Raw genomic sequence first — 144179 nt, 5'->3', positions numbered from 1 at the left:
CCGTGTAACCCTGGCTGTCCTGGAACTTGCTCTGTAGGCCAGGCTGGCCTAAACTCACAGAAGTCTGCCTGCCTCTGCCTCCTGGGCCCAGGGATTAAAGGCATACTCCACCACCACCCAGGTATGGTCTGATGTTTAGCCTGAAAAATGACTATGAGAGCTTACCTTGAGTCATTTGTTAAACTACACATTGCTGTCATTTGGAATCTTCAATATATTTCACAGTAAATTTGTGTTAAAACAAAACAAAACAAAAAGAGCCAAATGACAGCACAAGGGTGTACTTTTGTCTTCCCAGAGTGGCCAGAGATGGTTTGGCAGGGATTAGCTCATTTGATACTGTAAATCTGGTGTAATGTTGGGAAGCACAGTTAACCTTTAGAGGTCCAATCTGGGATCTGCAATTGACTAACTTGTCCCTTAGAGAAAATCCTCCCCTCTCTCACCTCAGCTTTTATCATCAATGAAGTGGGTATCAATAATGCTGTTGGAGAATGTTATAGACAATTTATTCACAACCTTCCTGAGGTGATTGATTTATTGGCCAACCTCAACCCAAGATATCGGAGATGTTCACAATCTGAACCTTTTCTCTTGGTATGTAAGGTGAGATATGGTTGGGAAGGGTCTGGGGTTCCTAGCTTCCTGTTGTATTATTGTTGTTGTTGTTGTTTGTTTGGGGAACTATGGGACTAATCCAGCCTAGACTAGCTTTAGGCTCATGTATAATAAGGAAAAATGACCACCTGCACTATAACCCGTACAAACCAGGCTTCTTCTCTTGAATCACAGGAAAGGGAGCCTCAAATAATAATTAGGGCTCTTGACCACCAGCCCCCAAATTATGACATGGAGACTTCTTATTAGTGATGACTGCTTGGCGTTAGTTTAGGCTTGCCCTACTAGCTCTTATAACTTGTTTTTTTTTTTTTTTTTTTTAGGTTTCTCGAGACAGGGTTTCTCTGTGTAGCTTTGCGCCTTTCCTGGAACTCACTTGGTAGCCCAGGCTGGCCTCGAACTCACAGAGATCCGCCTGGCTCTGCCTCCCGAGTGCTGGGATTAAAGGCGTGCGCCACCACCGCCCGGCTTCTTATAACTTGTTTTAACCTGTTTCTCTTCATCTACATCTTGCCTTCGAGCTTTTTACCTTTCTTTCATTCTGTATGTACTGTGGAACAATCCTCTTGAACACTGTAAAGATTTGTCACTAGAATTGGTTTAATAAAATACTGATTGGCCAGTAGCCAGGCAAGAAGTATAGATAGGGCTTCCAAACTAAGAACAATGGGAAGGAGAAGGGTGGAGTCAAGAGTCATCAGCCAGACACAGAGGGAGCAGGAGATGAATGAGCCATGCTAATAAAGGTATCAACCATGTGGCAGAGCATAAATAAGGAATATAGGTTAACTTAAAATATAAGGACTAGTTAGTAATAAGCCTGAGCTATTGACCAAGCACTTATAATTCATATTCAGCCTCTGAGTCAGTTATTTGGGACCAGTCAGTTGGGACAGGAAATGTATGATTACATGTATGTCCTACTTTCCTCCTTCTCTGTGTCTGGCTGGCTGGTAGCTGCCTGGCTGGCTGGCCCCTGGTGTCTCCCTCTCTATTCCACAACACTTGGTCATTTTCTCCTTGTGTATTTCTTGTTATGTAGACTGGACTGGGTATTTCTTTTTTTTTTTTTTTTTGACTGGGTATTTCTTGCTGATTTGTACTATGGTTTCACTTGTGAATAAAGTTTCCTCAATACTTTTGCAAATCAATGCAAGCCTTTATTTTAATTCCTTGGGTAAGAGGCCAAGGATCTGGAAACACCTGGCCCAGACCCTGACCGCCAGTAACACTGGGTCAAGACGAGGTGCCTAGCTACAGCTAGCTCTACCTGCAATGACTCAACTCCCTGTTATACCAGCACCAGGGCTGGCAGGCAGCACCAAGTCCCATTGACTCAACACTTTAATACTCTGTAGGCAAAGAGCTTTGGAGATTATAGCCAACAGGGTATTTACATGGACTTAAAGTACCTTTCACAAGATACTTACTAGTTGAAAAAAAAAAAAAAAGCCAAGTGTGGTGGCTCATGCCTGAAATCTCACAACTTGAAAGCCTAAGGTAACAGAGACTATGGGGGTCCAGCCCCTTGATAGTCCTTTCCCAGGGTCCAGGAAGAATCTACAACCAGTTGATAATCTAATCTTTGACGATATGATATGAATCTATGTTCACGGAACTCTTTAGACCATACGCTTTATTCTTTTGAGTCAGTTCTCTCTCTACACAGCTTCTATTCTGCTCTCATGTCTAGCTCCTTTCTTGACTGATTTCTCTCTACATTTATCTGCTATCCCAAGTTCTATCTTAATTCTCTCATCTTACTTCTGTCCCTTCTAGGTTCTCATACATCTAGTTCTTTCCCATATCAGCTCCTCTCCCATCTCCTTCTTTCTCATCTTGTTCTTCCTCGTCTTGTTCTTCCCCATCTGGTTCTTCCTCATCTTCCACCTTGTTCCTCTAGTTCTCTCTTCTGGCCCTTCAATCTAGTTCTTCCCCATGTCAGTTCGCTCCTCTCCAGTTCTTATCCATCTAGTTCTTCCATTCTCTTTTTTCTCTTCCGACCCTCCTCTGAAAATAAAACTGCTTTTTATCCCTTTGGCCCTTATCTCTCTAAGCTATCTCTGCTCCCATTTCTGGCAGGGCAGGGGGTGGGGGTGAGGGGTGGGGGACTGTGCTCAGCCGCTAGGCAACTTGCCTAGGCAACTTCCCTCACAGCTAGATGTACCTGTAAGTTGGAATCCTTTAGTTCTGAGTTAATTGTTAAGGTTGGATCTAAAACTAGAGATAAGACTTTGGAAAGGAGAAAGTTAAGTTTAATTAGCACATCTGCCAGGCCTTCTCAAACAGATAGTCTGGATACTTAAGTCTGTTTTAGAGAGTACAGGGGTATCTCTGATCAGATACGTTCGTCCTTCCGGGGATAGTCCTGGCCGGAGGCTGCTAATGACGATAATGACAGAAAGGCCTGAAATTAGGGATCCTGGCTGCGTTACTGCACAGAAGGTTATCTAAATATTCCATTAGTAGAGGGGAAATTGTGCCCAATGAATGATGGAAAAGCTACTATAGCACACGAGAAATTCATAGCAGGAAATGGCTGATAATCAAAAGCCAATATCACCAAGACTCCTTGAGCCTCAGCTTGACCTCTGGAAGGCCCTTGGCTTCTTCCAGGTCTTAGCTTGTCATAATCAGCTGAAATCCTGCTTCATGTATTTTTGCAACTTGCAGCACGAAGGCAGGGGAATCGAAAGTTACAGGATAGACTGGGCTATGAGGTGAGTTGCAATCCAACCTGAGATACAGAGAAACCCGGTCTCAAAAACCAACAAAACAAAAACCGCAAAGAGGAAAATAGTATCTTTACAGTGGAAAATCTGCCAAATGTCCCTTACACAACTAAACAAAGTTAACAACATCAGTCATGTGACATCAATGTCATATACCTCCTGAGATGACACAGTGAGACAGGCATAGCAGAATGTCTGTGGCATTTTGAAAAAGATGTATTTATATGTAGAGGTATGTCTGTGCATGTGCCGTGTGCCGTGTGTGTGTGTGTGTGTGTGTGTGTGTGTGTGTGTGTGTGTGTGTGTCCAAGGAAGCCAGAAGAGGGTGTAGGATCCCTGGAACTGGAATTACAGGCAATTGTGAGCTGTTAGATGTGGGTTCTGGGAACCAGAATTCACAGGTCCTCTGAAAGAGCAGTTGGCACTTCCAATCACCGAGCCGTCTCTCCCGCCTCCTGTGGCTTTTTTTTGGTAAATGTACAACCCAAATTTAACCACGAGGGAACATCATACAAATCCAGACTGAGAGACATTCTGTAAATTATAGGATGGTGCTCATTAGAAGTATCAAGGTCATAAAGACCAAGGAGGAAAAAAACCCCAAAGAACTCTCCTAAACCATAGAACATTAAGGGGACATAAAACCTAAATGCAGTGCATGATGTTAGATTTGATCTTGAGCCAAAAGAACAGCATCAGTAAGATAATTGGAAGCATTTAAACAAGATCAATAGATTGCTTAACAGCATTGTGTCGACATTAACTTCCTGTTTGGAGTATTCTGAGGCCCTGTCATGTTAACATGTGGGAATGCTATGGAAAGGGCACACAGGAATCGTAGGTGCTCTTTGTGTAGGGTATTGTTAAGCCTGACATTATTTCAGAGTTCAAACTTACAAAGCTTAAAAATAAAATAAAATTCATTGGCACTAAAATGACATAATGCCCAGAGGTGGTGGTGCATGCCTTTAATCCCTGCACTGCTGGGGAATATTTGTTTATACTGTAAAGATGTGTCTCTGCCTAAGGCGCCTTCTGATTGGTTTAATAAAGAGCTAAATGGCCAATAGTTAGGCAGGAAAGACTAGGTGGGACTTCCAGGCAGAGAGAGAGAAACTGGTAGCAGGAACCTAGGCACACAATTTTGTCAGCAGACTCGGAATAATTCAGATGTGCCATACTAAGGAAAGGTAAAAGCCACACAACAAAATGTAGATTAACAGAGGCAGGTTAATTTGAGTTATAAGAGCATAAGCTAAAGGCCAAGCTTTCATAATTAATAATAGGTCTCCATGTCGTTATCTGGGGGCTGGTGGTCCAAAGATAGTCCAATAAGAAAACTTGCTACACTGCACTCAGAAGGCAGAAGCAGGTAGATTTCTGGATTCGAGGCCAGCCTGATCTACACAGTGAGTTCCAGGACAGCCAGGACTACATAGAGAAATCCTGTCTCAAAACTTAAACAAGGGGCTGGAAAGATGGCTCAGAGGTTAAGAGCATTGACTGCTCTTCCAGAGGTCCTGAGTTCAATTCCCAGCAACCACGTGATGGCTCACAACCATCTATAATGAGATCTGATGCCTTTTTCTGGCGTGACATGCAGAACACTGTATACATAATAAATGAATAAATAAAATAAATCTTAAAAAAAACTTAAACAAACAACAACAAAAATTTCTAGAATGATACAATATAGTATTTGAATAAGACAATGAAAAAGTTACATGTACTCTTGTATTGCCTTTTGGGTAAGGTGATACACATTCAAACTATGGGCTTGAATTTACATAGGATACACTTTGAAGACATGCAAGTCATTGCAGTGGTTATGTTGGGAACAGGCAAAAAGCACCTTGCCTTCAGTCTTCAGACACCATTTTACCTGGAGGGTGAAGCAAAGTTCAGGTTCCCAAGCTCTAGGAGAGCTGGGAACCTTCCAATAGCTGATCTACCTCCTCCTTAAACCATAGAAAGAGTTGTTATGCACTTTTAGTTCTCTAGAAACATGGCTGTTCCTAACATCAGAAAAAACAAATGAATCTGATTGGCTGGACTGAAAGGCTTGCATTGTGTGTCGGTTGATAATGATGCAACACTCAAGGAAGCCCCTGATCTCTAAACCTTGATTGGTGAAAATTGTACCTGTAACTTGGCAACAAATGTCGATGATTTTTATGCTTAAATACTTGCTTCAGCTGGCATTCAGGGCCACAGTTCAGCTCCCGAGTCTGTTCTGCAGCCCTGATCGATCAGCCCCTTCCTTTCCCCTTCTTTTGTGCTGTTCTACATTTAAACCTTGCCTTGCGTTAACCTCTTGTGTCTGCTTGGGTTGTTTGGGAGCCATGGACCACAATGATTAGACCAGGAAAATGTACTGACAACTTAGCAGCTCAAATATTTATACTTCTCCGATTTTTTTTTTTTTTCCTGAGACAGGATTTCTCTGTGTAGTTTTGGTGCCTGTCCTGGACTGCGCCTGTAGCCCAGGCTGGCCTCAGACTCACAGAGATCCGCCTGTCTCTGCCTCCCGAGTGCTGGGATTAAAGGCGTGCGCCACCACCGCCCGGCCCAATTTCCTTTTTTGTAGTATTTGAGATGTTTGTTTGTTTTAGGTTATTTTGTTTGTTTTTGTTTTGAGACATGTTTCACCAGGCTGGCCTAGAACTCCTAGATCTGCCTGCCTCTGTCTCCCTAGTGCTGGGATTAAAGGTGTGAGCCACCATGCCTGGTTTGTTTGAGATTCTTTTTTAGTAACATGCATGTATCTCTATGACACTACCTAACAGCTAGGCATCCTGGTACTTGTCAAGAGGCTGAGACAGAAGCAAATGGAATTGAAGGCCAGCCTGGGCCACACAGTGAGACCTTGTCTCAAAAAAAAAAAAACCAAATTGTTGAGTTGAGTGTGGTAGTATATGCCTGTAATCCTGGCACGTGGAGGTTGAGGCAGAAGAATACATCAAATTGGAGGTCAGTCTGGTCTACATAACAAATTCCAGACCAGACAGAGGACTATATAGCAAGAAAAAAACGGAAAAAAAAAAACATAACAACCAATCAAAAAACCCATGTAAACAACCAACCAACCAACACCAATACCCCAATCAACAAGGCACTCGAGTCTGTCTTGTAACTCTGGATCCATTCCACCAGAGCTCCCTAGAACCGAGGGCCCTTCCCGAGCCACCCTCCTCACCCTCAGAACACAAGCCACTGTGGTTAGAGTTCTTCCCAAAGACCTACTTCCACGGCAAACGAAGAACAAGCGACAACGGACGGGGAGGAGAGCTCGGTGGGGAGAGGTGCTTGTCCCCTCAAGTCTGACCACCTGTGAGTTCAAACCCTAGAACCCGTGGCAGGAAGAGGGACTCTTCCTGAGAGTGGACCTCTGACCCACGACATTCATATGCAAATGCACATTAATAATGACAGGAATAAATAAATCTGAACATTTTTAAAAAGAGAGACTATGAGAAGCACAAAGGCCTAAGTATTGACTGATGGTTAATTTGTTTCTTTTTTAGAAAAGGACCCTACTTCTCAAACTGAGTCACCTTGCCCAGCCTTAATACATGGGGAGGTGCTTAGTCTTACTGCAACTTGATGTGCCATGTTTTACTAATAGTCATAGAGGAGCTGCCCTTTCCTGGATGTAGATGAAAGAGGGGGAGATTGGGAGTAGGAGGGGGAATGGGGGAGAGGGACTCCGAGGGGAGGATGGGAGGGAGGTTGTGGCCAGGATATAAAATAAATAGGTGAATTAAAAAAAAATATTTAAAAAAAATTTATGTGTATGGACCATGTGTGTGCAGTGCCCATGGAGGCCAGAGAGCGCATCAGATTCCCCTGGGATTGGAGTTATAGATGGTTCTCTATGTGGGTTCTGGGAACCAAATCTGTTTCCTCTGGAAGAGCAACCAGTGCCCTTAACTGCTGAGCCATCTCTCCAGTCTTGAATTCAATTCTTTAAGTCACTACCTGATATCTACATAAGATCCATAAATACTTTGAAAAGCACAAATGAGAAAGGTATTTGTTTACTGACACAGAGTCTGGCTGTGCATCCCTGACTGGCCTGAAACTTGGTATGTCATGTAGACCAGGTTGGCCTGGGACTCACCGCAATCTACCTACCTCTGTCTCCCAAGTGCAGAGATTACAGTTGTGTACCACCACACCTGGTAGGATTCTTTTTAAGTAAGTCCTCTCTAGTGCTAGGCAGTGTGCTATGTGGGTTAGTTTTCATCTGGGTTCCTACATCTACCCTGTCGATTCTTAGCCTATCACACTCTGCTCTCTCAACAGGATGGCACTCTGTAGCCCAAGCTGGCCTGGAACTTACTATATGCCCCAGGCTGGCCCTAAATTCACAGCAATCCTCTCACTTCAGGCCTTGAGTGCTGGGGGTGTATGACTCCTGCCCCCTGACCTGTAGGCTTGCTCTCTTGATCAATCCCAGAGTTCTTAGAAGCTGTGATCATGCTATTTTTTCTGTATTACTATTTGGATGTGGCATTTCCTCAGCTTTGTCCCCTATCCTTGATGCTGTCTCCTGTTCAGTCCACTGGTGATGCTTTCCACTGTGGTTTTTTTGTTGACTTTCTTCTTCTCTTTTTAAAAGTCTCACTTTCTTGTGGAATTTCTCTTCCATGTTGTGAATAAAAGAATATGTACTAAATGGAGAAAACAGAAAGAATTTCACCTAAAATCAGAGCATGACAAGGGTACCCATTCTCCACTGTATATATACACACACACACACACATATGCACGTACATGTAATGTGTCTGTATATGTTATGTGGATGTATTGCATGCTTTGTGTTTGTTTGTTTGTGTTTTGTTTTTAGACAGGCTCTCTCTGTGTAGCCCTGGCTGTCCTGGAACTCACTCTGTAGACCAGGCTGGCCTTGAACTCACAGAGATCCACCTGCCTCTGCCTCCTATGTGCTGGGATTAAAGGTGTGCCGAATGTTTGCGTGTAAATTCAGGTGTGAGCATGATACAGTATATATGTGGTGTGGAGGTTGGAGGTCAATAGGAGGGGGGAGATGTCAGTCCTCACCTTCCATCTTGTTTGAGGCAGTTTCTCTGTTGTTGGCTGCTGCTGCTGCTGCTGCTGCTGCTCATACACCAGGCTATCTATCCCCAAAGCTTCTGTTACTGCCTGCCATCTCCTGTAAGGGTGCTGGGGTTACAAATAACACCAAAAAGTCCACCCAATCATGGGTGATAACCTCCACAGGCTCTGTACTAGGGTCTCACCTTCAATTAGCCTTGCACCTCCCGCATAGCCTAGAACCTCCCGAGACCAGTACAACTGGGAGACATATTATGAGAGAGTCTTGCTATGTAGCCTAGGCTGGCCTGGAACTAGCAACAATCCTCCTGCTTCAATTTCTTGAATGCTGGGATTACAAGTGTGCAGTACCATGCTTGGGTTATTTTAATGTTTAGCCTGACTTCCTAAGGGACACAATTGTGTCTTCTTAGCTTAATGGTTTGCCATTGATTTGGGCAGGGCTTGTGTTCAAACATGACTGTCACCCACTGCTGGCTGGATAGGGTGGACACAGTTTTTACTTAAAGTTCAGAGAGCTAATGAGTCAGCCGTGGCTTTTACATTCTCCCGAGCCAGCCCCAGGACTCCTGCACAAGTATTTCATTTCCTATTCAGCCAGAAACACATGCAAAGATTATCCAGATGTCTTATTCTAGCCTTGCCGCCGTTTCCCTATTTAGTTTCTAGCTGAGTAGTCCCCTTCTTGCTGGAGCCACAGGCTGGGGCCAGCACAGCTGTGGGTTTTACCTTTATTTCCTACTTCGTTTGCTGCTTTCGCAGTCTGCTAACAAGCCCAGGCTCCCTGCTCTTAATTCCGCCAAGCTGGCTTTCCCATCTTGTCCCGGGGGAGGGTGAACACTGTCAAGCAGAGTTGAGCAGAACAGAAGTCTGCAGATTTGTGCTGTTCTCACCCAAACTATCAGCCCTTCCCTTTGAACAAGCACCACTTACTTTGTGACTTACCTTTGGTTCATTTTCAGAGCCCTCAACTGGTTGTTTTTGATACTCCAAATAACCAGCGCTTAAAAACTGAGTGGAGGAGGCTGAAGAGCTGGCTCAGTGGTTAAGAGGATTTGCTGCTCACTTGTGAGGACCAGAGATGGAATCCTGTTGTTTGCTTTCTTTACTCTTTTGAGGAGGCCCAGCTCCCAAATAAATGACACACGGAAGCTTAGTCTTAATTATGAATGCTCAGCCTTAGCTTGGCTTGTTTCTTGCCAGCTTTTCTTAACTTTAAATTATCCCATCCGTATTTTGCCTCTGGGCTTTTACCGTTCTCTATTTTTGTATACCTTTTTTCTTACTCCATTGCTGATTGTGAAGCTGGGTGGCTGGCCCCTGATGTTCTCCTTCTTCTCTGGCTACTAGATCTCTACTTTCTCCCAGATTTCTCCTTCTATATCTTCTCTCTGCCTGCCAACCCCACCTATCCTTTCTCCTGCCTTGCCATTGGCTATTCAGCTCTTTATTAGACCATCAGATGTTTTAGATAGGCACAGTAACACTGCTTCACAGAGTTAAACAAATGCAACATAAACAAAAGCAACACACCTTAAGATAATATTCCCCAACAGAATCCCAGCACCCTAGGTAGACAGCTCACAAATGCCTTCAGCTCCAAGGAATCCATTTCCTTCATCTGACCTACAAGAGCACCTGTGCATACATGTGTGCATATGCTCACAGAGGTACATAGAAACACACACACACACACACACACACACACACACACACACGAAATAAAATTAATTAAAACTAAGTGAAGAATTCTGGTTTCACATATAATAAGTTTGGAAATCATCCTAACTACACGTAAAAGCCGAGCAAACGAGAACATCAAGGTTTATGATGATAAATACAAGTAATCTCAGCACTTGGGAAGTGGTGGCTGAAGGATCAGGAGTTCAAGGTCATCCTGGGCCACACAGCGAATCTGAGACCAATCAGGCTACATGAGACCCTGCCTTGAAAGAAAGAAAAGAGGGGGGGGAGGGAGGGAGGGAGGGAGGGAGGGAGGAAGGAAGGAAAGAGAAAAAACAACTCATCACAGATCTGTGCAGAGAAAGAAATGAAGCCATAAGAGACAGAGAAGCATAGTTTGGGGAAGTAATGGAGCCTTAAGAACCAGTGCTGAGTCACCACGTCCTCCCCATCTCCCAAATTCTTGTTGTTGTTGAGACAGGGTCTTTCTATATAGCCCTGGCTGTACTGGAACTCACTATATAGACCAGGCTGGCTTTGGACTCACAGAGATCTGCCTGCCTCTGCCTCCGGAGTGCCGAGATTAAACATATGTATCACCACACATGACCTCCCCAAATTCTTAAGTAGGAACCCTAACTCTCAACGTGATGGGTGTTTGGGATGGGTGCATTTGATGGGGATGCTGGAGTTGGCTTTGTGGGTCTGCTACCTGACAAGGACACAGGAGAACTGAGGTCTGCTGCAAAGAGGAAGTGGGTCCTCATCGAATACTGGATCTCTGGATCTCTTGAAGTCTCTCACTTTCAGAACTGAAAAACAAGTATTTGTCAGTTAATCCACAAGTCTGTGATATTTTTTGTTACCACAAAGTCAACAGACTCGAATATCTACAGAGGGTCAGGTCTGAGTATGTGAGAAAAATCCCACAACACAATTCTTTTTCTCCTTCTACTCTCTAAAAAAAAAAAAGACTGACCTATTAATCACACACACACACACACACACACACACACACACACACACACACACACACAAAACATCTGAGGGGCTCAGATGTTCTGCATTCCACAGAAATTCAATTATTTTACCCAAAAAAAATGCTAAATATGACAGAAAAGAATGAAATCTCATATTTAATTTCATGTTCCAATTTGCAATTCATAATATTATTCCATTAGGGGTCATCATTCAAAATGTCTCCGTCTAAGAATGAATTATTATTTAACTACATGCTCAAGCTGTTCTTCAGAAGGACTCATTCATAATGTATCACAATATTCTCAGAAGGAGAATGTGGGTCATCACAGTGTTTCTTGGTTGCTTCTTGCTGTAGCTCTCCCAGCCAGTGTACTAAGAACTGGCACTAAATGTTCCTGGTCAGGGGAGAATCACCGGCCTGCCTACCCCAGGTACATTTACAGTGTTGGAACACAGAGACCTTTCCTCCCAACGCCTTGATTTCCAGATGAAGAGGTGGAGGCATAAGGATGTAAAGGTGCAGTTACCACCAGATGTGGTGGCGCACGCCTTTGATCCCAGCACCTGGAAGGCCAAGGCAGCTTGATCTCTGAGTTTGAAGCCAGCCTGGTCTACAATGTGAGACCTTGCTTCAAAGGAAACAAATCAAAGCTACTGTTAATTTCGTGCTTGGAAAAGGTGATGATTTGAAAGAAAATGGCCTCCCAAAGGGAATAGCACTATTAGAAGTTTGGCCTTGTTGGGGTAGGTGTGGCCTTGTTGGAGGAAGTATGTCACTGTGGGGGTGGGCTTTGAGGTCTATGCTGAAGCTACTCCTGGTGTTATAGTCTCCTCCTGTTGCCTTCTGATGAAGATGTAGCCAGCTCCATGCCTGCCTGCACACTGTCATGCTCCCCAACATGATGATAATGGACTGAACCTCTGAAACTGTAAGCAAGCCACTCCAGTTAAATGTTTTCTTTATAAAAGTTGCCATGGTCATGGTGTCTCTTACAGTAATAGAAACCCTAAGACAGGGGCTAGAGAGATGGCTCAGAGGTTAAGAGAACTGACTGCTTCTCCAGAGGTCCTGAGTTCAATTCCCAGCAACCACATGGTAGCTCACAACCATCTGTAATGAGATCTGGTGCCCTCTTCTGGCCTGCAGACATACATGCAGGCAGAACACTGTATACATAATAAATAAATAAATAAATCCTTTTAAAAAGGGGAGGGGGGTTGGGGATTTAGCTCAGTGGTAGAGCGCTTGCCTAGCAAGCGCAAGGCCCTGGGTTCATTCCTCAGCTCCAGAAAAAAAAAAATCTTAAAAAAAAAAATTAAAAAAAAAAAAAGAAAAGAAAAAAGAAACCCTAAGACAGACATCATCCCTCTTGCCAGCACCATCAGTTGAAGCCCTGAGAGGGGAAAAGGAAGTGGAGATGATGTTATAGTCACTGGACCATCGCCTCAGCACAGAAATTATTTAGTCATATCAGTATCCTCCCACTGAGACAGGAACTGTGTGTCTTCTCTCCACTAAACCATTTGAAAAGTAGAGGAGACTATCTGGCAAAGCCTTCCCATCCCCTCATGTTGAGTGTGGGCCCCTCTTCATCTCTCATCCCAATTCTCTGTCTCTGCCTGTTCCTGGACAATAGATGCTGCGAAGTGAGTTCCTTGTGTGGATTCTGGCTTTACCTGCGTGGCTGTGCCCAGTCATTGCCTCACAACCATGTTGTAGTTAACAACAAGCCCCAACTGCATGTATTCCTGGGCACCGTGACATTGGAAGCCTGCCTGGTGGCTTGCATAGAAAATGCACTGTGTAACCGCAGCCCCTTCAAATGCCTCTACATCGACAGTTTCTCAACACCATCTTGCCCACAGCAGCTGAAACTACAGTGGATCTAATAAATTCCCTTTCTGTCCTTTTTCTGTCTTGGTGAATTCTCTCACTGCTTGCATTACCAGTCTGTCACCATGGCTCCTGATAAGACCTTAGTCTAAACCGACTCAGTGGTCATAGGATCCCATATTCTCTGTTCTGGTCTCTATAATATTTGGGGCATTTATAGCTACAACTCAGCACACAAAAGACTAGCTCAGGGTGTCCATACATGTCAGAAACCATCTGTAGCATCCAGAGTGCTGCTAGCATCAGCCTGAATTACTGCTATGTGTGACATCTCCCTTAAGAAATCTGCCCCAGAACATCCAAAACCTCTGTCCTATCAGAGACAGAACAGCTTTTTGTTTGTGGTTTTTTTGGGGTTTGTGTGTGTGAGTGTGTGTGTGTGTGTGTGTGTGTGTGTGTGTTGTTTTTGTTTGTTTTTGAGAGACAAGGTTTCTCTGTGTATCCCTGACTGTCCTGGAACTCACTCTGTAGACCAGGCTAGCCTTGAACTCAGAGATTCACCTGCCTCTGCCTCCCAAGTGCTGAGATTAAAGGTGTGTGTCACCATTGCATGGCTCAGAACAGCTTCTGTTGCCATCTTGTGTCTCATAGGCATGTCCTAGCAATATGGACAGAAGAGGAGATTCCTGTGCCTTCCGATGCATGATACCAAGTGGGGGAAGCGGTCCCCAGTCAGATAGATATAACTAGTACCATGAAGTAGACACAACCACTGCATGTGAATCTTGTTCAAACCACTTATTTTTCATCCTAAATTTTACCTTTGTCTATCGTATTTGTATTTCTATATTCTTCCAGTCTAATTGCATCTCTTCTTAGTGCTTTGTATGCACTTTGTAAGCACAGTGCTTGACTAGTTACATATCAAGGAATCCCAGAAATGTATTTTGAGCCATTTTACCATTATGTATATATTGTCAAGCTGGGGGTCAGACCAAGAGATGCAGACTTTTTTCCATCATTTAATATTATTGTTTGTTTGTGTGTGTGTGTGTGTGTGTGTGTGTGTGTGTGTAATTGAAAATTTCCTATCTCATCTGCCTGTTCCCAAATACCTGGTGGCCACTTCCCAAATTACCACACAGAGGCTTATAGTAATTATAAATGCTCAGTCAATAGCTCAGGCTTATTACTAACTAGCTCTTACATTATAAGTTAACCCATAATCCTTATTTATCTCCTGGCACACTCATCTCCTGCTTCCTCTGTGTCTGGCTGGTGACTCCTGACTCTGCCTTCCCTCTTCCCATCATTCTCAGTTTGGCTTTCCCACCTAACTTCCTGCCCAGCTACTGGCCTGTCAGCGTTTTATTAACCAATGAGAGTAATACATATTCATAGTGTAGAAAAGGATTGTTCTACAAAGTGTGTGTGTGTGTGTGTGTGTGTGTGTGTGTGTGTGTGTGTACATCTGTGGGCACCCTTGTATGGAAGTCAGAAAACTTCTGAGAGTTGGTTTTCTCCTGTCATGTGGGTCTCAGGGATCAAACTCAGACCATCAGGCTTGGCAGCAAGTTCCTTTACCCAGGGAGTCATCGTGATAGCCTTATTTTTGTTTCATTTGTTTTTATAAGACAATGTCTTCTTCTATAGCCTAGGCTGGCCTTGAGCTTGTGGCAATCCTCCTGCTCCAGTCCCCCAAGTACTGGATTATAGGTGTATGCCACCATGCCCAGCTGTTACCATTCTTTATCTTGAGGTAGCAAAAGTCCATCACCCCTGGCGACTGTAGCTCAGGTATTTCATCACCATATGTGATGGTGAAATAGTCTTGGGTTTGAACACTTGGTCTCCAACTGAGGGTGCTGTTAGGGAGGCTCAGGAGGTGTGGCCTCGCTGGAGGAAATGTGTCACCAGAGGCCAGCTTTGAGAGTGTAAAAATGCATGCCATTTCAGATTCCCTCTCTCTGCTTCCAGCTGCTGCTCCAGCCACCATACCATCTGCTGCCATGCTTCCCCTATGCCATCATGGATGTGGCTTCTTTACCCCTCTGGAACCACAAGCTGCCCTGGTCATGGTGTTTATCACAGCAATAAAGAAGTAACCAATACACCATCCTTGTCTTACACTTCCCAATGTCTTCCAAACTGGGTGAAAAGGTAAATTGTTTTAGAGTCCTTGCTAGGGTCTCCTATCAATCCACAAAGCTTCTTAGGGTGCAACACTGAGGATTTTATCTTCACTGATATCCTTTCTATCTCTCATTTCTTTTTTTTTATTTCTAAACAAAATTTATTTTTATTATTTTTTCTTTTATTTTAAACTTTTGTGTGTCGGGGGGAGGTGTCTGCACGTGTGTGTACATGTGTGTGTATGTGCACACATCTGTGTATGCATGTGTGGAGGCCAGAGGTAAGCATTAAGCATCTTTTTCTGTTGTGCTGTACTGTATCAATTAACTTACATGAGGATGATGCCTGTGGGTGCACATAGAGAGCTGAGAGGACAATCCATGAGACTGGTTCTTGCCATCCACTGTGAAGTGTGCTCGGGTAAGTGAGGTCATCAGGCTTGTGTAGCAAGTCCTTTAGCAACTAAACCATCTTACTGGCCTTTGACCCTATGTTTTGAGACAGGGTCTCTCACCAAACTTGGAGCTCATTAACTTGGATAGACTGGCTAGCCCCCCCACATCCTCCTGTCTTTACCTCGCAGCACTAAGATTACAGCTGCATGCGACCACACCCAGCTTTTTATGTTGTGACGGGGATTCAAACTCAGGTCCTCACACTTACAAAGCAAGCACCTTGCCACTGTGCTGCGTCTCTAGCTCCTGACTTCATTTCTTAACAACCATTTACTCATCTTCATTCTGTAGGCGTGGATCCCTTGACTTGTCATTTTCTTTTCCTCCTTTGCCAAACTCCACCAACACTTGCTTGGCACAGCCATATCTAAATTGAATGACAGAAGTCATAAAGCCAGCACAGCTGCTTGACAAAGATCCAGCAGAGCTGAGCCACGTGATGGCTGCCATGTCACCTTTGGTTTTCATCTCCACCTGTTACATACTTGGGGCACTTTTAATATTTGTACAACTTGAGGATATTGAGTGATGGAAAATTCCTTATGAATCATTTATGCCTTCTCCCGGGAATGCTGCTTCTAAGCTTACCCAGGAAAGTCCTGAACATACTATTCCCCCCCACATGCACACTTTTAGGGAGATATCCTTATCTACTTGAAGGTCTTCCTTATGCCTTGGAGGTTGTGAGACATAAAGAAGCCAGAGGTCTCTTCATGAGGCTATGAGACATTCTTGAAACACGTGTTCCTGTACTTACACTGGAACAAGATATTCAAAACAAAGTAAATTCAAAAAGGTCAACAAGGTCTGGTGGGCTAGAGGAATTGTCCACAGTTCAGATTATAAGCCTCTTTCCACTGTACACTCAGACAATTATGTGGCATATAACTCTGCCCTACACAGAGACATTGATAGATAAAGTATGGAGTGGAAAGATGATAAAAGTATGAGGTGTCAGGACCTCCCTCTCTTAGAACAGTTGGCTCATGCAGCGCCACTATAATGTCATATGACCAAGGAACAACAGAATGCCATGATTAGACATGTAGACAAGTTCTATAAAGATGTAAATGTGAACATTGATTGCATTATGCCAGAATTTGAATAACAACTGCAGCAGTTTTGGTCTGAGGATTTTTTCTGGGCACTCTGACCACTAAGAGTTAATAATACACTGCCTGAGGCATGGTGAAATGCCCAGAGTGGTTGAAGATTTTTGTTTTGGTCTAGTGTCCTCGAAGCAACCAAAGCTACCAGCCTGAGAACAGGCTTTATCATATGCCTCTAGATTCTTAAAAATTAGTTTATAGGGTTAATGAGTAAGAAAGATAATTCTGTTTATTAATGATGTCAGAACTTGAGGGAAAATGATTGGAAATGATAACTCTGTTCTGTCATAGTTTATTAATGATGACTAAAAGATGAGCAAAAGGAAGTAAAACACATGTCCAAAACTAAAAATGATATCTATGTTTTGGAACATCATGAATGTATCCCTGCTTACTAAATTCTGTATAAATAAACACTCTGACTGCTAGTCAGTCAGGTTGCAAGATCCTCCCAACCACCATGGCCTGGCTCACTTCCTTCCCTGACTCCTTACACTCTCTGCAGGACCCATCCGCCGCCACCGGGGATGGCTCCCGGCACTTGCTTTTTCAGTACGACTTTCCCCAGTGGGAATGACTCTGAGGTCAGTGGTTTGTGGCTCTGAGAGCCCAGCCTTGTCTAGCACTTTCCCATCTTCATTCAGTTGGTACAAGGAACAAGGGATGGGAGTTTGTTTCTCGTTTATGTATTGAATGGGCCTTGGGACATTGGGTTCATCGTTTCTAAATTCTACCAACAGCTTTTACCTCTAGTGACCCATCATGGCTGTTCAGGAATCAAAGATTTATCCATCTTGCCCTTTTATCCTTTCTCTACTAAGGCACACTGTGGGGAGTCAGGGGCTTTTCTTTTTACTGGAACAGGAGATTGAATTCAGGCCTTGTATTTGCTAGGCAAGTGCTCTACCACTGAGTCATCCCCAGTGTCAGAGGCATTTTAATGAATCTTGCTTGTCTGTGTACTACCTGGAGATAGCCAAGTTTAGAGAGTAAGAGTCCTCCAGACTGCTAAACCTATCCATCATCTACAAGGAGGTTAGGGGGAAATTATAATTATATAAGGTGAGGGAGTATAGCCACATGATTGCTCTCACTGCCTAAAAGCCAGTTTTGTTTTGTTTTTGCTGAATCAAGGATTGAACTCAGAGTCTCGAATATGCTAAACAAGCAGTCTACCACTGAGCTATATCTCCAGTTCTAGACTGCCTCACTTCTGACCAAATTACAAATATAAAGGGGTTTCCAAAAACACCTGAGGGGTCTATAACTAGCTAAAAGTAATCACAGAGCTCTTTGAAAGCTATTATGTACAGAAAAATTTTATTTCAGTGCAAGTATACAGATCAAAATTAGCCAAAGCAAAAACAATGAGAACCTGCAAGGGTCCAGGTCTAAAGCTTTTATTGTCCTCAGAACAGCATGCCCTCCCAATGCAGATGACAACATTGTGTATGGAGTATCGTCAACCGGAGAACATTACTTGAGCATCAGCCTTCAGGGTTTTTTGGAGTTTCAAGACTTAGTATTTTTTTTTAAGACTTAGTATTTTAATGAAAGGCTGAATCCATGTCATTCTTCAGCCCCAAACCTACCTCATGAAAGTTGGTTGATGCCAACTGGCCTAGAAGCCTACAGTGAATCACCTTCAGTGTAAACTCTAGGGCTAAGGGAATAAAGAATAAAACCATGAAGGCTGGGTGAGGTAGAGCACGCCTTCAATCCCAGCGTTTGAGAAAGGTAGAGGCAGGAAGATTGGGGATTTCAGAAAAGTTTGTGCTCTATAGTGAGTTTTTAAAGCTGGCCTTGGCTATAAGACAGAAGGAGGAGGAAGAGTGAAGAGGAAGAAGAAGGAGAAGGAGGAGAATGAGGAGGAAGGGAGGAGAAGAAGAAAAAGAAGACCCACCACTATCAAAAGAGGAAAGAAAATCCAAGGCTCAGATTGTTTACTTCATACCTTTTATCGGCTTATGCCTTACAAAGACAGATGAAGATAGCAGCTATACTGAGAGTACAGGGAGGGAGTAAACATATACGTGTTCTAATTCTTAAAATAATTGTGCAAAGTTAAATGCTTCTCAGTATAAAGTTTTGTTTTTTCATAAGATGGTGCAAGTAAGGCATGGTGACACATACACCTACAATTTCCTGGGCAGCAGAGACAGAAGGATCAGGACTTCAGGGCCAGTCAGTGCTGCATGAGACCCTGTCTCAAAATAAAGTGATAGAGCTGGGCATGGTGACTCACACCTGTAATCCTAGGGATCCTCGGGAAGCTGTAGGAGGGTTATGCAAGTCTGACACCAGCCTTAGTCACAGAGTAAGATTCTGTCTCCAAAAGATAAAAGAATTGATGGGCAGGGATAGTAGACAAGATATGCCAGGAGTGCAAGGACATATGAGTAGATCTGGGAGTCAAGATGTGTAAGAGTTGGGAGGGAGAATTATGTGTATACCTGAGGACTGTCTCCAGCAGTAATAAGAGCCAATATAGAAAGATAGGAAAGTGCCTGTCATCTTCAAGTGACAAGAAGTCCACTATGAGAAAGGGATGATCTAGGAGTGAATTATCAGACAGCAGAAGATTAACAACAGAACTCGGAGAAGGGGGGAAATGCATGTGGGGCCAACAAAGAATTCACAGCCCACAGAAGCAGACTAGAAAGACAGGGAAATGGAGGACACGGGGAGGAAATGGGAGTCCCTTGCCCCCGTTGGCTGAGAATCTCACAACAGCACCCTGACCTCCTTGTCACCAAGTATACTATGTACAGTAAGAGTTCTTTTGACGCTTTTGTTTTGTTGACACAGTGTAGCTGTAAGTTTTTCTGTGTTCTGTACCCCCCCCCCACGTGGTCCCACAGCTGCTTAAAAAAACAATCACTCAGAGGCTTATATTAATTACCAACTGTATGGCCTATGGCTCAGGCTTCTTGCTTTCTTCTTAAATTAACCCATTTCTATTACTCTGTGTATCACCACATGTTCCGTGGCTTTACCTGCCTCCCATTACATATTGCTCCTTAGACAGTGGTTTGGCATCTCCTTTGCAAAGCAGGAAGCTGAAGGACCATTTTGTCTTGTTTTGGCAAAATTCAGTGGTCCTTTTCCCATGGGTCCTGTATGTCCAGTCTATATAACACATTATAAAGCAGTCCAGGCAAGAGCAGTTTCTTGCCCAAATGGCTACTTTTGACATAAAGAAAGCAAACTCCATATGGAGTTTCTTCGATGCCCATCATCCTCTTTGAAGTAATTGGTGCTGCCAGGAGCAGACATGAACTTAGAACTAAGAACTTAGAAAAGTCTAAGTTCTTAAAATATTTTAAAATTTTAAATTTAAAAACATTTAAATTCTGTAGATCTTTAAAGCGTTTGAAGATTATCTATCTAATTGAAATATATCTATGTATACCTAAAACACTTAACATGATTATAAGTTTGATTATCATAAATGACTATTAATCTGTACTTTTAATTATATTTTACAATTTTAAATGAACTGCATAAACATAATACCTTAAACAAGAGTAGAAATATACATACAGTATAACAAAATTAACTTTAAATTTGTATCAATAAACTAAAATCTATAGCAATGTAAAATATTTCAAACAAGTTGTTGCTTTATAAAAGTAGATTCAATAATCTTTTATCCTATAATATCTATATCCTACATTTCTATATCATGTCCCCCTTTCTTCTTTTAGAAAGAGATTGACTATGACCAATAACAATTTGTAACCAATCTAAACAAAGACAAATATCCATAATCCATTTTGAGGGAATGTGGGTATAATATTCTTGGCTGCTTCCTGCTGATTGAGGGCACTGTTAATCTTATGGGGATCCTGAGAAAATTCAGAATTACAGTTAAATCTTGACTGTAGTAGTCTGTGAGGCTGGAACATCTCAGTCAGTTGCTTTGAAGTTGTTTTGGATGTTGGATCATCTGGGGTATGGCTATCATTAGAGACCTTTCAGGGGGTCTTGGTTAATCAAACCATATTATCCTGGAAGCAATCCATAGATTCTCATCTTCTGTGGAAACAAAAGCAGAACCTCTTTTCCAAAGCAAAGTATCCTTAGACACAAATTTTGAAGTCAAGACACTTTTAAAATACACATATTGGTTTAACTTAGTAGCCCCTACAATCAAATGTCTTTCTGCAGTTAAAAATCCCAAAAACAAATATGGAATATCCAGATTCTTTGTGTAATTTCTATCCTTACATGGCTTAACTTTTATATTATTCTGTCTCTTTAAAGACTTTATTTTTTAAAACTATCTATTTCTTTATATAACTGCCTATACTCCTTTTCCTCTTTTCCAAGCCTATGTATATTTTTAAACACAGTGTGACCCATTTAGAGTTTTTTTCCATCTGAATCTGTTTTATTGTGTATCTATTCATTTTCTGACCATTGCTTTAAACTGCGGTGTGGCTGGGATGAACTCGGCAGCAGCCTGGCTGTTGGCTCTGCCCCATTCAGCTTCCCAACATGGTGGAGGTACATTTACCACCAGCTCTGGGAGCCATGCTCGCTGCCAACTCTGGGAAACAGTGGGCCTATGCCTCCATCAAGCAGCATGGAGCCCAGAAACCTTTTGTCAGTATTAGCAAAAGCTAAATCTGCATACAGTACGCTGCACAGCTTGGAGACGCCTCTGTGTACTGTGGTGGGAATCTGCCACGCTGTAGGTCAAGCCCACACACCAGGAACCCACCATGCTGTTAGCGCAAGCACTCACAACATGGTGTTTCTGTATCACAGCTGACCTGAGAGACACCACTAGGAAGCTGTTTTTAGCTCTGTTTTAGTATCTTTATTTAAAGCTTTCTTAGCTTTTGGGTGGAAATTCTTGCTACCACATCTGGTCGCCAAAATGTAGCTGTCAATTTCTCTGGTTCCACCCAGCCCTGAGGTCCCACAGCCGCTTATAAAATAATCACTCAGAGGCTTAATATTAATTGCAAATTATATGGTCTATGGCTCAAGCTTCTTACTATCTAGCTTGTATAACTTAATTCAACATCTATGTATTGCCACATGTTCCATGGCTTTACCTGTGTCCCATTACATGTTGCTCCTTGTATGCCAGCTTGGCGTCTCCTCTACCTCTGCCTTTCTTCTTCCTGTCTCTCTCTTGGATTTCCTGCCTGGCTATAACATGACTTGCCACAGGCCAGAGCAGCTTCTTTATTAACCAATCATAGCAACACATATTCACAGCATCAGAAAGACATCCCACAGCAACACAGAGCTTCATATAGAACAGGGTAGCTCTAAGTTGATATGCAGCTGAGGATGACCTTGAACTCCTGATTCTCCTGCCTCCACCTGAGATCATAGGCATGTGTGTTGCCATGCCAATCTGCCATATGTTTATCAGCCTGTAAACCTGTATAGTACACTGTGAAGTAATGTTCCCAGAAAAAGCCAAAGCCCACTATGAACCTAACTTCCAAAAGAAAACTTCTTATCAGTAGTTTTCAACCTTCCTAATGTTGAGACCTTTAATACAGTTCCTCATGTTGTGGTGACCCCCCAGCCATAAAATGATTCTTGTTGCTACTTTATAACTGTGATTTTGCTACTGTAAGGAACTGCAATGTAAACATTTTCTTGGAGATAAAGGTTTGCTGGAGGGGTCACGACCCACATGTTGAGAACCACTGGCTTAGATACTAAGTATACCAAAACAGTCCCACCTAATCTTTTAAATTCTTTGAACAATGCAACTTGGGAGGCCAAAGTCGGCCTGTCTGCCTGCCTGCCTCTCTCTCTCTCTCTCTCTCTCTCTCTCTCTCTCACACACACACACACACACACACACACACACACACGCACACACATCATTATTAAAACACTTACGTGTGACTTAAGTCTCTCTCTAGAAGGCTGCACTCAATCCAGGGCGTGTACCTGCTTTCCTTTTCTTCTCTGTTTCTCTTTCCCTCTCAACGTGACACCCACACTAAAACCCTTTTCATGATAAACTTCAGCTCGGGTCATGTTAACTTATCCTGCAGTTCTTTTCTGGGGTATAAGTCAACAACCTGGCTTCCTCTCACCAGGAATGGTGGCCTCAGTGGCTTGGGAGGCTGAGATAGGGGACATGCCAACCCAGGGCCTGCCTGGGCTATAAAGAATTCTCATTTCACCCGAGCAGAGTGAGGCTAAACCGTACTAAACACTCCTTGGCTCATCTAAAGAGGAGACCTCAGGCTGCAGGTAGCCTTGTGTCTCCTGTTCATGAGACAACATATAGAAAGGATAAAGCAGAAATCAACATGAAAAAAATTAAAGTCATGTGACTGAGGAATGAGTACCAGGTAAGAACTGGTGCTTCTCAAAAGAGGGAATGGCCAGTAGAATCGAGAAGCTGTTCTTCATGACCACTAGGCATTAGAGACATGCAAACCAGAGCGACACAGCACTCTGACACTAGAACAAAGGAAAGGCTCTAAATGCAGGCGACACTCACCATCAGAGCGGACCCAAGATGCAGGCAGCTGTGACAATTAGCAGGAACCACTTTTGTTTGGATTGAAACGAAAGTATCCATACCGCACATACCAGCAATTTCTTCCTAAATTTGCACATTCAGCAGGACGCATTTATAGGTTTGCACCCCCACCCCCCAAATCTGCGTAAGAATGTTTAACATTCACAAACTGGGAAAGACTCAAATGGCCAATAAATAGACTGACTTGTGGTCACACAGTTGGTGCTTAAAATAATAAACAATCTGTAGACCTCACAAAATATTGAACAATTGAAAAGACACAGATTCAATTTGTGATTCTACATGTCTAATGATGAAAACAAACTAAACTAACCGATGCTGTGAGAAGAGAGAACCCACTGCAGAAAGAGTGACTGGAAAAGGAGATCTCGGGACGCCATACTGTAGTGTCACACTTGACCCAAATGCTGGTTAAATAGGTGTGTCCCATTTATGAATAGTCATAGAACTTTGTACTGACAGTTGGCACTTATCTGTGTCAGTATTATGCTTCAATAAAACTGTGAAAGTAGCCAAGGTGATGAGTCCAGTGCTTGGATGCACCATCCCACGCTGAGCTGAGTGAGAGACTCTTGGAACAAAACACATTGTTGAGTCAAAAAAAGAAAAAGGTGATGTGTTTTCTCAATTCACAGATGCAGTTTCTACTGACTGTTTTCTCAGACACAGGGTCTTACGATGTTGCCCAGACTAGCCATGGGCTCCGGGGCTCAAGGGATCCTCCTGCCTCAGCCTCTGAGTAGCTGGGGCTGCAGGCCTTCTCCTTTGTACCTAGCTTCATTTCAAGATGCTGAGACTGAACGAGGAGCTTCTAAAGCTCTGGGAAAGAAAGAGTCTACTCTAAAGGAACCGGGCAGACTGCGATCACCCCCTCTGTGCTTAGTCTGATACTAAATTAACTTTACTGTGTCACTTTGTGTCGCAGGGCTAGTTAAACCGTGGTGTGGCTTTGAAACCCAGTGTTTTAAGGGCAGCTGCTCTGAAGCTCTCTAAAAGCCAAGCACTGCGACACCGTTGCAATCTTGGAATGAGAAGGGCATTGAAGAGTCCTTGTAGGTTGTCACTTCTAATAAGATCAACATTGGTAATCAGAACCCACATAAAAAACAAAAGCTCTTTGGGACCCTGAACAATTTCCTTAGGAGAAAAGGGCTATTTGAGAACTCCACTATGGATTAGGGTCACTCTTCCTGTGACCTTGGATGAAGCCACCATTTTATAGTCCCAAGCACTTGTGAGTCTCTGGCTGGGACTAGTTTATTGGCTCTCTTAGTGCTCTTCCTAGTTTTATTCTTTTAAATTTTTCTCTTAATCAATTTTTCCTTTGAAAACTATTTTGTAATTTATGTTTCATCCAGCATTGTATTTTATTCCCACTGTAAAGGTAAATTCACCGGGTGAACTTCGGGTTTTCCCCTGAGGTGGCTTGAAACAAATGCATACTTTTCTCAAATTTAAGCTGACGCTGGGGGGCCTCGACTCTGAGCCCTGCAGGAAGTCCAACAAGCTGCAAGGCCCCTCAGCCATATCTGCTGAAGAGAGATCCACACAGGCAGCCATGCTTCTGAAGATCCTTGACAAAGATAACCCAGCTGAGGTAAAGTCAACACAGTGCCTCCTCACGGCCGGGAACGCGTCGACCAGTTGGAGAACACTCTGTGGTGTAAGGCTGCACAAAGGCTCCAGTAATCCCAACAGAATGGAGTGTTTGAAGTGACAGACACTAGAAAGGCCTTGTTATGAAGCCTGCTAATGGGCGAGCGGTATTTGGATACCTAGTGCCTCATGGCAGTGGGAGAGAAAACAGAGGCCCGAAGCAAATTCCAACAACAGTGTCTAGTGTGCATGCTGCGGCCCCCAGAAGCACATTGTCCTTACAGACAAACCCTCGGATGCTGGCGTGAACATCAAGATTGCAAACTGTGGCTTCAACAGCAAACGTGTCTTCTCCAACAAGCTGGATGCTTTCTGAGACAGCCTGGCATTCTCCTAAAGCAGCTGTGCAGAGCCTGGGACTTGCATGCACTGGTAAGTGGGGTTCCCACCTTCTGACCTCCAGAGGTTGAGGAAATTGCCAAAGAGACATGGCATCCGTCCTATGTAGCTCTGGTGAGAAGAATACATTCAAAGACCAACTCATTCATTCTCAGTCCCATTGAGGAGAACACTGCCATGGACCCATTGATAAATGTGGGTCACCACGGTGAGGAACTGAAGCAGTGTGTCGGGGGCACATCCTGTCTTCAAGGCTACACACAGGACTTCGTAATGGGCTGGAAATTCGATGAGGTAATGGCTTCCTATGTCTTCTCCTGAGCTCTTCTAAACTCTGAGCTGGACAGCTACCCTAGCACCTGAAGACGCAGCCCAGGTGATGGGACCAACGGCGCACCTCCCCCAGCCCGTCAGGTACAACTCGGGCTGCCTGCTAACCTCATGGAGTATGGTTTTAGCAGCCTGCCACCCATCTCTTATTGCTCCTCTTAGAATCCTCAGAGGAACAACACAGATCCCGATGACGAGGAGATGGAGTGGAGGACAGCGGCATGACTCTGCCCGCCAGCTCCAAGCCAGTCTGACAGAAATAAGACATCCCTCCCCTCCCATCCATCATCTCCCACCATCTCCTCTAGGAACGGTGGCCCTTCCACCAACACACGTTACAACAGGAATCCCCCACTTGTGGGACAGCCAGCCTTGATGAAACATCCATTCAGGTTAGCAGGGCCTAGGATGCTCCACGGTGAACAGCTGTGAGGTCTCCCTGCCCGGCACAGCTACAGCCCTCCCTGTGGTCTCTCCCTCCACCCAGCACAAGTGTTAGAGCTCCAGACAAACCAGCTTCCATGAGGTATGTCCAAAAGGAAATCCATCCCCATTGGGCAGCACAGACCTGTGCTGGCTAGTGATTTTGCCCAAAGGACCTGGCTACAGCCTTATCGTCTAAAAACTGGCCAAGACCACCAGGGGCCCAATCTTAGCTTCTTTAGGAAGTTCAGGTTCAACTGCACAGGAAGAAATCGCTGCTTCAAGGTTTCCAAAAGCAATCTGCACGACTTTAAAGACAAACACGAAGTGATGATTCACACTCCTGGAGAAGTCAGGCGCTCACTGTATTTTGGGTAGAGAGGACATGGAGCTCCAGGGTCCAGGTGGGCTCTTTGCTGGCAACTGCAGCTGGCTAGTTCTGGCAGCGCCCTGCATGGCAAGCTCTACGTGGCCTAATTTAGGGGTCTCTGGAATCTTTCCGTCCGTGTCTGTCGGAATCTCCACGGCCTGGAGGAGCGAACATCTCCTGGCCACGCCCCCTGCTGTGCTGGAGCCTTCCCTCGCCTGCTGGGCTGTTTTCAATTGGCCTCTGTGGGGAAGAAAGGAGATGCTGTAAACTAAGATGCCAGCAGGAGAGAGCAAGACAGGAGCAAGATGGGGGCTTGGGTCTTGCCAGGAGCCCTAGCACCATTTGCCTGCCAGGGATTGAGGTGGGCAGGGAGCAGGAAGATCTGCTGGAGAACTCTTCTGGGTGCTCTGAGCAGCTGAAAGCCAATGCCATCTTTCTTCCCAGGTGCTTTTTTTGCGAGTGGAGACAGCCTGTCTCTCTCTTGGGCCAGGGTTGCTCACTTTCTGCATTCTAGGAGAGCCAGCGTCTGAGGCACTGGCTACCTGTCCCTTTTCCATGCTGGTTATCATTAGCGAAGCCCCAGCAAGTCCACAGAATGTCTTGTCCCCACACCCCCGCCTCCATCTCTGTATCCCTTCTCTTCCTGACACTCTCAAGCCTCCAGGGCCTGGGGGACCAGTGGGCAAAGCCATCCCAGTCTGCTAATCTCAAAGCTGGCGTGGGAATTGGTCAACGTATTTCTTTGCTCTGGATGTTACCTTGAAACCTTAGAGGTCAGGCCAAGGGCTCCTCCAGCCAGTGATCTCTCAGAGGAGTCTGGGAGGAAAAGGCTGAGTTTCTGAAGCTGCTAAGGATGGCCCAGCATCCATCCAGCAGGCAGATTATTTTAGGGATCAAATGCATAATATTTGGGAGGCCAGCAAACACATGGATTTCTCCCTTTGAAATTGAGGCCAGTGAATTCCTATGATTATAAAATTATCAAATAGATTTACTTCTGTAGCTCCTATTTACACTATCAGAGAGACATTCCAAGTAAAAGAATGACCTTCCTGAGAGAATTACCTTAAATAACATTTATTTGGATTTTTTGGCTAAATATTATTGTCAACTAATGTTTTGTTGTTGCTGTTTTTTGAGACAGGGTCTTGTACAGTCTTGGCTGTCCTGGAACTCACTGTGAAGACTAGACTAGCTTTGAATTCATGGAAATCTACTTGCCTCTGCCTCTGAGTGCTGGGACTAATGGTGTGACCCAGCCAAATCATTCATTTCTTGAGACAGGGTCTTGTATAATCTAGTCTGGCCCGAAACTCACTGTGTAGCTGAAGCCAGCCTTGAACTCCTGACCTTCCTCCCTCTACTTTTCAAGTATGCACGTGGCTATAATTTTTGTGAGTCAATGTTTGCAACAGAGAGAGGTGAGTAGGTAGGTGTGGGAGGGGTGTGAAGAGGAGAAGAGCATTCAAATCATAACAACATATTCAGGTAACCTTTTTGACCTAGCGATAACCAGAGCATTGGCGTTGAGTGAACATGAACATTTCCAGGTAGTCAAACACACAAACCACCTTCAGGTGTCTATGAGCTTGACAAGAGTTTCTGTCGCTGGCACCTAAGCGAGCCTAGGATAAACAATAATTTGGTTCTACATATCAGCCACGGATTCCCTTGTTCTCCCCCCTCCCGCCCCAGCCCACCCATCATCCCCACTTCCTCCAGGGCAAAGCCTCCCCCGAGGATTGAGATCAACCTGGTAGACTCAGTTCAGGCAGGTCCAGTCCCCTCCTCCCAGGCTGAGCCAAGTGTCCCTGTATAAGCCCCAGGTTTCAAACAGCCAACTCATGCACTAAGCACAGGACCCAGTCCCACTGCCTGGATGCCTCCCAAACAGATCAAGCTAATCAACTGTCTCACCTATTCAGAGGGTCTGATCCAGTTGGGGGCCCCTCAGCCATTGAAAAAAAGAAGTAGATGATTGAATTTATCCCACGTCTTAAGTAATTCAACTGGTGGGGAAATGAGGAACTTTCCAGAGGGGAGAAAAACAAATTTAGAATATTTTTAGATATGAATAATGGAAGCTATAGTTCAACATTGTCCAAGAGACAAGTACTCCATTTTCTCTTTATAAGACTAATATTTTTTCCCTCTTTAGTCACAAAGATCTGGGAGCACCAACCTCTTTCTAGGCCAAAAAGCTCTGATCTGGACTAGGAGAATACTTTTTGGATTATTTGGAAGATAAAGTATGGACATTTAGGTGTGATTTGTTCAAACATCAATAAAACAAGACTCCTAAAAAAAACCAAACAAAAACAATAATTTGGGCTTTATAGAGTTTTTATTTGTTGCATTAAGGTACTGAGGAGCAAACCAATATTTGAATATAACTACACCTAGCAGGACACTATGGCACACACCTCTAATGCCAGCTAGTCCCAGCTACTCCAGATGATCACTTGAGCCTAGTAGTCCAAGACCTACCTGACCATAGCATCTCACAACACTGACTGAAAAAAATAAATTTAAGAGACAGGCATCGAACTGTAGATGTAACCAACCGTCTTATTAAATAAGAAACACAGAACCGCCGGGCGGTGGTGGCGCACGCCTTTAATCCCAGCACTCGGGAGGCAGAGCCAGGCGGATCTCTGTGAGTTCGAGGCCAGCCTGGACTACCAAGTGAGTCCCAGGAAAGGCGCAAAGCTACACAGAGAAACCCTGTCTCGAAAAACCAAAAAAAAAAAAAAAAGAAAAGAAACACAGAACCAATGCAAAGAAGAAAGCCAAGAGATCAGAGCTAAGAGCCTTACCCTGTAGCTAGCCTCTTAAGCCAAGAGACCTCTCCGAAAGAGACCTACTTCCTGTGTGTTTGTCTTTATATAGTCTTTCTGTTCTGCCTTCTCATTGGTTGTAAACCCAAACACATGACTGCCTCGTCACTGCCTGTCTGTAGAGACTTCCAGGTCTTCTATGGTTGGGATTGAGATTAAAGGCGTGTGTCTCCAATGCTGGCTGTATCCTTGAACACACAGAGATCTACCTAGCTCTGTCTACCAAGTGCTGGGATTAAAGGCGTGTGCCACCACCGCCATGCTCTTGCTATGGCTCTAATAGCTCTGACCCCCGGGCAACTTTATTTATTAACATACAATTAAAATCACATTTCAGTACAAATAAAATACCACCATATGGAGCCTAAGACAAAGAGCCTGTGTGGCCTGGGCAGGTGTCTCCATGAGAGGTAAGGTGACCTGCTGACATCCCACACAACTGAAGTCAGAAGCTCATTTTTTTAGTCAAAGGGGGGACCTATAGGGCTCTGACCCCCGTTTTGGGTAACTGTTGCCTTGCTTACTGACCTTGACCTTGATATCCTCCCTATGCTAATTCCCTGCCGGGTTCCACCCTCCTGAATGCTTAAGGGAAGTTCCTTGTTTGTGTGTCCTGCATATTGGGCGTTAACAGCTTAGATGCAAGATTGTAAAACATCAGTAGCTAACTTCTGCCCTCCAGGGTTCTCCCATTGTGCTGTAAGCCTGTATTTAAGACCTCCTCCCTCCTTCAATAAATGGCATTAGGAATTCAAAAAAAATTTTTTTTTTCAGAAAAAAAAAAAAAAGAGAGACAGGCGTGGTACTCCACATACTCTGGAGGCAGAGGTAGGCAGAGCTCTGAGTTTAAGGTCTACAGGGTGAGTTTCAGGACAGCCAGGGCTACACAGAGAAACCCTGTCTCAAACAAAACAAAACAAAACAATTTAATTGAAAAAATTTAATTGAAAAAAAAAGGGGGAGACTAAAGCTATCACGTAAAGAGGCAGGAGAATCATGACATTAAGGGCCGTCTTTATGGCTCCCTACTGAGGAGTCACAGGCCAGCCTGGGCTACATACCAAGACCTTGTCTCAGAAGCAAAGGCTGGGCACGAGGAGAACTGGAGATGGCTGTCAGCAAAGGGCTTGTTTCAGCAGCGTGAGGACCTGAGTTTGGGTCCCTGACACCCATGAACAAAGCCAGGTGTGTCTGTAATTCCAGAACTGGGGAGGCTGAGGCAGGAGGAGCCCAGCCTAGCCAGATTGCTAACTCCAGTGAGATAGCCCAGTCTTCAAAGTTAAGGTGGAAGGGAGTTACAGAAGATACCACATACGAGCTTCAGACCTTCACATATATGCACATGCCCACGTAAACCACATACAGCAGGATATTGGGGTGGGACTTTTGTTGACTGTACATGTCGGGGCTAGAAATAGAAACTATATGAGGATGATATGTGGAACGAGAGTAGAAAAGGCCGTCTGTAGATTTATCTTCATAAGCCTTCATTTGTGAGTACTCCAATAAGTTACACATTTCCTGCTTTCTTCTTAGCTTTTAAGGTTTGGTTTTCCATAATGTGTGTAAAATACAAATATATTTAACAGAAACATGAGAGAGAGAGAGAGAGAGAGAGAGAGAGAGAGAGAGAGAGAAAGGTCCTACTTGATTTGACATAGATTTAATGCTATTGTGTGAAAGATCAGACTTGACTTCACCTATTTATAAAATGTAAGAGAGAGGTTGAATTTGTGATACATGGGGCTGGAGAGATAGCTCAGAGGTTAAGAGTGAAGGGTTCACAACACGCCCCCACAGTCGGGCGTGTTTGCATATGCCCGGTGGACACTTCTGCCTAGCCAGGTCCAGGTCAGGATAGCCATTTCCCGGTCAGGGCATCTCGCGTGACCAGGATCCGTGACGTTGCATGGCAACGTAGGCATGCAACGTGGCCATGTGATCTACGCACTTGCGTGGAGTAGTGACATAGATCTGTGCATACCCAGCCTTTAAAATCCGGCGCCATGTTCCCAGTTCTTCTTCTCCACACACGTGTTTCCTACAGGCCTGAGCACTCTCTGTCTCTTTATCTTTAATAAAACTCTTACTAGCTGATTCTGTTGTGTTTCGTGACATTTCCTTGCAGGGTAAGGGCACAGTGCCGCCAATTAACTAACAAAGAGCACTGGCTGTTCTTCCAGAGGTCCTGAGTTCAATTCCTAGCAACCACATGGTGGCTCACAACCATCAATAATGAGATCTGGTGCCCTTTGCTGGCCCGCAGGCAGAATATTGTATACATAATAAACAAACAAACAAACAAACAAATAAATATTTTAAAAAAAGAATTTGTGATACACATAGTAGCGGCATACAATTACGGACCACCTGAGCGTGTGAGCCCAGTGCTGGGGCCCTCTTCCCTTCAGTCACAAGCAACAGAACTGAACTGAGTGTTGGCCTAAGGGCGTCAGGACAGCAGACCAAACAGTGAATTAGATGTGCGTAAGAGGTTTGAGGATGTCTCCCCATCAGTCCTCAAAGAATGAATGTGGGCATTTACTTCAACTGCCCAACTGAAACCTCCCTCCCTGACATAACAGTACAGAGACGGACTCTAAAGGTCAGACTCTGCATAAGTAGGCCCTGCAAGGAGAAATAGCAGCGCAATTTTGGAAGCAAGAGCCTGACGTGTTAGCTTTCCAGCAAACATGAGAAAACCCAAATGAGTGAGCAGCCTTGGCGCCTCATCCTGTAATCCTACCATGGGGAGGCTGAGGCAGGAGGATCAACCTGAGTTCAAGATCGATCTGGACTACATAGCAAGACCCTGCCGAGAAGGGCAGTGGCATGACTCAGGCTTAGGAAAGCGTGTTGCTTTTCTAGACCACAGTCTGATTCCTAGCAGCCACGTTGAGAAGCCCATAACTGCCTGTAACTACAGCGCCAGGGAATCTTACCATCCCCTTCTAGCCTCCAAGGGCACTGAAGCACATACACTCACAAACACACTCCCACACACATTCATACACAGACACTCACTCATACACACACATTCACTCATACACATACTTATATATACATTATACACACTCACTCATAGACACACAATTGTTTATGAACTTGAGAGAGAGAAAGAGGAGAGAAAGAGGAGAGAAAGAGGAGAGAAAGAGAGAGAGAGAGAGAGAGAGAGAGAGAGAGAGAGAGAGACTCTAAGTCAGCAAGATGTAAGAGCATCTTGTTCCTCTGCTGAGTTCTTAAAAGCTCTGAACAGCAGGATGGGGAGAGAGTTCAGTCAGCAAATTGAGGACTCAAGTGACCCCCAGAATGCACGTAAAAAGTCAGGCTTGGTGGCACACACTTGTAACCCCAGTGCTGGGAGGTAGAGGCAGGACAGTTCCCAGGGTTTGGTGGCCTGCCTGCCTATCTTTATTGGTGAGTTCCAGGTCCTTATGGAAGACTGTCTCAAGAACTAGACAGCTCCCGAGAAACCACACCCGAGGATGACTCCTGGCCTCCACACACATGTGCACAGACAGGCACACGCATGGACACACAAATCTTGGAGTGAACGATTCAGGGGAAGGACTTACTGCAAGTGTGATTCACAATGCACTGGCAGACCATTGGAGATTTACTCTCCGTGGCGACTCAGCAAAGCTCTGGACTTCAGTCACCCCTGCAGGCCGGGAGTCCGGCCTGAAAAGAAGGGAATCCATGCGTTCTAGGTGGGAGGAGCCAGGCCCCTCAGACTCTTGTCAGCTTGGCATCCTGGATGGTAGCAGGTAATCTGAGTATGGCTTTCAGGCTACCTTTACCTTTTTGTGATTTCTGGTAGGAGTTCAAACTGCAATTCCTTTCTGCGTGGCGGTTTGGTAACGAATCAGAATCCTTAACCGTGGTGGTTGTTGGGGCGCGAGGACCCCGAGGATGCCGGCTTCGTGGCTGTCCCCGGCTTCTCGGACCTCAGCTCCAGCTCCGGGGGAGTATGGGAGGACCCAGAGTTGACCAGAGCTGCAGGAGGTGTTGGATCAGCGAAAATGTTTGTACAAAGAAAAAGTCTACTGAAAATAGGAAAAAGATATTAGATGCTAGGGCCGAAGTGCAAGCGGTGTTGGCAAGTACGAAGTTTAGCGGAACAGCAAAGACGGTTTTGTGAGGTTCATGACTAAACTGTGAAGAAGAGCTAAAGAGTTGGAGGGCACGGTTTCTGACTGGACACGTGACCCTTTGTGGCTAGTTCCCGACTGCTGTTCTTTGGATCCAGCACCTCTTGCAAACCAGCCTCAGAGGCCGAAGATATCCATCAGCCTCCCAGAGGACGGAAGACTTCAGGGATAGGGCTTGAAGGGAGCAAGCTCCCAGCTTCCAGCGGCAGAGTCAGTTGGTGTGAGGAAAACGATCAGGGGCAAAGAGGAGCATGTCACGAAACAATTGTAGTCTATTAACCAAAAAGACCTAATAGTCATTAATATGATCAAGCTGCACAGCAGGGAGTCAAAATATCTGAGAGGACAGAAAATCCATTTAACCCAAACATGGAAAGGATGAGTCCATTAGAGCTGGATAGATATTCTAGTGCCGCCTAACAGTGATTGACTGATCAAACAGAAAACGCACAAGGCCAAGCGCAACCCCGCCGGCATCATTACTCATCCGGATCTGCTGACGTTTGCAGAGCACCCGTCAAGTGCGGGGGACACACACACACACACACACACACACACACACACACACTATTCTCAAACTCAGAACCTTCACTAAAGTCACATTTTAGACCGAAACACACCCTTTAGCAAGTTTAAAAACAAAAGTCCTACAAAATAGGCCTCAGCGCCTGGCGTGGTGGTATATACCTCTCATCCCAAAACTCAGGAGGCAGAGACGCGGGAACTGTGAGCTGGAAGCCAGCTTGGGCTATTAGCAAGACCCTGTCTGAAAGCAAACAGACATATCCTCTCAGACTATAGTGAAATTAAACCAGGAACAACAGAAACAGAGCCGGGAAACCTCCAAATAGTTGACAATCACATACCCCACTTCTAAGCTGGTGGTACACGTCTTTGGACGCAGCTACTTGCAAGCTTAGAGACAGGAAGATTTGTTTGAGTCCACAAAGTCCAAGATTATCTTAGGCTTATCACTGCAAAAACACAAAAACCAAAGAACAACAAAAATCCCAATATACTTCTAAATAGCACATGGGTCAAAGAAGTCTCAAGAGAAAACTGAATGATGTGGCATTGAATTCTAATTGTTTTTTTAAGAGCCCTGGCAAAGTTTTATTAAAGGAAAACTTCTTGGTTTACTTTTTACCAGTTTGTTCTGGCATGCTTCTGATATCATCAGAATCACCTGGGTCAATGCTAGCCAGTGTGCATACTCTTAGTATTTTCCACATGCTGTGCCCAACTCAATATTATTGCCACTGTAGTGACGGACATCAGTTCTGGCCAACACAGCGTAGTGTTCTATTTCAGATTTCCTCAAAGCTGGGCAATTGTTGGTGAGGATAGTCAGCTTCGCTTTGCCCTGTCTGATCATCTTCAAAGTCTGTTTCTATCCCAGCGCATACTTTCCATTTTTCATAACAAGTTGGAGCCTAGAGTTGATCGTCTCCTGGGACTTTTTCCGTTGTCTTTGCGGCCACCATCTTCCTGCCTTAGGTGCGGGACAGCCCCCAACCAAGACCAGCCACCAAGATGGCCAGGGATGGAGAAAGAATCTAATTGGTCTTGATAATAAAAACCCGGAGTCAGATATCAGGGTGAAAGCTGAGAGATCAGCAAAGCAGAGCAGCCAGCCACTAGAGTTCTTGTCTCTACTGAGAATCCTCAGCCTGAAAGAGCCGAGCTCCTGTCTCCACCCTGCCTTATCATTTCCTCTCTCTGCCCCACCATATCACTTCCTGTTTCCTCCTCCCAAGTGCTGGGATTAAAGGTGTGTGTCACCACTGCCTGGCCTCTCGTGGCTAGTTCTGTACTCTGATCTTAAAGCAAGATTTATTTGTTAAAGCACAAACAAAGTACCACAGAATATTTTAAACTGAATGAAAATACAGTTTATTGCAATTTGTTTGGTACACCAAAAACAGAGGTAGGGAGGGATCTGCACCACTGAACAGCACATGCAAGAAAACAGAAGCCTGGCCATACAGGGGCCTGCAGTCCCAGCATGCACTTGGGGATGGGGGAGGAGAGGGGAAGGAATACAGGAGAGAAGGCTAAGTAAGGATGTAAGCCTTGCTTAGTATGCCCAGAGCCACCAGGGGTTTGAGCCCCACTGTGACCCTAACTGGACACGGTGGCACAGGCCTGTTATGTCAGCACTCATCTACATAGCATGTTTGAGACCCGCCAGGGCTCCATAAAATCCTGTCTACAAACGAACAAAAACAACCAAACCAACCGATCGGAATGTAAGCCCAAAGCCAGCAAAAGAAAAAAAAAAAAAAGTGAAAATCGATGACACAGGAAACGGAAAAGTGACAGAGAAATTCGGGCTCTCTGAAAAGATAGAGCAGCCCTCTCTCCTGGTTAACCAAGAAAAAAAGATGCAAGTCATTAATACCAGAAAGGGAAGAGAGTTCATCAGTCCTGACCACAGCAGAACGACACAGGATGTTTTCCTTAGTGGGGTGTGTGTGTGTGTGTGTGTGTGTGTGGTACATGTGTACCATGGCCTGCATATGTAGAAACCAATTCTTTCCTTCTACCATATGGGGCCTGGGGATCAAACTCAGGTCACCGGGTGCTGAGATATATATGAGGAATGTCACAAACAGTTCTACACTTTCAGCCTCAGGTAGAGGAAATGGGCCTTGGCTGGCTCTGCCTCCCGAGTGCTGGGCTTAAAGGCGTGCGCCACCACCGCCCGGCTCATAATCGTAACTTCTAATTTGTGTGTTGGTGTATTTATATGGAAGTGTGAGTAGAACTTAGAACGGGGCCCAGGAAAGGAGAACAAAGGCTTTAAAGGGGGGAGTGAGAAGGGTAATAGAATACATGTGGTGTGAAAGTAAAGGTGGGAATACACGGGATGGAAGAAGAAAAGGAGGAAAACGCCAGTACTGGAGGCGGGCTTAGCTCCGTGGAAGGATGTTTACCACACCAGTCCTTGTGTTCAACGTCAAGCACCAAATGAGTAATGGAGGGAGCACGCCAATGCAGTGAAGGAGAGCGGAGAACTGTGGAGCTGTCCTTCACAATGGAGGGGATGGAGAACTGTGGAGCTCTCCTTCACAATGGAGGGGGTGGAGAACTGTGGAGCTCTCCTTCACAATGGAGGGGATGGAGAACTTCAGAGCTCTCCTTCACAATGGAGGGGATGGAGAAATTTAGAGCTGTCCTTCACAATGGAGGGGTTTGGAAAACTTCAGAGAATTTCTCCTTATGGATCAGTTTTGCTGTAAACCTAAAGCTGTCTTCTCCAAATGCAATTTATTAGTTTTTTAAAAAAATGGGGTTAGGCCTGGAGAGACGGCTCAACTGTTAGGAGCACTTACTGCTCTTGCAGAGGACCTGGGTTTGGTTTCCAGCATCTACATGGTGTCCACAACCATCTATAATTCCAGTCCCAGGGATCTGCCACCACAACATGCATGTGGTACACATACATGCATGCAGGCAAACGCTTGCACACATAAATCTTTAAAAATTTTAAATAGGGTTGACTCATTAACATAAAATGAAAAACCTCTAGAAAGTCTCTAGGCAAAAAAGCCACATGGTGAGTCAGGCATGGTGTCATAGCGGGTGAGAGGCAGATGCAGGAGGATCAATAGTTAAGGCTAGCCTCAGCCGCAGGGTGGATTCCAGGTAGCTTCAGCTACATGAGACCGTGGTGGTGTGGGGAGCCTCACGGTCAGGTGGAGGTTTTCGATAAAGTTGTCTAGTGGCTGCATGGCGCAGGCAGAGTCAGAGAAGTGTACAAAGCCTGGCATCAGAGAGTAATGCAGGGCCCAAGCAGAAGATGCTGGCAGCCTGAAGGAGAGGAGGAGGAGGGGGAGGAGAGGAAGGGGGAGGAGGGGAAGGAGGAAAGGTTGAAAGACCCTCAGGGTACCAGTAGGTAAGATGGGAAATTGTGTCCTGATGACCCTCAGTTTTCCAGCGTTAGTGTCTGGGAGGACACTGTGTGCTGGGATGACATGTATCACTGCACCCAGTGGAGGCTGCTCTTGAGGTGGATGCCTCCCCATCCTCAGCTGTCTGTGCATTTGGTCACAGCAACGGTCAGTGGAACTTGACCTAGTTCCTACCTGGAAGAAATCACAGGCTGTGATAAGGTAGAATAAGGGAATGGCTTAGGGTTACTTATTTTTCTTTGAATAGTTCTGCTTAAAAGAAATTCACTCCGGAGCTGGAGAGATGGCTCAGCGGTTAAGAGCACTGACTGCTCTTCCAGAGGTCCTGAGTTCAATTCCCAGCAACCACATGGTGGCTCACAACCATCTGTAATGAGATCTGGTGCCCTCTTCTGGCATGCAGGCAGAATACTGTATACATAATAAATAAACAAATCTTTAAAAAAAAAAAAAAAAAAGAAAAAGAAAAGAAATTCACTCTATAATCAATGGGATTCATCAAACTATGTTTCTGCCCTGGGACCCACATGGTAGGAGAACCAATTCCCACAAGCTGCCCTCCGAACTCCACTCACGAATGTTTCCTCCCCAAATACAGTTTAAAAAATAGCCAAAAAAAAAAAAAAAAAAAAATCCAGATGTGGAGGTGCACACCTTTAATCCCAGCACCTGGGAGGCAAAAGGCAGGCAGATTTCTGTGTGTTCAAGGCCAGCCTGGTCTACATACAGAGTCCCAGGCCAGCCAGGGCTTCACAATGAGACCCTATCTCAAAATAATTAAGATATTCTTGCAACACAATTTTCTATTTTAAAGCTCATCCACCAGTTGTGGCATTAATATTTGACAATACACTTAATTGGAAATCAAGGTCCAAAGGTCAGGAACTCAATTCCCCCCCCCCCCCCAAAGAGAATAAAAGGAGCCACCCGAGGTTGGCAGCAGCAGTTTAGGTGAACACACAGGAGAGAGAGGAAGATTGAGCAGAGGTGTCAAAGTGAAGCAGAGTTACCGGACATTTGCTGCGCTGGTAGAGGTCGACACGGTGTAGTGGGCGTCATGAAAACCTGCGCATGTGCCCTGAGACACCAGAGTCCTCAGCCACAGACACAGGAGCAGAGAGGCAGGTGAGAAGGCCATCTGTCAACCCAGGTTAGAAGTTCCATGTGGTTCATGGTTGGGCAATACTGGGTGGCTGTGTGTGTGTATAATTATGTGTGTGGTGTATATGATGTGTGTGTGTTCCACCCTCTGGGCCACACCTCCCCAGTCCTGGTCACCTCCTGTTGGCTTACCAGAAACTTAAAGGTCTGGTTTCCATCAGGGGTTGAAATATGTAGTTTCTTTCCATCTGTTAGCTTGCGGGGTGGGGGAGATGTACTACCATGCAGGACTGGCTGCTTCTGGAAGGCACGCCTCTCTCTTAGGGAGGTAGCCACCTGTGCTGACGCATGCGCAGCCCAGACCCTCGATGGCTCTGCCTCCTGTTTCCTGGGACCTCCTGTTTCCTGTGGTCCCAGGTAGGCGCTATGCAACACATTCCTCACTCTGCATGCACGCCGCCCTGCACGGAGGCAACCCAACGTGTTAACATCAGTGATGGATTGCGTAGGAATAATTTTATCCACAAACAGAAGGCTGCCCAGCAGTGGCTCTCATACCTCAAAACCAAGTTCACACCTCCATAATCCCCACAGACATAGTCACTGCTCAGAGTGGTCATCAAGAAGGGACCCCTGAGCCTCTCTGCCTTCCTTAGTGGTCTTTGTCCTTACACTTGTCATCTCAGGGACAGCGAGAGCTGCTGCACCTCGGGAGGATGGGGCAGAGGACAGGAGGGAGGGGTACGGGAGCAAAAGTTCTTGAGCAGAGGCTTTGGAGTGCCTGTCACCTACATCTCTTTGGCCATCTCCACTTACCTACAAGGGGACAAAGGGACAGAAAGATCAAGTTACCAAAGAGCCTGGAAAGGGAGTGGGGATGGGCACCTTAAGAAAGCATGGAGGTTAAAACGTGAGCACGTGCTTAGCCTACATGAGCAAGACCGTGGGTTCAGGAGTAAGGGGGGGGGGGAGCCACACATAGGGTCCCATTTGTTTTTTATTCATTTTACATACAGGGTCCCATTTTAAAGCGTGTTTTTCTGGTCTGTTTTTTGACAGCCTAACAAGGAAAATGATACCTGTGGACAAAATGAATTAAGATACAGCTGTAGCCACGAGTTACTTTTAAGCCAGTTCCTGGCATGATGATAAGAATTTCTAATGGAGGGCAAGCAACAGGGTCAAGAATAATTTCACCTACCGTTTCCTTTTTTGGATAGGGTCTTGCTGTGTAGTCCCGGCTAGACTAAAACTTGCAATCCTTCTGCCTCAACCTCCTAAATTCTGGGATTACAGGCGTGCATGCTACATTTTTGTCCTGATTGGTCTATTACGTAAGTTGGGAGTTGGCATTGAAATCGGGGTTTGTGTGGAGCACTTTTCACTGAAGTGTTTTGTCTCCATCTGGTGGACAGTGCTGGCTTTGCATGTCAGCAGCGCTCTTGCCCAGAGCAGTTCAACCAGAAGGGCAACAACAGGATCCAAGATCAACATCTAAGAAACAACAAAAAAGGCAGACACGGTGGCACATGCCTTCAATCCCAGCACTTGGGAGGAGGCAGAGACAGGCAAATCTCTGTGAGTTCGAGGCCAGCCTAGTGTAAACAGTGAGACCTTGTCTAAAAAAAAAAAAAAAAAAAAGAGAAAAAGAAAAAAGAAAACCGGCAAGATGGCCCATCCAGTAACGTGCTTGCTGTCAAGCCCAAGGACCTGGGTTCATTCCCCGGGACCCACATGGTGGGTTATCTCTGACCTCCACATTGGTGGTGTGGCCCCTCATACACACAATTTTAAAAAAAATTTTTTTTTTTTTAAGCTATGGGGGCTTGCTGGCCAGACAGCATGACCTAACCTGGGAACCCCAGGACAATAAAAGATGTTTTTAAAAACGAGGTGGAAAGCACCTGAGGAATGACACCGGAAGACCTCTGACAGACACACGTGCACTCATGTGAACACACCCCATTATTTTAAAATATTAAAAATAGTTAACATTTCTTCATAATTGATGGCAGAGTCCCAAGAGATGAACAAGAAAGGAAGACAGATGAACTCCCTATTGGTAAAGAAGCCAAAGTTGCCCCCCAGGCCTCCGTGAAGCAGTGTGTCCATGTCCATATGCGCCACAAAACTGCAGGGTAGATTCCTGGAGGTTTTGTTTGCTTTCTTAAAACATAGCCATCGATACCCTTGGCTCTCATGACTCATATCCCCGTTGCCGGGATGACAAGCATGCGCAGCCAGACCCAGTTGGGGACAAAATCCAGGATTTGTGTTTCTCACTTCAAATGTGTACCAACGTCTCAAGACACATCCATGTGAACTTTAGAAAAACTGATGATGGTCGTCTTTGTGTATGCCAACCATTAAAGAACCCTAAATAAACGAACCCTCAACTCCTCTTTTAGAATATACTTCTTAGCCACATGGTAGCACAGGCCTGTAATCTGAGCACTCGGAAGGTGGAGGTAGGAGGTCAAGGGATTGAGGCCAGCCTGAATTCCAGGTCAGCCCTCATAGAAAAGTATCTCAGTTTGGCCACACCTCCATCCTCTTAGAAACAGGATCTCAACGTGTAGTCCTGGCTATTTTGGAATTCACTACATAGACCAGGCTGGCCTCAAATTCAGAGATCTGCCTGCCTCTACCTCTGCTGGGCACAAGCCACCACACCAATTCCAATTTGCCTTTATTATTTTTGAGACAGGGTCTTGCTGTGAGGTCTAAGAATAAAATCTCCACGCTCCCCTTGAAGGCTTCTCATAACGTCCATGCTCTCCCTGCCTGAGAGTCATGACCTGGTTGTGAACTTGCTGCATCTGGTTACAATTTTAGTACGAAAGTTTCCACGTTCTTAGAACTTTACCCTTAGAGTCTTCAGACTTTGAGTTACTGAAACATGGAAATCCCGTTGTCCGTATACGCACAGTTGGTTTGTTAATGTTGCCCTGTCTTTACCATCTTTTCTTCTTATCCCGTTATCTTGTTAATAGAATTCCCAAGATTCCTAATGATTTTCTGTGTTTGTGACCGTGTTGCCCATGAACAGTTTGACATTTTTCCCAGTGTTGATGCCTTGCTGCACTGCCCAGGCCCTCAGACACAAGTCTGACTGGAGATGTGCAGTCGGAAAATTTCCTGTGTCTCGGCCTACTGGCCGTCGGGACAAATCTCTCCCATTCGCATCCCCCAAGTAAACACACAGAGGCTTATATTAATTATAACTGCACGGCCATGACTCAAGCCTTTAGCTAGCTAGCTCTTATATCTTAAATTAGCCCACAACTATTAATCTATGTATTGCCACATGTTCTGTGGCTTTACCTACGTCCCATTACATGTTGTTCCTTCAGCGGCTTGCTGGCATTTCCCCCTGCCTTCTTCCTATCTCTCTCTTTGAATTTCCTGCCTGCCTCTAAGCTGCCTTGCCATAGGCCAAATGGCTTTATTATCAATCAATCAATCAATCAATCAGAGCAACCTATTTTCACAGCATCCAGAAAGACATTCCCTCATTAGAGGTGTTCTCATGAGGGCCTTAGGAGAAGTGTCTGAACTCCTTCATTAAATGCTGGCTGTATCTATTTCATATTGTCCCCTAGTGGGGCGAAGGTGGGCTCTTCGTTTGCTGACACTTTCGTCATAAGCTCCCTAAAATGCTCTTATTAATCTACTGGAATGATCACAAGCTGTTTGACTCTCCATTTTGTTACTATGATAAATAATACTAATTGAACAGAGAAGGGTTCCCTTCTGTATCTCCTAGAATATTCATGTAAATCTGGTACAGTTTCCTGCTCTAATTGAGTGTGTCCACTGGGAAGAAGAGTTTTAACTATGAACTCACCCTTTGATACAGATAATCAAACCTTCAATTTCTTTTCATCTGTCCGGGTAACTTGGTTTTGTGTCAACCACACTGCTCAACAAGAGTTTGGTCTCCAACACCGAGCTCCTCTCTTAGAGAAGTTATCCATTTGTAAGAGTTTGAAACTGAGCTGCTTTAGCCAACAAGATACCTACATATGCACATATATGTGTATGGACACAAACATGCACGAATCCACTGCTTTCTGCAACAGAATAGCAGAAGCAAGAGATCCTGTCAGATCTGAACACTGAGGGGAGGCTGAGGGTGGGCACCATCCCACACAAACTATAAAATCATCCAGCACACAGAGGTTGGGTTCAGGAGATTTATTGTAAACAGGACAACCCTAGGACCCCACCATCCTGGCAGTGTCACATGCTCTTACACATCAACTGATCAAAAAGACTCTTCTAAGTCTCTGGTAACATGACTTTTTCACAAATCTCACTTGCTAAGCGTGAGTACATGGCAGTCTCTGGGCAGTCTGTTCTAGTTCATGGACCACAACCTGGACCCGCTGCGATGAACCTGTCAGGATGCCAAGTGACACACAGGAGCTCTGAAGCACACTCAACACCACGTGCAGGTTCATGGAGGATGACATGGGATCGTTTTCCAATCGCTTCAAGGGCCTTTTCTCATACCAAAGACATGCTTTTAACTGTACCCATCTTTTGAAAAAGAGCTAAGTTACTCGACGGCATGTAATCATTTACAGAAAAGGTAGCAGACTGTTATTTGCTTTTACAATGATGGATTCAAACACTCAGGACTAGTGTTGGATTTGTCTTGTATATATTTTGCAGTTCGATGAAAAGCTGCATAGTCAAGTTGGGCAGGGTGGCGCACGCCTAATCCCGGCCCTTGAGAGGTGGAGGCAGGAGGATCAGGAGTTCAAAGTCAGCCTTGGCTACTTGGCCAATTGCTCAGACGAGAAGGAAATGGTGACTCAGACCTTCTGATGGGACGGACAAGGACAGGATTTTCACCGAGAGGCTCTTAAAATGCATGGATAAAAGACGTCGCAGCACCACGGGGAGAGCGGCCTCCACGGCCGCCCAAGTTCACAAGTTATTTGGAAAATGGCAAATATGAAAACTTAAGCTGTGAAAAGCCAAGACTCTAGAGCAGAAAATCCTGGCAAACCAAGTCCTATGGGGCAGTAAAACGTCACTTGGAAACGCCATTCTGTACCTTGCTTGAGTCAGCGGACAAACAGGAGCACTTTCTATCACTATTGCCGGTGTGTGGAAACAGCCACGCTTGCTCTTGAAGCAAGTCTTAATAATAGCAAATATTTTAAAACAGCTGTTAAATCTACAGTAACATTTTCACCTAAAATAGTATCTTGTGAAAAAAATATTTTTTAAAAGTCCACTCCAGTCATCATCTGTATGTTTATATTCATATATTCAAAAAAATAACACTTAAGGCAAGATGAGACCGGAAGCAGCGAGGGCGTTTAGAGTCTGAAGGAGACTGGCTATTTAAGAACGTAACCGTTTCCTATCTCCAAAGAGGTGCCTTTGTATTTGCTGCCTTTTGAGACCCTAAGGGGCAAATGGTTTAGTTCACACACTGATCACAATTTCACCCTAGCAATTACAGGGAGTTACAAGAGCTGATGTTAGCCCAGCATGTCTCACACGCTATACAGCAGCAAGCATCTGCTGACGGAACACCGCAAACCAACTACAGAAAAACAGAAATGTCAACAGAATTCAATGAGAGAGAACCCACAGGAATCCTGAGAAATTCCCAACTTGATGTAAGGTTAATCTGGGTTTCTAGCACTGTAAATCGGGTGTTCTAGGGCTTTCCAGCATTTGGCTAAGAAGATTAAAAAACATACCCAAATTTTATAAAAACATTAAAACCATGCCTTAGATAATCAGCACGTTCACTAATAAAAGAAAATGACATTGCTTTGTGTGTTATCTGCCAAATGTAATGTTTTCGGTTGATTTATAGGAAACTATCAAATAGAAAGCAGAGTTGAGGATCGGTTCTTTAAAAGGTAACCCTTTCTAAATGTTTTTGAAATCTTTTAGAAAAAAACTCTTATTATCTTCGGACAAGTGACTATTTCACAGGATAAGGAAGAAGGATTCTATTGGGGTAGCTTTCTTCAGATTAAACAGTTAATATAAGGGAATTTCTCTGAGGACTAAAAAGGAAAAAAAAATTAGGATATTTAAGAGGCATGTGTTTTAAAAATATTCTACATCTATAAGATTTTATAATTTTATTACTTTGGGTTTTTAACATTTCTACATAATAACGTCTGATAACTCTTTTCTGTTTGTCTGTCTAATAGCAAGCCAGAAACTACTCAAGTGGTTAAGATTGCTTTCCCAGGCCTTGGGAGACACAGGAACGAATCCATTCTCTTCAGAGTTTTGCAGCCATGAAGTTAATATGCGGTTTCACAAGGGGAAACAGAGGCAGGCCACGCTTGAACTCTGTCATGTTATGAACCACTTCGGGCTGAAAAGGAAAAAAAAGTTTTCTTTAGTGTGTTTACTTTAAAAATTAGACTGAATAGCATATCAGCTGTTGGGGGAGGAGGCTAAGGTGGCGGGTAGGGGGCGGTGTTTATAACAATGAAATACCCATATACCGCAATCGGGCCAGAGGGTCATGGATGAGTGGGCTAGAAGATTCCTGGCTTTCACCGGGCATACGTGTGCTGACTCGACCACCCAGCAAAGGCCTGATGACATCGCCCATTTTCTCACCCCTTAAGTAAATGCTAGTATGGAAAGGGGCCCGCACACACTGTCACTCCAGAAGTCAACTCTGGAAAAGGTATGACCAGAGGTGACTTGGTGCAGAGTGACGCAGGCCAGGCCAGAGGCCCAGACAGGAGGAGCAAGAGCACAGTGCTGTGGGATGGTCTGTTTGTCAAGTGTGTTGCTGATTGGTCAGTAAATAAATCACTGATTGGCCATTGGCTAGGCAGGAAGTGTAGGCGGGACAAGGAGGAGAATAAGGCTGGGAAGTGGAAGGCTGAGTCAGAGAGACACTGCCAGCCGCCACGATGACAAACAGCATGTGAAGATGCCGGTAAGCCATGAGCCATGGTATAGATTAATGGAAATGGATTAATTTAAGCTGTAAGAACAGTTAGCAAGAAGCCTGCCATGGCCATACAGTTTGTAACCAATATAAGTCTCTGTGTTTACTTGGTCGGGTTTGAGTGGCTGTGGGACTGGCAGGTAAGAGAGATTTGTCCTGACTGTGGGCCAGGCAGGAAAACTCTAGCTACAGCACAGAGCACACCTGCATTCCTAGTACTTTGGGACTGGGGCGGGAGGTTAGGAGTTCAAGGCAGCTTCGGCTACACAGTGAGTTCCAGGCCGGCCTGAGCTACATGACCCCAAAACAAAACAGAGGCCAAGGCAGACCAGGGCTGAGGCCGAGAAATGGGACCTTCGAGAAGACCTGAAGCAGCTTCGACACTAGTGACTGAACCTCCAGGTTTTCAAGCGTTCTGGTGAACAAGCTCCTTCAAGTCCTCAGACAATGCCTAAAGTTTCTTACTTGTGGCAAGGCTGGTGCTTCTGACAAGTTTATATCATTCTGAGAGGGGAATTCTCCAACAACAGGACCTGTAAGGAAACCAAAGCGTTACCATCTACTCAACACTTGCAAGAAGAGCAATTTAAAAAAAAAAAAAATCTAAGCTAGACTGTGTTCATTTCAAAAATAAACCATACCAGGCCTTTAATACTTTCAGATCCTCCCAAGCTGCTTGCTGCAAGGCCTGAGTGCCTGTCCCAGCACCCGCTCCATGATGATGTCACTGAGGCCGTACAGCCTTGGCCCGAGTGCCTGTCCCAGCACCCGCTCCAAGATGATGTCACTGAGGCCATATAGCTTGGGCCTCAGCAGCTCTAGTGCTCAGGTCTGACGCAGACTCTGAGGCTCTGACCTCCTGAGAAATCAAGAGGAGGAGTGTGCAGATGCCCCCACCTGCAGGCCTTCCCTACAGCCGCTTTGGAATGGTGCCCAGATTGCACCATCACCTGGTACAGGCTTTCTCCTCCACCACTCTATCCCCACTCCCCCTGAACGTCTGCTTCAATACAATACACCTCGTCTTAGGACATTTTGTTTATATCTTCACTTTCTGGTGCTCTGTAAGACGAGTGACTATGGTGAGGGACAGCCATCACACGGCTCAATATCAGATTAAAAATGGAATTTTTAAAGGTCAGTATCCAATACTTACAAGAATCCATTTCCCTGGCAAGAACATGGACGGACACTTTATGTCTTTTCGGTGCATCCACAGCCAACATTTCCTAAGCACAAAGAAAACCAAGGTCACCCTCTTACCCTATTAAGAAACTTAGAACAAAGTTCTCTCTGTGGCTCTGAGAATCAGCCACCATGTTCGATACAAAAAGAGGCCTTTCTCTTTCTTTTCTTTCACAAGATTTTCCTGTAAAAAATTCAAGAAGGCAAGCAAGCCCTAATTTTTCTCTTTTTGTGGTGCTTGGAATCGAACCCAGAACCTCATACATTCCAGGCAGATGTTCTACCACTGGGCTATACCCACCCCTAGCACTGCCAAGAGTTATTCCCATTTTTACAGACGAGGAAACCAAGCCCAAGGGAATTAAGTGATTTGCTCAAACTCATTATTAATAGATGCCCGGGCTTACACAGCTACTTCAGTATTTACTAGTCGTCTTTTGTTCAGACAGAGTCTCACTGTGTAGTCCTGACTGGCCTCAAACTCACTATGTGGACCAGCGTGGCCTGGAGAACTCACAGGAATTTGCCTACTTTTGCTTCCCGAATGCTGGAATTAAAGGCATATGCCGCCATGCCTGGCTGACCTCCTTCCTTACATTTATTATTTGTGGGGGACGGGCACACTTGGGGAACTAAAAGGACAACTATACAAAATCCATCTTCTCCGTCTACCGCATGGTGCCAGGCTGAGCCCCCTAGTGATCACAATTCTTTTTCTTTACCCCTTTCTTTCTTTTTTTTGAAGACAGAGTATTGCTATGCAGCCCAGGGAGGCCTTGAACGTGCAGTCCTCCTGCCTCAGCCTACCCAGTACTAAGATCATACGCCTGTGCCATGATGCTGGCTCCTCTAGTGATTCAGGGGTCTGTGGTAAGCTGTGGCTTCTCCTTGATCACAGGGATAGGAAACTAATACTTGGTGAGTCTTGCCGTGCACATGGCAGTCTCCTGCACACGCTCCCATCATCCTCTGTAAGCTGTCATGACGCTGCTCATTTTAGTGACATGGACTCATGGACAGAATGCTGTGCTTAGGCCAACAGCTTGTAAGCAAGTGCTCTTAGTGTTCCAGGTTCTTTTGAGGGATTCCCTTTGCTTACAGCCCCCAATGCCAGTAGAGCTAGGGAAAAGTACCTCCTGCCCTTTCCCTAACGCTGGACCTTTATTGCTACTGACAAAGGGATAATCACTGTGACGAAGCTTCCTTCCGCTGATGCCTTAGCTGATGGAACGTGCCATCTTCTCAGAGGGCACAGATTACAAGACAAACCAAATCCACTCAACAGTTGTGAGTGGACAATTATCATGGAGCTGGCTCTGGGTATCTAACAGGAAGCCTTGCTGCTGAAGAGTAGCAAGTCCGACCCCAGCTCCCCAGTTCCTGACAGAGCCTGGAGTAGACTCCCAAGGCTGCTCTAACCTTTCTTTTTAGAAGCTTACAGGCCTGCATCCAGTACCATGGAATACCTCCTCTGAGAACTTCTGACTCTAGTAAAAAGTTTGCTTCCAAAGATCATTTAAAAAAACAAACAAACAAAACAACAGCAACCACAACCATAGGGTCTCAACCCTGTGTAGTGGCCCACACCTTAAATCCCAGCACTCGGGAGACAGAGGCAGGGGGATCTCTGTGAGTTAGAGGCCAGCCTGGTCTACAGAGGAGTTCCAGAACTACACAGTGAGACCTTCTTTCTAAGTGCCTCCTTCATCCCCAACCAAAAAAAAAAAAAAAAAAAAAAAAAAAAAAGATAGGGCCTCACTGTGTAGCCTTGGCTGGCCCAGAACTTGCTATGTAGACAAGGCTAGCCTTGAACTCAGAGATTCATCCATATGCTCCTTTTACTAAAGGCGTCTGCCACCACACCGAACATCAAAAATCTATTCTTGATGGGTCCCTCTTCACTGTGGATTGTCCCCTAAAACAGCAGACAGAACGAACACTCCTTAGTTTCACAGTTCTCCATTTCCTTACTAAGCCCCACCCCCCACTTTTTAAAGAAACAAACTGCTCCAACTTTTTGTAAACCAGAACTCCAGAGACACACTTTACAAATTCCTTGCAAAAAAGGCTCCATAGTGAGAAGTGTTTAGGAACCCTTTATTAATTGTGATAAAGCAAACACTGGCTACTTTAAAGGCTAACGCACAGGAAGCCTTTTCTCCCAGATGTGGCTTGTTAGTACCTTGCAGAATGCCAGCTGGGGGGCAGTTAGAGGAAGACTCTTCTGCGTTTAGTCAAGCTGGTATACTCTCTTAAATCCAAGAGTGAGTCGGTGCTATAATCACTATTTTCAAACTCAATAAGCATGCACTGTAATTTTAAATAAACAACAGCATACTGTAGAGAAAAGCAATACTCCGTTCCTCCTGGCGGCATTATAGGTTATACTGAGATGCGGAATGTGAACAAATGTGATTAGTAATACTTCAGGATGATGATCTCAGAACCCAGACAGAACTGAACGTGACTGTCCACATCTGTAAGCGACTGAGAACAAATACTTGTCCTCAAAAAGTGAAACAGCTGGAATTTACTCCATAACATTGAGAAGGAAAACACACTCTGATTTAAAGTATCAAAAAAAAAAGCCCAAGACGATTTAATAAATGTCGCCAAGTGGCAATCACACACCTCATCCAAATGAAACTCTATATTGTAGATCAGGAAACTGAGGCTTCAAAGCTTAGGTGACTTGGTCCGAACCGAGTCACAGATCCACCAGTTTGGGGTGGGGGTGGGCATCTGAGTCCTAGTCTGCAAAGACCCTAGAAGCTCCTGCTGCTGCCCTGTGGATAATGAACTAAGGACTGAGTGCGCAGCCTCAGTGAACACACATCTCTACACTCACCACACAAAGGCCACTTGGGGTTATTGTCAGGCCAGAATTCTGCTTTTATACATGAAATATTCAAGGCTGTTATTGAAAAGGAACAACAGGGGGTTGGGGATTTAGCTCAGTGGTAGAGTGCTTGCCTAGCATGCGCAAGGCCCTGGATTCGATCCTCAGCTCCACCAAAAAAAAAAAAAAAAAAAAAAAAAAAAAAAAAAAAAAAAAAAAAAAAAAGAAAAAAGAAAAAAGAAAAGAAAAGGAACAACAGTAGTTTAGGGGCAATGAGAGGCTTTCCTCCACACAAGGCAACAGAAGTGACTACCCATCCATTTCTACCCCCCAAATGGCTCAAATATCATCACTCAAAAACACGGATTCAAAACAGGTATGGGCCAGGCGGTGGTGCTTTTAAATTAGAGGTTCCAACAACTTACAAAGAATATGTAACACTTCAAATAAGTACAACTCTATTGTGGCATAAACTTTGAAATTTTTAGTTGACATGTTGTGCTGGCTTGTTTTATGTCAACTTGACACAAGCTATAGCCATCTTGAGAGGAGGAAAACTCGACAGAAAATGCCTCCACAAGATCAAACAGTAGGCAAGCCTGCAGAGCATCTTCTCAATCAATGACTGATGGGTGAAGGCCAAGCCCATTGTGGGTGGGGCCATCCCTGGGCTGGTGGTCCTGGGTTCCATAAGAAAGCAGGCTGAGCACACCATGGGGAGCAAGCCAGTAAGCAGCACCCCTCCATGGTCTCTGCATCAGCTCCTACCTCCAGGTTCCTGCCCTGCTTGAGTTCCTGTCCTGACTTCTTTCAATGATGAACTGTGATGTGAAAGTGTAAGCCGAATAAACCCTGTCCTCCTCAAGTTGCTCTGCTCACGGTGTTTCATCACAGCAATGATAACCCTAACTAGGACATGTACTTGTTTTATATACTACTCTATGTCATTATGGAGGGAGAGACTTAGATGCAGCAAGGATTCTCTTAAAGCTGTGCTGGAAGACCCTAATGGCGTGTGCCTCTCCTTCCTCTGGAGCTCTTGTAGGAAGCACAGACACTGGAAACCCTGAAGCACTGGTCACAGTCAGTCTGGGAAACAAGCTGTCCAGTGTGTTGTTTCCTTTGCTCTCTCCTGCCCACTGAAAAGCTCGGCAATGTTATTTAAACAGCATGGCAGAAGCAGAAAACAGAAAAGGAGCCTGGAAATGGGGCCTGGACACCAGAAGAGCCACAGCGGCCTCCGAGGTGCAGGGGGACTGTATCTAACAGTAACAGGTCAAAGTGTTAAATCCTTAATTCTACAAAAGCGCCTTCAGCCTGAACGAGTTCGAATACACAGTACAGCAAGTAGTTCACTACGAACCAAAACTCAGGAGCCAATGAGACGGCCCGACTGGAAAAAGGCACTTGCTGCCCAGCCTGACAACCTGGGACCCACACGGTAGAAGAGAACCTACTTCTGCACGCTGCTTGACCTCGCTCGACATGCATGCACCCACACACATTAAACACAAAAATACTAATTAGAAAATCAAATCAAATCTAGATAACAAGTCCACTGACCTTGTAGAATTTGATGATATCATCCTTGGTAAGTGTCTTTAAATATGCAACTTCTATGTTATCTGAAAAGGTAACCAAGCAGTGATTTATTAATATCTTACATTAAACAGTCTAAAACATTGCACGGAAAGACAATGCATTTCACTCTAAGCCTGCTGAGTACCCACAATCTGAAAGACTTCCCTTTCATTTGTGTCTGTGGCTGGGCCTCTCCTTCCACCTGCGGCTTCCAGGGATCAAGCTCAGGCTAAGACACCTGTCACTCTTCCCTCCAGCCCAGGTATCCACATTCGAAAGCCACCATCTAAGTAGGCAGGGGATAGATTCCAAGTAAAGTATTTGCAAAAAAGTTAAGACTTGGCTTGGGAACCAGGTTCGATTCACCCCCAGTGGGATGCTGGATCTGAGACCAGTCACTTTGAGTTTTCTACACCTGTTTCCTTATCTGGAGATTGAAGGAAACAACCACTTAGTAAAGTTATAATGACACCCAAGAGGATGCCATATGACAAATGATGTCAGGCATATGGTAAACGTTCAAACACGATAGCCATCACTATCATCAGGAGTAGACCGAACTGCTAGAAAAACCACAGGTAAAGGTCAGGCAAGGTAGTGCATGCCCTTTAATCCCAGGACTTGAAATGCCAAGGCAGGCAGAATTCAGATCTCTGTGAGTCTGAGGCCAGCCCCATCTTCATAGCCAGCTCCAGACCAGCCAAGGCTATGCAGCGAGACCTTGTCTCCGTAAGACAAAACAAAAACAAAAACCTCAGGTAAGGAAAGTGAGGCAGCAGCCATGACTGGTAGAGACCGGCAGCTTGGTGGTGCCAGGAATAAAAGCTGCCTCCGAACGTCCTGTGTGCTTTGGCGTCATTGCTCGACCTCTTCTGTATGAAATGGGGACGGAATGGGACACAGGACACTAACCCATCGCTCTTTTACATCTGAGAGCAGTGGAGGTCTTTGGAGATTCCTCAACTGTGCACCGGTAGCATGCCTTATGAATGTTTAATCTGCGTTTTTACCCCCAGTCACGGACAGGAAAGAGATGCTCATGTATCAGTGCTCAGAGTCTCAGGCTACACTCAGAGTAGTCTCAGAAACAGTGAAATGAATGTGAAACGTAGAGACCAGCTTTGGTGTTGGAGAAGATAGTCTCTAGCAGGAAATGGTTGTTACATTATATAAACTGCCAAATGAATACTGAAACACTTACAAATGAACACTGCACAAGGTGGCTGTGATGCTCTCAACTGCACACTCCCACGCCACAATGAGCTCTTTAACATTACCTCTGTCATAATTGTACTGCTGCGAGATGATCTCCCCCCAGTATTTAGCACACTCTGCAGAGAGCTTCTTTGGTTTGTCGAGTCGACGGATTGCTAACGCTTGAATGTGTTTCTGGAAGGCCTCCTCTGTCATGTCCTCTATGGCCTTTTCCATGGTGAGTAAGAAGGCTTCTACTCTGCTCTCCAGGTAATGAGGTGGTTTTTCTGACTGGATGATGAAGCGTAAGCCCTGGATGCCATTGGCTCGGCGAGGTCCACTGAAGACAATATAGCCTGAAGGACACACACACAGCCAGTCAGGGCCTTGGCACTGGACCACTCTTAGTCTTTCAGAGCAAATAAAATCTATTTTAGCTCACTCACATCTGAGGAAACACGGCCATTTACGACACTGTCCTCTTCCTCAGGACAGAGCTGAACCTCTGACTAAAGAATAGAAACTGGAGGCTGACCATGTTCATCCTTCAAATTCACATTCTGTGACGTTCCCGGAGTCTGCCGTCTAAGCTCGTTATCCCCCTTCCTACAAACTGCTGAGCCCATTTTCATGCCCTAGCCAAGTCCTAACTCCTTTGCTTTACCAAGTGCCTCACATGACCCTGGCTCTACAACGCATTTACTTGATAATCTATTCCTGGACCAGCGCTGGGTAACCCGACTCTCTAGGACAGGGCTAACTGAAGGTCACAGCTTTATCAACATCTTGTGTGCTTATACACGCCCCTCCCCCAACACAGTTTCTACCTCTCATCTCCCATCTTTTGCACTCACATTATTTTATTTTGTTTTTCTAGTTCAAAGCCACTCTAGCTATGTCTTCCTACTCAAATTCAATAGTGAAGCCTACAACATCAAAATCACCATGGGAACGTTTTAGATGTAGACAAGGCTCTGATAGCCAGAAGAAGGAAAGTCCATGTGGATGGGTGCTGCCTTAAGGGGAACCACACTGGGGTCCCGAACACCTGTATATGGCAGGGTCTGGAGGAGCTGCCCACCTGAAGCAAGCCGTGTTATCACTCACTCTTGGAGCAAGGCGGGGGTGGCGATCTGGGCACAGACCTTCAGTTACAGGGGCTGCTGTCCCAGGCACCTGTGACTCTGTGGTAGTCAACAGCACCGTATTTGTTATGGAACACAAAGACGGGGCTACCGATCAGGTTTGTGGAGAAGAGGACTCCATCTCTAAGAGGGACAGTCAACTGCCCATTCACCTCGGCAGTCACAGACTTCCCACTGGATGCTTGCCGTGTGGACCACCAATCATCACATGCTGTCAAAGCAGCATCAGGCCTCCTCGGTGCACAGCAAACTGCATACCCCTGGCGGCTTTTAGCATCCAACACTTGCCACTGTGCATGCAGACGGCGCACTGAAAGTGTCTTAGTCAGTCTCAGTCTCTTCATTATGATTAGTCAACAGTTCCATGTTCTGGCACAGGGACATGCCCCTCTAGCTGGGTACAGCTGTTTCCGGACACAGATCTTGTCCCTGCCCACCCTGGAGGTCTTTCCTGTTTCATGTACATCTCTGGGTCTCGATGACACCAGATAGCAGCAGCCTTTGCAGTCACAGGAAGCCGCCTTGTCAGAATGGAATCCAGTGTCTAACCGATGGCAGGCTCAGCATGTGCCACGAGGCACCCACTGTGGCCCGGGAGCAACAATCACAGTCTGTGGCTGTGACACCAGGAGAAAGTGATTCAGTGCTTCAGAGCGTGCCCAGGTCTCAGGCATTCTCATCTGTCAACCATGTGGGCACAGCGCTCTGAGGAAGCAGCAGTCCTCCCAGGGTGCCAGTCACCTTACCCTCACAGTTAACATCCCCAACCCTTTTCTCCATTTAGCTTCTGGCTTTTTCCTTCAGCAGCTCTGCACGGATCTACCACTAAGGACAGCCCTGGATCCTGGGGCCTCTGGGGAAGCTGCTATCTTGAGGAGCTCTGCTGTATGGACGCTGTTACAGGAACAATTACCACACCGAAACATACATAATTACCTTTATAGGTCAGCCATTGTGAGCCCCTTAAAGGGAAGGACTATCCATAACACGTCCATTTCCATGCTCAGCACCTAGCATGGGTTACTCTAAAATGACAGAGTATGTGGAGAGACACATCCATATCCTGTCAAAACATTTATTCCAAGCTGTTATGGGGTTCCTCTGAACTTCTTTTTGTTCTTGTTGTGTGGTTTTCTGAGATGGGTCTCATGTTGCCCAGAATGGCCTAGAATGGTCTAAGCAATGGAGGATGACGCTTCACCTTCTAGGTGTGAACGTTCCTCATCCATCAAACCTGCCAGCATCTCCAAGACTTTTAACCAAGTCTAAAACTGCAAGCACTTAGCTCCTCCTGTGCCTGGGACACAGGATGAGTAAGAGATAACATTTCCCCTCAGATAACTCCAAGTTTGGCAAAGCTAAGGTCCTCTGTACAACTTGCTTCCCGCCTCCCTACCTGTAAGTCCACTCTTTGCATTCTTTCTTCCCTCCCTAAAACGTAAGGTGTCCTCTGCACGGCATCCAGTGGAAACCCAGCATCACCTCATCAAAATCGCTTCAACACTAGGGCTAAGGATATAGTTCAGCGGCAGAGGACTCGCCTAGCCCCTACAAAGAGGAGACTGGGTTCAATCTCCTCACCACAAAAAGAAAGGAGGAGGAAGGAGAGGAGGAGGAAAAAGAACAGCCAAGATATTAGCTGTGCATCTTTTAGAAGCAGTCCCTGTAAACAAGGTTTCCACAAGTCCCTCTAAATATAGCAGGCTTGACACACAATGTCACATGACTCTACATGTGGGAAATGCTTGCTGAGAATAAAAGCTGTTCATTCCAGTCTCCAGGACTCCACAATCCCCATGGCCTTCTCACCCAGCTGCTCCTTGGTGCGTAGGGTGTTGAAGCAAGGCTCAGAGATAATCTGACAGAAAAGCTCCAGGAACATGTTCTCCGAGGTGCTCTGCATGTCTGTCTGATAGTAGATCTCGATGCCACAGTTATTGTGAACTTCATTCCTCTGCTGATAAACAAACCATCCTCCTAAGAAGATTCAAGAAGAAAAAAAATTATCTGTGATTTAATAAAGTCAATGGTTTATCTGCTTACTTTATTCATCTATCTATCTCTCTATTTCTCTATCTCTCTATTTCTCTATCTATCTATCTATCTATCTATCTATCTATCTATCTATCTATCTATCCATCCATCCACCCACCCACCCACCTACCTACCTACCTACCTACCTACCTACCTATCTACCTACCTACCTATTTATGTCTTAGTGTTTTTGAGACAAAGGATCACCATGTAGCTGATTCTGGCCTTGAACTTTCTATTGCCATGCTGGCTAGTTTTCATCAATTTAATGCAAATCTAAACATATCTGGAAGAGGGGATCTCAACTAAGGAAAGGCCTCCGTCAGACTGACCTGTGGATGTGTCTGTGGGGCCTTTTCTTAATAGGTCACTTATACAGGAGAGTACAGCCTATCCCGGCCCACTGTAGCCCACTGTGGGTAGTGCCATGCCTGGGTAGGGAAGCCTCGGCTGTATAAGAAAAGTAGCCAAGCTGGGTGTGGTGGTGCATACCTTTAATCTCAGTACTTGGGAGGCAGAGACAGTCAGATCTTTATGAATCTGAGGCCAGTTTGGTTTACCTAGTGAGACCAGCCAAGGCTCATTGTGAGACCTTGCCTTAAAAAACAAAACAAAACAAAACAAAAAAAACAGCCAGGCAGTGGTGGCACTCACTTTTAATTCCAGCACTCGGGAGGCAGAGGCAGGCCAGCTTGGTCTACAGAGCGAGATCCAGGACAGGCACCAAATCTACACAGAGAAACCCTGTCTCAAAAAGCCAAACCAAACCAAACCAAACAAAAAAACCCAAAAACAAAAACAAAACAAAAAAACCAAAAAACTCCCAGAAAGTAGCCGAGTAAGCCACAAGAAGTAAGCCAGGAAGCAGTGTCCTTCCCCCACGGTTTCTGATTCAAGTACCTGCACTGATCCTGCCTTGGCTTCCCTGGATGATGGACTGTAGCCTGTAAGCAGAAATACACCCTTTCTCCCCAGGTTGGTTTTGGTCAGTGTTTATTACAGAGACAGAAAGCAAACTAATACAGCCAGGCTGGCCTTGGAATCCTTCTGCTCAGAGTGCTGAGACTCTGTGTGTGCTCCACCACACCCTCTTTACGTTTGTCCACTTGACAATTTTTCTTTCCTTTAAATAATATTGTTTTTTTATTTTTTGAGACAGGGTCTCACGCAGCCCAGCCTGGTCTTGAAGCTGCTGTGGCCTCCTGCTTCTCCTGTCTCTACCCACTGGGTGCTAGGAGTCCAGGCATATGCCTGGTGCCTGCTTTATAAACCCTTTCCTGATGTACACTGCCAATGCTGTTTCTCCTCAGAAGAGGGACATGTTCATGGGCTCTGAGACTCATTTATCCCTCTTTCAGTTTCTCACACATATCTCAAAATATTTCCTTCCTCACAGTGCATAAGATTCTGCTTTCCGCCGGGCGGTGGTGGCGCACGCCTTTAATCCCAGCACTCGGGAGGCAGAGCCAGTTGGATCTCTGTGAGTTCGAGGCCAGCCTGGGCTACCAAGTGAGTTCCAGGAAAGGCGCAAAGCTACACAGAGAAACCCTGTCTCAAAAAACCAAAAAAAAAAAAAAAAAAAAAAAGATTCTGCTTTCCAGCTGCTGACGCCTCCCAATGCAGCATCAGGTTACTTAAGGTCTTCACATCTGATCAGTCAGCTAAATTGGAGTAGTTTTCTAACACCTTCATTTTGAGAACGGGATGTAAACTGTGCTATTTCTGAGCTTGAGGGAATTTGATGGAGCAATCAGGGGGCAAAAAACAGGGTCCTAAGAGAGGAAAGTAAGGAAAAGGCATGAAAAAACTCCACTTTGAAATTCTGTTTCTAAACTGATCACTCTGAGTGAAGGTAAATGCTATATATAGTTTCTTCTTCCTTCTTGTTTGAGCCTGGAACCATCCCACTATTAAATATGTGCTCAACCTCAGAGCGTCATGCTCAGCCCAATGGGACGGCTCCTGTTCAGCAGATGCTAATTCTTCCTCTCTGCCATCCATGCCCTGACTGAGGAACACAGAAGCAGCAGGTGATGACTGGCCACGCACAACAGAAGAACTAGCTGAGTTCAACAGAAGTGGCATGAAGGAATAACATATTTGAGTTGCTTTAGTAGCTACTCAAAGCAGAAACCCTGGCTTTAAAGGAATGTATAATCTCATAAAATGATGTTGTCCTTTAATTAACATGAAAGAGTAAAAATGCTGAGACCTTCAAAGTATTCAGAAAAACTCACAGGTAGTTATTCCAGCTGAGTAAGTCAGAGAAAGTTTAGTGGATGTTAGAGTTTGGCCCAAGTCTTGGGGATTAAAGCAGGGCCGTGCACATGCTGGACAAATGCTCTACCACCAAGTTGCATCCTTAGCCCACAGAGTGTGGTCCCCAGCCTTAGACACTATTGGAAGGTGGTAAAAGCTTTTTTATTTGGGGGGATGTGATGATAGATTGTGTACCCTAATAAAATTTGCCTGAAAATCAGAGAACAGAACAAGCTACTAGATTAAACATAGAGGCCAGGCAGTAGTGGCACACACCTTTAATCAAAGCACTAGGGAGGCAGAGAGCTACATTTTATACTGATGCAAACCAAAAAGGAAAAGCAGGTTACAAACCAGAAAATTTAAGTAAAGTGGCTCAAAATCTTTATAATTCTGTCCGAAAATAAGAATTATATGCCATTCTGATGGTATTACTAGATTTTTTGGAAACTCTCAACATAGTTACTGACTCTCAGTACACAGAAAGAGTGGTCTTACACATTGAAACTGCTGAATTTATCCCTGATGAGTCAGAATTAACTTTGTTATTTATTCAGTTACAAGACATAATCAGGAATAGGGAGCATCCTATATACATAACTCACATTCGATCCTATACTGGTCTGCCAGGCCTTCTAGCACAAAGTAATGATGAGATCGATAAACTATTGATAGGAAATGTGCTGGAAGCCTCAGAATTTCATAAAAAACGTATGTTAATAGTAAAGGTTTCAAAAAGGAATTTTCCATAACCTGGCAACAAGCCAAGGAAATAGTAAAGAAATGTCCTACTTGTTCTTTTTACAATCAGACTCCACTACCAGCAGGATGTAACCCAAAGGGTACTCAGAGGAATGAAATCTGGCAGATGGATGTGCTTCATTTTATAGAATTTGGAAAATTGAAATATGTACACCATACCATTGATACTTATTCAGTATTTCAATGGGCAACTGCTTTGAGTTCTGAAAAGGCTGATTCTGTAATCATACATTTGCTAGAAGTTATGGCCATCATGGGTATACCTGTACAAATTAAAACTGACAATGCTCCAGCATATGTCTCTGGTAAAATGAAACAGTTTTTTGCTTATTACAATATAAAGCATATTACAGGTATACCACATAATCCTACAGGCCAAGCAGTCATAGAAAGATCAAATTGAACTCTAAAGGATATGCTAAATAAACAGAAAAGGGTAACAAAAACCCCCAGAAACAGATTATATAATGCTCTATTAACTTTGAATTTTCTCAGTGATAATGAGAAAGGAACAAAAGCTGTAAAGAGACATTGGGTAATAGAAAAAACTACAGAATTAAATCAGCCTGTATAATTTACAGATGTGCTGACCTCAGAATGGAAGCCAGGATATGTATGTATAACATTGGGGATGAGGTTTTGCTTTTGTTTCCACAGGAGAAGAAAAGCTATGGATACCATCAAAATTGATAAAGGTTCGATTTAAACAAGAGAGACCTCTTAATTAGAAGAGATTCAACAACCAGCAAGACCATTCAATTTAAACTAACTTATACCACTAACAAATGCTTCTCATTTAATCAGATAAAACTTGCTAAAAGGGAACCTCCCCAAAGTTAGGGTTGGGGAAGGGTTTTATTTTTGTCTTTCAGGAGAATGAAAGCATCCAGCTAAGAAATCTGAACAACACTGGACTGCTGTGGGATGTTCTGTATGGCAAATGTGTTGCTCTGATTGGTTGGTAAATAAAACACTGATTGGCCAGTAGTCAGGCAGGAAGAAGTATAGGCGCGACAAGGAGGAGAATAAAGCTGGGAAGTGGAAGGCTGAGTCAGAGACACTGCCAGCCGCCACGGTGAGAAACAGCATGTGAAGATGCCAGTAAGCCACGAGCCACGTGGCAAGGTATAGATTTATAGAAATGGATTAATTTAAGCTGTAAGAACAGTTAGCAAGAAGCCTGGTACGGCCATACAGTTTGTAAGCAATATAAGTCTCTATGTTTACTTGGTTGGGTCTGAGTGGCTGTGGGACTGGCAGGTGAGAGAGATTTGTCCTGACTGTGGGCCAGGCAGGAAAACTCAAGCTACACTGGACAAATGAGACATCTGAAGAAAAAGGACAAATCATCCAGAAAAATGTCCCAAGAAAAAGAGTAAATTGGCCTATTGGTATATCACATATAAAATTTCGTAAGTCTTCCTAAATGTTTGTTTCTGCTCTTCTCTATAGACACTTGCTGTGGGATGTATGGCAAATGTGTTGCTGATTAATCAATAAAACACTGATTGGCCGTTGGCTAGGCAGGAAGTATAGGCGGGGCAAGGAGGAGAATAAAGCTGGGAAGTGGAAGGCTGAGTCAGAGAGACACTGCCAGCCGCCACCATGACAAGCTGCATGTGAAGATCCTGGTAAGCCACGAGCCATGTGGCAAGGGATAGGTTTATGGAAATGAATTAATTTAAATTGTAAGAACAGTTAGCAAGAAGCCTGCCACGGCCATACAGTTTGTAACCAATATAAGTCTCTGTGTTTACTTGGTCAGGTCTGAGTGGCTGTGGGACTGGCAGGTGAGAGAGATTTGCCCTGACTGTGGGCCAGGCAGGAAAACTCTAGCTACAGACACTTATCACAAATTGTCTTTTTGTAGTCCCAATTCAATTAAAAATTAAAGCTAGCTTTGGAGTTGGAGCATGGCTCTCTCCTTCTCTAAACCCAAGCATGCTTGTTAAAGAAAAATCCAAAATCTCTGTATCATGTCAGAAGAGCCACCGGATATGGAACAGAAGAAAAACCAAAATTAAGGCACTATTCTTTTGCTATTAATCTCATGATCCTTTGGTTTTATTTTGACTCTTTAAAACTTTTCTTAAGGGGGCTGGAGAGATGGCTCAGAGGTTAAGAGCACTGCTTGTTCTTCCAAAGGTCCTGAGTTCAATTCCCAGCAACCACATAGTGGCTCACAACCATCTGTAATGAGATCTGGTGCCCTCTTCTGGCCTGCAGGCATACATGCAGACAGAACACTGTATACATAATAAATAAATAAATCTTTTTTTAAAAAAACTTTTCTTAAGGTATGAATTTTATATCAAAATTTATAAGATTAATATATATATTTTAAACTTTTTGTCATGATATTAATGGTCATATAGAGTACTAATTCTAGAAAAAAAAGGCTTAATCTAGCTTCCTGTACATGATTTTGGGTTTGAGGTTCTATTAGTTTTCTGCAGTGAACCATGTGAACCATGACCACGCCTAACAGTGACTTTGAAGTCTCCAAAAGATGATGGGACCCCACAATGATGATTCCATCAGGACTATAATAACACCACCAAGCTGACAAACATCACCCAAAGATCAGCTTTGGGGCTCAGGACAATATCAAGATGGCTAGCTAAGATGATCCAGCCTCACAGACTACTCAAACAAGGACTTGACACAAGCCCTATTATTTCACATTATGCAGAGACTGTACAACAAATGATACAGCTATCTCTCCCAGGACTTGACAATAACCCAAAAATTTTCTTTTCAGAATCCCCTAAAGATGCCTTCACCCCCAGACAGCAGGAAGTAATTTGAAGAACATGATGCCCACATTCCCAAGAGGTGGGGGTGGGTGGCTTTTGGCCTTTCGATGGGTTATGGATAATTGTCATTGTTTAGGATGGTTGGGTACAAGTTGTTAATTGATAATGGCCAGGAAAAAAAACTAAACAAAGGAAATTAGATTCAGGGTTCTTGTTTGAAAAAAAAAAAGGATATAGATATGATAAATTAAAAGGGAAAATTATTGAATTTATTCTGAAAAGAAAAAAGGGAGGATATGGAAATGATAAGATAAAAGGTAGATTATTGAATCTACATTTAAAAAGCAACTACTAGTTTTAAATATTTTACGTTGGATTGAATTTTTGTATATTATATACAAATTATGTATATTGATACAGATTTGAGATTGATTTTGTTAGAAAATACTGTACATATATTTCTCATCCTGTTCAAGGTATTGTACCTACACAGTTCATTTAACAATGTAATGCAAATTTCTAGTCCTTGAAAGTTATTACCAACTAATATAAATAGAATATAAAGAAATGCAAGCTAATAGTCACCTATTACATTTGAACTTGTCATATTAGGTATGTTTTTAAGGTCAAACAGAAATATATTTTAGATAGACAGGTCATCTTCAAACATTTCAGAGATCTACAGAATATGGCATTAAAGATGTTTTAATAATATAGATTCTATTTTTATGACAATGAGACATGTCTGCTCCTGGCACCAGGAGCTTATTTTCTTTGTGGCAAAAGTTAGCCACTGGGTAAGAAAGTACCCTTGCCTCGACTGCTGGCAGTATGCTGTCCAAAATAGACAAGCAGGACACAAAAGGACTGCCGAACTTTGCCAAAACAAAGGAGGACAGCCCTTCAGGAAATCCTGCTTCACAGATGAGTGTGTCAGGTATGCTAGGCCTGTAAGCCGAAGATGGATGCACCAATGTTGCAGAGGAACCTTGGGTGACTATACAGGCAGCCAGCTGTTTCTGTCATTTCCCACATTTTTTGGAAGTCATTTGTTTGCACTTCCTGCTTACTCAGTTAATATTATTTCCTTCTTGGGTCTCTGAGGCAGTTGAAGATTAGATAACTATAGTTATAGTTTTCCTTGTTAAGAAATTCAGAAAAGAAACTCACTAAAGAGGTGTAAAATGTGTAAGTTTGAAAGACGTCAAAAGATAGTTTTGGGTTGGTAATACAAGTTAGGATAGAAAGTGAATCAGGTACAACATTTTGGACTCACCAAAATAAGAAAATGGAATATATTCTCTGAATTTGTCAAATGTTTATGGCCTGGACATTGTTAATGTAATTCTTAACTGTATACATTGTATATACTTATTGTATATAGTTTTTCTTATATTAGTTATAACCTTTTATTATTTTAGACAAAAAAGGGGAAATGTGGTGATATATTGTGTACCCTAATAAAATTTGCCACTAGATTAAACATAGAGGCCAGGCAGTAGTGGCACACACCTTTAATCCTAGCACTCTCGAGGCAGAGATCCATCTAGATCTCTGTGAGTTCAAAACCATCCTGGACTACATGAGATTGACTAAGTCTAGGAGAGAAAACAGAGCCAGGCAGTGGTGGCACACACACCTTTAAGCCCAGGAAGTGATGGCTGGGCGGAGAAAGGTCTATAAGGAGGTCTATAAGAAAGGTCTATAAAGGTGTGAGGAGACAGGAACTAAAGGCTTTTTGGCACAAATGTCTCTTTCAGCTAGAGGCTTTTTCAGGCTGAGGAGTTGGTGAGGTAAGAGGCGGTGGCTGTGGCTTGTTCTTTTTTTTCTCTGATCTTTCAGCATTTACCCCAATATTCTGGGTTTTTATTAAAAGACCTATTAGAAATTCGAGCAACAGGGGGACCTAGTGGAAGGAAGTTACATCTTTGAAAACATGTGCTTGAAAGTGAAACTGGGACCCTGGCCTTCCCCTTCTCTTCCTCTTCTGACAGCCATGAGGTAAGGACTCCTTCACCATGTGCTCCTACCATGATATTCTGCTTTGTTATAAGTACACAAGCAAATGGCCAACTACCCATTACCTGGAACTTTTGAAACTGTGAGTCAAAATGAACTGTTCTCCATATTTTATATTGGGTATTTTGTCAGTTACGCAAAACTGACTAAAACAGAGCAGTATGATAGGCCTTGGGAGAGGAGCAGAATACAGACAAAGGTCCCTGAGAACTGGGGAAAGGGAACACCGTTTCAGGAGGTAGAAGAGCTGTGAGCAGGGCACACAGATAATGTATGCCCAGGGAACACCAACACTGAAGCATGGCCAAAACGTCGTATCAGTGCCCCCATTCTTGGTCTAGTATGCTCCCTATTATAGTTTTCCACACTGAAATGATGTTCATCAGGTTTTTGTATCAAAAGAAGCCACTGTTAATGTAACTATAATCAGATACTGTAAAGCCCAGCATATAAATAAAAGTATTTCCCAAATAAACATGTAAGGAATATGTTGTCACCTGCACTTGTGACTATTCTAAAACTATTCCTGCCAACGATTCCAATGCTTGCAATGAGTGCCATGATCTCAGCTGCTGCTTAGCGGAGTCTCATTTATCCCGGGCTGGTTTCTAACTTACAGTCTTGTCTTCTCATTATCCTGCTTCCACTTCCCAAGTGCTGAGATTATAGACGCACTACCACACCCACTTTTAGTCTATGCTAGGATCAAATCAAAGGCTTTGTGTGTACTGGGCAAGCACTCTAAACCACATCCAGCCCAGCTTTCTTTTTTTCTTTTAGACAAGATTCTCAATACGTAGCCCTGGCTAGCCTGAAAGTCACCAAGTAGCTCACCCTGGTCTTGAACTCACAGACCCAATTGCCTCTGTTTCCCAAGTCACCACCAGACCCGGCAAGATGTGTGTGTGTGTGTGTGTGTGTGTGTGTGTGTGTGTGTGTACCTGTGGAGGCCAGAGGGCATCAGATCCCCTGGAATTGGAGTTACAGGTAGTTTTAAGCCCTCAACTTGAGGTGCTGGGAACCAAAGTCAGGTCCTTTGCAGGAGCAGCACATGACCTTACCTGATGAGCCACTTCTCCAGCCCTCACAATTCATATCTCATTAGCTGTATGATAGGTTTTTGTTTTTGTTTTTGTTTTTCATTTTTTTAGTTTTTTGTTTTTGTTTTTTTTTTTTTGAGACAGGGTTTCTCCATGTAACAGTCCTAGCTGTCTTGGAATTCTCTCTGAGTGCTGGGATTAAAGGTGTGTGCCACCACTGCCCAGCAGATAGTTTTATTCTCTAACTCTTCTATATTCAAGTACTAGTGAATTACAATATCAATCTCCTCAAAATTACTGCCTATCTTCAATTTCATGAACATGGCTCACCAACCAGAGAATCCTTGGGAAAAATTACCTACTTGAAATCATATTTCTATAAATAACAGAGGCTTCCTGTAGATCTTTGACATGAAACCATATATTATTTTCCACGTGTCTTCAACTCATTGTAACAAACCACATTACTCTGTAAGAGCAGTCCATTTTCAAAGTTATAACATCTCACTTACTGTCAGGGAGCTGGACTTCTCTGTACCGAACTAGCTGACTTGGAAGGAGAGGCTTGGTGTGAGCATGCTCAATAAGGGTGTCCTCAACCATCTGCATAATTCCTAATGCAGCCTGAAAGAGACAAAATATCACAGCATATTATAAAAAAAATACGAGTTTATCTTGTCTGTGAAAATCAAAACAGCATAATGGATAGCCCATTACAATGATGAAAACATACTTAAGTAGCTTAATGATCATAAAAATAGATTTTTAAGTATTAATTTAATTCTATGCAATGGGTAAAAATTGAGTTTGTCAATCAATATGGTAGTAGTGAAAAGAAATAGAAATCCAAGCAATCACCTACATAGTACTGATACAGGGAATAAAGGCATTTCTGAAGATGGAGGGACTGGTAAGGCAAAGTTAGTTCCAGTCAGTAATCTCCAGCATAGAAGTCAAACAGCAGAGATAAACCTAGGAGTGTACTGTGAGTTAAACAAGGCTGAACAAGCGATCTGATCTGGCTTGCTGTTTTGGAGCACACCTCGGGCATACTGTTTTAAAGGCCATATAGAGTGTTAGGCCGGAAGGGCTCTTGAGACAGACTGCCACGGGGATTTTGTAGTGTTTCCCTTGTGCTGTTTAATCCTGTAACCCATGGTGCAGGTGTTGCTACCCCTCTGGCTTGCAGAGCAGAGGGGAGACATTTTCCTAAGACTACAGATCTAGCGCGTGGCAGTGTCGGGGCTTGAATGCAGGCTGCCTGCTTCTGCATTATGCGAGTCTGCACAGAGTAGGGATAATTAGTCCCATTCCTTCATGACTGCACGGGCCCGGCAACAGCAGCAGACACTTATGAGCCTCAGCTAACTATCACAATTCGATTTCTTGCATGTCCTTCCTACCTTCTTCCAGAGAAAACTGGTTAATCCTAATGTGCTCAGCATTGTGCTGCTTAAGTCTTGAGACAGAATAGAGGAAGTAACCTCTTACAGTGACCCACAAAAGACTGCTAAAGCTTCACCTGCTTTGTTATGTTGCCATGGAGAAGGGCTTCGATGTGCAGCCGAGACAGTAGCTGAGGTATGAAGGCCTTAAGTCGGGGTAGGGTAACATCTGCAAATGAGTAAGAAATAGTAAGATCTGCATATAAAGTTCAAAACAAACAAAACTTTTGTATTTGAAATAATTCCAGATTTATATAAGACTTGCAAACATACTAGAATTCCTTGAGACCCTTCATCCAGTTTTGTCTAATGCTATCATCTTTCATTAACCATAACATGATTATCAAAACCTAAGCAATCAATACTGATATGTACTATGTTTTTTTTCAAGGTCCTATAGATCAAACCTAAGGCTTTGTATGCTAGGCAAGCGCTCTGGCACCCAGCTAATACAATACTGTTAACCCAAGTACAGGCTTTATTTGGATTTCAGTCTTACTGTGTAGCGCTGGCTGATCTAGAACTTGCTATGTAGACCAGGGTGGCCTTGAACTCATCAGGATCTACTTGTCTCTGCACCAGAGTGCTGGGATTAAGGTATGTCCCAACAATCCTGGTCTTGGATTTCAGTTTTCACACTTACGTCCTTTTTCTCTCCAGGATCTAATCTATAATCTTACATTACAATTAGCTGCCACGCATCCTCACTGTCCTCTCACTGGGGACAGTTCCCCAGAACTCCTTTATTCATCCCATGTCTTCTCAAGATCAAACCTCATCTATGCACCAGCAGGAAGAAGCACTACAGAGGCAACGTGCATAAAGTGCATGAGGTGGGTGTGCCACAGTACCGGATATGATATCACAAATTACCGATTAAGGTGGTGTCTGCCAGGCGTTTTCACTGTAAATGTACTATTTTACTCCTTAGGTAATAAAATGTACTATTTCACTCCTTAGGGAGTGACTCGTGTATGTTCAACAAGCAATTTGGAAGAGCCTACTACCAAAGCCTAATAAAGCCAAATTTTCCCATTAGAATTAATGTTTGGGGGAATGTTTGAGACTGTATAAATATAGCTTCCCTCAAATTTTTAAATTAAATTTTTTTTACTTTACCTATCTGTTTACTTATTTATCTATCTATCTATCTATCTATCTATCTATCATCTATCTATCTATCTATCTATCTATCTATCTATCTATCTATCTATCTATCTAGGGTGGAGAGTAGCAACTCATGAATGTGGTGGTGTTGAACGTAGGGGTCAGTTCTCTCCTCCCACCACATGGGTACTGGGGATCCAAGTCAGGTCATCAGGCACGGTGGCGAGCACCTTTACCATTGAGCAATCTCACTAGCTGAATTTCCCTCAAATTTTTACTAATTTTAGCATCTGTAAGTGGACACTGCCTGTGGCAATTGTTATATAGTATCCCAGTAGAAATTTTCCTACTTCTCACATTCCTTTATACGTGCTGGTCCTTCTTTAGGAACTAATTTACATTAATTAATTAAATACCTATGATGGGTCAGACATTTTACAGATGTTATCTTAAATACAAAAGTATGAGCTACTATCTTAATTTTAAAGGTTTTTACACACACACACACACACACACACACACACACACACACACACACACGCCCGCATGCACACACGCACGCACGTGGGGAAACTGTTTCTTTTCTAAAGTCACTGAGCTATAAGTCGCTGCAGAACTGGAACATGGTCCACCTCCCACTGTGCTGCCTAGGGAACCCCTTCTCTAGCTTCCTAGCATAACACTCACCCTTCCCATCTTTATTAAAATGATCTTTCTATTTCCGCTTCCCAACTCTAGTCCCTCATCCAGAAACCCTTCTAGTCGATCCCTGTTTAACCTACAGGCAGGGCTGGGTATGGAGGCGGTTGGTAAATGTCACTTGACCGTACTGAGTTCTGAGGTTCTTGCTACCCAGCCCGTAAAAAGCAGAATGACTAGAATCAGGGCAGAAAACTAAGCAGAAGGAGTCTCACCGTCCAGGGCTTCTTTTAACTCATCTTTAGTCCAGGCCACTTCGGTCATCAGCAAGCGGAGGTAGTACATGGCATGCTGGTGGGGCTGCTCAGCCCGGAAATTGTTAAGCGATCGCATATACTAGGCAAGGGAAGCATGGGTTCATTAATTTTCAAAATCAGCCACAACCCAGTTTCTTTTACATGAATTGTGTGTAACTGGAATGAAAGGATGTTTACTTCTTCCACTTCTATATCATTAGGCACAGTAGCTATCCTTCTTAGACTCTTAAACTGACGGGCATGCATTTTCATCGTCCAGGCCGCAGCTTTACCTCTGGCATCTGATGTGTATCTAAATGCCTTCCCTATGGGACATCTTGCAGGCCTCAGAAAGTAAATCCCAGGGATCCCTGGATACCACACAGCTCCAGGGTCTCCATCAGCAAGTAACCTGGTAGTAGCTAGCCATTGGATGCTCAACTGAAAACTGACAGTTTATTATAGCATATAAATGAAGGTCTTCGTTGAAAGTAGCTATCCATTCTGCACTTCCATTATTGGGCCAAACACGACATGGATTTCAGTGGAAGACACGTCAACCGGAAAGGGTGCACTATACAGTAAGAAAGCTCTCTGGCAGGCAGCCCTCCATCTACCCAAGCATGCATTTGCCTGAAATGAAGCCACTGGAGCTCCCCCAGGGTTAGTCCAACGACTCTCGTAGGACTGAGGCTGACAGTCGGGGCACACGAGTGGGCTCAGCTTTCTAAGCAGAATACGGCAAAGGCAATGACTCAGGCTACAAACGCTTTTCCCACAATCCTCTCTCCATTATTAGCCATTTTTATAATATGACAAAACAACTGTATTAATAAAAGTTATGGAAACATAAGACTTACCGCCTCTTTGATAATTTCAAATCTTTTTTTATCAATCTCAAAAGTAGCCATTTTTTCGGTAATCTTCTTTAGCAAAATTGGCTGTTTGTCATTATAACCTTTCACTGAGAGCTACGGAGACAGTTGAAGGCATTAATATGATAAGCTTAATGTAACACTAGTCATCTTCACATTAAACAATGCCCTTTCCCCAAATGTCAACAGAAGGTAAACTCACCTGATGCCAAACTACAGCGGCACCTACCACACCATAACATTCATGTTCTCACTGCATCAAGTTTAATTACAGAATGTGTTTTAAATTTTATCTTCTTTTTGGTGTTGGAGACTGAACTCCAGGTCCATGCTAAGTTTACACTCCACCATGGAGCGACACCCAAAGCTCCTAAATTTTATCTAAGAAAGACTCTCTGATGAACAGTAGAATTAATACTTAAAAAAAAAAAAAGATTTATTTGTTTTGTATACAGTGTTCTGCCTGCATGTATGCCTGCAAACCAGATCTCATTATACAGATGGTTGTGAGCCACCATGTGGTTGCTAGGAACTCAGGATCTCTGGAAGAGTAGCCAGTGCTCTTAACCTCTGAGCTATTTCTCCAGCCCCAGAATTAATACTTTTGTGACTGTAGTAAGAAGGCAAAAATCACAGGGGACTGTTACCTAGGTCTTGGACACATTCCAAAACTGTTTAGAAATAGTTAAATAATCAGGTCTGGCTGGGTGTAACTAGGAGGCCAGGGAGTCCCAGGCCCCAGTTTGGTTTACTCAGCCAGTTCCAGGCCTGTCAGAAACACGCAGCAAGAACTTGACTCAACTACCTGCCTCTTCTAAGGAAAAAAAATCATCTTTGGAAAAGTCAAGCAATCCTAAGTTTCTATTTCATAGCCTGACACTGCCCATTCAGTGTTACTCAATAAGGCACTACAATCTTAACTAGCTGCTTATTTTATAAGTTCTGCTGATGTTCTAAATGCCAATGGCAAACTAACTGTAGGGAAAATAAAGTGGACATACTATGAGGATTTCACCTTAGAATCATTTACTTTCCCAGCCTCTGAAAGCCTCAGATTCAGAAAGCACGGCACAGGGAGGCTGTGATTACATTTCTGTGTGCAGGACCTGGAGGGACACAGGGTACCCTGCAGGAGGAATGTTGGGCAAGAGCCGTGGCTGGAGCTACAGAAAGCACGTTGTGCACTCTATGAACTACAACTATCAGGAAGTCTGCTTTATCACAAATAAATGCTAATACGCTGCTGAAAGCCACTAGTGAGAAGCAAAGTAGACTATTACTTTAATACTTGTGGTTAATTTTAACCTTTGAGTCTCAATCTGTAGAACTGAAAATGGTTAGACGATATGTATTCTTATACATTAAACAACAGCTACCAGAAAAATAATGTTGGTAAAAAGAAAAAGAACACTACTGCAAAATAAATGAAAATTTAAAACCTTTTGTGTAAGATTTGGGACATGTGATCATCTCAGTTTTTACTAAAGATATACTTTCAAGATCAGTGAGAATGAATGTGCGCCATTAAATGGATGTTAGCTCAAAACTGAGATATCATCAAGGGGAGGATGCAGGAATAACACATGTAAAACAGTTAATAAGACGTGCCAGACAATAAACTGCCAGGTGGATCTCAACACAGGAACTTTCTATTGCTGTCTATAGAAATAAAAGACGCTTATGTAATTCAAGCACCACAACAATAACAAATAGCTTTTACTTATAAATAGAAAAGGACTCAAATACACTGGGAGGAAAACATGCTTTTAGGATTAATATGTTAAACATCTCAAACAGAACATGCACAGACATGTAGCACACATACATGTTCACAAGATGCACTGAGTTTTCCCAGTCATTTATTAGTAGGCTAATACTAATTCGAATCTTTCAGTTATTTGAAAAGTGCATGAAGAAAACCATCAACCTTCCTGTTTAAAGGTGCAGACGTTAATAGTTTTCCCAAGCTCAACAGAAAGCTTTCCCAGTGTGGCTGGCGCCTTTTCTTCAGTTTGCATTTTACTTACAAGTATTGCATTCATCCCTGATGCAATGGCATAGCTCAAACCTGACAGGCGTGCTGCATATGTATACTCTTTTAAATCATCCTTCAATAACCTGATAAACAGGTATGTCATGTTGCAATGGAGAGGATCAGCATAAATGTAGCGACTAACAAAAAGAAAAACAAAAGAGATGCTTTGATACCTCAAATGGTGGCATGGTAATGAAGAAACATGACCGAAGAGTATGGATATGCAGCCTCATGGTCTGGCTCCTAAGGAAACAGGATAGGCCAACCTCATATTTTACAGAGAGATGATTTCATTCTGCTGTTCTGAAGCTCAAGATTTCAGATACAGAATGGGTGAGAGCTAAACCTGGATTGGGCACAATTTTGTTTGAGGAGGAAAAATGATATTCTGATGAAAGATGTTAAAAAAAAATCAAGGAGACTCTGCATACTATGAATGGTACACAGTGGAATGTTAGAATAAAAGCTAACTTAAAAATTAAATAAAGAGGAAATATGGTAAGCCATAAAGATTTTTTTAAAAGAAATTAAACTCATACCCACAATTCAAAATGCTTCCATCAAATCAATATAAAAAACGTTGATGAGTGGAAGGCTCTGAGACATGGGTACTTACATACATCCCATAGATGGTATTTTGGAGGTCATAGCTCAGGCCCGCTAGCTCTGCTGCATATGCATACTCGTTGAGAGAGTCTTTGAGGAGCTCAAGGTACAAATAGGCCATGTTACAGTGCAAGGGGTCCACATAAGCAAACGGGCTGGAAGAAAATGTTGACAGTGAAAGAGCTGGTTTATTACTTCCCAACGTGCTGTGGCCTTTTGAGACAGGTGAAGAAATTAAGTACTGGTTTATATACTTTCCTGAGGACATGGTTGAATTCTTGAATTCATCTGTTTCTTTTTGTCATGAGGAAGAAAAGGTCTGAGAAAGAAGATGTCAGCAATATGCTATATGTGTGCACTGCCGGCAGTGAAGAGAAGATCGTGTAACAGGGCAGCGGTCCTCAACCTTCCTACATGGTGGCCCTTTAATACAGTCCCCTCAGGCTGTGGTGACCCCAACCATACAATTATACTTGTTGCTACTTCATAACTGTGCTTTTGCTACTGTTATGAATCGTGATGCAAATATCTGATACGCAGGCTATCTGATATGTGACCCATGTGAAAGGGTCACGACCCACACGTTGAGAACCGCTGGCACAGGAGAACTATCCAACTAGAAAGGAAAGGCAGGTGAGAAAATGAAAAGGTCAAAGGGCACGGCTGTCCTTCAGCTGCTGGGGGAGGCATGACCGGGTGAGCTGATCCAGCGCCAGTGTGTCTTCTCTCCACAAGGTACACTCTTAAAGTACAGAAATGCGAGCCTGGGAAACCTGTGTGCTCTAACTGTATGGCCTTCAAGAGAAAGACTGAAAAGCACTGTGAAGATGTGAGCTTACCCCCAATCAACAGAACGAGAGTACTATCAGAACATTAATAAAGTCTGTCATGTAACTAACTGCAGCTAGGATTAGAAAAACATTAGAGAATAAAAATATTTATGTGGGGGTGTGAAAGGAGAAGAAACAATGGTTAAATAGACCAGACGTCGACTTTCACCTCTCAGACAGGAAGCTATTTTCCCCAGGGCACCTGGGTTGCCGACACCAGAGTTTGGGATTCAACCAAAGTTAGACAACCTGCTTAGTAGACTATACAACACCGCTTACCTTTATCAGCACCAAGGAAAGAGCCATGCATTCAACAGTATGTGTCACCACACACTTAACTACCGTGCTCTCTAGGCACTGAGAGCAGATAAGGAGCAATCGGGCAAAATTCCGAGTGCTCAGAGCTTATAGCTTAATGGAAGAGACAAGCGATATGCTCAAGCCTGATATACCAGGCGGTGTTAGGGTTAAGGGAAACAGGGAAGGGAAACTACTCCATTAGGTAAGACAGTTAAAATTAGGCCAGGGTGACAAGGGGCCCACTGGGCCTGCACCCAAAGCAAGCAGGGGAGCAAGCCTTGGGGAGATCTGGCAGGTGGACAGGAGAACTTTCCTGACTACTGCTCCAGACCCAAGGAATGTGCTTTCTGCCTCAGCTGGGAGCAAAGGAAAAGTTCTCTTCTATTTGTAGCACAGTAACTGCACTGCACTGCGCTGCCCTGCCCTGCCCTGCACTGCACTGCACTGCACTTGGATGCACTGAGCAATGCCAACTATTTTATCCAAGTTAATAATAAGGCAAAAACAACAAAAATGCTTAGGCACTTGGAAAATTAAAATCAAAGAGAAAAATCTAAATGGGTGTTGCCATTTAATTCTCTCTTTTAAAAAACATATTCATCTATCTGTGTGCATATCTATTATCTATTATATGGCACATATAAAATTCGGAAGTCAACTCGTGGTAGCTGGTTCTCTCCTGCCATATGAGTTCCAGGACTGAATTGAGTTGTCAGGCTTGGTGGGAACACCTTTACCTGCCGAGTTAATTTTCTTACAGTATTGCATATAATGATAAATGTTCTTTAGACAGTGAGCAGCTTTGAACTTAAGGCAACATGCACGCACGCACGCACGCACGCACGCACCATAGGAGGTTGTTGGGGTGAATGAGAGTGCTAGCCGATCAAAACCCAAGTAACGCCATGACAAAGTCCCAGCAATGTCTTTGGCAACTAGAGTACCATCAGGTGGGGCTGAAAGTCAGTAGTGCCAAGATTGGTGGTTCAATGCCATCTGACTCAAGCTTAGAAAAGAATTACAATGTCCTAAAAAACCGAGTCACACAACTATGTGTGCAGGGCACTGGAGTAGACAACAGGATCCCACTGGAATATGTGAATTCTGGCTCAGATACGGCAATCAGATACTACACATGTACATAAGGGTCACTAAACATACATAATTTCATCTTAGTTCTAAAAAGGTGAAAGAACACACACAACATACACATACAATTTCTTTCTTTTCTTTTCTTTTTTTTAGTTATTCAAGACAAGGTTTCTCTTGTCTTGCCCTGGCTGCCCTGGAACTTGCTCTGTATGTAGACCAGGGTGGCCTCAAACTCACAGAGATCCACCTGCGTCTGCCTCCCAAGTGCTGGGGTTAAAGGTGTCTGCCGCTACCACCACCAGCCAGTGATAAATTCCTTTTTAAGAGAACAATTATTTTAGAAATATAAAATTGTAGTATGTGTCAGGTGTGGTAGTATTCATCTGTAATCCCAACACTAAGGCTAAGACAGGTGAATAGCTAGTCTGTGTGTTAGTTTACATTCTTCTGAAGCATTCTAGGATTCATCAGTTTAAAGCCAGTAACATTTAACTATGAAATGCACATGTCTGAGGATCAGGAAGGTGAAGACTGCAGTTTGCTGACCCTGGTTCAATGTCTGTAATGAGTTAGGTGTTCTCTGGGCTTTGCCCCTCTGAAGGGTAAGCTAGAGCCTGAAGAGCAACTCTGTATTTGTTAGAAGGCTTCATGCACAGACCTCTCTTAAAGGCAAACATCGTTACATGAAGTGTGTTTTGAGTATTATTTAAAAAAACCAAAACCCCACCTCCCTCCTCTTTGTGTGTGTGTATATAAACACATTCATGTGTACATTTACACACACAAACATGTGTATTTGTTTACTCACACCTGTACACACCCCTCGGTGAACACATACACACACAATGCACACACAATGCACACACACACACACACACACACACACACATATATCCCCAGGCAAGTTTCAGAAATTGAAAAAAAAAAATGAACCAAGAAAAACGTTCTAATTATTAATTCTTTCCTTAATGAACCTTCGGATAAATTTATAGCTTCTCCAGATCCCCAAATCCTGAAGGCTAAGAAGCCCCTCCTAATAAGAGCTACCATAAATCAATTCAGCTAAAGGGAATACTCATTAATGCAAGGAAGAAATAACTTTGGTTCTCAGCTCTTTTTTTTTTTTTTTGGTTTTTCGAGACAGGGTTTCTCTGTGCAGCTTTGCGCCTTTCCTGGATCTCGCTCTGTAGACCAGGCTGGCCTCAAACTCACAAAGATCCACCTGCCTCTGCCTCCCGCGTGCTGGGATTAAAGGCATGCGCCACCAGCGCCCGGCCGGTTTTCAGCACTTCTTAGCAGCCTTTTCTTGTCTAGGAAAAATCTAATCCTTATTATTTCAAGACTGGAAGCTCAAGAAGAGAAAACTCAACAAAAACGTAATTGTTGATTTCCTAAGTCAGATTCAACTACATACCTGAAAAACTCAAAGTTGAGACAAGCTTTCGGCAAGAAAAATTTATCATCTTGCTTGAACCACAGCTTACTCATGGCTGTATCCTGTGACAGAGAAACAGCTTGGTTAGGGAAACAGAGGCACATTCCATAAAAGTATCTGCTCAAAGCACTCTTCAAGTTGAGGGGCAATGGACACTATTCTGAGGCACCCAAGTTAGCAAGCAGAACAGAGAGATTGCCAGCCCCTGTGGCAGAGAGAAGCCACTCCTCTACGTCCCTTGGATAGGGAGATGTGAACATGGTGGAGGAGACAGATGGCAGACATTGGTACCAACTGTTCTGGCACCAACTTTCTAGACACTGGGAGCCCAAGAGACACAGGACGCCTGTAGGATAGGAGTGTCAGCCAGCCTCTAGGGTGATCCATAACCCCACTGGCTAGGATTCACACCCTTGTATAGTCCTGCTCTAATCAGAATTCATCTGCCTAAATGACAGAAAATGCCAGACTCATGGTATTCCACCCCCAAGACTCAACTGTGAGACTGGCAGCCACCTTGCTCACTGACATATCCCTTTCAGTCAGTCATCTGGGGAAAGCCAGGTATCATGTCAAACAACTCTACAGAGCTGGCAAGTTCACATGCTGAAGACCTAAGGCCTGTTAACAACCACAAAACTGAACCCGGGAGAGAATTCTCCAGCCCTGGCTTAGTCTTTCAAGGAGTAAAACCGCAGACAAGACTTCAACCATAACCTCATTACAGAACTTGAAACAGAACTACTGACTCATGTCATTTCCAGATCCCTGGCCCTCAGAAAGTGGATCTTGTGGTTTTATCTGGCTTTTAAAAAGATGCTTGTGGTTTTAAAGCTGATAAGTTTTAGAATAATTTATTGCAGTAAAATGCTGCAGTAAAAAAAACACACACACAAAGATGAACACTCTAATAATAACTTATTTCACTTATTCCATACCAAGCATGCTCTCAAATGTTCATTTTAAACCTTGAAATCCTCTTAAGGAAATAAACAATTTCGTGTGCTCACCACTTTACCCTGAGAAAACATTTAAAGCAGTCAGCCAGGCATGGGGGCATGACTGCAATGCCGGAATTCGGAAGGCTGGAGAGGACTGATGAGGCTAGTTAGCTACGTCAGGTGCAAGGGGAGCCTGAGCTACTGACAGAGGCCCTGTCCGAAAACACAAGGCCTAAGGACATAGCTTAGTGGTCGAGTTTTTATCTTGCATGTGCAATGCCCTGGGTTCAAGCCCCAGAACTGTACAAACAAATAAATCGATAAAGAGTGAGAGGAACATAGTGCAACAGTAAATGTGTGCTTAGAACAGCGAGTGAGAGCATAGTGCAACAGTAAATGTGTGCTCAGCACAGCGAGTGAGAGCATAGTGCAACAGTAAATGTGTGCTCAGCACAGCGAGTGAGAGCATAGTGCAACAGTAAATGTGTGCTCAGCACAGCGAGTGAGAGCATAGTGCAACAGTAAATGTGTGCTCAGCACAGCACAGCCCTGTGTTCTCTAACACCTCCACCCAAAAGTGAAAATTAATAAAAACAGTTCTCCTTTGCTTAACCATAATTCATTAAAGTCATCTTCAAAGAAAAACAGATGTCTCATTAATAACCTATTAAGATAAATTAAATTTCATGTTCCTAAACAATGATTCTTGTCTTATAAACTTCATCTGGCTAGTAGGTCATTTAAAGATAAAAAAAAGAAGGTAGTGTCTACAGTCACGAGTTTGTTAAGTTTAGAAACAAGAATACGCTGCAACTTTTTACACACTTTATCCAAGGTGTGAAATAATGACATGAAAAGAACATTCTGGAAAAGGAGGGGAGGCCTGTCAGTCACCCTTCCCCGACTTGTAACTCCAGGAGCTCCATGCAGCAACTATCCTACTCAGAACCTTTGTATTTGGGGCAGCAAACCTAACAGCTTCCCTCAGGCAGACTCCTCCAGGCTTCTGACCTAACCTTGCAGTGAAGGGGCTCACACCTACTTCTTTATCAGATCTTCAGTGGGCATGAGGAAGAGGGACCTTTCAACAGACTTACACTCGATTAGAGCTGCTGCATTTTTAACTTCACAGATTTCTTGTGTTCTTTTATAGCATTTCTGTTACCGCATAGGATGTGATAAATCCTAAACCGACAAAGTACCCGATGTAAGAGACTGCCTCTTTCTATTTCTCCATGTAGTAGGTCTGACCTTTAAACTTAAAACCACTGATTCTGTGGTATGGTAGCATATGCCTACAGCACAAGAAACTCAGGGGCTAAGGCAAGAGGATCACTAATCCCCCCAGGAGTTGGGTAACATAAGAAGAAACCCCCATCACAAACAAACAAACAAACTACCGAGTCAACGTATTACCTTAATAAGAGCAGGGTATGGTGTTGCATCTTTTTCTAATGATAAAATCTCAAAATTTGTAGGAATAAATTCATTCTTTGTTGGAAGTTTAAATTTCCCGTTCAGTTCAGCATTTTGCCATTTCTAGATGAATAATAAAACACACACACACACACAAAAGCGATTATGAATATAACTCGAGTTAAAAACCCTGTCTTTGGGCTGAGGCTAGGCCCTGGTTGGACTTTCAGCACCACACTGCAGAGCTCTAAGTGCCATCTGAGCACACGGTTCACTCACTCTGCCATCCTAGTACTCGGGAAGCAGAGGCGGACACCAGCCTGGCTGACTCCTCAGCCAGCCGGGCTAGATAATGAGACCCCAACTACAAATAACGAAAAAAGGTGTCTTCGCTCAACGTAAGCAAACAGGAAGGAGCCCTGTCATACATGAAGGGGCTACAAGCAGAATCAGTAGATGCTGATGGATTTTCATGCAACTTGAGTATATCTTTCTGGTACTAAGAGAGATTTTACATTCATCCATACATTTTTTTTTCCTTTCTGCAGCTTCTAATCACCTGGTTAAAGAAAAATCTGAGTCTGTGGAATACTGAGAAGCTGATGGGATCATATTTGCTCTAACTCTTTAAAAAATTATCATCTACACAGGGATATTTAAATCCACACTTTCAATTTGTTGTTGCCTCCATTTATGGCCTGAAGGCCAGGCTAACTGGAGGCTTCTTCAACTTTGGTACTTTTTATTTTTTCCACTGATTTATTTTGTATGCAACCGCAGGCACACCACAGTGCCATTGTGGAGGTCAGAGGATAACCTGTAGTAATCAGTTATCTCCTCCTTCCATGCACCAGGTGGATTCTGGGGACTGAAGTTGGTAGCAAGTGCCTTTACCCACTGAGCACTCCCACAACTCATCACTTCAGTCTTAAGGCCTGGTGGGTATTTCTTCCAGAAGACATGCAAACTATTAGGTAAGCCAATAATTCGAGACAAGGTTAAAACAAAGACAAGATTTAAGTTGAGATTGACACATGACCTGCTTCCAACAGCTAAGCAGGACAGACCACAGGTCAAAGACTGTCGAACCCTAATTTACACACTGTATTGGCTGGAGAGATGGCTCAGCTGTTAAAGGCTCAGGCCCACAATAAAAGGCTTTTTATTATTGAAAACCTAAAGGGGTAAACAAGATGCAGTCACTTGTCACCTAGCTGAAATGCCACAGCTTTGTAAGTGCTACAGTTCGAATTTGGGGTCAACACACATGATATTTGGCACGGGCAGAGTAGAGATGTTGACCAGTTTTTAAGCTGCAATCTGTCTCCAGAAAGGCTGAGCTGAGGCTAGTAAAGACACATCAAGCCATCTCACTGCTGAACTTCCAGATGAACTTCAAAAAAATTCTCCAGGGCCAGGCTGTTCACACACCTTTAATCCCAGCATTTGGGATCTCATGCCTTTGATCCCAGTACTTGGGAGGTGCACTCGGGAGGAGGAAACAGGAAGTATTTTCTGGGTGGAGACAGGAGCTCATCCCCTTTTTGGCTGAGGAACTGGTGAGATTAAGAGGTGGCTGTGGCTTGCTCCTTTGTCTCTCTGATCTTTCAGCATTTACCCAGATATTTGGCTCCAGGTTTTTATTATTAAGACCAATTAGAATTTATGCTACACAGCATTGACTGAAAAAAGCTGAGTTTTCTTCAGTTTAGGAACATGGACTTAGTTGCATGCCAGAGCTCCATAAAGCATCAGTGATATTTTTTTTCTTACATTCTTGCTTTTTTTTAGACCAGAGAGACGGCTCATCAGGTACAGGTGCTGGCCACACTAGCCAGGACACCTGAGCTCCATCCCTGGAACCCATGTGGAGCTAGAAGGAGAGAACTGACCATACTAAGGTGTCCTGACCTCCACACACATATCATGCACCCACAATAAATAAAAATTTAAATATATTTCTTTTCCTGGATTGTCGCTGAAAAAAAAAAAGTTCATTACTTGGAAGGTTTTCTGGTCCTTTTGAGTAATAGACCCAAATTCAACGGTCCACAGCTAACAAGGCAAGAAAGAAAAAGATTCTACATAGCTAAGTAAAGCCTTGGAAAACTGATAAATGTGGAAGAACTCAGTCTAAGCACACTGTTTGGAAATAAATCACACTTCTCTTATACTGACAAAAACGAGTAATCAGACAATGAGGGTAAAACATAACACTACCAAAAAGTCAAGACAGTGTGAGTCCCAGGCAGGACCACAGCACCACCTCTCCACAGCTGACGCCTGTCTTCCATGTCTCCTACTCCCTCACCTCTTGCCTTCCCAGTACTGTGCAACTGTGGTCGCCACACTTCAATGCTTAGAAGTGTTTCATAGCCCTGCCGTTTGATAAACACATGGGAAGGTGCCGGAGCACATTACTTCATGTAAAACCCCACCCTCCAGCTCTCGGTTCCCCTTTCACTCTTCCCAGGACAGTAAGGACAGCGCTGGGCCACCATTCTCCATACTCTGTTGAAGGTTCGAGGGAATCGTGTTCTCCTGGTTCCCCACACCTCAGGCTCATTCACAGGTGACTTAGCCTACCTGAATGACTTCCTCTGGGATAGCTTCCTGCTTGTACTGGGTTCCATACCATTGCTCTGTGCGGTCAGTTTTCCCTTCAAATGATTTGGAAACTATTGCCACCCTTGAGACAGAGGGAAAAGACAAACAAAAGCATGTAAACTTATGATACATATATAGACAGACTCTGACTCATAAAAATGTAAATGATGTCCAAGGACGTGTTGGGCCTTATCCTGCTGCTGTGGTAAATACCAGGCCCCAAAGCATGCTGGGAAGAAAGGGTTGATGTCATCTTGCAGGTCACAGTTCTCCACTGTGTCAGGGCAGGAACTTGGCAGGCAGGAATGGAAACAGAACCACTGCTTCTCATGGCTATCTCAGCTTGCTTTTGAAACAGAACTCAGAACCACTGCCCAGTGGGCTGGACACTCCCCCACCCACATCAACACTAGTCAGGAAAATGGCCGATCGTCTTGACTATAAGCCAATCTGATAGAGGCATTTTCTCAACTGAGGTTCTTTTCTCACACGACCCTAGCTTGTGTCAACTTAACAAAAAATAATCACCTCTTAAAAACCCAATAAATAGGCAACACATGCACAGGCTTCTGATACAGTCCACTATCCTGTGGTTACAGCCCATTGATTTTAGTGTGGAAGAGTGCTACAGGAGAGATTTTTCTAGGCATGCTATTGACTAATTTAAAACAGAACAAAGAACGGGGGTGTGGCACCTCTTTGTAATCCCAGCTGGGCTGGGAGCATCATGAGTTGGAGGTCAGCCTGCTCTGCATAGTTAGACTCTGTCTCAAGAGGGTCCATCTAATGATCGATCACACAGGCTTCAAATGTGGGCTGGAGGTGCAGCTCAGTGTGGAACACGTGGACCAGGTGTGAGGCCGTGGACTCAATCCTTAGCACAGAATTAAAACACCAAGACCCTCCCTTTCCCCACGAACCCAAAGAAACCTTTACTAACTTGTTATTTTCTGCTCTGTGTTCTTTTCCTAGCAGAAACTAACACCAAATTTCTCTACTCTATGCACACTGGTCTGCCTACCACTAGAGGAGAGAACAAGAAGAAACACCCACCACCTGGACTTTTAAAATATCTTTGCTGGGCAGTGGTGGCGCACGCCTTTGACCCCAGCACTTGGGAGGCAGAGCCAGGCCTGTGAGTTTGAGGGTAGCCTGGTCTACAAAGTGAGATCCAGGACAGGCCCAAAACTATACAGAGAAACCCTGTCTCAAAAAAAAACCAAAAACAAACAAATCTATCTTTGATGAGACACCAGAAACTAGCTAAAAGAGAACTCAAATGGGAATTGTCAAGAAATGTAATGTTTTGAATGAGAAATGTCCTCCATAGTTTGAGCATTTGGATGCTTGGTCCCTAGTTGGTAGCCCTGTAGGACGTGTGGCCTTCCTGGAGGAAGCATTTCACTGGGGATGGGTTTTGGACTACTCAAAGACTCCTGCCATTTCCGGTTCGCCCTCTCTGCTCCACAGTTGCACTTCAAGAGGCAAATCTCAGCTTCCCGCCCCTGGTGCCGTGCCTGCTGGATGTCACCACAGTCCCTGCCATGCTGGTCTCTTACGCTTCTGACCAAAAGCCAAATCAAGTCTTCTTCTGTAAGCTGCCTTGGCCATGGCGTTTTAGCACAGCCACAGAAAAGTAACTAACACACGGAGGGAAGGTAGAGGTGAAATGTCCACAGGCAAAGACTATTCTAAGAACCACCGGGCTGCAGATGTACGTCAACAGCAGAGCACTAGCATATCATAGCATAGCATAGCATATCACATCATACTATGAGATATGCTGTAAGTTGACCTCAAGCACCACGAGGAACAGGGACAGGAGAATGGAAGCTTTTTATCAGCAAAATCCATAAGCTTTTCCTGGGGAGCAACATCAGAGACGCTTCTGTCTTACCCATCTACACTGAAATCCACCAGCACAACTCATCTGGGACAAAGCCTGTTTTGAACCTTTTGGATCGAGGAACTCTAGTCAATTAGCTTGTCTGTGGTGGCATGCAGTCAGTTGGTTCTGCTTCTCCCTTATGGTCCAACTCAAATAACTAGGTCTATGCCAGCGCTTATTTGCTTCCATCTGTCCTGAGGCCTTTGGATGGAGCCTCTGCATGCTGCCCTCACAGCTGAAAGCCTATCAAAACACCCTCTGCCCAATACCATTCACTTTCGGAATCTCCCTTTCTTTTTCCATGTCATGTATCATGTATGTGCTGTGCGTATGGGGTGTGTGCATGCATGTGACAGTCTGAGGTGGATTTGTAAATCATCCTCAATGTTCTTCCACTTTATTCACAAGGGCAGGGTCTCGTAATGAAACCCAGAGCTCAGCAATACTGTTAGTCTCCCTAGCTACAGTGCCTCGGGATTCCCTGTCTCTGCCTTCCAAGGCTGGCACTGTAAGTGGTCTACCATGGCCACCTGTCACGTACATGGGTTCTAGTAAGTACTTTAACCACTGGGCCATTTTTCCAGATGCAGAATCATGAGCTCCATTCCAAACTCCTTGTTACACTTCCCAAACAGCAACAGCTAGTTGTCTGAATTACCTTCTATCTCTTATTCATTTTACAGAATAACTGTACTAGGTCTTATCAATCTGCTTTGAGGCAGACACACTAATTAGTTCAACTCACCTATCTGCCAATCTGGACTGGTCTACCTGTCACTGACCATGACCAGTTCTGGAAAATAAGCTACATAAAGAGAAACATATTCCACAAAACACAAGAAAAGAATCAGTTTAAGAGATCAAAGGGTTCTGTTACGATGTCCTCGAGGAAATGCTGTATGCTGACAAGTCAAGACCCTCCCTAGGGGACTGCAAGAGAGCTCAACAGATAGAAGCCTGTGCTGTACTAGCATGGCAGAGTCCGGTCCCTGGAACCCATGTAAGGGCAGGAGGAGAGAACAAACTTCACAAAGGTGTTCTCTGACGTCCATAAGCACTCCACGATAGGCACATGCCCACTCCTAGTGGTGGGTGTGAGAATGGGAAGATCAGGTGGAAAGGTGGAGGGGAGACAGAATCGGGGAAGAGAACGAATTCAACAGCATTTGAAGGGCAGTATGGAAACCTCCTATAATATATGAAGGTGATCCTAATGAAGTCTACAAATAATGAGGGAGACGGAACCATCTTTTGTCACTAAACAAAGCTTTCAGTCCTGAGCCTGGGTTTCATCCAATTGAGTTGTCTGAAAGAGTCCCATGGGAATCCCCAAACAATCCAGGCTATTGTCAAAATAGGTTGCTCTCCACAAACTGACAGCAAGGCCCTACTGCTGAAGGAGATAACACCCACACAACCCACTGAACACTGAGAGACAGCTGGGACCTACATAGAACTGTTATTTCCATGTTCCAGTGTCTGTGACACTAGACGGTACTCTGCAGGCCACCAAAAGAGACACATAAACACCAACTCAACCACAGAGCCTTTGATCTACACTCTGTCCTGCCTGCCAACTACACTCGGGCAATGGTGGCACACACCTCGTGGGAGTGACCACCTGATGTCGGATTTGACTTGCGGCCCACTCCATGAGATGGAACCCATACCTGACACTGGATGGGTGACCAACAACCATAGACTAAATAGTCCAGAGACCTAGAGTAAAACCAAATACAATTGGTGACAAAATAATAATGATGAGGATGATGATGATATTCTGCTATACCCATAGATCCATGCCTTATTCAGCCATCATCAGAGAGGCCTCCTCCTGCAGCAGATGGGAACAAATACAGAGAACAAATACAGAGTGGGTCTCTGATTCTAGTGCCTTCTCTAGGGGCTCTTTTATTTTTTTGTTGACTTGTCTTATCCAACGTCAATACAACGGTTTTCATTTTATCTTATTACACTTCATTTTGTCATGCTTGGCTGTGATCTCTTAGAAGCCTGTTCTTCTCTAAGGAGAGACAGAAAGGGAGTGGATCCGGATGGGAGAGGAGGTGGGGAGGAACTGGGAGGAGTAGACGGAGGGCAAACTGTATTTAAATTATATTGTATGAGAAAGAATCTATGCTTAATAAAAGGGGGGAAGAAAAGAAAAAGCGGCTAAAATGCAGGCTGACTTCAAGTTGGCACAAACATGTTCGGAATGCAGGTACTGGATAGGATCCATCTGCAAACAGGTTTCCTGAGTACAGATATTAAAAGACAGTATGGTTTCCAGGGAATGACTTCTCCTGAGACTTTTGCAAACAATGTCTGAAAGAAAAAGAAGACAACAGCTGGAGAATGGGAAGAGGTCTCCCAGGATTCAGTTACTGGAAGAGCACAGGCTGACAAGTAGAAACCTGGATGAGGTAGATACTCTGACTCATGTTCTTTGAGATCTTGCCAAAATCTCAGTGAAGATCTAAATTAGCCAGTCTCTTGGCCTTTCCAGGCATCAGTTTCATCTGTTTTTTCCCAAAGGAGATTCAAACTAGATTAGCTTTATTCTTTCACTAGTAGAATCCTACAATTTCAGAACAAATTAGATTTTTGTTTGTTTCTGATGCTGGGATTAAACTACCACTAAGTTACACCCTCAACCCCTCAAATTAGATTTGTAAAAGATATACACACAAAGAAAGTGCAAAACAAACAAACCAAAGTTCAATTGATAAAACAAAATCAAAGAATAACAGCAAAAGACAAGTGCTGAGGAAATTCAGACTTATGAAAAACGCTGAATCGTGTGTGTGTGTGTGTGTGTGTGTGTGTGTGTGTGTGTGTGCGTGCGCGCGCGCTCGTGTGTGTCTTCTTAAGCACTGAGTCCCCACTCCAGCCCTTATATGTGCTTCTGAAACTAAGGAAGAATTACTTTTAAACTAAGTAAGGAAGAGGAAAAATGAGGCTAGAAGCGTGAGGAATATTCAGTCAACTCTTCTTGACCCCCACACCAGTTTGGATTCTGAAAAGAAACACAGTTCTTACCTAGAGGAAACTCATACTCAAGAGAACACATGGCTTAAAGCATTCATATCCGTAAAACACAAACAAATTTTTTTAAAAAAGGAAATTGTGTCAAGCTAATCTCATGTTAAAAGAGATGATGCTTGTCTTACTACATTATCTTTGGAAAAACACCATGGATCTTTAAACTGTGTCAGTGAACCAAAAAAAAAAAAAAAAAAAAAGGCGGCCGCTCAGGATAGGTGACCCACGTGAGTCAGATAAAATCACAGCTCCAAGCCCAGATGCTCACCACGTTCTGTGACATATAAGGAAGTAATGAACTCTAGCAGAAACCACTGCTCATCTTCCTTTGGAAAGGCTGGAGGATACGAAAAGAGCCAGAACAGTAGAGGGGGGCAAGCTCTTGTGTTTTTAGAAAGAGAAAGGAGTAGAACCCGAGCTCCATAAGCCAGGGGATTAAGCACAGACTACTGACAGAATTCTACAGCCAATGGTTAAGTCTGAAACAGACCAGAAGACAGGCCCGGAGTGGATTCACCTGAATAACAACTCCCAAATGAATAGAATCACTCTGACTTAAGTGAGGCCCATAGAAGATAGTCTTGCTGCACCGAGGTAGAATATGATAAACACACCAAAGACATACAGAGGAGAGTTTTGATGATGAAGTAGAAACAGGTAATACCCATGGACCAGTAAACAGTACCAACACTGAAGAGAAATTTCTCTACCTCCGTACTTAACGAGTTTCCATCATTAGAGGAATTCAGACTGAGGACGGTCATTACTTAAGTGATACAGCATAAGCAGAGCAGACTGGTGGGCTACTTCCAATAACCTCTCACATTCTTTTCATGCTGAGGACTTCCTTTAAAAAGTAATTGTACTTTAGAGCAATACAGTTCTCGCCTGGCAGCTGGTGAGATTATCCCAGGCTGTTCTGCACTTCCTTAGTGACCAACCTGTCGCAGTTACGATGACAGCAATCAGAGAGTCTAATCTAAGCCTCTACAAAAAAACACTTTTCTTCAAAGCGACTGTGAGAGGAAAAGGAGATTCTTAATGTCTAATTGCACAAGATATCAAATTTAGAAACATGCAATTTAATCAAAAGTAAAGCACAGGCTCCAGCAGGTTCACTTCTAAAACCGTTGGTACTGACAAGCAAATAGTACTTTTTAAATCACAATTTTTCAAGTGTGTGTGCGTGTTTGCGGGCACGTGTGAGGGCATGTCGTGTATGTGGGTACACATGCTACATTGTGCATGCGTGGTCAGAGAACAACTTTGTGGAGTCAGTTTTTTCCTTCACCTTGGGATCAAATTCAGGTCATCGGGCTTGCATGATAAGCTTGTTTACTTGATAATACATTTTGTGGTCCTGTATATCCCTTTTTTTCTTTTTTTCTTTTTTTTGTGTCAGGGTCTTGCTATATAGCCTAGGCTGGCCTCAAACTCACTATATAGCCCAGGCTGACCTCAAACTTGCCACACCCGCAGATGTTTTGTAGTTTCTGTGTGAAGGTCTTGTTTACTTCTGGTTGAACTCCCAAGTATTTTACGGGTTTGTTTGTTTGGGATTTTTTGTTTTGTTTTGTTTTCCAGAGTTTCTCTGTGCAGTCCTGTCTGTCCTGGAACTTGCTCTGTAGATCTGCCTGCCTTTGGGATTAACGTGTTGGGATTAAGGCGTGCACCACCTCTGCCCAGCTGGCTTTATTGTTTTTATAAATATTTTAACTTCTTCATTTTCTGTCTAAACATAGGAATGAGTTCAGGAGACAGGCTTACAGCCTGCACTTGTGCTGGGTCACTTTCTAGCATATGAATCATGCAGACTCTACCACATCCCCACCTAGGAATGAGCAACCCCGTTTACATTAGAATCGACTGTCAACTTTCTCTACTATTATTTGCTGACAAGAAGGACCGGTCCGGACTTTTCCATTCTTTAGTATTTAAGTAAATTATCTTCCGCTGAAGGCACTGCTGTAGGAGGGGAGTGACAGCCGGCAGAGCTTAGCTTCTGTTAGCATCTTGTTTTTGAGTAAGATTGTCCACATTATAATCAGATATTGAGTAATTAAGAAATAGACAACTACAGCAATAAGACTGACTGGGTGCTAGGCGTGGTAGGGCACACCTGTAATCTCATACCGGGGAGTTAAAGGCAGGAGGCTTAGGAGTTCAGGCTTATCCACAGCTACACAGTGAGCTGAAGGCCAGCCTGGACCATGAGAGACTGTCTTTAAACACAAAGACTGGTGTGGCTGTGCATGCCTGGAATTCCAGCTCCTAGAAGGTAGAGGTGGGAGAATTGATGCAGCTTTGAAGCCAGCCAGGGCTAAAAAGTGAGGCCTCCTCTTTAAAAAAAAAAAAAAAAAACTGGTCTGGAAAGATGGTCCAGTGGTCTTCCAGGACCTAAATTCAGTTCCTGACACACACACTGGGTGACTCACAACCGCCTATAACTCCAGCTCCAGGGGATCCAATGCCCTCTGACTTCTAAGGGCACCCTCACACATGTTGTACACACCACACAAAAGACATGTAGAAATTAAATCAAAATAAATCTTAAAAACAAACAAAAACCTGTACACAAGACATACTGTAATTTGTTATGATTGGATACATGAAAACAGAGATTTAATCTCTCAATGATCACATAACTTATTTTCGATGGGAAAGATTTCTAAACTTTGACTCTTAATGTATTTTTTTTAAACTAAAAACTAAGGCATTGTATTAGCCTTTAACAAAGTTTGATAATAATCTGTACTAATCCAAACACTTTCTCCATTTCATCACTAAACAAGATACTCAACTAAATCCAAGCTCCAGATGGGCAGCGTCAGAGCTGTGCTGCTGTGAGAGGACACCTGCATGTGTCCACTACTGTTGCACTCCTTGCCTGCTGGGAAGGGGAGACCCTTCCATCCACCTGGTATGAGAAGTTAGAGTACAGGAAAGACTGAGTTTGAATTTGTTTTCCTTTTACGTCAGTTCTATCGCTGGACTTGGAGGACGAACGAAGAGAGACGGGCTGGCATTGGCTCATTAGACTGTCATCTACTTTTGCAGTCAATTTTAGGTTGTATGTTGAGACAAGGTTTCATGTAACACAAATTGGTCTCAAACTCACTATATAACTAGGGCTGGCCTTGAATGCTTCCTTCCCAAGTGCTGGAATTATGGGTGAGCACCATCATAACAGGCTGGTAATCAGACCTGACTAAAAAAGTTCAAAGGCTCAGTGGGGCACACCACCATTAGACACAGCACTCTGAAAACAGGCAGGCATATTTCTGTGAGTGTGAGGCCAGCCTGGTCTTCATAGTGAGCTCCAGGTCACTCAAGGCTACATAATGAGAGTTTGTCTCAAAAGTAAATAAATAAAAATAACAGCGTTTTGTTCACATCATGAATTTTTAGATTCTAATCATGAGAAAAGTTTAGTATGTAAGAGTAAAATCTGCAGATAACTCACCGGACATTCTCTGGTCTCAGCTTATCAAGAACCATGTCTATCAAGTCGGGTCTAAATTCTTCCAGTAAATATTCAGCCGTGAGTACTCCATTTAGGGGATAATACTTTGAAAAAGGAAAATATAAATAGTTAATATTTGAAGGCTACCCCAGTTTATTAATGTAAGCAGATTTCTAATAAATTAAGTTTGTTAATATGTCCCTTTCCTTCAATTCATTTTATTCTATTAGCAAACACTCTGTGACCCAGCATGTTACTTGGCTCTCTCTACCACATCTTTATCTTCTACAGTGCCAGAGACTAAACCAGGGCCTTGTGCAAACACAGCAGATCCTTCCTCAGCGATTCCTGGTCCAACCTGCCACATCCTCAAGTCTCATAATAATGTTATCATTCTGCCAGTACACTGTCAATCTTCCTATAGACTTGAATTACTCAGACTAAAAATCTTTTTGGGGGTGGGGAGAGGGAGAGTAGGATCTTATTCTGTAGCCCAGGCTAGCCTGGAACTCAACATCCTACCTCAGCCTCCTACAAGCATGAGCCACCACACCTGGCTCTCATGTTTCTTTTGAGGAAAAGTACAGTATTTCTGGTTAAGAATTGGTGTTTGCTAATGAAAAAAAATTGAGAATGAAATACTGGAATCTACAGGATTGTTAATATACAGTATACATGTATTTTTAGAAATAATTTTCTCTCAAATTTCTATGAATGAAATCAAACAAACAGTTACAAAATGGATTATATTTTGGCTCGTGTATAAAACCATTATAGAAGTCCGGCATTTTAGTAAAATTAATTTCTAGAATACAGAGACAGACTGATTCACCATGAAAATTTTGTTGAACACCTTTTCTGTGCTAGCCATCACTTCAAATACTGAGGGCATAAGGGTAGAAAGACACACGAAGTCCCTGCTCTCCAGGGAACATGGATTCTAATTGGCACAATGAACAAACAGTGTAATAGTAATGATAGGTACTGTGAAGAAAATCAGAGGCACAGAGGCAGGGGCACGGCTTCAGTTTGGGAGGTCAAGGAAGGTCTTCCTAAAAGCCATCTATGATAAACAGATGCAAATACCAGACAGAAGCGCTCCATGTCCAGAGGACAGCGAGTGTAAAGGCCCTAAAAAGACAGCCAGGCCTGACGCCACAGGCCTGTGACGACAGCCACAGCTGAGGCAGGACCGCAGTTCAAGGCCTGCCAGAGCTACAAAGCAAGCTCAAGTCCGGCTAGAGCAACTTAGTGACAGTGTTTCAAACGACAAAAACACCAGCGCAAAGAAGGAGGCTGGGGACGCAGCTCGGTGGTTCAGAGCCCAGCTCGCCTGGGAGAGGCCATGGACGCAAAAGGAAAGGGGTACGACCAGTGTGAAAATCAGCCAGAAACCAGTACAACCGGAGCAGACAGGAATGGAAAGGGAGGCTGGAGAGTGGCTAGGAATGTGGCCAGGGAGCATGGCACCTCCCAGACCACCTCGTAGGCCAAGGATGGTCTGGATTTTATGACCATTCTAAGGGAAAACTGTTGGAGAATTTTAAACAGAGGGATAAAACAATCTGAATTTAGTTTTCAAAACCCACTGCGAGGCTGGAGGCAGAGTTCAGTTTTACAGTGCTTGCCCAGCATGCATATGGCCTCGAGTTTGACCCCAACACCACAAAATAAATAATTTTAAAGATGTATGCCTTAAAAAAAAAAATCACTGAAGCTAGAAAAGTAAGTTATCGTGGAGAACAGAATGGAGAACCTAGGTAAGAGAGCATGCGGTGAGAAACGACAGCAGCTCAGACTGAAGTGGTGACGGAATGGGGAAAGCTGACGATATGAAATGTTCAGAGGGAGTGCTCAACAGACGCTGTAGAACTGAAAAATGCCGCCAATAAGCAAAACGCCCGTGTAATGAAAATACCAGAGAGGGTAATTTTTAGGATAAGGAGCTGTAATATTCCAAACATTCTTGTCATCAGAGGTTGCCCAGTGCTAAAAGGTCTGGTGGTATGAGTCCCAACTGTATCATTTGTATAGCACTGTAGTAACACACAGAGATCTAAAAGATCCACACAGCACTGCAGACAGGCAAACCAACTCACATGCAATTTCCCTGCAAGCTTGGATGTGTAGCCTCGTGGTCTTTCTTTATCTTTAAACCTAAAGGCAACAGCATTCAAGTCCTAAAACAGAAATTAGACGTAAGCCAATTATTATTCAGAAATACATTTTCAGTGTTTTGTTTGAACTCTTTGTATTCTAATTTTATCACCATTACACTTATGAAAAACTGGCAGTACTTGAATTAGGAATGTATAAGACATGGAAAAAAATAACTTAAAACTTATCAACATAGGCTTAAAATAAAAATAAGTAAACAATTCTAAATGAAGGTAAACTAAGAGGAGCCACACCCAGGCATGACAGCACAGATTTGGAATCCTAACATGTTTAGGAGGCTGAGACAGGAGGATCAGAAGTTAAAAAAAAAAAAAAAAAAAAGTTCCACTGCCTAAATCACTGCAAGGACTAGTCCAGGCATCAGAGAACTGTGGACAAGGTGCAGAATCCAAATAGTCCACAGATGATGATTTGGAGACTTGTCCAAAGAAATGCTGCACATTAGAAATTGTCGTCATGATTTCCACAAGCAATAATTACAAGTTTAACAGGATGTTCTTCAGTCTGGGGACATAGCTCAGTGGTAGAGTGCTTGACTAACACGCACAAGGTACAGCGTTTGATCCCCAGCACCAGTGGGAAAAGTTACCCAATCCAAAATATGTGTCAGAATTTTAATAGGTCTTTATATATAAGTATGTTTTTAATCTCCTTTAAAAGAAGTCTTTGAAAATCTGAAAAACAGCTGGGCGGTAGCAGCGCACACCTTTAGTCCCTGCACTCAGTAGGCAGAGGCAGGTGGATCTCTGAGTTTGAGGCTAGCCTGGTCCACTGAGCGAGTTCCAGGACAGCCAGGGCTATGCAAAGAAACGCAGTCTCAAATAAATAAATAAATAAATAAATAAATAAATAAATAAATAAATAAATAAATAAATAAATAAATAATAAGAATAGATAAGTAAAATTTGAAAGACAAGCACTTTCTCTTTTATATATTTAAAAAAAAAAAAAGCCAGATATGGTGGTGTACTCCCAACACTCAGGAGGAAGAGCCATGGGTAGAGAGCTCTGTGGGTTCAAGGCCAGCCTGGTTTAGAGAGTGAGACACTGTCTCAGAAAGAGGGGTGGAAGGAAAATGGAGCCTTTTCTAACCCATATAATAGAATCGCTTTGAAGAACACAATTATTATACATGAAACAATTTATTGTTTCTTTTAGAGTTCATTGAAGAGTTTTATCACCAGTATGCAGCTTCGAGTAAGAAATAACACAAATCCTGAAAAATGCTAGCTCTCCTCCTAAAGAGGCTACGTGATACTTCAACCCCTAAATAGTGCCCCACCTAACAAATCAGACTGCTACACCTACGCCTTAACTAACACAATTACGTACTGCAACATTTTAGACTTTAATTAGGGAAAAAACAAAAGTTTAACTGGGCCTTAAAGTTAAATTAGTTCACATATATTTGTTTTTGAAAAATAGATTCCTTAAGAAAAATTTTGGTGAAACAAAAGTACCTTGCACTCTTGGAAAACCCATTCTTGAGGTCCTTCTGCACGTAGCTTCTGAATGTATTGAAACATGTGCAAAATTATATCTTCAACATGTACTGGAAAAAAGGGGCACACTTAAAAACCATTCAGTCCTTGAATCCTTCAAGCATGGATCACTCCTAAGGGAAGTCAGGCAAGTGGAGGTGGTCCCTTTCAGAAAATGGAGTCCTCAGCTCCGAGTCTGGGTTTAGATGTCCCACACACAGTCCTCTGGACTCACGGGTATGTGACAGCATAGACAAGTACACACTTTACCAACATAACATAAAGTCAATTGCCAGGGGGTAAGGATTATCACAAGGCGAAGTAATACAACGGAGAAAGCATATGAACTAAAGTGTTTACAGCTATTCAACATGAAACAGACCTACGGCCTGAGAAATGAAAACATAAATCAATCAATACTTACATAGCCCTTCCTCAGTTAAGTCCACATTAATGATGAAAAACATAAAACCCCGGGCTCCTTCCTTCTGTCCACCAACCAGGGTATTTACCCAGCCTGCAACATTCAAAGAAAAAGACAACAAAGTTAATTGTGTGGCTTTTCTTTTTTAAAAATCCTATTTATTATTATGTGTGCAAGGAGTATGTGTGTGTGCGGTACACACGTGCCAGAATGTAACGTGGAGGTCAGGACACAACCTTGTAGAGACAGTTCTCTGCTTCCACCTCCACATGGGATGCAGGGTCAAACTCAGCTCAACTGGCTTGTGCAGCAAGTGCCTCCTCCCGTGACGGGACACTATGCCAATCCTGGCTTCTTCCAGGACAGGGATTTCTAAAATGTTCGGACTAGAGCTAGGGGTATAGCTCAGTGGCAGAGTGCTTACTTCACCTATATGGGACCTGGGTTTCAATCCTGCACATCATACATGCACACACAGACTTCCTATTTTATTTAACACTTTAAAAACATTCTTTATTTACATGTGTGCATGTGCACACGTGTGAAGTGAGCTGGTGCTCTGATGAAGCCATAAGCACTCTTAACCTCTAAGGTTCTCAACCTTCCTAATGCAGCAGGCGACCCTTTAACACAGTCCCTCATGGTGTGGTGACCCCAACCATGAAACTATCTTTGTTGCTATGTCACAACTGTAATTTTGCTACTGTTATGAATTGTAATATAAATATCTGTGTTTTCTGATGGTCTTAGGCTGCCCCTGAGAAAGGGTTATTCAACTCCCAGAGGGTCGTGACCCACGGGTGGAGAATCACTGCTCTAAGCCATCTGTTCAGCCCCAACATTAAAAGAATTTAATTTTATTTGTGTATGTGTGGGCACACACATGTGCCACAGTGTACAAGCAGAGGTCAGAGGACAACTTTTGTAAGCTGATTCTCTCATCCCACTACATGGTTCCGAGGTGTGGCTTTACAGGTCATCAGGCTTGGTAGCAAACACCTTTATTGGCTGAACCATCTCACTGGGCCTGGGGACGGATAGACAGGCGTGTTGGTTTTCCCATCGTTAATTTTTCTTTTCTTTTTCTATTTTCATGTGTGCATGTACATGTAGGGGCCAAGGTTGAAGTGCAATCGCCCTAGATCACTCTTCCACCGTATTTATTGAGGTAGCATGCTGCAATCAAACCTAGAGCTCACGGGTAGAACTAGTCTCCCTAGCCAGTTGTTCTGGGGGGTCCCCTGACTCTGTCTTCTGAAGCTGGAATTACAAACTGACATGTAGGTTCTCGGGAATCTGAACCCCAGTCCTCATGCTTGCATGGCAAGAGCTTTAACCACTGAGCCACACTTCCCCGACCCCAGTTTTTTAACTGCATATTATTTTTCTCTCTCTGTATGCATGTATGTGTGTGTGATGCCACTTGATCTCAGTGTGCTTGTGAAGATCAAAAGGGGGCCTGAGAGAATCGGTTTTCTCCTTCTACCTTGTGGGTCTTGGGGACTGAACTTACATGGTCAGGCTTGGCAGCAAGCCATCTCACCAGCCCCGTTTTTTGATATTTCTGAGACAGAGTCTAGGTATGTAGTTTTAGGCTATCCTGGAACTCTCTGTGTAGCTTAGAATGGCCTTGGACTTGCTGGAATTCAGGTGTACACCACTACTACATCCAAGGAATAGCCATACTATATAGTTGAAGAAATAAAAAGAACCCTGCAGGGAAAAAAATTAGCTCAGAAAGCAAATCAACCCCCAATAGCAATTAGACACGTGCTTAAATGTATACAGTAGTAAGGACTTTGGAAACCATCTCCTTTCTAGGTCCTACATCTTTCTGATCTGATGGATCGAAGCAGGTATATCAGCAATATGTACAGATACTGTTGGGGGGAAAAATCCATCACAGGCTTTTCTATTGTTTTGAGAAAGACTGGTCATGAACTATGTGGCCCAAGCTGGCCTTGAACCGGTGATCTTCCTGCCTCGTCCTCCTGACAGGTGGGATTACAGGGATGTGCCACTACACTCAGCTGGGCTTTTACTTTCTCAACCTCTCCATCATTTAAAGCACAGCTGCGTACACGGCTCAGGGGTAGACCACTTGCCTAGCAGGTACAACGGTCCAGGTTCAACTCCAACATGCATGATGGCACCTTTTCAAATAGCTCACCTTCACTGGTCAATACACACTCAAGGGTAAAACAGCCTTGTGAAAAGGAGCTCCAAACAAAAAGCAAGAGCACACTAACAATGACCACTTTACTGAAAACCACAAACAGTGTCATCTAAACCCCTGCCTAGGTGACAATGAGGGACCCAGTAAAGATGGGGGTGCCACATTCAGAGCGCTGCCCACAGACACTTACCCTTTGACTTGAGTTCTGACAGCAGGCTTCCAGGACCTTCATGCCCAATTAGATGACCAAGATAATGACCAGGATTAGATTTGTAGTACTGCTGAAGGTCTGGTATGGGAAATGTCACATACAGATTCCTAATATCCTTAATGGGTACTATTTTATAAAGTTGCTGGACAGGAAAAAAAAAAAGGACAAATCACAAAATATTTGGTACATACAACTTCTACAGAGTGAAATATTAATAACAAAGAATACTGATTTTGGTTAATTAGCTGCCAGACTGCAAAGAGGTGACCACAAAGAAATAAATGAATAGGGTGGTTCTCTTGCAGTGCAATTTTATTATATGGGCTAAGTGATCCGGGCTTGGTGCCCTAGATCCTGAGACAGCTCTGGATACTTGCCTTCTGGCACTGACAACATTTTCAATAGCCTGCCAAGGTCACAGCTACACAAAATACTCTTAGCGTGCAAAGATCAAAACATATTGGTGCGTTTTCTATTGATACATGTTCCTAACACACATAAAATTGATTTGATTGCCATGACAATTACATTCACAAAGGAACAATAACAGAATTGTGAGCACATACTTTAAGATGTTCTTCTTGGAAAGGGTGCTCAGGAAATTCAGGCAAAGGGACATTTTTATTCTCGACTTCAGAAAATAGCTTCACCACCAGATTAGTTAGGTCATCTAAAGATTCTACAAGAAACAGAGAAAATGGAATTTAACCAATCAGAACTTGACGCACAGACAGGATTTCAGGCCTTAGCATCTCTGAAATGTCTCCTAGTTTTAAAGAAAATCCTAGAAAAATAAAATAGAAAGCCCTGTATCTCGTAAAGATGAAGCAGCCAGAGCCTACCCCTTCCACTGCATCGAAAGCTTCTGTGCACCACGGAGAGCTGTGACTCACTCCCAGTCACTTCTGCTGTATAGACTGCAAATATCCAGACAGTCTTCGTAATAATTATCTTGCACATATATTATTCATATATATTACCTTGCAACAAATTCAAAACAAATATCAAAGACAACAGAACACTTAGTTGTGTTCCTGGCTGGCTTGGAATTTACTATGTAGTCCAGGCTGGCCTGGAATTCACAGAGATCTACCTGCCTATGCCTCCCAAGTATTTGCCAAATGTTTGGACAGTTGGTGTTGCTACAACTAGAACAATGTTTTTGTCCTCTTGTCACAGAGACCCTTCCACACAGCTAGTCTTCCTCTTGTCCCCAAAGAAAAAGTGAATCATCTAATAATCCAGTAAAAGATGGTATGTCTTCCTCATGTCTCCCTCAGAACCCTCAACTCTACAGAGCTCAGGCTGGAAGTGACGTGTACCGACCAGGAAGATGAAACATCTGATTTTTTTTTTTTTTTTTTTTTTTAGATCCTTACTCTATCACTTCCGTTAAATCAAAAACACTGAGGGCAGAGTTCAAGTTTAATCAGCCAGTGCCATTAGCTGTTGGGGGATATTCAATCACACTATGAACCCAGCCAGAGTTTGCATTTACATTAATAAAATAAAATTAATCTTGGGTCAAGAGGCTGAGTTAGCAACTAGTTGACAAAAAATAATCATAGAGCCTCATAGGGCATCCAGGAGAGAGAGAGACACAGTACAAAGTAGTAGGGTGGGGTTTGGAGTAGCGCAGCTTTTTCTGGTTTAGTTAAGTGGAAGCGTGGGCCTTTCGGAGATGCCAGTGAGGAGAGAAGGTTAGCTAATGTGTCCCAGCCTCTCTGCGCTAGCAGGTTTTCACCCCAGCCTTTGAATCTTGAGTCTTATTCATAAATAGAATGATAGAGATTTAGTTAAAGCTCCCTTTAGAGGCAGCGGCAGAGCCAGTACCTGCGGGAATAAGATTCCTATCAGGCCTGGCCGCTGCTAGAGAAGCAAGCAGGTAACTGCAGAATCGAAATTGCTGGCTGAGATAACAGTAGATTAAGGGGCAGCCACTGTGCTGCTGAAGTTAAAACAATGATTAGTATTTATCCAACAAATACTGACAGAAATCATTCATTTTTACCTGCGATACAACATAGCTTTTACGTACTCATTTTCCAGGCCTGGGTTCTACATATCCAGTAATACTGAATATTCTAGGCCTATATATCTTTAGTAAGCAGTATGATAAAGTTTTTTTTTTTAAAGTTACATTTATTTACCTGTGTGCACATACACAGAGGTCAGAAGACAACCTCTCAGGCCCCATTTCACAAATGTGAAGTCAGATGTTTAGAAAAGTTTTCACAGCCACAGAGCTAAGTAGGCAGTGGTATATTTGGCCTTCAAAGTCAGGCTATTGAACTCTACAGACTATGCATTCTAACTGCTACACCACTTTTAGTATTCTGTTTTTCCATTTTTGTCTGGTATCCAACGCAGATATAACTCTTTCAATTCTGGGCCAGGATTATAATCCCAATGCTTGGGAGGCAGGAATAGGAGGACTACCACAAATTCAAAGCCAGCCTGGTCTACACAGTGAGACCCTGCCTCAAATAACCATAAAAATAAATTGCCCTTCAGAAAGACGAGGGCAGCTGAAAGTCCCATTTACCACCAGCAATCCAGAACAGCAGCCACATCCAAATCCAGCACTACTTAAAGCAAAGCAAAAACAGAACACAACAGTCTGACAGAGAAACAACATATTATCACTAATTTCCACCTTAAAAATAAAGAGATACTTCCTCCCATCTACTGTCCTCTACATTTTCCTTTCATTTGCAGATTTTTTAACTACTGTAAGATCAAATCTGTCGCTCTTCCACCATGTATCCCTTCCTTATTATAGTTAGAGAACCTACCAGTAATCCACGTTCTTCAGGTCTTCATTCTCTTCGGAAGACAGCGGGCTTAAGTAAACTTCTCCTACACTTCACACCCTTCTAATACTTTGTAAAGTCAAAATGGACAAAAAAAACCCAAAAACCACCCCACTAATTGTCTGAATTTTGTAAAGAGTTCTTACCTCGACCTAAAACACAAATAGCCATCAGATTGGATGAATAATACGTAGAATGGAATTTCAGGAGTTCTTGCCTTACATCGATGCCTTCTTGGTTGGGTCGAGTCTCTAGAGTGTATTTGTTTCCTAAAAATAGATGAAAGGTATTTCTTAGAAAGGGCAAAATTTGGGCACTTTATAGTTTCATTATTACTGACACTTGAGAAACTATAAGATGAATGTAAGAAACTAACACACACTATGTTTGAACATATAGTGAATAAACAGGGCAGAGCAATACAATAAAAATAGAGCATTAATTTTATTTGCTTGTTTGTTTGAGGCAGGGTCTCTTGTATCCCAGGCTCATTTGATACATAGACCAAGCTGGCTTTGCACTCAGAGGTCTGCCTACCTTTGCCTGAGTGCTGGGGTCAAAACCACATCTGGCTAACTAGTCATATTTTCAACTGGAGTTTTCCATAAGGAACTGAAAATGCTGTATGAAAGCTGTGCTTCTTTGGTAGGCATGGTGGCACATGCTTATAATCCTAACAGAAGGCTCAGGCAGGACTGCAGCCCCAAGTCAGCCTGAGTAAACAGTTTGTCTCAAACGACAGCAAACAAATGAAAAACTTGTTCAAATCTTCAGGAGACAGACATTTTTAGACAAAACGAGACCCACTGGCTTCCACTCTCACTTGCTTTAGTTTTCAATTCCCCATGCATCCTACAATTAATTGGACAGACTCACTGGGGGATCTTTTCGGAACTTACCAAGTTACTTGTGGAAAGGAAAGAACAAGTTTACTATTTTGAGAAGAAGCATTAAATTTGTGGTGTGAATTCTCATGGGTTTCATCTAAATTGGGAAAAATAGGATGCGGTGTTATTTTTATAGCTCTCAAGTGATGTACATGGTATGCTGGTGTAAGCTCTCTTATGAGAACTAGGGTGAAACTGCATGTCAAAATCAGTGGTGTTCTATAATAAAGACCTTGTATATTAGGGACCTGTGTATAGGGAAGTGTGGGAAGGAATCCTGGCTTATGCATATATCACACAAAAAGATGCATGTATTCCAAATGGGAAAACATAAACACTACAGCTAGAAAAGTAGAGAAGAAAGCTCAATAAATGTCCTGATGACCGTTTCCCACTCAAAACCCCACAGGTAGAGAACAACGTGAATACAGCTGAGATAACAATCAACAGTTCACTCTGCAGACACACACTGTCCTAAATTAGTGCTAATTCAGCTGGGTCATTTGTACCAGATTAAAATGCTGCTACTCGGATCATGAATCCGACCTGGCTCTGTCAATATTAAAGCAAGCCCTAGCTCTGAACCAAGGACATTAGGATGCTGACTGTGACCCTTTCACCCTAGGTCTGCTGGGTGAAATCCTGCCTTGTCTAGCATTTGGGACATTCAGGAATTCTTGTCCTGATGCCATCAGGTGAAAATTAAGTAACTTTGAAAAGGCCTCCAAACATCTCAAAGGCATCAAAGATTTTATCTGTAAACTGGGTGACATGGAAACAAGCCTGGTGGTCAAGGGCAGGACCGATCCTGGACCCCTTCACTCCCCACTGTGAGACAGGCAGCTTAAGCAACAGGATAAGGAGGCTGGGGAGGTAGCTCAGCAGTGGAAAATGCTTGTCTAGCATGTGCACAGCATATCCTCAACACCACAAGGAAAAGAATGTGATATGTATGTGAAGAGGGTTTTGAAAATTATAAAGTCCATTAAATGCACTTGTATTTTCATTATAACAACCATTTTAAGTTGTACTTAATGCAAAAAGTGTACGAACTTGGTGCTAACGTACTGTATATTTTCATTGTAACAACTATTTGTATTTAAGACAAAAAAAAAGCTTATAAACAGTATTAGTAATCCAAATTCTAATTTTTCAAGAAACTAAAATAGACTTCCCCGTATATTTTGAGGTCAGGGATGCATTTCTTCTACTGTGAGAAGAAGTCAGCACGATGTTTTAGATATCTCTTAGAAGCTATAGGTATCTTGGGCCTGGAGAGATGGCTTAGTGGTTAAGAGACTGACTGCTCTTCCAGAGGACTTGGGCTCAATCCCCAGCACCGACATGGCAGCTCACAAGTGTCTGTAACTCCAGTCCTAGAAAATGTGACACCCTCTTCTGGCCTCTGTGGGCACCAAGCACACATGTGGTGCACAGATATACATGCAAGTGAAATACCTATACACATAAAGATAAGTAAATAAAAATCAGTAATATTAAAAAAAAAAAGACTATAGGTATCTCCACCTATGTGTGTAATAGTAAAGGTGCTGTTACATGACCGGCAGCACAGCCATGTCCTCCATGCTCTGAAGACCCAGGGTTTAGAACATTATGCTCATGCTAACATCAGCTGCAGTTAGTTGGAACAGTATAGACTTTTTTTAAAAGCCCTTTCTTGGGGGCTGGAGAGATGGTTCAGAGGACCTGGGTTCAACTCCCAGACCCAAACTCCAGTTTCATGGGACTCACACCCTTTTCTGATCTCTGCATCTGGCACACATGTGGTGTACGTACACACATGCAGATAAAACACTTATACACATTAAATAATAATAAAGTAAAAAAATTTATAAATCTTTTCTTCTTGGTATTCTAAAAATCCTGGAAGATACTACAGTTGTTTTTATGCATATGAATTTTCCTAGAAAATATAACCAAGTATAAGACATGTGTTCTAAAAAGCAGACTTCAGGAGACCCTCCTAAGCGCTATCACAAAATACCTTACACTTGATTGATTTGTCTCTTGTTTTAGTAAACTTTCTAGCTTTCCATAACTATACAGCCCCAAAAGAAACATGGGAGTAAAGAGTGTAACTCAATGGTGGATGATTCGTTGAGCAGGCATGGGCTGAGTTCTATACCAGCATTGTAAAAACAAAGGAATAATAAATAAATAAGAATGCTTTTTTAAAGCAGGGCTGTGGTGGCACACACCTTTAATCCCAGCACTCAGGAGGCAAAGGCAAGGGATCTCTGAGTTCAAGGCCAGCCTAGTCTATACAGCAAGTTCCAGGACAGCCAGGACTACATAGAGAAACCCTTTCTTGAAGAGCCCCCCCACCCCACCCCCATCCCCGCAAAGGATGGAAGGAAGAATGTTTTTTTTTTTACAGAAATAAATGCCCTTGAGTAGTTTAGGTCTGATGGCCCCACTGTTCCCTCCCAGTGTAGCAAACCGTAATTTTACTTTGCTTCTGAATAAAATGTTCAACTACTTTGGGGGAAAAAAAGGAAGGAGGCAAAGGGGCCCAAGAACACAAGGCCCATGGAAAAGCTCAGAGAGTAAAAACAATTAAGTCAGTTAAAATATATTCAATATTTCTACATCCACAAATGGACCGTGATACTCAAAAATAAATGAGTCATCTCCGAAGGATGGCAGGGAACCGACACACTGTTTTGAAAACTGGTAAATGAACAGAATGAACGGAGCAGTTACCCTGCTTTTTGTGCAATCACTGTGCCACTGGCCCACCAAACTGTAGAAAGGGGTTTTTCTACTCACTGTCTCTACACGCTAATGAACAGAGAATGAGTAATAGAATTAAGGGAATCAGAATCAGGGAGGGAAGGCATTGACGATCAATACTTACTATTTCACAGAGAGACAAACACCGCATGCCCAACAGACAAACATCACACCTATTACAAAGGTGTCATGTCAGAAAGTCAAGGGCAAGAAGCCACCACTAGCCCAGAGTGAGCTCTGTTTGCCTCTGATTGGCCCAGGTGGCAGAAGCTGATGCTGCGTCTGCTTTAGGCTGCAGATCACCGCTGGTACAGCACTGAATATGTCCACTGAACTTTGTGAAGAACTCAGATAAAGCACTGAGTGACCACTGAAGCAAAGATCTAATCCTATGGATTACACATATTCCATCCACCACATCAGCAGTACCCTACCTTTGTTTGTTTGTGATAGGGTACCATGTGACTGGTACTTAGACTCACTATTTATCTGAGGATAACCTTGAACTCCTGATCATCTAGCCTCCATCTCCCGAATACAGCAATTACAGGGTACACCTTCACACACCACCATGTTTTCATAAATGGTTCTCAGAATACTGTTTCCTTGTTACCAGCCTGCATTGATAGGATACTTTATTCTAAGCGGCTTTTGGAAGGTGGCTTTGACCCAGATATCTGTGACAGCAGGGACTGGACAGACCTTCAGCTCACAGCAGCCCGAGGGAATGTGGGTATGGGCCAGCCAGTGTAGAAATCTGGTACTGGTGTATCTGCTGGCCACAGCTCCTCACTCTGTGGACACTGGTGGACTCAAAACTGGTATCTGCAGTCATGAAGGTGTTGCCCCTTTAGTTGTGCCAAAACGCAGAATAAAAATGTCATTTAACTGCTGGGCTATCCACATGGACAGAAGGTACAGGACCTATCAGGAAGCCTCTCATTGGAGGCCCTGTAGCCTGCTCAGGATCAAAGTGCATGGAAAGCCTTTCTCCTCCATCCCAACCTACAGTGAGTGAAGAAGGATCATCAGAGGGCCTGGGCTCCTGGGGAGTCTTGCTCTGTCTGTCATTGTTATGCTGCTTCTAGGCATGACCTACTATGCGAATAAAATACAGCCTGAACTGGTACATTAAAGGAACACAGGGGAAATGAGACAAATACTTGTTCCTGGCTACTCATAATTTTTCTCAGCATGGGGTGGTAAGGGCTGTACATTTTCTTTTTGCATGTTTACTAGCTTTGACCCTTTCAGAAGAACATTCTGTTCATTTCAACTTTCTGCTACAGTCAAGTATATACATTTGAGTGTCACCTCTGACTGGACTGGACTTCTACAGAAAATCTACACTCAGCTTTAGCCAGCCAAGCAGGGTAAGGAGGCTGGATGTGGTAGCACACACCCTTAATCCCAGCACTCAGGAGCAGAGGCAGGACGATCTCTTAATTTCAGGCCAGCCTGGTCTATGGAGCAACAGAGTGAGATCAGGTTTCAGAAGTAAACTAAAGTAGGAAAGACTAGAACAGAAGTTAAGGCAAAGGCTTAGGAAGGCCTTGTATATACCTCACCCTGACATAGGACCAGGAATTAACATCTGCGCAATACACACTGGCGTCATAACCTTTATGAATGGTCGCATTATAGAAATAGAAATCTGATCCTCAGACCATATTGCAGCTTTCAGCAGTGTGACTGAAGGCCTCCTCTGTTAATGATTCTGCAATGTATAAACCACGTTCTTGGATTATTACAAAAGACCATGATGATTAAGCTGTTCATTGACTGAAACCCAAATATCCTAGTGGTAGAGCGACTGGTTTTGATTTGTAGCACAAAGGCATTTAAGTCACTGCTAACTGGATTGCTGCTGGAACTAGGAATCACAGAGTAGAACTAGCGTGCCCATGATTAGGAATCAGAGGAGAAGCGGCATCTGTGACTGATAGTCTCCACTTTGTATATATCTGCCATTGAAGCTTTTTTCTCTCACTGGTTTTATCCTATATAAAGAGTTGTTATAAAAATCCTACCTATTGGCCAGGCTATGGTAGCACACGCCTTTAATCCCAGCACTTGGGAGGCAGAGGCAGGTGGATCTCTGTAAGTTCAAGGCCAGCCTGGTTTACAGAGTGAGTTCCAGGACAGCTAGGGCTGTTAAAGAAAATCCATGTCTCAAAAACAAACAAAAAGATCCAACCTATTTGTGTAGTTAATTAAAAACAAAATTGACTATGCTTGGTCCAAGTACAGCAAAGTGACAGCTCATTTTATTTATGTATTTTATTGAGTATACATTGTGTGGGTGTGCATGTGGTCAGAGGACAACCTGCAGGAGCTACCTCTCTTCTTCTACCGTGTGGTCCCAGGGATCAAACTCAGGTCAGGCTTGGCAGGAAGTGCCTTGACAGGCTAAACCATCTTGCTGGTCCAACAGTTGGTTTGAGAATGGAATACACTAGAACTCCAGTTCAAACTATATTCAGAATGAAAACTCTGGAACTAGTTTTACATTTCTTTGTAAATCTAATTAGATTTGGGGGCTTGAAGAAATGGCTCAGCAGTTAAGAATGTATACAGCTCTTGCAGAGAACCCAAGTTCTGTTTCTAACACCCATACCAGGTGACTCACAACCGCCTAATAATTCTAGGTCCACAGACCTGACACACTCTTCTGGCTTCCACAAACACTCATACAAACATAGCATACATAGAACACACAGATATACACAAAAATGATGATCAAAATGATCCATTTACATAAATATGTTATATTTAAAATCAATTATTCCACCGGGCATTGTGGCACACACCTTTAATCCCAACTTTTGGGAGGCAGAGGCAAGTGGGTCTCTGTGAGTTCTAGGCCAGCCTGGTCTACATTATGAGTTCTAGGACAGCTAGGACTATATAGAGAAACTCTGTGTCAAAAAACAAATAGCCTGATCCAATTGTGGGCAAAGGAGGCCAGATGTAGTGGTGCGTACCTGTAACCAGAGCTCAGCCTGGACTGCATGAATGGGATCGCAACAGTGAGTCTGAGGCCAGTGTGGGCCACATGAATAACACGCACAACTGTCACCACAGCCCTCAGGGGACTGAGGAAGAAAATGGTGACTTTAAGGCATGGACTACACAGGAGACCTTGTCTCAAAACACCAAACAAAAAATAAGCCAATCGCTAAGTAAAATGCTCTACTTAAAGAAAAATGCTTGTTAACACAGCATTCAATAAAAACCAGCAAGGTGGAAAGAGATGATGATCTTGGGAAATCATGCCTGATCTGACTCCTGGGAAATCTTGGGTTTGCCTTGCCTCCATCCCCACCTGTTGACCCTGCTAGTGTAGACAATACCCTTTACATTCTGAGAAATAAAAAAATAACTTGACAAGTGACCGACAAAGTAAACATGGCCCCATTTATAACCTTGGAACTTGTTACACAAAATTACCTAACAATTTAGCATACAAAGTGTCACCCACAGCAGAAACATGGCCCCACCCAAGAGTCCTCCCACTTGCTTTCTGGTCCACCAATGTGTCAAGCAGGGCCACCCACTCTTTCCCTTCCTCTTTTATTTCCTTCCCAAGTGACTACACCCAGTTGCTCTTGGTGTCTCTGGGGTTACAACAGGACAAACAGGTCACGGAGAACAAGCACAACTGCATTTTCTCCTTTCCCATTCCAAGACTGCTTGTGAAAATCCTCAACTGCTCCCACTTCAATCAAATCCCAAAACCAAACATGGAAAAACAGAGGCTTCTAATTTATTAAAACCTATAGAACTAAAATCAAAGGTATGTGTAGAAAAAAGAAAGAGGAAAAGCCACGTAGACACCAAGCAGGGATTCAGATTTAAAAAGAAATAATGTGGTGGTCAGGTCTATAATCCTAGCACTGGAAAATCAAGAGTTCAAGATCACCCATCCTCCTCCACAGAGTGTGATAAAGTCAGCCTGAGATACAAAAGACTCTGTCTAAAGGAAGGAGAGAGAAAAAGAGAAGGAAAGAACAGAAGGAAAGAGGGAGGGAGAGACGGAGGGAGGGACAGAGGGAGGGGAGGGGAGGGGAGAGGAGGGAGGGAGGGAGGGAGGGAGGGAGGGAGGGAGGGAGGGAGGGAGATGTCTATAAGAGTACAATTAGGAAACCACTGTTGCCTACCTTTCTAACTAACTTCTACAAACACCTAATTCTATAGTTATGTCAATTTCTCTATTATATGCTATTATGTGTCTAGGAAATAGTATCTAAACTTAAAGAAATTAATCTAGAAAATAAACATAAATGTATAAGTATACTAAATAATATATTATCATCGTTTCATAGTTTAAGCAAAGCATTTTTAAAAGCAGTCACCTTGCTGGGTAATTGCTTGTAATTCTGGCAGCAGGAGAGCTAAAGCAGGATTTTAAGTTTGAGGCTAGCTTGGGCTACAAAGCAAGACTCAGTTTCAAAGACACAATAGAGGTGTAGCTTCATTTGGAATGTTTGCCTAGCATGCTCGAAGCCCTGGCTGGTAACCACACACAGCTCTTAACTGTTCCACTCCTGAAATACGTGGACTCCTACTTGAATGGGACTCAAAATGAAATGAGAAGCTATGCAAACACTGTGCAGGGACCCAGGAGATTCACAGAGACCCAGGCGCACAGCAGCTGACGCAGGACGCTGACAAACCTGTTCCAAATTTGCTGAAGGGGTGCTTGGGATTCCCGGTAGCTTTTTCGAGCTGGAAGAGTCTCCAGGCGTCGTTCATCACGTTCTTCTCGTGCTCCGAATCAACTGCATTCACCTCTCTGTCTTTACAGCTTGCATCGAACAGTGGGCACAGGAAAAACTGGGCAAACCTAAGAACATCAGGCAGAATTCCCAACTTGAGAGCTATGATTTTAAAAGAATAGCTTTTAAAATATTTTTGAAACTGTTAGTTAATATGAATTACATAAGACCAGAAGAAATTGGGGTTGGGGACACAGCTCAGTGACAGAATGCTTGCTTAGAATGCACAAGACCCAGGAAAAAACTATAGGGCCAAGCTTGGTGGTGCACACCTTTAACCCCAGCACTCGGGAGGCAGAGGCAGGCGGATCTCTGAGTCCCAGGCCAGCCTGGTCTACATAGTGAGTTCCAGGACAGCCAGGGACATAGTGAGACCTTGTCTCATTTTTTAAAAGAGAGAGAGAGAAAGAAAGAAAAGAAAAAAAAGTACCATTGCTCTAAGAAAAAGGAATATAAAGAAGTTCTAAGTAATAGAATAAAAATACAATATTGGACATATGTAAATTCAGAGGTGTTGATCTTTCCAGAGACGCTACACTTAGTGAAAATGTAAGAATATTAACGTTAAAAGGTCAAAACTGACGTAAGGGACAGCTGTGGTCTACTTAAGACTTGCAGTTTGACATGTCTGGGAGACTTAAAGTTTCCTCAAAAGGGGGAAAAGCAGTTGATAACTGTCAAATCTTAATGATTTATTAAGACGCCAATGAACCGTCTCAGCAAATAACGGTGCTTGCTATGCAAGCCTGAGGACCTGTTTGATCTCAGGAATCCACAGGAGAAAGAGAATCAAATCCCCTCTGATCTCTGCATATGTATCAAGGCATGTGCACACATACACTCTACCCCAACACACACACCACACACACTCACACACACACAGACACATTACACAAGTCACAAACACATACCACACACTTTATTACACACTTGTACATACATGCACACTCATACACACATTAAACACAGTCACAAACATATATCACATGCACACACAACACACAAATTATCACAATACATGTACATACATGCATATGCATACATACACACATACTCATACATTACAGTCACAAACACATCACATGCACATACATATATACACACTTACATACACACATCACATATCTCACATACACACAACTCACATACACACATACTAATAATTTTTTTAATGTTTTAAAAACCTTAAATGTACAGCCCACAGTGTGCAATCTCATTAAAACTCAGACACCTCAGGACAAACAAATTAAGTGACTGAATTTTAAAAGGTGTGATTTGAATTTTAGAAAAACTTTAATTAGCAGGAAAAAACAGTGCAATGAAAAACCTCAAGTATGTCACAACAGTCTAAGTCATGATTACGAGCTTTTATAAAATAGTAAATAGCCTATGAATTTTTAATAAGCATCAATTCAACAAATAACATGGTATGTAACTCCAACATAAGCAACCAATATAACCTTTCTTGGGTCCACAGAACTACTCTTCTAGAAGTCCCAAGTTCAATGCCCAGCACCCACATGGTGGCTCACAACTATCTGTAACTGTAGTCTCTTGGGATCTAATGCCCTCTGCTGGTGTACACACAGAAAAAAAAAAGAAAAGAAAAAACAACACCCATTAAATAAATCAATCTAAAAAAGAATGTAGCCGGGCGGTGGTGGTGGTGGTGGTGTGCGCCGTTAATCCCAGCACTCAAGAGGCAGAGGCAGGCGGATCTCTGTGAATTCAAGGCCAGGCTGGGCTACAGAGTGAGTTCCAGGAAAGGTGCAACGTTACACAGAGTAAACTCTGTCTCAAAAAAACAAACAAAATAAAAAATAAAAAAGAATGTATTAAATTAGAGGCCAGCAAGATGGAGATGGCTGGACAAGCAAAGGTGTCTCCACAAAGCCTGACAACCTGAGTTCAGTCCCCGGGATCCACACAGTGGAAGGAGACAGGGGACTCTCACAAGCTGTCCGCCTCTGACCTCTACATGCATCCCGTGACACGTGACATTACCCCCACATACACATCAAGTAAATAAAAGTAATTCTATTTGATTTATTTGTTTGTTTGCTTATTTGTTTTTAAAGACAAAGTTTATCTGTTTAACAGCCCTGTCTATCCTGGAACTCACTATGTAGACCAGGCTGGCCTCGAACTCACAGAGATTCACCTGCCTCTGCCTCCTGAGTGCTGGGATTAAAAGTGTGCACCACCACACCTGGCTAATTTACAATTTTTTAAATAAAAGAAATACACTGTCCTAACAGAGCCTGCTCCATAAAACACTTTCAAGACATCCTCAAAGTTGGAATAGTCTGTGTCTGAGCTGTGGAGATGGCTCAGTGAGGAAGGCCCTTTTCAGTGCAAGGCTGAAGACTTGAATTAGGACCCAGCCGCAGTACCTCAAACCTGTTTCCCAGCACTCCTCAGGGGAGCTGGTAGGCAGAGAGTTAGCCTGGTGTTGTCTGTGGTAGCAAATGACAGACACGCAAGGCAAGGACACGCAAGGCTGTTGTCTAACCTCCACATGCACTCTGCGGCATCTGCACGCCTGCTCACGAACACATAGCACCAACCATGGCATGCACACTCATGCACGGGATTTTGCTTTGTTTTTAATTCTATATCCACCAAGTAAGCATACGTGACAAGTGTGAAACTAGAGAAAGATTATCTAAGACATAACGTTCCGGAACACTAACTGGGTTTAAAAGAGATCTGTGACACTCTCACAAATTATTCTTTTACTCAAGATTTTTTTAAAACGTTTTTGAGTGTTTTGCCTGCATGTATGTATGTGTACCATTTGTGTGTCTGGACCAGAGGAGGGGAGAAGAGGGCGTCAGATCCCCTGGAACTGGAGTTATAGATGGCGATGAGCCACCCACCATGTGGGTGCTGGCAGAGCACCAAGTGTTCTTACCGCTGAGCCATCCTCCAGGCCCTGTCATAGTTACAATGAGAAGGGCTAGTAACAATTTTATAAGTCCATATAATATTTTATAGTCCTAAAGGCCAGTTCACAGCTGCGACATTATTACCCTTCTACCACGAAGTAAAAATGTGACATCTCTCATTAATTTCTCTGCTTTATAAACACAGTTTTTTGTTTTGTTTTGTCTGTTTTCTAAAGACGGGGTCTCACTATATAGCCCTGGCTGGCCTGGAACTCACTTTGTAGACCAGGATGGCCTGGAACGCAGAGCTCCACCTATCTCTGCCTCCAGAGTACGGTTAGAGGCATTTGCCTCCATACCTGGCTACAAAGTATCTTCTTTAAAAAAAATACTGTATTTCATTATCTTGGGCAGGGAGGAGGAGAGAAACGCACAGGGAGGTCAAGGATGACTTGGGTCTCCTGCCATCGTGTGGCTCCTAGAGCAAACTCAGGTCAGCAAGCGTGGTGCCAAGGGCCACCCACTGACCGCCTGACCAGCCCTACAATACCTTTGTTAAACTATAAAATGGTGATGTCATCCTGGTAAAAATAGTAATTACTAATTTTTATTAATGTGAGTAACTGTACAAAATTCTATATTTTGCAAGGCATTCAGTGTTACCTGTCCAGGGCTCCTTCTAAGTGTTCATGGGAAACATCAAAATAGTAATTGGTATGCTCTCCACTAGTAAAGGCATTTGAACTTCCAGCATGCTCACTGAGAAACTGGCTGTATTCATTTTCTTTAGGATATTTCTTTGTTCCCAAAAACAGCATATGTTCACAAAAATGACTTAAGCCAGCAATATTTGGAGGGTCTGACAATGAACCTGGAAGAGAAAGCACATAGGTAATTAACGAAAGCACATGTGTAATTGTCCACTTTTAATGGTAGTGGCTAATAGATGGAAATGAGCTACAAGTGGTCTGAACTTCTCAACATCACACACACCGAGAGAGTGCATGAGGCTGCTCTGAACTGGAATTGCTTAGAAAGTAAACAAGAAGACCAGACTGCAGTCCCTGCCTGGACATCACTCAGGGGACAGCACTGGCCGACTGTGTGACGTCCCTGGTCAGCAGTTTGAGGAGCAGCAGCTCCACTAGTACAAAACTTTCTTATTTCTAATGTTCTGTTTGCTGCTGTTTTGAAATGAAGTCTCTCTATGTACCCCACGTTGGTCTCAAACTTGGAGTAATCCTCCTGCCTCCAGCTCCCAATTGCTAGTGTTAAAGTGTGAGCCACCACACTCAACACAGCTGTGAAATTTTCACAGAATACTTTCCTTCTCTTGCCTCAGTTGTGTCTTTTAGATATTCCTATCTTAGTCCTTTGACTACAGACTAGGTATCAGCAGCCTGTTCTCCATAGTGAGTTCCAGGACAACCAGGTCTACATAATAGAGACCCAGTCTAGAAAAAAAAAAAAAAAAAAGAAAGAAAGAAACAAAATTAGATATTTGCAAAACACTGTATTAAGGTAAGCAGTTATTTGTTCAATATTACCTTACTCCCCCAATTCTAAAATGTCACTGAATTAAAGCTTTTATTAAAGAAGAAACCACTATTCATTAAGCATATACATGTGTAGGAGATAACAGAACTAAAGTGACACTACATACAGAAGAAATGTACACACAAGAATCTATAAAATAGCTGGGCAGTGGTGGTGCACGCCTTTAATCCCAGCCCTCGGGAGGCAGAGCCAGGCAGATCTCTGAGTTCAAGGCTAGCCTGGTCTACAGAGTGAGATCCAGGACAGACACCAAAACTACACAAAGAAACCCTGTCTCGAAAAACTGAAAAAAAAAAAAAAAATCTATAAAATAAGGAGTTCAATACACCAGAGGAAAAAAATGGCTTAAAGGATGCAATGCATTTCTTTGCAGCTACATCACCTAAGCTGGAAACATAACGGGACTCTATTAGATGTGTCCAGGCCAGCCTGAGCTAATAGTGAGACCTGTCTCAACACTACAAACAGGCATGGTGGCTTATGTCTATAACTCCAGCACTTGAGAGGCAGGAGGATCATAACAAATTAGAGGCCAACGGGGGCAACACAGTGAATTTTAGGTTGCCTAGGCTACAGAGTGAGATCTTATCTCAAAAACAAAACCAAAACAAACAGCAAAAATAATACAAAGAATAAGAAAAAACATAAATGTGATAACTACTGGGTCCTTATGCACATGGCATCTTCTATCAAATGCTGCTGCCACTGGATCACCACCCAGGAGACTAACTGTACCTATGTGCACGTCGAGTGCCGCCGATGACTTGTCCGTGGTGGGGTCACTGATGAGAAGCACTTTGATGCCATTGGCCAGCTCCAGCCCACGATACTCTCGCTTGTCTTCAGGAGACTTGACGATTTGGTCTTCTATTCTCTGGATAGCCGGATTGCTCATCTTGCTGTAAGTCTTTCTTTGGAAACTGGAAAGAAAAGGATAGTTGTTGTACAGTGACTGCTCTTGAAAGGAAGAACATCAGGCAAATTCCCATAACACCATCCAAAACAACAGAAAACAACCAAAACACCTGGTGCAGCATCTGCTGGTGCAGCGTCTGCTGCTGAGGGCCGAACTGACTCACACACAGCTAAGCTTGCTTTCCCACTGAGCCCTGAAGGAAATGGTTTACAGGCTACTTACAGGATGCAGCCTCCTCCTCTCCACCTCACCCCTCACTCTCCAGACAAGCACTAACAGTGTTGTTCTGTGCTGCCACTTTTTTATCTAGATAAGCACTTCAATGGGGACTTGACAGGATGGCTGGACCATGAGCTGGTCAGTGATGGGTTTTCCGTCTCCAATAACTACATCCACATATACACACTGCAAAGGTATCTGCTAGAGAGTAAGGTGAGAGATTGTATAAAAATCCATACTGAATCAGCCATATTGCTCAGCCTGATGGATTCCAAGATAAGGCTGAACAGGATCATCTGAGTCTAACATACGCGTGCTCAGAGCATGCGGAATAGTCTCCATTTCATGCTGTGAAATATTTGAAAACAAGACAAACAAGCTGCCTTATGAAAGTAACAAAAGCCAGGATGTGAAACAAATGGAAAGTCAGGAAGACCCCAAGAGATTTTTGTAATCTGCTGAAGCGCTGACTACCACGGCATGAACAGTCTAGACACCTTATCTTCCAAAGGGTTTCCTCGGGCTGGGGCTATAGCTCAATGGCAGAACGCTTGCCTAGCATGTGTGAAGCCGTAGGTTCAATCCCCAGCACTGTCCAAACAAGCAAAGGGCTTCCTCTGGCAGGTCTTCCCTTTCCTCTCCAGGAAGGCCAGAGACAGTGATAGAAAAAGAACCACCAGCAAAAGGCATCCCATAGAGTGTTTGTTGGGGTTGGTACAATGAAGGGCTTCCAGAGTCTGGGGTATGCACAGCTTTGTTTTGTTATGTTTTGTTTTAGAGCAGGATAGACAGTACTTTTGTCTAACTAGGAACTGCTTAACAGACAAAATATTAAACCTCAAATATTGGCCAGTTCATATAGGAATCAGGTAAAGCTGAAAACACATCTGAAACTATGGAGAAGAATGAACCTACGCTGGTACCCTGGCTTCTTAGAAGACAAAGTTAGGTCTTTGAAGACTGATGATAGCCAGAGCTGCTGATGTAGCTCAGAGGTAGAACACTGGCCTAGTATGCCTAAGGCGCTGTGCTAGACCATCCGTATTATGACAATAAAAAACAAATAAATGACCAATAGCCAGACCTACAGGCAAACCACAGGGAACATAAACATTGTGATAAAATATTGTAATAAAAACCTCAAGACATGGTTTTGGGAGATGACTCGATGGCTACGCACTTGCTACATAACTCATTCATGAGGACATGAGTTCAGAGCCTCAGAACCCACGTAAATGTCAGGAGGGTGAGGTGGCTCACCTGTAATTCCAGCCTCTGAAGGTGGAGACCGGAGATCCCCAGATCAAACTGGTTAGCAAGACTAGTCACATGGGAAATCTGGGTCTGATGGAGAGACCTCCTCACTCCAATTAAAATGGAAGAATAATCAAGGAAGATTCCTGACATCAAACTTGGGCTCCCATACAACACACATGTGCCCACCCATATGCAAAGCATGCATACACACATGCACACTAAAATGGGAAGGGAGCCTCAAAGCATTAGGAGAAAAGTCTAGCCTGATTTTTAACAGAATGCCTTCCTCTCTAAAATTATATATAATTATGTATGTAATCAGAGTTAAAAGTTGGTAAACCAAAGAGATTTGCTATTAACACAGTCTCATATATTTTTTTTTTCAGAAATAATATTTAGATTTTGTTTGGCTGGGTTTTCTCTTTACACAGCCCAAGCTATTCTCAAATTCACTATTCTCTTGCCTCAGTCTCCCAAAAACTAAGATTACAGGTGTGCACCACCATGCTCGACTGATATTTGGAATTTTAAAGATCAATAATTTATTATAATACTGGTTTTAAAAATCACATAATGCAGGCCTAGAGAGATGGCTCAGTGGTTAAGAGAACTTGAGGTCTTGCAGAGAACCCAGGTTTGGTTCCTAGGACCCATGTGGTGGCTCACAACCATCTGTAAGTCTAGTTTCAGTAGATAAGCCCTCTTCTAGCCTCCAGAGGCACCAGGCACACATATATGCGACAAAGCACACATATAAAACAAATAAAAAATTTTAAGCCATATCATGCTTTATACAGGCAGTGCTAATGGTTTTGCCCTGTTTAGAGTACAAATACTTTCTTTAAAAAACAAAGTAGGGGCTGGAGAGATGGCTCGAAGGTTCAGAGCACTGGTTGTTCTTCCAGAAGACCTAGGGGTTCAATTCCCAGCACCCATATGGCATCTCACAACAGGCTATTAGAACTCTAGTCCATCCAATGGCCTCTTCCAGACTCTGTAGGAACCAGGTATGTATGTGGTGCATGGATGTGCATATAGACAACAGAGAGAGACAGACAGACAGATAGACTGAAATAATTAAAACAACAACATACAAAGCTGGGACTAGGGCGATGTCTTAAGTCTATAAAATGCCTACTGCATGAGCATGAGGAACTGAGTTCGTATCCCGGCACCAATGCAAAGGCAGATGCTGCCGCTCACTCTAATCCAGCACTGCAGGTGCAGGGACAGGTGGACACCCAGAACTCCGTGACCAGCAACCATCATTCGGGATAAAACACTGTGCCAATACCTCAAGACAAGGTTTTGGGAGGTGGCTGTGATCAAACACCTGCCGCATTAGTATGAGGACCAGATCCTCAACCCACGTAAACGCGGGTGGGTGAGGTAATGCTCCTATAATCCCGGGCTCTACAGTAGAGCCAGAGGATCTCCAGAGCAAGCTGGCTAACAAGACTAGTCATAGTAGGAACTCTGGGTTTGACCAGGAGACCTTGCCTCAGTGAGCAAGCTTGGGTGGGAGCTGGACAGACAGTTCAGCAGATAAGGGTGCTTGCCACCAAACCAACCTAAGTTCAATCCCTGGAACCCAGGGAGCATACCAACCTCTACAAGTTGTCCCGACTCTACGTGTGTGCCATAGCACACACTTACCCCGGCACATCCACACAAATGGATGAAATAAGGTGGAAGTGACTAAAGAATACACTCGACATCAGCCTCTAGCTTACACACACACACACACATGCGCGCGCGCGTGCGCGCGCGCGCTGACATTTTGGGGGAAATCAAGGGCAGTAATTTGAAAGTGAGGTGCCTGCTTTGGGAATGGGTTATATGTGTGTTTTTAACAGGGTTTCCTGTAGCCCAGACTGGCCTCAAACTAGAAAATGTAGCTGATGATGACAGTGAATTCCTGATCAGTTGGTCTTTACTCTCAAGTGATGAGATTTCAAGCAGGCACCAGCATGTTGCACCACGTCCCAGTGAAATGCCATTACTAACAACTATTTCCTGTCAGTAGCCACAAGGCAATTTAATTGTTAAAGATGAAAATCTGAATAGAAAAATCTAAAAACCATTGTTTGTGACAAAAATATACACCTCAGGGTAACAGAAAACTCTAAGATTTCAAATAAGGGCACAAAGAAGCTTAGGTAACAGTGGGGAATTCTTAAATGACAAATTTGTTTAGAAGTAGCAAATGCCTTCAGGACATTGCTTCAAAAACTTTGAGTTCAATATGGAATCACCATTTCAAACTGTTACTTTGCAGGAAGGCATGGTGGCATGCGCCTATGAAGACATCACACTGAGGCTGGAGATTCAGAAGATCAGCAGAGGTTAGATACCAAGACACCCCCCCCCCACACACACACACACACACTATGCCCCTCAACTCCCTCCTGCTCACCACCCAATCTCAGAAACGCCTAAACAAGCAAAAAGCATTCAAGGGTTAGGAGTGTGGCCAGGTGGTCGGTGCCTTCGCTGTCATGCAATGCCCAGCACTAGGGGTTGGGGGTGAGGGGAAACTGAGTTCCAACCTAGTGGCAGCATAATGTTAAATCAGTCACAAGGCAGGTGGTCTTGCTCTCTCAGTACTTGAGAGGGTGAGGCAGGAGGATACTGAGTTTGAGGCTATCCTTGATTACATAGCAAGTCCCAGGTCAGCCTGGGCTACACAGCAAGACTGTGTATCAGAAAAAGAGAGAAAGACATGTAATAGTGGAGACAGTACTCTAACTAGACATCATATGCTACCAAACCACCACCCAAAGAAAAAGGAAGGGAGAGAGGGAAGGACATGGGAGACATGCACGCTCATGCATCCCTTTCACCCTAGCACTTGGGAAACACAGGCATGCAGATCTCTGTGACTTTGAAGCTAGCCTGGTCTACATATAGAGCTCCAGGCCAGCCAGGGCTACACAGTAAGACACTGTCACCAAAGAAAACAAACAAATAAATGTGGTAATAAGCAGCTCGGCGTGCAGCCCCCAATGTGCCTCAGCCTGCCCAGCAAGGCTCCACTTCAGGGAGAGCCCACTTCTGATGAAGCTTTTCACTAAGTGGGAGCGAACCTTACAGGACTTTTACTTACACTACCATCATTTACACGCGGCTCTGCTACTAAGCCTGGCCCAGACGGTTCACTTTAGGAGCCCCAAGGATTACAAACGATTTGAAATGTGATGATGACGACGACTCGCAGACTTCCCTCAGTGCACAGCAGCTGTAGAAGGCGAGATTCAGCCCCCTTTGATAACACCAACTGCAGTCCTCGGGAGGGTCAACTGTTAGAAGCCGGGGAGGAAGCGTTTAAGCCTGTAAACCCAGCTTCCCGGAGGCGGCCACAGGAGGATCAGGAGTCAGAGGTCATTCTCAGACACATAAGAAGCTGTTTGGAATCTGAGGCCAACCTGCTTGGTATATCTTGTCTCAAAATAAATAAATAAATAAATAAAAATAAAAACAAAACCCACCTCATTATATAAAAATGGCCACTTCAGCTATGAGTAAAATATACTACACTTCTTGCAGATTTTCAACTTCTCCTGTCCAGATTTAATAGAAAAAAAAATGTTTAAGCCATGCCAGGCACTTGTAATCCTAATAAGCAGGAGGCCAAAGGGTTATGTAGCAAGATCATATTTCACCCTGCACACACAGTAAAACAGAAGGTAGAAGCAGGGACGACCAGGGACTGGTAGCAGCAGACAGTAAACACTAGTTCTCAACGACTCGAGTCCATCACAGACATGACTGTAAGCATCTGGACACTGAAGCTGGGCCTCATTCATACCTCTTGTGTAGCTGAGAAGAGAGAGACAAACTCATCCTCTAAGTTACACACAAAAACCAGTGCAACTACTTTTAGACATTTTACAGAGAATCGAGAAGAGTGAAAGTTCCCAACTAACAGTGCTGCATGTCAAGTACCACGGCTTTCCGGGGAAGTAAAAAAGGAAACAGGAAACATAAGCACGTTTCAGAAGGACCCATTTACAGAGAGCGTATTACCAGCCCTCTCTCCAGAGTTGATGCTTACCTTCTGGAGAACTGGGGAACGACCGGGAACGCCTCCTCCGATGATGGAGTCATCAACAGCCTGCCTGTCTGTCTGTGCACTTATATTTATACACAGGAGATCACATGACTCTCTATCTTGGCTTCCTCATTAGCATAAGCCTCGTCTTCAGCCAGCATCCCCGTGTTTTAGATGAGGAGCAAATGCTAACTCACATGCTTTCCCAGACATTTATTTGGTATTTTTAACTTGTCAAAGTCAAAATTGTAGGAGCAATAAAATTGCTGTCAACTTTAGGGATATTACCATATGCTGGAAACTTCCTAAGGTACTGACTGTCATCAGCCAGCATTCTGTAAACTGAGGCATGTTTAGAAATGTTGGTGATTTTCTTCAGAATTTTAAACTACCCACAAAGCCAACCATACTCTTTAGTCTTTTGTAACTGCAGAGCTGGCAGTGCTGGCTCCTCCTGGGAGCTTGAATAGACGGAAAATGTCAGAGTCCACCACAGAACTACTCTGCATTTTCACAAGATCCCCAGAAGTGGAGGCTCGGGGAGAGTAAGTCAATACCCAAAATCATTTCACGAAAATTTACCATCACAACTCACACCCTGCTGGGGTGGGCCTCAGCCTACCCCCATATCCAACAAACATCTCAGGAGGCCCATGAAGGCCCAGGCCCGGGCACCACATGGATGTACATCCATCCACCACAAAGATAAATAAGGACACCAGAGCCCTTGCTCTGCAGGACGCAGTTGGGCACCAGGCAGACAGGAAAGTAATTTCTCTTTGAAGTTGGTGATGGCTTGTCTGGCGGCACAATGAAGTAAGGAAAGGCAGTACCTACCCCAGTTTAGGAGAAGAGAGATGGGGACAATCAGTGTGGAAGGGAAGAAGGAAGCCAGGCCTCTTGACGGAAAAAAGCAGAAACCCCTGAAGCGTGGTGTCCTTCAAACTGCAATGCAACTAGACCCTCCATCTGAAAGTCACTGGCTGGCAATGAGCTAGGTGGCTAACCAGGAGCTCAGCATGTGTCAGGCTCTGCCTCTATCCCTAGTGCTGCAAACCAAAACCAACCACAAGCAAGACTATGGCTAGGTGGTGGTGGCAGTGCACACCTTTAATCCCAGCACTCGGGAGGCAGAGGCAGGCGGATCTCTGTGAGTTCGAGGCCAGCCTGGTCTACAGAGTGAGTTCCGGGAAAGGCACAAAGCTACACAGAGAAACCCTGTCTTGAAAAACCAAAAAAAAAAAAAAAAGTTATGAAGTGAAACATGTGAACATGTCTGGATTTCATGTTTTCCAAAGCAAATCTGCGTAATAGAAAGTCATTTCCAAATCCCTGTACCAAGTTTTTAAGAATTTAAATTTTTTTAAGAATTTTAATTTTATATAACATTTTTATTGATTTTTGTGTGTGGAAGTCAAAGGACAGTTTGAGGGAGTCGGCTCAGGTCCTTGGGATAGGTGGTAAGTCCCTTTACCTGCTGGGTCCATCTTGCTGGACCCCAGGAGTATGCGGTTTGGGGAGTGGATCGGTGTGTTCCACAGAAGGAAGGCTGTGATTTATAACACTAGAAACAGACAGATTTATGCTTTATGGGAAGTTTCTAATATCTCTTAAACTGAATGTGATTTTACTGCTTCTAAAATCTTACTATGTAAATAGCCTTTTATTCAGATGACCTTTTACAGTCTTTCTCATGTATCGTTAAGTTTAATAGACTGGGAAAGTTTACTTTGCTTCTGGCTTTCTTCCCACCCCACTGCACTCCACAAGATTTGAGTTAAAACCGGTTTAGAAATAATGAGCTGTAAACCTGAACAGGTAAGTGATCATGCTAATAGTTACGTTTATAAATCTAAAACTCCCTCTGTGGAATCCACCCATCCACTCCCAAAAACGTAAATGGAATTCGGATCTTACAACACTCCTGCACACAGAGTAAGGGCACAGAGGTGAGTACTCAGAGACACAGCACAAAACACCCCTGCTCCCCGCTGGAAGCAGAGCAGAGTGTTCCCGGTAGTGTGGGGAAATCTACGATGCCTCCCTCAACATACAAACTTATGTTAGGACCACAGTTATCAAGTAAGTACTACTTGATCTAAAAAACAGCAGCGTGTCTCAGGGCACCATCAGGGCCCTTCTGTCTTAGGGGCAGGTTCTCCGGTTCACAAAGAAGCGAGCTCAAGAAAGCAGGATAGATTAAGACCCTGTGGGGTGCGTCACATCACCACAGTTGGAAACTGTGCCCTTGTTCCAGGCAGAAGCCTAACTGTTCTCACTCTGTGCCCTGGTCCTCTGGAAAAAGAGTTCATGATCAACAACTGAACCCTTAAATGAATTAGGGTGGCTGCAATTTAAAGGGACCCTATGGCAACAGCCCTTTAAAGATCAGTTCTTTACCAGTTCAGGTGCCTGCTTATCAAGAGCTGTTAATTCCCAATGTGAGATGGTTAACAGGGAACACCTTGCAGGGACTTTATAAAGCTTAAGCGAATGACCCAAACTGCCTCTTTATGCCTCTTGCAGTTACAGCTCTTAGGATACAGGGGTTTTGTTGTTGTTGTTGTTGTTTGTTTGTTTGTTTGTTTTTGTTTTATTTTTTGGGTTTCTCTGTGTAGTTTTGGTGACTGTCCTGGATCTCGCTCTATAGACCAGGCTGGCCTTGAACTCACAGAGATCCTCCTGGCTCTGCCTCCCGAGTGCTGGGATTAAAGGCATGTGCCACCACTGCCCGGCTTAGTACAGGATTTTTTGTTTCTGTTGTTGCTTTTGTTTTCCAGAGCTGAGGACCGAACTCAGGGCCTTGCACTTGCTAGGCGAGCGCTCTACCACTAAGCTAAATCCCAAAAAAATATGGAACGCTTCACGAATTTGCATGTCATCCTTGTGCAGGGGCCATGCTAATCTTCTCTTTATCGTTCCAATTTTAGTATCTGTGCTGCCGAAGCGAGCACTTAGCACAGGGTTTTTAAGAGGTGTAGTTACAGGAGGGGGCAAGCGTCTTCATCACAAGTACCCTGTGCACAGTCTTCTTCACCAGTACCCTGTGCACAGTCTTCTTCACCAGTACCCTCTGCACAGTCTTCTTCACCAGTACCCTCTGCACAGTCTTCTTCACCAGTACCCTGTGCACAGTCTTCATCACCAGTACCCTCTGCACAGTCTTCATCACAAGTACCCTCTGCACAGTCTTCTTCACCAGTACCCTCTGCACGGTCTTCTACACCAGTACCCTGTGCACAGTCTTCTTCACCAGTACCCTGTGCACAGTCTTCAGATTATTACAAAATGTGAGACACCACTGTACAAACCTAGTCCTAACAATCACTCCCATTTTTGTTAATGTCGTTACTTTGTAAATTGCTCATTTAATCTTCTCATGTTCCTCACGCAGTGGTTCACAGCTGCTGGGACGGTCGCCTTCCTCAACCCCAAGAAGAAACAAAACCGGTGATTAAGTAACTTGCCCCACTGCAGTAGGTCAGGTAGCTGACTTGTGGCAAAGCAGGAACTACAGAGAAAGAGGAAGCGTGGGAAGGGGAGGGATGGCAGGTGGTTCCTAGAGCCATCATGCGAGGCTTGCCTTGTCCCAGCTACCACCTCACAGTCCTTCCTTGACCCCCACGTTCCTTTCTAATGATGCCAAATAATGAAACAACGTGAGTCAAAACAAGCGCTCCAAGGAAAGCTTTAGGATTCTTCTCCTTCTCTCTACGAAGCAAAGGCAGGCAGTGGAAGGATCCTAGAAGAACGCTCTGAGTCTGCCCACGGAGTCCCTGAGATGAAAACCTTCTCACAATACATTGCCCATGAAAAAGGAAAATACGGGCTGAGGATGTAGCTCAGTTGGTAGAATGCTTGCCTATCAGGCAGGAAGCCCTGGGTTCCGTCCCCAGCACCAATAAACAGGTGTGCTGCCGGCATTCAGGAGGATCAGAAGTTCAAAGTCATTGTCTGACACACGGTGGGTGCCAAGCAAACCTGGGGTACACGAGACTGTCTCATAAAAGATAAAAGCAAGGAACACACGAGTCAGAGAACACAAAGCTATTTTTTCCTGTTCCCACTCCAACGTAGTTTTCTTTTATTTCCACGGTGGATCTGTGAATTCAGCTTGGGTAACTGAAGGAGTGAGAATCATTTTCACATTCCAAAAGAATCCAACATGTGGTGTTGCATTCAGGCAGTGATTTCGAAAGCTGGGCTCTCTTTCTAATTCCACTGAGCATTAGTGCAACAGGAATTAGGGATGACTAGTCACTAAATTATTACACTGACCCATATAGGAAAAGAATTATTAATTTTAAATTCACTTTTGGGAGGTTTTTTTTTTTTTTTTAACCTGAAAATTTTCCTTTTTCTTTGTTTAAAACTACTTAAGCTGGGCGGCAGTAGCACACGCCTTTAATGCCAGGACTTGGGAGGCAGAGCCAGGTGGATCTCTGTGAGTTTGAGGCCAGCCTGGTCTACAGAGCAAGATCCAGGACAGGCACCAAAACTACATGGAGAAACCTTGTCTCGAAAAACAAAACAAAACAAATCAAAACAAAAACCTACTTAAAATCATTCTATTATAGTTATTTAATATGTAAATTGTATTGCTATACATAAAGTATGGTTTTTTTAAAGGAAATATACAACAGAGAAATTGCAAAGAACATCTTGTATGAAAACAATTATATAATTGGTTTGTGTGTGACATGTTTTCAAAAGTATGCATGAAACCACACAAACAGGAAAAAAAGAAGAATCACAATCACCTTGGTAAATAAGAATAAGTACTTAACTATATGAAACCAATAATCACCTTTTTTTTTTTTTTTTTTTGGCTTTTCAAGACAGTTTCTCTGTGTAGCCCTGGCTATTCTGGAACTTGTTCTGTAGACCAGGCTAGCCTCCAACTCACAGAGATCTGCCTGCCTCTGCTTCCCAAGTACTGGGATTAAAAGCATGCGCCACCACCATGGCCAGGCCCAATAATGACTTTTAAAGGGAAGTCAGCAGGGGCCGGAGAGCTGGCTCAGCAGGCAAGAGGACATACTGCTCTTACAGAGGACACGTGTTCGGGTCCCAGGATTGATGTCGGGTGGCTCCTAACCACCTGTAACTCCAGCTCCAAGGGATCGCACACCTTCTTCTGGCCTCCATACTGTACTCAGGTGTATAAATTACAAATCCACACTCAGATACACACATATACATAATACAAGTTTTTTTTTTAAATATTCCTTCATCTAAAAAAGAACATTTACCAAAAACAAGAGCAATGATCTCACGTAATGTTGAAATAATGCAGTACCCTCAGCCCCAGAACAAGGTGTCGTTTCTGTTCAACCCTATCCTGGTAGTGCTAAACAATCCAAGAAAGCAAGAAAAAGAAACAAAACACATAGTAGGAGAGAAAAATGACCAGCTAACAGGACTGTGCTCATGGAAAACCACCAGGAATCTAATGAAAACTCCACCCCTGCGGAGGACATAATGGGCCATGGCAAACTGGCACAGCTTCAACCAGGAAAAGACACAATAAATCACAAAGTCACACTTGTACATATGGCGAAGGGTTGTGGGAGAGACCAAAACTGGAACTGCAGAAGCCCGAGCACCCTGGGCTGAGCTGACCATCTCCAGGCATCCTCTCCAGGAGTGCTTGCTGATTCTGAGTGCAGATTATGCCTGCCCAAGAGTGCGCTGCTGCATACAGGGTGACATTAAGGCTCCGGTGACAGCAGGGGTTGATATGGCAGCTACAAGGAGCTCCAAACTTTTAGCTAGTTTTCCCCACAGACTCTCTAAAATTCCGCTGCATAGCTACCAGAATGGACAGAAGAAAATGACAGCAAATATCAAGTGTCAGAGAAGCCACACAGGCACCCGAACTCATACACTGATACGGGAACACAAATCCATACAGTCATCTTCAAAACCATTACAAGTGAGTTAATATATAACAATAAGAAAACAAAACACAACACTTAGGATGGGCCTCACTAATAGAAGGTCGAGTGAAAAAGGCTGGATGCTGCAGGGCAGTGGTGGCGGTGGCGGTGGCGGCGGCGGCGGCGGCGGCGGCGGCGGCGGCGGCGGCGGCGGCGGCGGCGCACGCCTTTAATCCTAGCACTCAGGAGGCAGAGCTAGTCGGATCTCTGTGAGTTCAAGGTCAGCCTGGGCCACAGAGTGAGTTCCAGGAAAGACGCAAAGCTACACAGAGAAACCCTGTCTCAAAACCTCCACCACCCCCCACCACCCCCACCACCACCCCACTCCCCATCCCCCCCACTCCCAACCCCACCCCCCCACTCCCCCCCACCCCCCACTCCCCCACCCCCGCAAAAAACAAAGAAAAGAAAAAGGCTGGATACAAGAATAAATGCTATATACTTGCATGTATATCAAGCATGAAAACAAATCAAGCTATATGTTCATCTGGAAGGCCATTACCTTGGGTAGGCACAGTAATTAAAGGATCACAAGGAAGTCCTCCTGGTCATGTGCTGGTTATACAGGTATGTTCAGTTTGTAAAACCACATCATGCTAAATATGTATTATATTACAATCAAAAGTCCTTTTGTAAAATAAAATTAATTACTAACATTATAAATAGCAATCATCAAAGTCATCCTGAAAATTTTAACAATATTCTAATTCAAGAAGGCTAAGAAATAATAGTCTAATTACTGTGACAATTATCATTCTAACCTTTTCTGCTTGTGTCCTGTGACAACTACTTCTGGTGATGCTATCTTGAACACAAGAAACAGGAAACCCAACTGAGCTTGGCGCCTGGAACCCCAGCACTTGGAAGGCTGATGATACAGGAGGACCATGAGTTTAAGGCCAGCCCAGGATACAAAACAAGATCTTGAGCGGGAGGTGGGGAAGGGGGGTACACGACACAGGACCAGGCATAGTGGTGCATTACTTTTAATCCCAGCACTCACTCAGGAGGCAGAGGCAGGTGGATCTCTTTGCGTTCGAGGCCAGCCTGGTCTACACAGAAAGTTCCAGGACAGCCAGGTACACACAGCGAGACTCTGTTTCAAACAATAAGTAACAACGACAATCTTAAAAAGACAAGGAGGCCTATATAAGGACAGCAGGGCCACCACAGGACAGCATGGGCACCACAGGACAACAGGGCCACCACAGGACAGCAGGGCCACCACAGGAAAGTAAAGAATACTAAATATTTTTACTCGTTGTTACTCCTGGTTCAAAAACTAGCTTTTAGTAATTACTTACTTTAAACTCTAAGTAAAGATTTAAAAATAAGGGTAAGATATAGCTCAGGCTGAGGAGGATTTGTCTAGTATGTGCAAAGCTCTAGTTTAATTACTAGTACCACAAAAAGCAAACAAACAAAGCAAAAGCAAAAGCCTTGATAGTCTCCAAAAACAACTGAGTGACAAGCACTAAGTGTAATAAAAATTAAAAGCCAAACTACTACTACTATTACTACTACTACTACTACTACTATTAATACTACTACTACTATTACTATTATTATTACTACTATTACTTAATGCTGTGGTCTTTCACTGAACCTGGTGGTCATCGATGCAGCTAGGATGGCTGGCCAGTGAGCCCCGGTGATCCGCCTGTCTCCACAGTCCTGTCAGTGCTGGGTTCCCAGTTACGTGGTCGCCAGGGATCGGCACTCAGGTCCTCAGGCCAACAGAGCAGGCACTTCACTCACTGAACCCTCTCTCCAGCCTCCCAAAGGATAAAATGTTGACTAAACTCCCACCTCAAATTTCTCAACCTGCAGAGGCCAGAGAGATGGTCCAACAGTTAAGAGCGCTTGCTGCTCTTCCAGGGGACTGGGGTTCAGTTGCCAGAACCCACATGGTAGCTTACAACTGTCTGTAATTCCAGTTCCAAGGTATCTGACACCCTCTCCTGGCCTCTGTAGGCGTCAGGCATGCATGCAGTGCACATACATACACTCCAGCAAAATATACATACACATAAAATAAATATTTTCCAACCTTTAATATCAGACCATCAGAATTTTAATGATACAGATTCAGCTGGGCAGTGGTGACACATACCATTAATCCCAGCACTAGGGAGGCAGAGGCAGGTAGATCTCTGAGTTCGAGGACAGCCTGCCCTACAGAGCAAGTTCCAAGACAGGTCTACACAGAGAAACCCTATCTCAAAAAACAAACAAACAAAAAAAAACAACAACAAAAAAAATTACACAGCTTCTTTATTTTTAAGAGAATATCATATAAAGTTATATTTCTTTAAATTCACACTTAACATGCACACATGGATTATCTTTCTTTACAGATGTTCCATGAACCCAAAACAACAAGGCAGCTTAAAGACTGATGTCTCAGTTTCTAAAGATTAATCCAAATCAGTTATTGGCCTATAACAAATTCTCTCAAAACAGACCACCACAGAGAGCAAATCATAAATCTTCACATTCTGTGCAGAGGATTTATCTCTTGAGGCTCATTTGAACACTACGTACACCCTGGTTGTCACCCAAGACAATCTGCCCACCTCAGATAATGCTGGTTAAGAAAAACCCACTGACCACTCTTAGCATAGTTTAGTAGTCATATTTCATCATTAACAAATGATCTCTTTGTTCCTAAGATCTGGGATACTACTAGACTCTTTTGTAATTGGACTTTCTCATCTCAAGAGTCAAATAAAATGTTCACTTGGGTTATTAAATTGACAGGCACATGCTGCATCAGATTTGGGCAGATTTCACAGGTTTCTCCAGTAAACACATTGAACTAAACTTCACTGGGGCGCTGCCAGCACATACAAGGCATCAACAATGGCAGCCTTATTATTCGAATCATGTTTGTTATTATGGTCCTGTAAGGGTGAGATGCAAACAGGCTGCCTCAGTAACCACTGAGGTGTTATTACTGGCACCTTACCACAGGCTCGTGCAAATTCCAATTGTATACTATCATCTCCAGAGGTCAAAACATCACCAGGCAGACTATCAAGAAGGCAGGTAACTCATTATTCCTGTATAATTGCTGTGAGGGAGGCAATATTTATAGTCGGTAGTTTTCAGCAGTTGACAATTTCACCCCCCCTCCCAGAGGACATCTGACAGTGTTTGGAGACATTTTCGACTGTCACAAATGAAGAGTACTGAGGCCAGGGGTGCTGCTGGCACATGACAGCTCAACAGCACAGGATTATCTCGCCCACAATGTCAGCAATGCTGAGGATGAAAGGCTCTCCTTTACAGTTCCGCTTACTGCCCCAAAGTAATGAATGAGAATCATTACAACCAATTCTATACACTTAAGACCAGGAGACAGTCTCATCAAAATGCATAGGCTATAATAAACTCCAATCTACCTACCAACCTACATCTAAACCAGAAAAGGCTTAAAAGAAAAGGAAGAAAACTGAGCGTGAAGGAAAGAAAAAAAGATGTATAGGAACTTGTCCTGGAATGAGCAATCTAGGGCACAAATGCAGGGTGACCCTTAAAAAGGCACAGTGACCCCTTAGAAGCATGTACTGGACTGGCCCTTCCTGATACTGTTAAGCAGGATCTTGCATAGCACATACGCCTTTTTAAGGACATACATTCATTGAACCAGTTAGATAGATCCTGGGAAATGAGACCTCAGGGAAGTTCCTTGGCTAAATCTATAGGCTTTAGACAGGAGGACTGGGAATCAACCCCAAATCTTTAGACATCAAGCACCATGTCTTAACCACGTCGCTAATCTAACTTACCTATAGACTATACAGTTCTGGAAGGATGGGTACCCATGGGTAATGGGACAGCAGGTCCTCTTTCTTTGTACTGCTCTTTACAGGACATAATCTTTGAAAAGCCAAGCTTATTGGACTGGAAGGCACTGTTCCCTGCTCACTGAATTTATATGCCCCAAACTGAACTTGTTTTTGCTAACTAGGACTGTCCATATCACGACAAGGCTAATTCACAGAGAAAAAAGCAAGATACTAATGTTTCAAGGATACCCACCCCCATCTTCAGTCTGCACCCTGAATCATGTAGACAGCATGCAAAGGTAGGACTTGTCCTAAGCTCTATTTTCAACTTCTCTTTTCCCTTTTTTTTGGTTTTTCAAGACAAGGTTTCTCTGTGTAGCCCAGGCTATCCTGGAACTCACTCTGTAGACCAGGCTGGCCTCGAACTCACAAAGATCTACCTGCCTCTGCCTACCGAGTGCTAGGATTAAAGGTGTGCACCATCACTGCCTGGCAAGGGTATTTAAAACAAGGAACTTGAGCCTTGTAATAGCTGCATCCCTCAGTGGAACAAGAGCAGCACCCTTTCCTTCGCAGCCCAACAGGCGAGACAAAGCTTGAGTCAGGTACAGAGTTGTACCCAAGGAGAACCTTCAAGAACAACTGCAAATGTCGGCCAGAGCTCAAAGGTTAGGAATAAATAGGGCAATCAACCATTCATCTGTGCTGTGGAGTGCCAAGAGCTGGAGGAGCAACTTCACAAGCAGGATGTGCCAGCAGTGATGAGACCGGCGTTGGTCACAGAGGTGGGGTACAGTAAATGAGGGAGATGCAGGACAGTGAGAACCAGGGTCCTCACCAGGAAAAAGTTACAAAGAATAAAAGCCAAAATTAATCTTGTAATTCACGGGAGCTGTCTGCGTGGTCTTGTGGTTTTCAATATACAGGTAGATACAGAACTAAATACAGATGTAAACATGTCTGTATGTATATGTGTTTCTATTTACACACTTGAATACATATGCATGTACATGAATAAACATATACAGCTACATTTATTCATCCACATACGGGATACCTATTTATTTGTATACATAAACTTCCTACCTTTATCCTGTCCACTGAGAGGACCCAGGACCCTGGTTCTTCCCTCCCTAAGGAGCAAAGAGTGCATATAGCACCACAAACTTGCTTTCTAACTTTGGCTTCTCTACTAAAAACAGTCATGGCTCCTTGGAGAGATGGTTGATTCCATGACTAGAATAGGAAAGTATCAAATAAACCTAAAACATCTTGGGGACCAAAAAATAATAAAGTGCTAACAGAATGATTAGATATTCAATGGATAGAAGCTAGCATTCAGACTCTCAATGTCCATATTTAAAACAGTAAGTATTACATTAAATAATAACAATAATGATTAAAGCTAGCCAAGCATGGTGACACATGCTATAATCGCAGCACTCAGGAGACAGGGACAAGAGGGTCAGGAGCTCAAGGTCACCCTCTAACACATAGCAAGTCTGGCACTAGCTAGGGCTACATAAGCCCCTGTTTCAGAAAATGCCTAGACAGAAACTCCATGTGGATCTGGAGAAACGTCTCATTTGATAAAGTGTTTGCTATGCAAGCTTGAGGGGCTGAGTTCAGATCCCAAGCATCCACAGGAAAAACGGGGCGTGGTGGCATGCGCCTGTAATCCTAGTACTGCAGAGGCAGCGGGGGTCCCTGGAGCTTGCTGCCCAGCTAGTCTGGGAAGCGTGTGCTCCTCCGATTCAGTGAGACATCCCATCTCAAAAAGTAAGGTGAAGAGCGATGGAGGAAGACTCCACACTATACATGCACACAAAGGCACACACGTGAATATGTACGCGCACACACACACACACACACACACACACACACACACACACACACAAGAAAACCACTGTGTAAAACAGCGCATCATGCCGGGCGGTGGTGGCGCACGCCTTTAATCCCAGCACTCGGGAGGCAGAGGCAGGCGGATTTCTGTGAGTTCGAGGCCAGCCTGGGCTACCAAGTGAGTCCCAGGAAAGGCGCAAAGCTACACAGAGAAACCCTGTCTCGAAAAACCAAAAAAAAAACAAAAAAAAAAAAAAAACAGCGCATCATAAATGTATACTGAAGATAAATAAAAGGAACAAAGTAGAGCAGGGTGGCACACTGCTACAGCAGTAGCTCTCAGGAGGCTGAGACAGGAGGATGATAAATCAAGACCAGGGGCTGAGGAGACGGTTCAGTAGGTAAAGTGCCTGCAGTGTGAGCACAAAGACTTGAGTCTGAACCTCAATACCCACATAAAGGCCAGGCATGGTGGCACTCATGTATAACCCTATGCTGGGGTGAAGGGATGAGGGGCAAGGACAGATGGATTCCCAGAGCTCACTGGCCAGCCAGTCTAGCCGAATCAGTAAGCTCCACATCAAGAGAGACCCTGTCTCAAAAAAAAAAAAAAAAAAAAAAAAAAGGGGGTGGAAAACAATTCAGGACAATATTCAACATCAATCTTTGGCCTCCACACAGGCACTCAGCAGATGGACACACACACAGCCAGCATGGACCACATATTGAGACTGCCTCAAAAACAAGCAAACAAATAAATAAATAAAAATTAATAGTTTAATTTTTTAATGTATTTAAATAGTTTTAAAGTATTTCCCCCAAAAGATAACAAAGGGAAAAAATAAGTTTATAACAAACTGTTAAATTGATAAAAGTAAGCCAGGCAGTAGTGGCACACACCTTTAATCCCAGCACTAGGGAGAGAGAGGCAAGCAGATCTGAGTTTGAGGCCAGCCTGGTCTACAGAGCGAGTTCCAGGGCAGCCAGGGTTACACAGAGAAATCCTGTCTCGAAAAACAAAATGAAACAAAACAAAAACTAATAAAAGTATCAGTAAAGAGACCAACAAGCTCCAGATACCATTTGCTAGCACACAGTGAGAACACTGATACCAGCCCTGTGGTAGTCTCTCGGGAGCTGGAAAACCTATGCTTAAACACAAGGAGGAGGAGGTAAACTCCAACTAGGGACATTCTACAGAGCGCAAGCTCCAGAGTCGAGGTCGTTAGAGGTAAGCAAGGACTGTGGAACGATTCCTGTCAAAGACTAAGAAGATCCACAACAAAAGACAACGCTAACTCCGAGCTGAACGTCTTCTAAGATCTGTAACTGACACAGCTGGAGGCCTGCTAAGTCTGAAAGGCCTGGGGTTGAGTGCAGTAGTGTATCAATGTTGATTTCCTCCCTCCTTCCCTCTTTGGCTCTTTTGTTCCTCTATTTTCCAGTAGAGAAACAATGATTATACATATTTATAGGATAGGTACAATGTGGTATTTTCATATATGCATACACTGTGGAATGACTAACTTAAATGAATTAATGTATCTACTAGCTCATATATCTATTATTTTTGAGGTAAAAGCATTTAAATTTTACTTTCTGAGCAATTTTGAAACATACAATATGTTGTTGTTGTTATTATTAACTATAGTCACCATTCTGAAAAACAGAACTCAGCTGGTGACATAGCCCAGTGACACAGCACTTGACCCTGGCTTCATTCGTAAGCAACGCCACGGTGAAAACTAGTCTTTAAAACTTGGCCTTTCCTACGGTCCGCCTCTTATTTCTCCTTTTTCCTGCTCAACAACAGGAATATCGGTCCAGCTTTTCCCCAAAGCCTGTGTGCCCTGAAGCATCATGTTCTAGGGACTGACTGCTCACTGAGCCCAAACTTTACAGGCCCACACAAATTACTCAACCTTGTAAATGTCACCTGGTGCCTCTCTTCCTCCATGGAGCATGCTTATTCAGAAGAGCACCAACTCTTCCACCAGTCCCAAAGAGCAACCACCTGCCTCTGCACAGGAGCGCTGTGAAGAAGACAACGGCCAGCTCAAGAGCCCTCAGACCCAAACTGTGTGCTCAGTGACTTCCGAGACTAAATACACGGCATCCCACAGACTCCGGAGCTTTCCAACATCCTCAGCCTTCGCCACAAACAAGTCAGGATGAGGCGCTAGAGCCAGATAAAACCAAGAGGTAGCAGAAAGGCGGCTGGCCCAGGACAGACAACTGTGTGGCTGAGGGCCAGCACCAACAGGGTAACTACGCCTCAACTCTTCCTGTGACCAAGAACCTGGTGAACACTCCTGGAAATGTTCTAATACAAGCCACGTGTGGTGGCTTACACTTATGATCCCAGTACTGGAAAGGCTGAGGCAGGAAGGCCTCAGGTTCGAAAGTCAGCCTGGGTTACACAGTAAGTACAAGGCCAGGCATAGCTACATAGGAAGACTCTGACTTATTAAAACTAACTAACTAAATAAATAAATAAATAAAATAAAACTCTTCTAATTCAGAGCACCCAGAACTCGAGACAGACACATTACAAATACTTAGTGGAGTCCTACACGTGCTAACAAGCACTGTGCTAGGTACTGGGGAGAGACTGAGGTGACCCTTGCTCCTTCTGAGCTCCTGCCCCAAACAGAACTCATGTCCCCAAACCAGGTATCCTACAAAGCTGAGCTGAAGTGCTCACTGCAGGACCCTGGACTGGTAGCATTCCTTAAAAACTCCCAGCTGCTGGAATACGCAACAGCACGAGGAAAATGGCAGAACTTAGAAATAGAAATACCTCTGTCTATCCCTCCCTCCCTCCCCCCTCTCGCTAGCTTGTTTTGAGCCATGGTCTCACGTAGGCCAGGCTGGTCTGCCTTCGAACTCCTGCTCCTTCTTCCTCCACCTCCTAATTGCCGGGATTACAGGCCTGAGTCACCACACCCAGCAACCTCTTCTCATTATTATTAACATATAACGCTATCGTTTTCTACTTCTAACCTCATCTCCACGGCTCCTTTTCCCATTCTTTTTCCTGGGCTTTTATCCCCCACTAGCATCTTCCTTTAAGCCACTTACGGACACCTTTATTCTCCTTGTTTTTGCTTAGGCCTGCTCTTTCCCAGATATGATTTTTCCAAACTTAGTACCTCGACTTTTGTTTTTCAGAATAATTGTGTCGGACCCCACAACACTTGGCTTCCATCCCTTACTGTTTGCCAATGGCCAACAAAATGGTCTTTTTTTTTCTCAATATTCTATTTCTCCTCAAAACCTTTTTGACTGAGCACATCTAACCATTGAACTTCTGATATCATCTTCTGTTCTTTGAATTCCCACCTCTCCAAATTTGTTTCCTCTGTATTTCTAAATGCCAGTGTTCCACAAGGTCATCTACCATCTATATCTCTACATAAGCATATTCTGTATAACCATGCATGTTCATACTCTCGACTCGACATCCATTCTAAGAAATCAGCTTAGAAATTCTAACTGAAGTCCAGTCATACAAATGGTTCTAGCATCCACTGGAGATGCCAAGCTACCTTCAGGGAAGTGATGTAATAACAGCTAATCCCTAAGATTCCTGAATGAGCCCAGATGAACTCATATCCGGCTGAACCACTTACTGTGTACCATTGAACAACTGAGCGTCAATCTCCTTATATAGAAAAGGAAGATTAACAACACTACTCTGTTGCAGGATTCCTGTGTCCACTAAACAACACACTGTGGTGATATTTTATTTGTGATGAAAAATGTGGTGATATTTTATTTGTATGTTATTAAATAAAGTTTGCCTGGAGATCAGAGGACATAGTCATCCATAAACAAGTCAGGTGGTGGTAGCACACGCCCTTAATCCGATCACATGGCAGGCAGTCTCTGTGTGGTCAAGGACACAGCCAAAGGTGGTGACACATGCCTTTAAACCCAGTACCAACCATAGAGACCTGGAGGTCTGTATAGACAGGCAGTGACGAGGAAGTGATGTGGCTGGGCTAAGAGCCAATGAGAAGGCAGAACAGCAAGGCAATAAAGGCACAGGTTAGACAATAGCAAGCGTTTGGTTCTCTTGGGAAGCTACGGTGGCGTGATGAGTAAGGTTAGCTATCACTATTTCCTGATTTCTGAGGCTTTCACCCCTATATTTGGCTCTGTGTTTCTTATATAATAAGACTGTTAAGAAATTCATCTACAACATATGGAAATGCATAATGTGTAAAACACACTCAATAAATATTAACCACTAAATCTTCATGGTTAATATTACCAAGAACAGCTGGGCGGTGGTACACACACTTAATCCCAGCACTTGGGGAGGCAGAGGCAGGTGGATCTCTTGAGTTCGAGGATAGCCTGGTCTACAGAGTGAGTTCCAGGACAGCCGGGGCTACACAGAGAAGCCCTGTCTGGGGATGAGAGGGGCGAACAGGGCCAAAAACATTACCAAGAACAGCAAGAGCCTTACACTTGGATCTCTTTCGCTTACATCTGAGGTCAGTCTTATAGGGTCTTCTACATCCATTTCTGATCCTTAAGCAGAGCGAATTTAAGAAACCTCAGCAGTAGCTCAGAACTCACCAACCTAACTTTGACCCCTTCCCCTACTACAGATGAATGAACTAGACCTTCATTTTATTTCCCTTGCTACGTGATTAAAGGCTGCTCAGTCCTGTCCACTATCCTGAGAAGCCCCGTGTCATCTAACTTCCTGAAGGCAAAAGCCAGCTCTGATGTGCCTCCAAGACTGTGCCACTGTGTCCCACGCCGTACCTGACCAACCTGTTCTCTTGGCATGCCTTGGGAAAACCAGCCACCTGCCAGACAGGACCAACGTCTCACCTGAATGGCCTTCTTCCCACAGTCTGCAGCTCAGTCTCTGGTGTCTTCTCTACTCTAGCCTAGTCTAGGCTCATCTTAAAGTCATTAACTCCAAGATCTTGGGCTCCACCCCTACACGCCTAATCGGTCATTATAGGCTGCTGGATCTTCTTTCACACGTCATGAATGAGTCTCCTTATCCTTGTCATTTATACTTCCGAGTGTATGTGTATGTGTATGTGTATCAAGTATCTACGTAGCCCACCCCAGTCTAGAATTCCTGGACTCAAGTTATCCTCATACCTCATCCATCAAAGTAGCTGGGACTACAGGTGTGGGCCACTGCACCTAGCTCCATTCATATTCATCCATCCCTGACCCCATCCTGCCCAGTACCAGGAATCAAACACACAGCCTCATTCATGATAGGCAAGCCCTCCACCAACTAAGGTACATCCCTAGCCCCTATTTGTATTATTTTGATGTCTATTTGAATTTCAAATTGTGTTTCTAAAAACAAAGAGATTGATCATCTAAAAACCTAACTTCCACACTGTCATCACTGTCACATCATCACTGAAAGTCATGTATATTTACTTCCTATGGGATAAAAATCTTCTGTCTCTCAATGATATTATGGGTTTTCCTACTTCTTTTAGCCTTTGCTAATCCATGTCTTCTATGTGTAAGTCTACCAGCTGTACCCCATTCATCCAAAGTTTATAGTTGGTTTGACTCTTATGTTCTCAGTGAAACCCTTCCTGATCTCTATCAGCAGAAGGTAAACAGTGCGAATGAGCTGAGCAAAAATGAGTCAAGGATGTGACTACAATGGAAAGAGAGATTGTTCTGGAAAAAGATCAGAGAGGTGGAGGACAGGCCAGATTGCAATGTCCAGATTCTTGGACGCTGTAAATACGACAGATGATGTCTTTAAATCTTAGTAAAAGGCAGATCAACTGAAAGATTTCTGTGACAAAGAAACAAAATGACTTATATTTTAACAGATGATGCTGTGGCGGGTGGCGAGACTGTGTAGAGAGCTTAGTTCACACATAATGAGTCTGGCTAAGAGGCTATTCTGTTCATCTGAGTGACACAGAATACTGGAGATGAGGGTAGCAGAGAGAAGTGATCAGAATTGGGATGTCCATACTGAGTGGATAAAGGGTTTAAGAAAGAAGTCAAGGATGAGTAAGTTATTAGCTTAAACAGATCAGTGGTAGAGTACATTCACTGCTAGCATGTTCAGGGTCCTAGATTCAATTTCCAGCACTGCCAGAAAACAAACAACAAAAACAAAAAACTTATTCTAACAAAAAATACAAAGTCAGGGCTGGAGCAACAGCTCGGTGGGTAAGGTGCTGAACATGCAAACGAGGAACCGAGTTCAAATCCTGAGAAAAGACAGAGTCAGGGAATCCCAGGGAGCTCATGAGCTAGCCTGGAATACACAGTCCTTTCTATAGTTTTGGGAGTTGTTTGTTCTACACTTCCTGTTTACTCAGGTAATATTATATCCCTCTCGAGTCTTTGATGAGGTTGAAGACTAGATACAATTTTATAGTTTTCCTTGTTACCAAATTCAGAAAAGAAATTTACATAAGAGATGTACAAAGTTTATAAGACTGAGAAACATAAAAGCTTAAGTTGTTTATCTAAGATGTTTTAAAAATCTAAAAATATATTGTTGGGGCTGGAGAGATGGCTCAGAAGTTAAGAGCACTGGCTGCTCTTCCAGAGTTCATGAGTTCAATTCTCAGCACCCATATGGTGGCTCACAATCATCTATAATGAGATATGGTGCCCTCTTCTGGCCTGCAGTGCAAGCATACATATAAACAGAACTCTTATTATACAAATAAATAAATAAATTTTAAAAACATATATATATATATATTGTTTAGGATGGTAATACATGTTATGATAGAAAGTGGTTTAGGTATAAAACTTTACACTCACTAAGACAGGATAAATAATATAGTACTTTCTCTGAATTTGCCAAATACAAATAGACTAGACATTGTAAATGTAATTCCTACTTGATAACTGTTCTTATTGTATATAGTTTTACTATGTTACAGTTAAAACCTTTCCTTTTTATTAAGTCAAAAAGGATAAAATGTTGTGGAATAATCTTTTTGTATACTATGAAGAAGTATCACTCTGACTGGTTTAATAAAATGCTGAATGGCCAATAGCTAGGCAGGATTTCTAGGCACAGAGGATGCTGGGAAGAAGTAGAAAAGCAGGATGAACAGTAAATAGATGAGGTAAACGAGCCTGGGGCAGCACACAGATTAATAGAAAAGGGTTAATTAAGTTAGAAACAATCCTAAGCTGTCAGCCAAGCTTTCATAATTAATAAGAAATCTGTGTGGTTATTTGGGAGCTAGCAGGCAGGACAGAAAAATCCGCCTGCAAGATTGAGCTACATAGTAAGCTCTAGGCCAGACTAAGGTATAGAATTAAAAAATGTCTCAAAAAAAAAAAAAACATATCTTTGTGTGTTAACAACAAAAAAAGATTAATGCAGATACACTTTTAACAGACAAAGAAGAGAAGCAGTTCCTTGGAAGAGTAAAGCTTTTATTTAATTTAATTAATTTATTTATGTAGAGACAGGGTAACACTTATATCTCAGGCTACCCTCAAACTCTCCACCCTCTTACCTCTGCCTCTCAAGCACTGAGATTACAGACATGCCACCATAACGTGGCAGCTCACAACCACCTGTAACTCCAGCTCCAAGGGGATCCAGCATCCTTTTGTGGCCTCCAAAGGCACTGCACTCACATGCACATACATACATACATACATATATATATATATATATACACACACAATTAAAAATAAAAATATGAAGCATGGTGGCAGCACTTGGGAACCAGGGGCAGGAGGATCTCTATGAATTCAAAGCCAACCTGGTCTACATAGTAAGTTCCAGGACAGGCAGATCTACACAGAGAGAATAATTATAAAATAATTTTTAATAAAGAATTTTGTTAATAAAATAATTTTTTTAATAAAGAATTTTGTGGCGTCAGTTAGATAACTCAGAGCCTTAGGACCTGAGTTCAATTTCTGGAAACCCCATATAAAGGTGGAAAGACAGAATCAACTCCACATATTTGTCCTCTGACTTCCACACATACACACAGCCACATATACATAAAAATTTAAAGAAAATTTTGTGAGTTCTACTTTGAAAGAAAGGAAACAGATAGGATCTTTTTTAAATGATTTATTTCTATTTTATGTGCATTGGTGTTTGTCATACATGTATGTCTGTGAGGGTATTAGACAACCCCAAACTAGAGTTACAGACAGTTGTGAGCTGCCATGTGGGTGCTGAGAATTGAACCCGGGTGCTCTGGAAGAGCAGTCAGTGCTCTTAACTGCTGAGCCGTCTTTCCAACCCCCAGAGATGTGATTTTAAGAAAAAAAAAAAAAACCAACAACTTAAATACTTTTAAAAATAAATTGGAAGAAGTAACAAAGCATAAAAGTGGAGATGTTTAATAAAATAACAGAAGCAAAGGAATATAATTATCCATTATTTATAACTGAAAGCTCCTTGGGGACGGGACTTATGACCGATTATCTCTGCAACCCTCACAATGCTGAGCAACTGTGGGCAATCAAAACAATATGGGTACTCAATTAATGAGCACAAATAATGGCCCAACAAGCAGAAAACAGTAATGGCAGACTGAAGGCCTCTTCAAGGTTTCAGAGCCCAGCACACCTAGGAGACCTACTACTATGGAAAGAAAGCGTCCTAGCCTTGGCAGCCTGGCTGGAAAACAGGCCGACTCTCTGGGTGTGCGTCTAGACTTAAAATACAAGCAGTGAAACAGAAAGAGAAGCAAATGAGACTCTTACCAACTCCTGCCCACACTCCGGTGAGACTGCCATGACCCTCACGATTGTGCTGGCGGATGCTGAAGATACTCAAGGTACCCCCTGTCTTCTTAAACCATTAAAAAGCATTTGTTTGGTTTAAAGTGGTTTAAAAGGGGTTGGGGATTTAGCTCAGTGGTAGAACGCTTGCCTAGCAAGCACAAGGCCCTGGGTTCGGTCCTCAGCTCCGAATTTAAAAAAAAAAAAAAAAGTGGTTTAAAAGCCTGAATTGTTTCCCAAGCACCTGACCACTGGCTGGGCTATACCCCATCCCCAAGCCCTAAAAGGTCTGAAGAGCTTACTAGTCAATCAATCCAGAGTGGTACACTATTGTTTCCTAAGCATGTGGAATACAGAAACACAGATGAGAGCCAACAGCCAGGCCAACTGATGTCTGTCCCCAGTGGTTGCCGAGGATAGAATATTCTAGGTCCCCAATAGTTAAGATAATTCCATAGCCCCAATATCCACTACAGCTGTTCAGAGAACTGCTTTTTATTCACTCGTTTTTTATTTGTTTAAAAATCTGAAGAAGTTTACAGTATTTATTTTGTGTGCAGATATATACACACATGTGTGTACCATGCACTTGTGTGGCAGTCAGGGGACAACTCATAGGAGTTAGCTCTCTCTCCTTCTACCATGTGGGTTCTGGAGATCAAACTCAGGTTGCCATGCTTCTTTTTAAGTGGATTATCTTACACATGTCTTTGCCGGGATGTTAGACGGTTAGACCAGGAAACATGCTCAAACACTGGCACAGGCATTATAACCTGACAGGTCGTATCAGGCTCTCACCTGTTCTTCCCGGTGACTAACTCTGGTGAAGCATTCTTCTGGCTCTGGACAGAAAAACTAATTTCCTTAAGATCTGAATGTGGCTGGGTGGTGGTGGCATATGCCTTTAATCCCAGCACTTGGGAGGCAGAGGCAGGTGGATCTCTGCGAGTTCAAGGACACACAGAGAAACCCTGTCTTGGGGAAAACAAACAAACAAACAAAAAGATCTGAATGTGGAGCTAAAAAGATGGCTCAGTGGTTAAGAGCACTGGCTGCTCTTCCAGAGGACCCAATTCCCAGCACCCACATGGCAGCTCACAATCATCTGTAACTCCAGTTCCAGGGGATCTAACACCCTCTTCTGACCCCAGTACCAGGCATACATGTTCTATACATACATATTATGTAGGCAAAATACTCATACACACAGTAACATTTTTAAATAAAATAAAATAAAGATTGGAATATATGGTAGCTCAGACATTAATACTTCCCTTCCTAAAACTATGCTCTGATCCCTTTGATTAGATATGACTCTTTCATAGCTTCAGTCACTCATTTTTATGTATAGGTTTTCTGGATAGTTGACTTCATTAAGTTTTGAGCCTTCTGAATTTCATTCTCTGAGATCCTTATCTTGAAGCTCTGATTCATCAATACCCAGGACTTCATCAATGAAAGACAGTAGCAGAAGGAGAGAGTCTAACTACAAGTAAAATACACAAAGGCTGGAGGAAGAGGCAGCAAACACACTGCCTAGGCTACAAGAGGCCCTGTCTCAAAAATAAACAAATCGAGGGCTGGAGAGATGGCTCAGAGGTTAAGAACACCAACTGTTCTTCCAGAGGTCCTGAGTTCAATTCCCAGCACCCATATGGTGGCTCACAACCATCTGTAATGAGATCTGTCATCCGCTTCTGCATACATAATAAATAAATAAATAAATAAACAAACAAATAAATAAATAAATCGAGGGCTCACAACCATCTGTAATGAGATCTGTCATCCGCTTCTGCATACACAATCAATCAATCAATCAATCAATCAATAAATAAATAAATCGAGGGCTGGCAAGATGGCTAATTAGTTAAGAGCACTTGCTGCTCTTCCAAAGGACCTGAGTTCAGTGTCTGGCAGCTCACAAACCACCTGCCTATAACTCTAGCTCTAGGGGATCTGACCCTCTCTTCTGGCTTCCACAAGCACTGTAGTTATGTGCACAAACCCACACATTCACTTATGTGCGCACACACACACACTCACACACGGAATGAAAAGATGACTTGGTCTGCAGCTAAAGAGTACTTGCTGCTCTTGCAGAGGACCTGAGTCTGGTCGTTCTCAGCACCACCTGGCAGCTTATAATCATCCATAACTCCAGTTCCAAGGGATCTGGTTCCCTCTTCTGGCCTCTGTGGGCATATACACAGTGCAGTTGACAGACAGGCAAAACATTCATACACATAAAATGTTTAGAAATAATTAAGACTGGCATAATGGTGCACACTATATTTAATTTTCACTTGATTTATTCATTTTATTGTCTGTGTGCTTTGCCTGCATGTATGTGTACATTATGTGTGCTTGGTGCTCTAGAAGGCCCAGAGAGAACATCAGAATCCCTGGAAAAAGAGTTATGGATGATTGTGAACCATTATGTGGTAGTTTGAATGTAATTGGCCCCCATAAGCTCATTGGGAGTAGCACTATTAGGAGGTGTGGCCTTGTTGGAGTAGGTGTGGCCTTGTTGGAGGAAGTATGTCACTGTGGGGGTGGGCTTTGAAGTCTCATATATGCCCAAGCCATGCCCAGTACCTCAGTCCACTTCCTGTTGCCTTCTGATCAAGACAGCCAGTACCATGTCTGCCTGTGAACTGCCACACTGCCATGCTCCTCACCATGATAGTGGACTAAACCTCTGAACTGTAAGCCACCACCTCAACTAAATGTTTTCTAATTCGAGACATCCACAAGTCTGCTTAAGGAGTATTAGGATAAATTGAGGAATACACTCATGAATACAGAACCAAGTAGACAGCTGAAGTCGTCCTCTGATCTGACCCTGAGCAAATCCAACCCGCAGTTTGATCACAGCAAGACGCAGGCAGAAGGGGCTGTGACCTCGCTCCCTTTCCTTTTAAGAGGTCACGTACACTGCCTCCTTCAGGTCGTATAGCCCACGGTCCTGGGCGGCGCACATACCACTAGCTTTCCTTTGCTATGGTCATGGTGTCTCTTCACAGCAATAGAAACCCTAAGACACACAATGTGGGTGCTGAGAACCAACCCTGGGCCCTCTGCAGGAGCAACAAGTGCTCTTCATCTCTGAGCCATCTCTCCAGCCTCAGGGAAGATCTCGGTGCTTTTCAAGGCCAGCCTGGTCTACATAATGAGGTACTGTCTTGAAACAACAACAAAATAATAATTAACTAGTTAATTGCAGGAGGAGTAGATAGAATATACAAACCATCTAGCTCTATAAAACTTAAAGTAAGCCGGGCAGTGGTGGCACATGCCTTTAATCCCAGCACTCTGGAGGCAGAGGTAGGCGGATCTCTAAGTTTGAGGCCAGCCTGGTCTATAGAGTGAGTTCCAGGACAGCCAGGGCTACACAGAGAAACCCTGTCTTGAAAAACTATAAATAAATAAATCTTAAAATAGATGCTACCTTTAAAACTATAAATTTTAGCTCAACATGGGTGAGCATGCCTGTAACCCCAGAAGTAAAAAGATCACCACAAATTTTGAGGCAAACTCGGTTTATGTAAAAGTTCCAAGCTCCACACCAGTCAGGGCTATGTAGTAAGACCTTGTCTGACAAACACAAATAAGGCCAGGAAGGAATTCATTTGGTAAAAACCAACCAGCCCCAGTTCCTTCATTCCCTAGCACTGCATAAACCAGGTATGGTGGTACACGCCAGTAATTCCAGAACCTGGAGACGAAGGTAGGAAGATCACCCTTGGCTAGGTAGGGAGTTTGAGGATCCCTTGGAATACATGAGGTCCTGTCTTTATTTTAAAAAAAAAAAATCTGAAAGTTGTCCATAATCCCAGCACTGAAGAGGTTGATACAGGAGGACTCCAAAATACCAAATCTGAATAACAATTTGTCCTAAAAAAATGTTTTTAATTCTAGAAACCAAGTACATGTCCATAACTGCAGAACTAGGGAAGCCTAGGAGGTACCATAACTATGCTTACCACACCCGCTTCTCTCTCTCAGGGATTTTTTTTTCCACACTGTAATGGATTTTATAGTGTAGTGGGAAATAAAGGGAGGGAAAACAAGTCCCATAAATTCCTCACTGCCACTAGTCCCTAATAACCCTGCTACCTTCATAGTCCATGCAGTAAAGACTGGGCCTGGCAGGCACGTTTCTCTGCCTCCAGCATCTACTCCCTTACATACTACAAGATCTTTACACCCATCCAATCTCCTCAATTCCCAGTTCCATTAGATCACCCCCCCCCCCCGTCAACTCTTTGGGGGACAAGAGAGGAGTACTGGGGGGTTGAATCTAGGGCCACACACAGTAAGACAAGCAAGAGCCCTGTCATTGAGCTATATCCCCAGCCAGCCCTGTTGTATTTTTCAGGGTTGCTCAGGCTGACCTAGAACTCCCTCTGCAGGCCTTGAATTGCAATCCTCTTGCCTTAGCCTCACAAGTAACTGGGATTACATGCCTGTGCAACACCATGTAATTCGAAACTCTTAATGAGACCCTAATATTCACTATTATTCAAAGATTCCGGGGGCGGGGGGATCCCAACTACAATTCAAGGCCCAGGGTAGCACTATACAGCATTTGTGCCTTCTTAATTCCCCCCAGGAAATTCCCCAAAGCTTCAACTAATCTGTTCGCTATCCTCCCAACAAACGACCAGTACACCTGGCCTGGATTACATCCACACATGACCTCTGCCACTGCTGCAGATCAGTCCAGATCACTGTGCTCCTGGCTGTCCATTGTCGAGCTCATCGCTTGTCAAATGGTTCCAGCCAAATTAAAGTTGCTTGGAAGGCAGATCACATATGAACACAAAGCCCATCACAGTGCGCTGCATTCAGCAGGTCCTAAATATTAGTAAAATCGGGAGAGCTTCAAATAATGATCTAAGTAGAGCAAGATAATACTGCCTATCTCTCTTGACTCACAGTAAAAGCACCTCACGCCTTTATTACGAGACAGAAAATTTGTAGTATACACAGACCGGCGTAAAGTGGAGGGAGCAAGCCACTAGCTGAAAAACAACAGCAACAACAACCGTGCATCCTAAGCCTGGTTTTGCCATAATCTCTGCAACTGTAAGAGAAATCACTAAACCTGTGTTGTTTTAGGTGTGAAACAAGGCAGATGCTGTGTGGGATCCCAAATCCCCGTCTGCTCACTCCCGACCAGGCAGGCAAACTTTTACAGTACCCAGTGCTCACTGCCCTAGTGCAGGAAACTCGGTCCCCGCGGGGACAGCGCTGCAGGGTGAGAAGCGATCTCCCACGACTCCCCGGATCCCCCTCACCTCACGGCACCCGGGCCCGCCTCAGGTGGCCGGCCGCTCACAGAGGACAGCCGGAGTGCGCGGCTCCCGGAGCGGCCGGGGTTGCCTCGGACGGCCCCGAGCCCCCCTACACTTGTGGCGTCCGCCCAGCAATCCCAGGGCACCGTTCCCGTCCGCCCTCCCCGCCAGGCCCGACCCTTCCCGGTCCCCGGGGCGGCCTCGGCGCGGACGTCCACGCACCCGGCGGGCCGGACTGGCAGCGTGAGGGGCGGCGGCGGCGGCGGCGGCGGCGGCGCTAAGTGCTGAATCACCACTTTGCAGCAGCACACAGCACAGCCACGGTGACCCGCGGGCCGCGTGGGCCCGGGCGCTCGGGACGCTTACCCACACTGTCGCTTCGCGAGCGGCCGGCGGGCGCCGAGGATGGAGCGCAAGGTGCTGGGCAGCGCGGGATGCAGCAGCCACGCGAGCCCGTTCCGCATACCCCGGCGCAGCCGCTGCGATCTCTGAGAACGCTTCCTTTTGGCGCTGGGAGCCGGCCTTGCGCATTGCGCATGCCCAGTCCGCCGCGCCGCGCCGCGCCGCCTCGAGGGAGCCGGGACCGGCCTCCGCTCCGGGTTTTACGCGGAGCCGGGCGGGAGGGGACGGCCGCTGCCTGGGCCCCGACTAGCTGGCAGGTGGGATGCGGTTCTGGCCCCCGAGCGTCGGAGGCCCAGCAGGGTCCCGGCCGGGCTCCACCCCGGCGCGCCGCTGAGGCCGGGGGTTGCCTGGCTAGGGCGTGGTGAGGGTGCACGCGGCGGTACGTCTGTCCCCAGGCGGGGTCGCGGCCCAGCAGGTGTTGGAAATAAGTCCTCCCGGGCAGCTGCCCCACCGAAACGTATCCGCTGCGGAAGCTGGGCCCGCGGGCTCCCTCTAGAGCGCGGAAGGAACGTGGACTGCGGAAGCACGCGTGGGGGACCTGTCGGCTTAGGGAGGGAGGACAATTCAGACCTCTGGGGAGCCACGAGCCAGGGCAGGCCTCAGCAAAACAAGGCGTCTGTAGACTTTCAAATCCAGAACAAGAAACTAGGCAGGCCTCTAGTTTACTGTGTGACTGAGGATGACCTTCAGCCGCCGTCCTCCCAAGAACTGAGATTACCAATGTGCTCCACGCACCAGCCCAGAGCCGGGAACCACTGCTACCTAATACTACTACTTACACTGCAAGTGCACTTAGGTTATTACTTTTTTTTTTTTTTCTCCTGAGACCAGCTCTCACTATGCAGCCCTGGCTGGTCTGGAACTCACTATGTATGTAAACCAGTCTGGCCTCAAAAGGTCATTACTTTTTAAAGACATGGCTTTTCTCCCTGGTGACTTTTTGGTGCTTTGCATCCAAAGATAGCCTAATAGTGGTTATGAATAGGAATTGCTGTTACATTTAACACAGATCACGATGTGGGGGTGGGGGTGGGGTGGTATCTCCCCAGCCTAACTACTTTTAGGTGTCTTCTGATGTAGCAGATCAAACACTGTAGCCAAATACAGGGTTCTGACTCCTATTCTTTTTTTTTTTTTTTTTTTTTGGTTTTTCAAGACAGGGTTTCTCTGTGTAGCTTTGCGCCTTTTCCTGGAACTCACTTGGTAGCCCAGGCTGGCCTCGAACTCACAGAGATCCGCCTGGCTCTGCCTCCCAAGTGCTGGGATTAAAGGCGTGCGCCACCACCGCCCGGCTCTGACTCCTATTCTTGCTACAAATGAAAATACAGAAATGGGTGCTCTCTGAGATTTCCTGTGCTTTGGAAGACCGTGTGTGGAGGGTTGGAGGTACAGATGGGCAAAAAGATTTTACCAAGACCAGAGTGAGCAACCAGAACATTTATTGAAATACCTTACAGAGGCTGGGAACATAGCTTAGTCATAGTGCTTCGCTAGCATGTGCAAAGCCCCGGGTTGGATCCCTAATACTGCAATA

The 144179-nt window shown here is 43.8% G+C and overlaps 1 protein-coding gene, 1 non-coding gene and 1 pseudogene across 3 annotated transcripts; all 3 read right to left on the bottom strand.

Annotated features, from left to right (window-relative positions):
* Positions 1-34395: 34395 nt before the first annotated feature.
* On the bottom strand, positions 34396-34743 carry LOC131896454 (large ribosomal subunit protein eL30-like; annotated as a pseudogene).
* Positions 34744-42456: 7713 nt separating this feature from the next.
* Positions 42457-143079, bottom strand: Ide (insulin degrading enzyme). Of its 2 annotated transcripts, none has more exons than XM_059258665.1 (25): positions 142610-143079; positions 110937-111121; positions 109308-109515; positions 105655-105824; positions 97484-97606; positions 95091-95203; positions 94504-94666; positions 92138-92230; positions 91693-91784; positions 90154-90234; positions 88055-88158; positions 79641-79743; positions 77055-77177; positions 74677-74759; positions 70427-70571; positions 68385-68495; positions 67504-67624; positions 65560-65651; positions 64550-64661; positions 54977-55144; positions 52106-52378; positions 50811-50872; positions 46380-46452; positions 45689-45756; positions 42457-44632 (listed from the first exon to the last, which is right to left on the bottom strand). In XM_059258665.1, exons 1-25 carry the CDS (start codon positions 142705-142707, stop codon positions 44537-44539), a joined length of 3060 nt encoding a protein of 1019 aa, XP_059114648.1. In that variant the 5' UTR covers positions 142708-143079; the 3' UTR covers positions 42457-44536. The 2 variants fall into 2 exon arrangements, with proteins under 2 accessions (XP_059114648.1, XP_059114642.1); XM_059258659.1 differs by lacking the exon at positions 70427-70571 and adding an exon at positions 71051-71195 and having other exon boundaries at positions 142610-143064.
* On the bottom strand, positions 119492-119598 carry LOC131902826 (U6 spliceosomal RNA). Its single transcript, XR_009377112.1, has one exon. It is a non-coding gene; the product is annotated as a U6 spliceosomal RNA (small nuclear RNA).
* Positions 143080-144179: the final 1100 nt, after the last annotated feature.

The sequence above is a fragment of the Peromyscus eremicus genome, chromosome 1 (genome assembly GCF_949786415.1).
Source record: "Peromyscus eremicus chromosome 1, PerEre_H2_v1, whole genome shotgun sequence".
Lineage (NCBI taxonomy): Eukaryota > Metazoa > Chordata > Mammalia > Rodentia > Cricetidae > Peromyscus > Peromyscus eremicus.
Note: the sequence above shows the minus strand (reverse complement) of the source record. Positions and strands in the feature narration are given on the sequence as shown.

Bases quoted from the DNA above. Each gene is read 5' to 3' on its own strand.
- Ide (XM_059258665.1), bottom strand. From the start codon at position 142,707: ATGCGGAACGGGCTCGCGTGGCTGCTGCATCCCGCGCTGCCCAGCACC. The intron at 92,231-94,503 runs GTAAGTGTCTGT...TGAATGTTGCAG, and splicing joins GTCAGAACTCAAGTCAAAGG to GCTGGGTAAATACCCTGGTT. The intron at 70,572-74,676 runs GTATGTAGTTGA...TCTTTTTGTTAG, and splicing joins CTCAACTTTGAGTTTTTCAG to TCGCTACATTTATGCTGATC.